General features: G+C 39.4%; 3 protein-coding genes and 1 long non-coding RNA gene across 9 annotated transcripts; all 4 read right to left on the bottom strand.

Moving 5' to 3' along the window:
- Window positions 1-3,064: 3,064 nt before the first annotated feature.
- On the bottom strand, window positions 3,065-4,548 carry lg7h11orf96 (linkage group 7 C11orf96 homolog). Its single transcript, XM_063480973.1, has one exon. It carries the CDS (start codon window positions 4,223-4,225, stop codon window positions 3,845-3,847), a length of 381 nt encoding a protein of 126 aa, XP_063337043.1. The 5' UTR covers window positions 4,226-4,548; the 3' UTR covers window positions 3,065-3,844.
- A 15,212-nt stretch (window positions 4,549-19,760) lies between these two features.
- alkbh3 (alkB homolog 3, alpha-ketoglutarate dependent dioxygenase) lies at window positions 19,761-37,090 on the bottom strand. Its single transcript, XM_063480972.1, has 10 exons — window positions 37,005-37,090; window positions 30,269-30,354; window positions 29,958-30,067; window positions 29,833-29,867; window positions 29,648-29,695; window positions 28,841-28,944; window positions 24,860-24,948; window positions 24,406-24,615; window positions 23,953-24,051; window positions 19,761-21,179 (listed from the first exon to the last, which is right to left on the bottom strand). The coding sequence occupies exons 2-10, from the start codon at window positions 30,342-30,344 to the stop codon at window positions 21,060-21,062; spliced, it is 891 nt and encodes a 296-aa protein (XP_063337042.1). The 5' UTR covers window positions 30,345-30,354; window positions 37,005-37,090; the 3' UTR covers window positions 19,761-21,059.
- Window positions 37,091-37,874: 784 nt separating this feature from the next.
- On the bottom strand, window positions 37,875-56,026 carry hsd17b12a (hydroxysteroid (17-beta) dehydrogenase 12a). Its single transcript, XM_063479178.1, has 11 exons — window positions 55,713-56,026; window positions 46,586-46,632; window positions 45,329-45,404; window positions 43,478-43,585; window positions 42,540-42,604; window positions 42,311-42,355; window positions 41,817-41,851; window positions 40,889-40,970; window positions 40,675-40,740; window positions 39,793-39,942; window positions 37,875-39,651 (listed from the first exon to the last, which is right to left on the bottom strand). The coding sequence occupies exons 1-11, from the start codon at window positions 55,879-55,881 to the stop codon at window positions 39,511-39,513; spliced, it is 984 nt and encodes a 327-aa protein (XP_063335248.1). The 5' UTR covers window positions 55,882-56,026; the 3' UTR covers window positions 37,875-39,510.
- An 803-nt stretch (window positions 56,027-56,829) lies between these two features.
- LOC134631147 (uncharacterized) lies at window positions 56,830-113,266 on the bottom strand. Of its 6 annotated transcripts, none has more exons than XR_010094365.1 (10): window positions 112,951-113,266; window positions 108,991-109,018; window positions 108,406-108,531; window positions 102,638-102,872; window positions 77,479-77,555; window positions 64,507-64,561; window positions 62,487-62,598; window positions 59,824-59,899; window positions 59,248-59,284; window positions 56,830-57,754 (listed from the first exon to the last, which is right to left on the bottom strand). It is a non-coding gene; the product is annotated as an uncharacterized LOC134631147 (long non-coding RNA). The 6 variants fall into 6 exon arrangements; XR_010094368.1 differs by lacking the exon at window positions 112,951-113,266 and adding an exon at window positions 111,821-112,215; XR_010094366.1 differs by lacking the exon at window positions 112,951-113,266 and adding an exon at window positions 109,522-109,695.
- Between the last annotated feature and the right edge of the window lie 9,221 nt (window positions 113,267-122,487).

Raw genomic sequence — 122,487 nt, 5'->3', positions numbered from 1 at the left:
TCAGCTGTGGGTGGAATCACTCAGCAGATGCTTTGAACTTGGGAGAGAGGACTCTTGTTCCAGAGCAAATATTGTACCAGCTATTTATGCCGAGCTCTCGGTACACACCACTAGAACAACCCTGCTAACATGCAAGTCCCTGTGACCCTAAAAAAAACAAAACATATCTCCGATAAATACAAGTCAAATTGTTATCATGATCATGGAACATTTTCTTCTTGTTTTTGGAACATTTTGCAATAATGTGGCCTTCAGACGGTTTCCCTAGATATATGAATATACGCCTAATTAAGACATATCTCAAATAAATAAAAGGACATATTTCATAATATAAAGGCTTTCACATGTTTAGATAATTATGTGCAAACCAAAAGGAATAATAAAAAGCAGATAACATAGCTGGTTATAATCCAATACCAAGAGTGACTTTTCACCTAAAAGTGAGCAATTTTTCAAAAGGTTTATTTTGCTGGGTAACATAAAAGCAGTGGATTAGTTGTTTCCATTATTCAGCGCTCTAATGATTCATTACTCACATCACTTTATGGTTTAAAACTTTATTTTTGTTTTAACACTTGGGTGAAGAATCATATCTGTCCTTCATTTACTCTGAAAACCCCTAAAGTACCGACTGACTCACTCTCAAGTACAGCGAGAGGCTAGAATCAGATGTAGTAATCAGTTTTTATACCACTCGACTTACTAATTACTTGAATAATTTTACCTTAAAACTTAAAAAATGATCACATGAAGTACAGTTGTCCATGTTAAAAGATTTAATTTTCAGTCCTCTGTTCTTCAGAATATTGTACATACACTTCAGATTTTACAATAATAAAATGTTTAAAACCAGAACTCTAAACAAACAGGTACAAGGTGCATATTTTACTTAAGGAGCAGAATATTTAGATTAAAACATTGAATCTACTTTTAGCTTACAATACAGCACATTTCTTTCTAATTTGGGAATAGTCCAGGCATGCATGTACTTTTTTTTGTACACGTGTGTTTATACAAGCTTCTTTGCATTTGAATAAATGTAAGTGTCGGCAAAGCCATGCAGCAGAAGAATGAAGACAGCAGCTCCAGACAGTGGTGTATTTTAAACTGATGTTGCCTTTCAAGGAGCTTGGTATTCCACCAACATTAAAGGGAAAATGACACTGAACAAGATTATATCTTTTCAGCTTCCTCTCAGTTTTTTTTTTATTCCTTACAGGCTATCTAGCTCGTTAACTGACAAAACAGAGCATCTGTACAGTTTGTTCCATGTTCTGCATATTCATTTATCAGATGATTGCCCTTTTATGCTATTTTAGCTGCTATCAAGTTGTTTACAAAGACATCATGCACTTCACAGGGTCACACTACCCCAGTTTGGACTCTTTTACACTGGTTTCATGTTGTTTTCCATGCTTAACTCACTGCTTTCAGTGCTAGGTTTGCTCTTTAGTCCAGATCTTTGAAAGGGGGAAGAGTTCACCCTTGATGGATTTGAGTGCAGTGCCCAGACCAAGAATGGCAAGCTTTTGTTCAAGCGCCCTTTAAAACTTTTCATTTTGAGGCAAAAAGTGGACTGCTGGTCCCTGGACATTTGACAGACACTTCACAACTGTAAAAATCAGCCATCCGGGCCAAGCCGTAATAATCCGTCTTCCTTTAAAGCACCGAGCAATCTGTCTTGCAGTCAGACAGTGAAACTAATTACTAAAAGAAGATTTCACATGCAAGGTTTTGTTTCAGTGATGCTCTTGAACACTCTCTCAGCTCCTCTGCAAAATAAAAACTGGGTTGCTGAAGAAAGAGGGCAGGAAGAGGAGGCATGGACTGAATCAATCTGTCACCCCGGCATTAGATGACAAATGTGATTCTCTTCTCTCTCTCCATCTCTCTCTCTATTTTTCAAACCAGACAATATCTCCGTGACTCAGCTGTTTCCAGAGCTGCGTCGTCAAACAGTGTGATGTGTATGTGGTTAACTACAACAGCTCCACAAGCACTTGAAAAACAATGACTAATGAGTGTGTTTGGGTAAAGGATGGGGAAAGAGCTCCGGAGACCTTTCATGTGCTACCAGCTGGTCTTTATCCATGTCCACTTTGGCTGGATAACTGGAACTGGCTGTTTGTTGTTGTTTATTGTAAAGAAAAGCGCAGTTGTGCTTTGCTTTACGTCAGAAGCAGCAACAGGGTCAGGGATGTTACGGCTTGTAAGTTCAGGATGCTTTTTTGGCCTGCTGTAGCAAGTGCTCTTTCTCTGAGTCTTGAACTAAAAGATGAGAGTGCAGATGTTATTGTAAAATATACAAAATCTGTATTGCAGTATTTGTTACTTTTCCAACAATCTACCAATACCAAGTGTGAGAAACAAAGATCGTTTAATTGTACAGCAACAATTAAAAGCATGTTAATAGGACATATTTTTGCACTTGCTGACATGTTACTTCACTAGGATAAACATGGGGGATTAAATTTATTTTGTGAGCCAAACCCAAGTACAGAAATCCAATAGAAAAGGCAGTTGGTGGCTACTAGGCAGCATGAATACTACTGGCAGGGTAAGGAAAGTGTTTTTGTGTTTTCACTCATAACAAGAAAATTAGTTAGTAAATCCTACACTATCATGTAACTGCCGCCCACTTACTGTCTCATCTCTAGTCCGTGTCACCCAATGACACAACTGGCTGCAGTGGCTCTCTGTGCGTTGCTGTGGGAGAGGGCCGTTCAGAGCAGGTGTGAGCTTGTTGTTCCTGAGTTTGCTGCTAGAAACCCAACATTACTGAAACTGCGTCACCTTTAAAGCCATTGGTCATGTGTTGACAAGTGTGTTTACAAGCGAGTCAGGCATAAGTTTATCTTAACAATAACACTGGTAATGGAAAACCAGTTTAATCTATGTAGGCTATGAGTTTGCTGTAGTCCTAATCGTATCAAAAGTCATAACTGTTAACTTCTAAAGTTCTTTTTGTTTTCTATGATAATCCTTCCCAAACAGGGATATACAAAGAAAGGAAAACAGAAAATGGTTCAAAATATTTGAAAATATTTATTTATAGGTACATACGACAAACATATATGTATAAAGTAAAACAAACAAAAAAAGTATAAAGGTTATATTTTTCTTTGAAAGTCAAGGTGACTTTAGAAGTCAGAAAGAACAATAAAATAATATTACATCTACAGCTCCACTTGGTTATGAACAAAATAAGGGAATAAATAAAGACATGTATGCAGAAAGTATGTTTTTGCACATGAACCGAAGCTGGAAAACAAGAGCTCAAACTCTTGACAAAGCTTTGTCAATGGTACTCTACTACTCCAGTGACAGCCAGGTCACTTTCGATGCTGGGCGTTTTGCTTAGTCAAAGTATTTACAGCCTTGTAAGTCACAATACTAAAACCTTTTAAGAGTTCTTTCTATGGTGACTCAAGTAGAAAAATATGGATTCAAACAAACAAAAAAAACCTATACAGCTTTAAAATGGGAAAATACCATCTATCTTTCATCCTTCAAGTTTTTATCAGACTACAGTAGAAAAGGAATACGTATGAAGAGTGATGCGCTCAACACTGCTACTTTTACACTCGTCATATCTGTGGAACAGTGTAACCAGCCTGTGGTAGAGCTCATTACAGATATGCTGTAAGTGCATCTTTAAGCTCTATACTTTGTGTTGGCATGTTAGTATTTTTTAAAAGGCAGGCTTTTGAATGAAGATCAGCAGCTTACACACAGGCAGCCTGGCAGACAGGCCACTTTGGTTCAGTTCAGTTGACCTCAGTTCAAAGCGGGGTCAAGGCAAAGCGAAGAACATGGGAGCCGGGAGAAGGTCACGTCTCTGCCCTCACTGGGTGGAGTCGGAGTCGCTGGAGTCCAGGCTGGCCTGTGTGGGTGTAGGGGTGCAGCTGTGATGGGCAGCAGGTGGGCAGTGGAGGGTCTGTGTGCTCCGCCGCAGGTTTTCCAGTGACTGCAAGAAGGAGCGCCGTGCCCTTTCCTCCTCCAGGGGCGAGGAGCCTTCTTCTTCTACCTCTTGGATCTCAGCGAAGGTGACGGGCTGTGTTTTGAAGCGAGCCTCGCGAGGTCGACGGGAGCGGCTCTTGCCCTTTGCTGAGCCCTTTGGGACGGGCAACTGCTGGGGAAACTCCTCCATAGCTGATGCCATAAGGTGAGCTGGCAGGACATGGAAGCCAGAGGCCTCCATAACCATTTGACGTACAGCAGCCATGGTAGAACAGGAGTCCAGTGAAACTGAAGGCTCTATAAGTGAAAGCTTGAATACTTCTCTGCGGACAGTTTGTCTCTGTGCTGTTTCCAGTTTAAACGAAGAGACTCTTTCTCAGGAGCAACAAAGCAGTAGTCAGTCCAAAGTCCAGCCAAACAAACACTCCAGAAAGCTCCAAGTCCAAGTACACTGTAGTATTCTTGAAGATACAGCTGCTTTGAAACTACTCTGGTCAGCTTCTGCTCTTCAGCACTCAGTGTGTTTCAACTCTGCTGTTGCCCGTTGATTCCACTGTTCCTCGTTTTGTGTGTGTGTGAGACTCTGAGGCTGAGGCTAATGCCACAGACAGCTCCAGCATTCTCTTTTATAGCTCCTCACTACCCACTCAGCCTCTCTCTCTCCTTCCCTCCCTACTCTCTATTTGCCAGGTTCCTCCTACTCCCCTCCTTTCCTCCAGTCATGTTTCCAGTTTCTGTAGCAGTCAGTCCCTCAAAATAAACATGTGAGAAGTGAATCTCTGTGTAGGGGGCTTTTAAGGTTTTGTAAGGGGGGTACATAGACACAGAGAAGATGAGAAAGATACTTGATACAGACACAGAGTCATTTGAAAGAAACCAAACCAAAGGTTGAGAGTAGGAGACTCAGAAGCCATAAGATTTGCCACAGTGGCTCAGGCTGTTGTTTTTGTTTTTAGCTGGAAATCTATTTCAGTCTCCTGTATTTAAGGGAATGCCACAAGATACCAGAGTTAGGTTATACCTGGCCAAAGAAGCTTCTATTTATTTGCCAGATTCACACATTCATTCAGTAAATATCTATCTCAGTATTCATTTATTGTCATTCATGATGTTAAAAACATAAAAGAATGAAATTTGTTTCCCAGGTCAGCATTAAATAAATAATAAAAAGACACGTGGTAATAATCTAAACTCAGAGATGCACTGAAGTCGAGGCCTTGTTTACAACAGGTAAAAACAGCAGATGCAACTGAATAAATTTAAAAAAAAAACAAACAGAAAATTATTAGAAAAATCAAAAAGAGATAAAACAAATAATAAACTCAGTAAATAAGATTGCAGGAAAAATTGAACAACTAAAATTAGAACATCTTTAAAGATAAGATGGCACTAAAAACTAAAATTGCGATTAAATAAAAATGAGGCTTTATCTTTCTGCACATTATTCCCATTTAATAAAAACAACTGACACCTGAAATGTAACACACTCATTTTATTGTGTTTGATAAATGCCTCTATACACCATCATAACATATTATGTAATAGTTTGTGCTTAACAAAGCTGCCCTTCATCTGACCCATCTGAGCAGAAACACATCTGGCAGTGATGCTTGCAGGGTTCATGTGTAAACATGACTGTAGGAGAGGCAAATAGTGTGACTTATAACAGTCCCTGTGTTGGCACAACAATCTCATTTCTTACCCAGTGGCATCTGCAAATGCATAAAACAGTCTATATGTATAACAACCAGCAGAAAAACTTATCTGGGCCACATGCATTGTGTGCGAAGAAAACAGAAGCACCCTGAGGGAACTCAAATTCAGTTCGAGAGGACTTGCAACAAATGGCCAAAGCATGGAGCAGGTAAACCTGAAATAAGCAGCTTTTGGTGTTATGAGCCACAAGGAGCGGCAACTCTGGATTTTACTTTATGGCACAAAATAAAACAACAATTTGCTCCAGATTAATTTTATCTAAAAACTTTCAAAGATTACTGGAATCACTGTTGGTATTAGACAGCACTCCCATGAGACATTTGGCATCTTGGCATTTTGGGCAACCTCAAAGATCTTGGCATGCTGTGGCACTGTGTGTGTCTGTGAATTTTTCTTCACGCAGTGAAGGCTAATAATAAATTATGTTTATTTGCATTTTAATGCAATAGCATACAGAAAAAAAAATGCAGTGCAGTATTACATGATCCAAAATCGACCAAGAATTTCACATTAAAATATTTAAAGCCCCTAATTTTTGTTGTAATTGTACAATTATTTTAATTTTTATAAAATTAATATATAGTAAAAATATTCAAAAAAACAAATAAACAATTTGCAACAACAAAAATCAAACTTATTGTTTGAGATTGTTCAAACTATTGTTCTAAAATGATGTTTTAGTTGCAAATGCAGACGTGTCTGCCTCAAAAGTCTAAACAGACTATTATGTAGTATATACATAAAATCGTACTTTGAGAGCAAGATGTCACTGAAAGTTCATTATATTGATCTTTTTAAGTACTGTTTTATATTTGTGGTATCAGCTATTACTGCACTGAGAGAAAATGGGGAGGTTAGTCAGTGAATGCACCTGCTCCAATTTCAAGTTTGGCAATGACTCCAACAACTACAATTACAGCTGCTGATTTAAGGTTAAAACTGCATTTTAGATTTAGACTAAGATTACCGCGAGTGTGCTGTAAATGAAACATATTCAATGGCTGTAGGCTTTTAAGTTCAGGGAGTATAAATTATGGATCCAGAAAAATGGATACAGTTTTCTCAGCATGACATGTAGTAAACGTCACTGTCGATTAGTAAACAAACACAAACATAAAACAGCACAGACTGATCAGCAGCCTCAGCATCATCCCAATTACGTCATCTTGACTGTAACTGTAATGACTAAATATATCAGTGTCAGCGCTGACGCTGGCAGGCCAGGGCTGGTGGAGACTGCCCGTGGTCACACTGTAGCTGACAAATATTTTTCTTCCACATGTGACACAGGTCAGATGTCATCTGATCAGACAGAAATACGTGTACCTATGTAGAGTCATGTTCTCAATTTCTCCTGTGAAAAATGAAAATCACAGACTTAGTCATCTACTCTATTTCTGACTATTCTGAATACATCATTGACAGAATTTCGCACATCAGAAAAAGAAAGGAAAAGGCAGCAGCAGGCATTTGTCATATCATCATCCATATACATGTTCCTATAGCCAATGAATGGTTCAATGACCTCGTGTGGAAGACAGAGGATTAAAAAAAGACAGTGCACTTCAGCTTAGTCAGAACAACTTAGTCAGAAAAAAATCCAACACACCGTTACTGCTCACATGGCAAATATCACAACAAAACAGATGTATTGACTTCTGTTATGTTTAATTCATACTAAGTCACTCTGAACTCTCTCTGCTGAGATGCTTCATGCAGGTTGCAAGTACTACTATTGCATACAGTAATGTCATGAGCAAAATCAAGGACAGATACAGAGTGATGGTTCTGTTCAGTGAACAGACAAATTACTTAAAATAGATATCAATAATCATATGGGTGTAGATATATTTGACATATTGTTTTTTCTATCTACTTCTGTGATTATTTGTGAGGTGTGTCTGCTCAGTTATTGTGCTGTCTCTTCAGGGATGCCAAAAATATTTTGGCATTTGGTAAATAGTCGCTATATTCAATGTATGGCTCTTGAACATAATGAATCTGGGATTGTGATTAGGGTTATTTATAAAACCCCAAATTAGTTTTTCAAATGCATTACAGTGGGCAAAGCAACACAAAAACACCATAAAACTTATGGTTAAAGCTAAATGTCATTTACTTATTATTACGTAGTATTTAGTATCACTCACAGCATATTGCACATTATGCATCGTAGTATCAGCCTGAGGTGACAAGTTCTTTGCATTTCAAGGGCTGACCTCATGGGCTTTCCTTTGCCATCCTTGTGGAGTTTCCAGGAGTGACAGTACAGCTTAAAACAGCCCCCCTCATTTCGTCATGCATTCCTTCAATGACACTTCAGGGGAGTTTGTGGGCAACGAGGTCATCCTATTTCCCATGCTTACACTTTGGAGTCATAATCTTGAAGAGTGCATATGTGTGTCAGATGCATATGTGAATGTGCAAACACCTGTTTTCTCTATTTTGAGTATATCTAAGGCACACCAGTATCAAACCACTTTTGTCAAATGACATTAGAGGACAGTTAAGACGTAAATGTTTGTGATATGGGGTAGTTGATGCATAAACATATGCTGCACAATTGATTTTTCATTTGGTTTAGCGTACGTGTTTTATGACACGCTTGCAGGGAATGACAAGTGTACTCAGCATGAACCAAGTAGGCCAAGAGCTGGTTTGTATGTCCTTGGGGATTCTATGTTTTTTCTAAAAGACCCAGACAGTGCTGCACGTGCTGTACACAAGGACAGAGTTTGGCAAAAACAATGGTATGAAAACCTTTTTCTCCTGGACTTGTTTTTTAATCTGTTAATTAAAGAGTTTAAACTGAATAGGAGAGATAAGAGTAACGCCAATGTTTTGGCTAGAATCTTATCTGATTTTCTCCATTTATCCTTGTATAGCTTGAAAATGAAAGCATTTAGAAACACTTCTTTAAAATATTATTTCAGACTTTTTGGATAAGTTTGTGTTTGTAGAAACATTTCAGAATTACTATCGTTCAGTCACGATGCATCAGTGCATTTCATTTACATGAGATGGGAAGTCTGTTTCTTGTGAATTTCTGGATGTATTTGCTAATGAGGCAATATGAAAAAATGGGGGCTAGGGGTCTATACAAAAATAATAATAATAATAATTTATCCGTAAAAGGGAGGACCTACAGAAAAGGTTTAACAACAACACTGTCAAATGACTTTGCAATGATTTATATAGAAAGAATTATTGCTCAGTATTGAAGCCATTCAATAATTTTAAGCTATATTTAACTCACCTATTTGTTTTTACAGTGCAATTATTTTCAGTTCTTCTAGTCTGTAGCTTTCTAGCCCTTTTTCCAGCCTCACAGTAAACTAGGAAGTAAAGAATGTTTTTTGTTGACACATATTACACCTAAACAGACCTTAACAAGTAATAGATTGCATATTAATGAAAATCTGTAGGATCGGCAGTGCCTTTTCTGAAGTGCTTGTTAGCAACAAATAGTAACCTCTATAACCTCTATAGTAACTGGTATTTGGTTACTATTAAATAGTATTAAATCTGTGATGCAATGTGTGTATAAATATCAGAGTCCTGTTAGGAAACATGGTTTAACGTTCATCACATGATACATTAGTAATGTGAAGGGAATGTGTGAGTCTACATGTGTGTTATGAATATGTGTTGGTTAGAATTACAAAGCTAAACGTAAGGCATGGATTAAGTCACTAATAGTATGATTATTATACACACAAGTGTATGGCACACTATGGCAATCTAATATATCGAATGTATAACTATCGGATATACAACTACAGACGTAACCCGAAACAAAAAATATATTTGCGTTATTAAGCACAAACAGCTGCCAAGCACTTTTGCCAGAAACACCCAGGCATGAACAATGTTTACATTTTTGATCCAACCCAGACAAGAAGCAGTTGCACGGACAAATAAAAGCCACTAACTTATACTTTGGAGGCGACATTGTTATTAACCAGGCTACTGGTAGGATATTAAATTTTGGACTGTCTTTGGTTCTTGTAGAAAAAAAATTACAAACTACACATTAATTGTTGTGAAAATTTGTACAGATATTTGCATTCCCTAGTGAATTAACCTACTACACTTCAGTGATCTGGTGTTCTCATCAGACAGTTGTCTTATGTGCCAAATAGCTAGTTTGTACAATGTTATTGTTAGGAGGCTAGTGTTAGCATCAAGCCAGATAATTCATTTGCTTATGCACAACCTCACAGCATTGGTGGCGTAGCACCTCTTAACCTTATTTACTTTAGTTTTCATTTTTTCAGTGGTGTATAGGCAATTTAAAACAGTCTGTCAGATATTTTAGGACATACTGCCCTACATCCCTTTGCACGAGTTCTCTCTGCAGGGTCACAAGAGACAGACCGACAAAAGGTGTGTTTATATGTGTACACTGGTAACAAGAATTGCAAGTGTGTTCAAATGTCAGGGATAGATCAATTCACATTAGCCTATTCCACATAAATTTTCCATCCTGCTACTTTAATTTATTTTATGTATTTGCTCAACGCTTATTATTTTGTAAATTGTTATGTTTGTTGTTGTTATTGCTTGTGTACATTGTCCTTGAGTGTTTTGAAAGACCCTTTCTTAAATAAAATGTATTATTATTATTATTAAGAGAGAAAATAGAAGTGCACAAAAGCAAAGGAAACACATTAAAGCTCAGAAAAGAGAACATTATAATAAAAAAACATAAATATAATTAAAAGTTTATTTATTTTTGCCTTGATATAACAAACTGCACTCACCAGCCATTTCACCTTTGACCTGTTATGAATGTCTCATTTTCCACTTGTAGTGTGGCAATGTAAATATTACTGTTGTGTCCATCAGTGAGCTGTGCACTGCTTCTTTTGGTTGATGGGTTCAGTAAAGTAAAAAGGAAATACTATCTGCATGAAACACATAGATACAAGATCTGTAGATTTTAAAGAGATTAAAAGAGATTTTACATTTTTTTCTTTGTTTTTTGGTGCTTGCCATTTAGTTCCATAATATCCAGGCCTGCAGAGCTTTTTCAAATTCTTTATTCTATATTTAGCAATGAGTCAAACAAAATTCTGTCAAGGATACAAACTGGCATTTTTTTTTATAGATTTAAAAAAAAAATGTAATTGTTAGTAATTGCTGTATGTGTGATAATGTTTGCATTAAGTTTCACATTCAGACTGGCCCACCTGTTAAGGAGAAGATAATATACATACAGATGTAGATACATATGATCGTTATGGTTTATCAATGGTTACAGCCTCTTATAATAAAAAGGATGTATGTTGCATCACAAGACAGCTGATCAATTTGTTTTACTAACTCATCTAACCAAGGCATTTTGTAGAGGGTATAGCAAATGTGGCAGTTTGTCTTAAAACAACAATGGTAAACTCCACATTTTGCCTTTTTTCTGAAAATAGATTTTTGTCTTTATTCTCAAAATGATCAAGAATATATTTTGTCTTAATGTTGCCCTAATACTCTGTTGTAGACATCTCTATGTCCAACACTAAATACATTTTTAAAAAATCAATTCGCCAAAAGACAAACGCAACAATATGATTTTAAGGTGAGCTATTGATTAAATATGTTAAATATTTCACTAATAAAAACGAGCCATTACAATCTAGCATACTTTAACAGAATTTAAAGAGAGAGAGAGAGAGAGAGAGAGAGAGAGAGAGAGAGAGAGCGTGAAACCCATTACCCAGAAATACAAGTTCAAAAGGTGAGGTACACTCCACAGGCCACATTCCTGAACATGCAAATCCTCCCGTACCCACCACAAAATGTCAGTGAGCTGGAGAAAGGAGGGAAGCAAAAGTCAAGCTGCAAAACTCAAGTACTTTGCTTCTTCTCTTGCTCTTCACAAAGAACAATAAGCATGCACATTTAAAATATCTTTATTATTAAGAAGAGATTATGCTTTAACTACTACATGAAACAAAACACTAACGTAACAGCACATAGCGTGCCTGCATGCCTGAAACTGAAACATCCTGACCAAATGGATTTAGCAAACTGAGCTAACAAAATGAAGATATACAGTATATATAAACAAGTTACTATTACAGTTGCTCCGAGGTACATTGCTAACATTTGGAAAGAGCTAGGGTAACTATTTCCCTCTTTAAGATAAGCAAGGTTAACCATCCCAGCAAAGGCTACTGTTAGCTTTTAATGTTTACACATTTAAAACAAGTGCAATATGTGGTATATGTGGTAGAGGACTCCCCCTGTAACCCCCAGTGTAGTCTTATAAAGAGACGTGGGTTTAGTACTGTTTACCAAAACTGCTAGTAAAAATCAAGCCACTCTTTTTCTAGCACTTGGACTGGTCCCCTTTCCCTCCCTCTCTGGAGACCAACTCCGTAAGACTTCATAGGGACAACACAGTTATTTATAAACTGAGACTTGAGACTGGGAAGAATTCGCATGCAGGAACACAGTGTCTGTTTATGCTGCAGTCACGTGCACCCACAGACACATTAAGCCGTAAGTCTTGCAGGTAAAAGATAATTTTGTTGTATTCTTTTGTTTGCACTTTTATTAGAGGAAGAGATGCATTCCAGGTTACATTTGCAAAGTTTAAATCAAACCACTTTAAGCTTTTGCTAAAAAGTGTAAGTCTTTTTTAATAGTGGAAGTTAAACATCTGAATATCAATTGCCCTACTGGCTCACTCGTGCACATTCTGGCAGCGAGCTACTGGTACAAATCAAAACAGCTTCATCAAGGACACATAAAGGTCACATACAGCGAAGACCCCTGGCTTCATTCTTGGTACGTCCACCTTGGGGTTTTTCAAGAATTTTCCTCCTATAGCTGTTCAGAGGTTATGTCCTGCTTTCCATCCTTCTGATTCCCGAGTTAAGGTGCGCCTACTTGATTTGTGTCCAGTGTACTCTGGATCTGTTGATAATAAGCTACTGTCAGTGGATTCACGTGTATGATCACTTGTAATGGATGGACTGTATACACCACTGTGAAGTCTGTGCAGTGTTAGCAAGTTGGTGATGCATTATAATCAGTTATAAGATGCGACTGACGATGCATCTGTTAGCATGAGACATTAGAGCCTGCTTCTAAAACTCACACAGGAAAGACGTGACTTCACGGGCCAGGGGGCGGATGCTGAAAACAGCGGGAGAGACAAATTAGTACATGATGAGGTCATGTTTTCCACCATTACAAATCTGGCACAAGCCACTGAAATGAAAACATGAAGAACTGACATGTGAAATGTTTCGCTGTTTTTAACCAAAAATTATGGAAAGCCCTGTTTTTCTGGGGTTACCCTATGTGTTTATCATGTTAGAGAAAGAACAAAGGTCAAGAGCAAGGTTAATTCATCTCCTCACACAGTGCAACATTTTATATTAAGCCAACAATAAATTCCACGATTTATACTGATCAAACACATGTAACCTCCCCATAATAGACATAACAGGTTGGTCACTGCTGGTACTTACCCTATTCTTTTTCCATGTAACTGATTCTCTTATTAAAGTTAGCAGCAGCGCACTCAAACAAAAACACGAAAAGCATCAAAACTATACAAACACTAATGTTTTGGTTCTTTATGAGACTACAAATGTAGTTACTGACTGTAGTATAAGGAATAAAAGTGTAAGCTAGTTAAGCCAGGCGATTAGTTGCCTTATGTCATAAAAACATAACATCTCTCACTTTCTTCAACTCATATTCCAAACACAACTGCACAACTGGACAGTCTTTTTTGGCTGTAAAATTTCCCATCTCTAGCTTGTATATGTCGGTGTAGTTGCTGTCCTATTTAACCCCTTCCTGCATCAGTAACCTATGGGGGTGTATAGTTACTCTTTACTCCTCAATTTTATAGAGATGGATATGAACACAGATACCAAACTCTAAATGCATTCTGCTGCTGTAATAAAACAATCATTGCAGAATTGAGTAATTTCTGCCCTTTCTTACAGATAACACATTAAAGGGCATCAAAAGTCATGGTGGGGTGGGGAATTCATGCTAAATTGTAGTATTGACTGTAACTGGTGTTCATAATGTACAGCCCTCAGTGAAGCTTTACTTGGGCACAGTGGCTGGGTGTTACCTAAGATTCATTATGGAAGCTGCTTAGTAACTTAATTACAACATTATGTAACACTGCATCTGTACTTAGTTTACATGGATATATATTCCCCAGTGGATTTCCTGTCAGAGGCTTATAAGTCACACAGCCTATTCAAAGCTTTGCAATTAGAGAAGATTTAACAACTGCCTGCTGATGTGAGGCTGGTGGCTGCACCAGCAGCAGTAAACATCATGAACATGAACATCTTTGGAGTATGGCCTAATTGAGTGTGATCCACACAGTGGCTCCAGTGGCTACATGGAGAGATAAAAGGATTTAGCAGGAACAGCGGTTCTGATGCAACTCCTGTAAATCCAAACGTTTCCAGCCCTGCACAACAGGTGTCAGGATCTGGAACAAGCAAACAGTGGCTAACAGGAATGCCAGGCAGCTTTGTCCTTAGCTATTGTGTTACATTCCAGTTTCCTTTCCAGGCAACCTGGAAAATGCCAATAATTACAAGGCAGATTTAGAGTGTTGCTGTTACAGGAAGATATAGGGAGATGATAAGTTTTAATTAGAATTTTGTTAATTAGGTACATTATCCATCCGTCTGTCAGTTTTCCACCACTAATCTGGGTCTGGGTCACTGGGGGCAGGCGTGTTATGTCTTCCCTTCCTCACTTCCTACAGATCTTCTCAGGGTTAGGGAGATATAGAGGTACTCCTAAATCAGCTAACATAAATAGGTCCTGAGTCTGCCTCAGAATTTTCAGATTAACAACACCTTGATCATCTCACCTGGGAGGTTATCAGGGGTTATAAGACCTAGACAGACTCCCAGATGATCCCAGATGAATCTTTTCAATCCAGAGGAGAAACGGCTGTACTTTGAGATCCCCTTGATTGACTGAACACCTCATTCCATCTGTGACAGTGTTTGGAAGAAGTTTATTATTTGACACTTGTGTCTGTTCACAGTGTGTGGCCATAGGTAGAGTCAGGAGCATAGACAGAGCAGCCTATCATGAATCATCACCTTTTTGTGAGTAAGTGATCTAAGTGTAAAGACTCATATGAAACAAAAACCAAGATGCCTCAACTAAGATATGGATCCTGGAGAAGCACACTGAATTCAGACAAGGGTGAGTGGGTTGTTGGCTCTTATTTAGGAGGCCTTTGTCTAAGCACTTGACCAGGTTTAGACCAAAAGAGCTACCCGAGTCAACCCATTACTTCACAGGGAACCACATGAGTCTTGCTTATATGTAATGAAGTTTCATTTATCATTATTTAATTTGATATAAAAAGAAAAATTGCTGAGCACTATATAAAAAAAATACACAAAATAATGTTAATTAATGTTTTTTTCTTTTTTAATGGATGATGCTTCAGGTGTACAGCCTGATGATATCCAGCCTGATGAACTTTCAGACTGTTGCCACAGATGGCTAATAATGGTTATTTATCTGTCAACTCTTTGATACTGATGAGAAATGACTTTGATTGGTTATCATGTCCATGTGATGTGATCACATGACTAACAACATGATTTACCACTGATGGCCTGTGTATTATTGTCTGATGACGAGGGGGTGGGATTGAAACGTTGCACACTACCAAGATGTAGGTAAAGTTGGGCTTCTGCAGTGTGTAAGCTGTTGAATTTTTTAAAGTGGGAGGATATGTTTTTTTCAGTCCAGCCAATGCCCCATATGTTTTTTGGTGTAGATTTGCATGTATCATACAGACATGTTTTATCATACTCTCAATGTTTATTTATATTATAATGTAATGTAGGTGATAATATCGCCAACTGTGTGTTTTACATTGGGATTATGTATTTAGCTTTTCCCAAAAGACTTTTTAAAATCAAATTTTAATTAATATCAAACTTTCTCCTGCAATTAAGCTAATGAACAGTGAGATTTTCCAGGTGTGTGTGTGTGTGTTTTTTAGCATTACAGAACTTTCCCAGGCTATTGTCATCCTTGTTTCAAAGATTTGTAAAGATTTGTTTGTATCAAATTCAGAATTGAGTGCATATTTCAAGAGCTGAACATTTGAATTTGATGCCTTTTAGTATTTTATGCTCCATCCATCCACTTCTTAAATGCTTTTACATTTAAGGATCTCACATGGACTGGAGTTTATCCCAGGTATCATAAAGTCAAAGGTAGGTAACACTTTAGACAGGTCACCAACCTGTTACAGGGCCAATACAGAGAGACAGACAATCATTGATGGACAAATTTACACCTTCAGCCAGTTTAGAATAGTCAGTTAACATGAATGTATGTCAGGATTGCGGGTAGAAGCTGGGGTACCTGGAGGGATTTCAAACTGGCCCAGGGAGAACATGGAAACACCATACAAAGTTTTCAGTGTTTAATCATCTAAAAACAGTGCATTATGATTTATTTAGGTTTTAATAAAACATTGAAAAATGCTGTTATACAATATTAGAAACAATGTTCATATAATAAATTCTTCTACTTAATTTCTTGATTCTGATTATTACAGATGTAAATCTTCAGAGCAATTAGAAGGCAGCCAGGAATTGGGGAGCAGGTGCAGGATTTGCTACAGGAAATGCACTGTGATCCGGAACATTACCAAACAGTGTTCAGCCCAAACCTTCTAACAATGTGATGTTTCTGTGACATACAAAATGTTCTGTGCCTCTTTAGTCCCAACTTTAAGCAGGCACTGAAATTTGGGCACAGCATGCTACATTTCCTAGGACCCGTTATACAACTTGTAAAATTCACTCTGTTACAAGTGAGGGTCTCCCTCATTAACTCTCTCAAAATCTTCCAGAGAGACATTACAGACAGTTTAGACCATCAAGGAAGTTGTCATGGTTACAGTAGGTGCTGTACTGATGCAAAGTTACATGGAAAATTGAGTTAAGCGAGTGCTGCAGAGAGTTTACAGTGTCAGTGACTATATCCCACAGGCCTGTTCAAAATCTGAAATCTAATCTTTGTCTTTTTTTAAATGTCGTAAATGCTAAATGTGCTTGAATACGGCCCAATCTGAAACAGAAAATCAAATACTGCATCCCTGTGAACTCTTCTGGTGGTTGACAGATTTGATTTTTTTAGTGTCCATCTTCCCTACCATTCACATCCCTCATCCACTTAGCTGCACCAAATACTTCAAATTATTGAAGTGAAGGTGAGGTGTTTGTGGGTAAAAAAAAGAGAGATATGTTTACCATGAGTCTTTGCAGCAATTTAGCAGTAGCAAGTAGTGTTTAAAGTGTATTAAGTTGTTAAAATAACTTTCATACATGCAGCATATGTGAAGGTAAATATTAAAATCTTAAAGATGTAATATTGTTAAGTTTTTTTTAAAGGTTAATCAAAATCTACCTTTGAACTACATTGTTCTTGTAGAGATGACATTTTGTTAGTCATATAAAATTTGTGAAGGCAACAATAAATCCATAAATTAAAGATTTTTATCAAATAAATCAGGACTGAACAAAAAAGCGGCATCTTAATAAACTGGAACTGGTATGATAAAATACAACTCACAAAGGATAACTAAGTTTTCAATAATCCTAAGTGATATAATACACTCAATTGCCACTTTGTTAGTTACGCCTCACCAACACTGTGTTGTATCCCATTTTACTTTCAGAGTTACCATAATTCTTTATGACACAGATCAACAAGGAGCTGGAATCATTTATATTGACTTGATAGCAGTACGCATTTGCTCTTTTGCATGCCTTGCTTGCAAAGAGTGGTTATTTGAGTTAATGTTACCTTCCTATTAACTCAGTCTAGCCATTCTCCTCTGACCTCTGGCATTAGCAAAGTATTTTCACCCATAGACTGCCACTCACTGGAAATTTTCCCTTCTTAAGACCATTCTCTGTAAACCCGAGAGTTGACTGTGTGGGAATCCCAACAGATCAGCAGAAATATTCACCAATAACAACAGGATGTTAAGTCTCTTAAAATCATCTTTCTTACCCATTCTGATACTAAGGTTGTTTTGATCTTGTCTACATGCCTAAATGCATTGAGTAACTTCCCTGTGATTAGCTGATTAGATATTTACATTAATCAAAACTTATCTCACTAACTTGTACTTTAAAACATGAAGCTTTGTCAAGACTGAACCAGCTCTGCTGAGTAGTAGATACCTTACTTTGTATGTAACCAGCTGATTACATAATGATTGGCTTATCATCAATCATAGATCTTGAAACCATTTTATTTGATCTTTCTTGGATTTTTTTCTTTGCAGCTATCTTGGCTGTGAGTCTTCACAGACCTTACTGGATCTGCAGGACAGTTTGTTTTTACCAGCTTTTTCCTGTCAGAGGTAGCACTTCAGAACTGCTACGCTATTCTTCAGTATCTGAATAGGTTTTCTATTTCCTCGCAGCTAGAATAGTTAAATCATACTTGTATATGTATTTACCAAGGGATCAGTTTGCTATGTTGAACTTTTAGATTTGAGCAATCCATACCACACAAACAGCTATTAATACACTATACAGAGAGTGGCTGGTATGATTGGTCTTGTACCAACAAGTTGAGGTTACATGGCCAGTGACCTAATATCTAAATTTACACACACGTATTATATATCACCAGGAATCACCCAGAGACTCGGTTACAACTGATCAAATGGGTCCTTAGTTGTAGGTTTATTTTTAAGCTTTGATCAATTAAAGAATGTGGACTATCAACCTGAACAATCTGACTGCAGAGACACTCCTCTCTGATTATGGATGTTTACACAGTCAAATAACCTTTAAGAAGAAAGCCAGTTTAACTGAAGCTCTTTGCTCTTTCCATCTATTGAGTTTGACCTAAATGGACAAAAAACAAAGCAACACACCAAAAACTGCCCTGAAGCATTGTCTGTACACCGTAGCACATGATTGTATTACAGCCACACTATAAACTGATTAAGAATTTTCCATTAAATACATTTATCACACTTTTTTTTTTTTTTTAGATATAATGAAAACACTGGTTACATAATTTCTCAGCCCTGGAACACCATCTTTCTTGTTCACTGTATTTTGCAAACACCATGCTCAGATTCCAGAATATTTACATGACAAACTTATCATTACAGCTCAGGACTTTGAGTCAGCCTAACACAAGTAAAATTATGATCGTCCATGTGTGACTGTTGTCCACGTGTGTTTCTCTTACTGTTCTTTGAGGTTTGGTTGCTGTTTTGATTCTGTGTTTCTAAGGTTTTTATTTTTCTAGTCTGCCTTTGTCTTTCTAATGTTCACTTCTTGTGCTTCTTTGGAAATCGCTTCTCCTTATGTGTTACCAGAACTTTAACCACCCCTTTCCTTTCACCGCGGCCTTGTATCTTCTCTGTCTGTCTGTCTTCTTTGTTTCTACCTGTGGCCTGTTTCTGTCAGTGTTTCATTCTATAAATACAACTTTATATATCAACAAGGGTTTTCTTAATTTCTCTTAATTGTTTCCACCTTGGTCTTCATTTTTATGTGTGCGTGTATGTATATGGGGGGGATATTTGGCTTTAAAGGGATAAAGGATAATTCTCCTTCACCTCCACTGCTTGCATACCTGCATATCTGGTGGGCCACACTAAGATGTGTGGAGAGGAAATAGGATGTACAAACTCTTTCCCTTTGTGAGAATCTGCTTTGTCATCTCCTTCTTTCTTACGATTCTTGGGCTACACTTGGGGATTCATTGAGTCGGCCAAAAAAGGCTCACTATTATCTATTATCGGTTTATGTTCAACCTGCTTCTGTGTCCTGTGTTTGGGCCTTCTCATTCAACAACATGACAAAAAGTTACTAGTAAAATGTTAATATACAGAATGTATCCCTAATTTATTATTATAGTAGTTTTATGTCCTAACAAAAAAATCAGGAAGATGGCTTAAGTATACAGAAAGCTCAGTAAAAGGATGGTAGATGGCACAAGGGTAGAAGTGAACCTAATCCGAACCAGGTTTCCAGAGATGTTGTGAATATTAAGAGACCGTAAAATTAACCAGGATAAAAAACAAAACAAACAACAAAAAAGGGCCTGTAAGTTTTTTTTTTTTATTTACCAAAGAAAAAGTGTAGGTTGCAGGTTTTAGAACTTATGTTCGATCAAAAGCAGGAGCAGGTTCTGATATCGGCACCATCAACAAATAGCACACATGTCCACCTGTAAACTCCTGACCTGATTAACTCTGAGATGGGAAACACAAGTTTTGATTCCCAAACTTTAACTGATCAGTTATTTCAATAAACTCCAAGCATGTCTATCATAAAATGAAAAAAAAAAAAAGACTCACTGCTCAGTGTCTTATATGTTTTATGTCTAAAGTTTCCTACAGATATATGACTGCTACACTAATGTAGGGTAAATGATTCATTGTGGAAGAACTGCTGACAACCTGACAGCTGCCTTAATGTCAGTGCAGTGAGTCCTATAAAGAAGGAGAAGGTACAGATTTTATTTTGACCTGATCTGTGTCTTTTTTTCTGAAATGGAAAACCCAGTTTCCGTCATCTCTATGTGAACAAACTCAGAGTTTTTAACCAAACAAGCTGAACCACAACATACAACAGAGAAAGGAACAGTTCAGGTTTCCAGCAATCCCCAGTGATTTATTACCAAATATACATTCATTTGAATAAATAAATTCCAGAATCTGACATTGTAGTGTTCCCTTGACTTTGAACATGTTTCAGCAACAATGCAAAATGAACTCGCTCTTTAAGCGACTCATTAACTTTTATTCAAAAGAAAAATAAAACGCATTTCCGTGGTTGTGGCCACTTTACTTCATTCTTCTCTTTTTGTGGTAGCTCTTTATAAAAAGCTCCAAAGATATAAAGCTTTAAGTAAATTTACTTAAAGGACATTTCTTTACAGTGAGTACTCAGATCTTGCTTTAGGACAAACTTTCCAATAACATGGTACTATTGACATAACACGTTTTGGCTTTAAACTAAAACTCAGCCTAAAAAATGTGGCTCAAATGAAAATTTAACAAAAGGTCAAGTTAAATCAAATAAACTTATGTAACTCACCAAAGCAATATTCAGACCAAAGAGATGGATGTTGCTGGAACTTGTTCTCATTCACAGGGCTGGTGTGGCTGTTATTGTTGTAAAAGGGGCCATTTGGCTCTTCTGATATAATACTAATATCAGATAATCATGACTGCTCACAACACTGATATTAATAATCACTTACACAGTCTGGAAATTCAAGCAGAGCCATTCACACCTCAGATCTGGCACTCTGTTTGAAATGTAGAATCAGAGTTTCTTCAGCTTCAAGTACCCGACTCTGAGGAAGATTTACAGTCACTTGGCTGTGAATTGCATTTTGGTACCCGGCCTCTGGCCCTCTGGCTCTGGGTAGATAGTTCTGAAGGTCAAGTTGATGCGTGGGCCCCTGTCATGGTACTCTTTAGCCACTTGATGCTGGTGGGAACAGAGAGACTCATGAGCAACATATTTAAAAGTTACACTACATTTTTATGAAAGAATAAGTGAGCAATTAACAGTCTTGGGCAAGTATTGCTCTATTAAGTTTCTATTAATGGGCAACATCTACAAATTTTCCACTAGAATCAAAAGAAAGAAATGTATGAATAGCCATGAGCTAAGCCAGCTATATTTTGTTCTATGTAGAAAAAAAGAGTGTAAAGTGATAATAGACAAATCTGAGAAAAAAAAAACAACAACACATGTATACAGTCCGGAGAAACACCATCAGACATGGAAAAGTCCGATTTATTCACCTGTGCAAAGCCAGCACTACTACCTTTTGCACAAGAAAATGATGGCTTTCATACATTTTGTGCAGCTTGTGGACTCACTGACACACAAAAGTGCAGAAACACAACTACACCTCCATCAAAATCTGAGAAGGAGGTGCAAGGTTTGCTTATACACAACTGTGTAAAAAAGAAAAAAAGAGCTACGTAAACACAGAGTGATTCCTGTATCCATTTTCAAACACGTGAAGTACTTTAGCAGGACTGATGGGTTTAGTTAAATATTTAGCACTCACTTCTAAACCTTGCTCCCTGAACCAGATGGTTTTGTTAGGCCAACCATGACTGCAATAATGGAGAGAGAATTAATGTCTGAAGTGATCTTTTTCTTGAAAGAGAGTAATGAAGCCCCTGTTAAGTTACTCAGGGGGGTGTCGTCATAAAACACCTGTGACCTTATCCTCTCCTTCTTTCAGCTCAAACCTCTTTCATCTCCTTGCCCCAACTTGTTTGTATCTCTCACTCTCTCACCTCACTTAGTTTTTAGTAAGTGAACATTGTGTAGTGGAAAGTTGAGGATAGCTCCATTTGGGGCCCGTCCTGATTTATATCAGTGGTATTGTTTTGATCATTGAATTCCTCTAGCGGTGGACAAAACTTGTTTAAATTTGCTTATATAATAAACCGTTTTATATATGTACAGTCATGTGGAAACATTTTTTTTTCCACACAACTCTGTATAGTCCAGTGAAAAACTGAAAGCGCCCTTATTGCTTTCATAGGAATTAAGAGCCAAGTGTGAGCGTCTCTCCAAGCGTCTATGTTTTGCTATGCATCCTTGAACAAAGTTTAAAACGATATACCTAAACAGCATGGCCCATTTTACCTGCTCTGCAAACAGATTTGGCCATAATGAAATTCAAGCAGCTGTAATATGCCGTAATAACTCATTCTCTACCTGAGTGTGACCCAGTTATTTTCAAGCGAACCCAGCTACTGTTTCAATGTTTCTTACGCATACACCATGTATATATTTTCACTCACATATATGTATACATACACATTGCATTTTATTTTAATTATTTATTTTTTCCCCCTCGTCGTATATTGGTTTCTCTTCTTCTTACTTTTGCCCCTTTGTGGTCCAGCTACCCAATTTCGCTGTGCAAGAAACTGCACAATGACAATAAAAAGCTCTAAGTCTCTAAGTCTACTCTCTCTGTTACATACACAAGAGCCTTGCACTCATGTAAATCTGGTTGCTCTGATCGTAAAAAAAAAAAAAGAAAAGAAAAGAAAGAAGACTCTCATTAGGTTGAAGCCTTACTCTTCTCTCCAGGCCTCTACATTCATCCTTGTTGCTGGTTGGCCAGGCGAGAGGAACCTGACTGCTTTCACCACACATCTATATGCTCACATGGTGAGTCAGAAGCACTAACACTCCTTTATCGCCAAATAGCGAGGAGACTATTCAGTGTGAATGTCCAGTGTTTCATTAGAAGTGTTTTTTTCAAGGTTGCTGTTTTAATAATAGCTTAGTTTTCTGTGCAAGAAAGATAATTTACAAAAGCATCACAGTACAAAACTATCTATGTAAAACAGGCTGAAAAGATCCTTAAAAACAAACTATCAGTGTTCTTTTGTTATCTCTAGATGTATGTTGTTCATTGTGACAGTAAATATAGTATAACAGATAAAATTATTGTTACCAAGCAGGTTAATTAGGTCCAACAGCTAAGCCAAACATTGAAGTAATAATATGTGAGTTTTATATTTTCATTTTTATGCACTGTATCCTTACAAATGGAACACAGGAACCAACTCATAACATGTGTATAGCTGATTTGTAATATGTAATGTGAGTTAGCTAACAAATAAATCTGGCAACGTGTAGTGCAGGGGTGTCGAACTCCAGGCCTCAAGGGCCGGTGTCCTGCAGGTTTTGGATCTCACCCTGGGTCAACACACCTGAATCAAATGATTAGTTCATTAGCAGCTTCTGGAGAACTTCAAGACATACTTAACCATTTAAATCAGCTGTTTTGGATAAAGGACATATCTAAAACCTGCAGGAAACTGGCTCTTGAGACATGGAGTTGGACACTCCTGGTGTAGTGCGAATGACCCGGCACCTGAAAGGGAGACATTTTTGAATAAAACGTATTTTTAATTTCTGTCTTCCAGTCTGCCACCTGGGACCCGTGTGTAGCTGGTGCATTGTAATGTAATTGTAAAAAAAGAAAAAAACAAAACAAACAACCCCCCCCCCCCCCCCCCCCCCAAAAAAAAACCCCAAAAAAACCCCCAAAACAAAAATAAAACTAAGTCTGTTCAGTCACAAAAACTGGCAGGTCCGAGGACACCAGCACACTCACTTTTTGATGACAAAGTTTACATCACTCAGCCCTAAGCAAACCTTAGCAGGCTTGGAAAGCGTAATCAAGGCTTAACTTTATTGCCTGCCTGGTGGAGCCTACCTGCCAGTCATCCTGTGTGGCTCCTTCCATCAGCAGAAGTGTGCCATGACTCAGAGGAATCCGAATCCGCTCCGCGTAAGTGTAGTCACCCTTCTCCTCCTAAAGGACAAAAACACACAGTACAGCCCAAAGGTTAATCTTCAGTGTATATGCAAACACCTAATGCTGATGCTTTGCTTCACACGGTTTGCAAAGCATCTCATTTTCCTTGGCATCGAATGTGAAATTTGTCCATTAGTCTGCTTCACTCTTCCTCCCAAGTTGTACTGTTTCCTGAGGCAGATCAAATGTGTCCATTTAACCTTAATGCACAAGGAGATTACTTCTGATTACTTCCCAACTCGTCTTGCCTTTCTTCACAAGTTAAGTTAGTTGTGAGACGATCTCATCTTACCAGAATACTTCATCTTGTTTTTATTATAGTTAAGAATGAAACCAGGTGAGCTAACTCACGGGTGGAGGCTGCTTGCGGAGACTGAAGACTCTGGTGTCGCCCAGACTAAGAGAAGCAATAGTTGGCTTGGGACCCAATGAGGCTTCGTCGTCACTGTGCCAGCCAATGCTGTCATGGCCATCCCGATACAAGTTACACAACAGGGAGTTGAAGCTGCATCCAGTCGCATGCTCCACTGCCTTGCAAAGGTTTACCAGCAACGGATGCCACTTTGAGGAAAAAGCAAGAACAATATTGAAAGCTCAGCAAATGAATGGATGACAAAAGGATAGAAAAACAGAATGATGAATGAGGAAAATCAAAGACTCAATGTTCAAATAATATAACAAAAGCAAATATTTCACTCTGTTTAGATCAATCTTTATTCTCCCTACAATTAGACTACAAATCAAAGATTTTGCCAGAGATTGTGTGAAAAGAAATTCTGTCACATTTTTGTTACAGTTGTCAAACCTGCATGTTTGCAGCCATTGTGGAGCGAGCATAGGTATATGGGAGCTCTCCGTACCAGCAGGTCAGCCTGGGTTCCTCGTATGCTTCACCTGGACCAGAATACACGCACACATCCGAACAGATCAGGAAATTGCCCAGATTAAACAAGAGACAAAAGGTTTTTTTGGTATTGCACATTGGGGGACACATTTCTGTGAATATTTAAAATCTGCTGATATTTGATACCCAGTCTTAGTGCACACACACAAAAAAATAATGTGGTTATTTGAAAGCTTAAATAAAAGAGCTGTGCTAGTATTTCCGGGTTAATAACAGAAATTTTATCTGATGCACACTGTACCAGGCCCCTACGGCCCCTCCTGCATGTGGTTGGTCCACAGGAAATGTGTCCATGTGGCTCTTTTGAGCTGAGCCTGACCAGCACTGCAGGCTAATTCCCAACCATCAGATGCTCATCGACAAGGCCCACTCTTGGGTCTGGCTCCGTTAACCCTAATCTGAGCGTGGTACATTGGCCCACTGGTTTTTCCTACATAAAGGTCTTGTGAATTGCACTTCGTCTGTCCCTTCATCTAGAACCAATTTGCCTTGGGAGACCCTACCAGGGACAAATTGCCCTAACAATATGGGACCTAGGATCACCAGAGTACAGAGTCTGAGCTACCGCTTCAGGTGGAGAGATACAGTGGCTTGCAAAAGTATTCGGCCCCCTTGAACTTTTCCACATTTTGTCACATTACAGCCACAAACATGAATCAATTTTATTGGAATTCCACGTGAAAGACCAAAACAAAGTGGTGTACACGTGAGAAGTGGAACGAAAATCATACATGATTCCAAACATTTTCTACAAATAAATAACTGCAAAGTGGGGTGTGCGTAATTATTCAGCCCCCTTTGGTCTGAGTGCAGTCAGTTGCCCATAGACATTGCCTGATGAGTGCTAATGGCTAAATAGAGTGCACCTGTGTGTAATCTAATGTCAGTACAAATACAGCTGCTCTGTGACGGCATCAGAGGTTGTCTAAGAGAATGTTAGGAGCAACAACACCATGAAGTCCAAAGAACACACCAGACAGGTCAGGGATAAAGTTATTGAGAAATTTAAAGCAGGCTTAGGCTACAAAAAGATTTCCCAAGCCTTGAACATCCCACGGAGCACTGTTCAAGCGATCATTCAGAAATGGAAGGAGTATGGCACAACTGTAAACCTACCAAGACAAGGCCGTCCACCTAAACTCACAGGCCGAACAAGGAGAGCGCTGATCAGAAATGCAGCCAAGAGGCCCATGGTGACTCTGGACGAGCTGCAGAGATCTACAGCTCAGGTGGGGGAATCTGTCCATAGGACAACTATTAGTCGTGCACTGCACAAAGTTGGCCTTTATGGAAGAGTGGCAAGAAGAAAGCCATTGTTAACAGAAAACCATAAGAAGTCCCGTTTGCAGTTTGCCACAAGCCATGTGGGGGGGACAGAAAGATGTGGAAGAAGGTGCTCTGGTCAGATGAGACCAAAATGGAACTTTTTGGCCAAAATGCAAAACGCTATGTGTGGCGGAAAACTAACACTGCACATCACTCTGAACACACCATCCCCACTGTCAAATATGGTGGTGGCAGCATCATGCTCTGGGGGTGCTTCTCTTCAGCAGGGACAGGGAAGCTGGTCAGAGTTGATGGGAAGATGGATGGAGCCAAATACAGGGCAATCTTGGAAGAAAACCTCTTGGAGTCTGCAAAAGACTTGAGACTGGGGCGGAGGTTCACCTTCCAGCAGGACAACGACCCTAAACATAAAGCCAGGGCAACAATGTAATGGTTGAAAACAAAACATATCCATGTGTTAGAATGGCCCAGTCAAAGTCCAGATCTAAATCCAATTGAGAATCTGTGGCAAGATCTGAAAACTGCTGTTCACAAACGCTGTCCATCTAATCTGACTGAGCTGGAGCTGTTTTGCAAAGAAGAATGGGCAAGGATTTCAGTCTCTAGATGTGCAAAGCTGGTAGAGACATACCCTAAAAGACTGGCAGCTGTAATTGCAGCAAAAGGTGGTTCTACAAAGTATTGACTCAGGGGGCTGAATAATTACGCACACCCCACTTTTCAGTTATTTATTTGTAGAAAATGTTTGGAATCATGTATGATTTTCGTTCCACTTCTCACGTGTACACCACCTTGTATTGGTCTTTCACGTGGAATTCCAATAAAATTGATTCATGTTTGTGGCTGTAATGTGACAAAATGTGGAAAAGTTTAAGGGGGCCGAATACTTTTGCAAGCCACTGTACTGGCTAGATATGGTAAGGCTTGCCTAAACACACAATTACAACCAGTCTCCTGGAGAGGGGATGGATTCTGTTTCACTCTGGAGTTGCACCTTAGTGAGAGGCAGGGGTGGGTACACTTGTAGAAACAAGCTTCCATAGCGTGGCTTTGCTCAGCTCTAGGGATAGAGTGGGGTGCTCGGCCCTTCAAGAGTGTCTTGGAGTAGAGCTGCTGATCCTCCACATCTAAAGGAGCCATTTGAGATGGGCATCTGACTAGGATGCCTTATGGGTACCTTATAGGTGAGGGAGAAGGCAGACCCAGGAGACACTGGAGAGATTACACCTCTTGGCTGGCTTGGGAACATCTTGGTATTCTCCCTAAAGAGCTGTAGGATGTGGCCAGAAGGAGGGAGGTCTGGGTGTTTCTGTTTATACTGATGTCCACAACAACCCAGACCCAGATAAACTGCAGAAATGGATGGATTGGTCTTTTGAGTATAAAACACTCAACCACTCAAACCCCAATCCAGACCTCTGCCTGTGGACAGTTTCATAGAATAAACCATCAAATCAATCTCTATATTGCGTCAGTAATTTGATGAAGGCAATTCAGTCAGGGCAGAAAACTGACAAATTTGTTCTTACTGGATTTTCTTTCAGTGTCTAACAAACATGTACAATAATCATCTGTTTTGTCACTGGTTTTCTAACAGGGGTCAAGTAAACATCTAAATCCAATTTCTCTGTCTTCCTCTGTGGGTCTGAGTGTACCTCACTTTCTCGGGAAACCAATAGTTCTCTTCCAAGAAACAATTTTTTGCCTTCGGTGTATTTTGGCCAGCCGTCTGGTATCAGAATACGGAGAAACCAAAACAAACTGCTTGAGAAGCCATTGCTTTTTATGGTGCTGAATTATTACATACATACCATTTATCAACTCTCAAAAGCCAGAAAGATAAGCAAAAGCCAAACCCATTCAAAGTATCCATTTCAACGTTGTGAGACCAAATGATCGGAAAAACTGAGTCAGTGCATTTAAAGGTTGTTTTAAAGCAGGGCTGGATAAATGAAGGAGTGGTGATACATTAGAGAGTCAGCCACCACTTCTTCTTCCACTCTTCCTTAACCCAAACATTGATGATTTCACACCCTGTGTCTGTGGTGAGTGTTTGGAAATCATGACCACTTGTCTTCATCATTCTGTTTGTTTGCTGTGTAGCTACTGCAGAATTGCACAAAAGATGGACAAGAGCCAGCTGAGAGAAAAGGACGATTGTGAGGCAAAGTCTGGCTTCATCTCAGCACACTCCCCGGTATATCGTCTGTCGCCGTATATGGAATACAATGTGAGTGTTCTCAGTGTCAGCTTTTTTTCAAAATAAAGTTCATACACAAATTACCACATGAGCAAGGCACCTAGTTGGATTTGGAAAACTTTGCATTAAAAAGCTATAACTTTAAAAAAAGAGAGTATATTAAACAATTACCCAAATCTATTGCCAACAAAAAGTATTCTGTTATTATTTAGAGATCTTTAAGTACTTTTAAAATACATGTACCGAAAACTGCTTTAAAAGGTCACCACTGCACTGACATGAAACAGGAACAAACCTGAATCCAACAGCAAACTTCCTGCAGTGGGGAATCCTTCTTCACGCTCCTCTCTACAAACCACATACTCACATTTCACCTAGTTTACACTGGTGCTCACCTTGTCTGTAGTTGGTCTTTTGGGACCATGGAAGCTCTGCAAGCAGCTTACTGAACATCCAGTCAGCCTCTTCTGGGGAGAGAAATCCAGGCAGCAGCCGCAGCCTCGACGGATGACAGACAAATAGACACAGACTAAATCCCCATAAACATAAAGTAAGAGTATAAAGTATGTACTTTACCCTGGTTTTCTAAGAGTTTAAAGTCTGGGCATTCCAATTATTTCTGTAAGGCATAAAATTCCTCCTTAACAATATGAACGTGTAACCTTTTTTTTTTTTTTAACAGAAAGAGAAATACACAGGGAAAAGGCTTTTATGCAAAATAGTAACATTTTTCAACATCCAGATCAAATAGTAAAATCAAATGACTGACAGTTACTTTTGGTTTATTATCCACTACAACCATTCTGTTAAGCTCACAAAATGACCTGCTAAAATTCAAACTCAACCTCGGTAACAAAATACAGACTACAATAACATTGTCTCTCTGTAAATCACATTTTTCTAATAACAATAAAATCAAAATTGACATGCTAAAAATCTATGTGAAAATAGCCTGATTGTACCTTCCACTATATAATAAAGCACAAGTTATGAAATATTCTTAATTATTAAAAACAAAGCTCATTTTATGTGTTTTACTGGGGACCATAAAGTAAAAAGCATGACTTTTATTAAGAAAAAGCATATTTATTATGCGACCACTGCCACCTAGTGGATTTAAAACTCAGTCACTGATTTGTGCAATGTTCAATAAATACACATTCAGCTATTTTCCATTTAATTGTTTTTTAAACTTTACACACCTGGACACCCCTGATGGTCCATGGCTGATTTCAAAATCACCTGCCTGTCTGACCAGAACAAAATGAATCACGTTAAAAGTATGTAGTAGAGGACTCGCTAAGCCACCTTAAAAATTGCGTGATTAAAAACGTTATCTGACATAAAAACAAAGCTGTGATAGTAAAGATAGAACTTAGTAACTTACTCTATCACCTTCTCTGGTGGCACATCTCTAATTGGCTGCAATAAAGAAAAAAAAAAGTAGTATCCTCACATTCATTTTTATTGGCAGCAAAGACTCATTTTGACTTCTTCACGTGGACAGTCTACCTGGGAGGGCTGGAGAAACTCAAAGGTTTTAGTTGTTTTCTGAGGCCCAAAACCCCAAGAACCAGAGGCCACGTTGGCAATTTTGGATTCATTGCAATTTGGGCCTGCACCTGTTTAAAAAAAACAGAATAACAATCTTGTTTCCTACGTAAATGTCAGCACAATTTGTCACACTTATTTAAACACATAACTGTATTTGATAAGAGAGGAAGAAAATTCATTATATTTTTTTATCTACCTCTATGAATGACCTGAGCTGGCAAAAGCATGCAAATCCTGCATTTCACAGTACACACTACAGTTTGATTTACCTGTTGGACGTGAGTGTTTTGGCAGTTGTTTCGCCCAGCAGCCCTGAACTCTGGCACGCTGACGCTTATCTGACATCACATCAAGTCTATGATGTGAGAAAGAAGAGAAACAGATTCATTCACAACTACAGGATTTCTTTCTTTGAACACAGAAACTGGCTCTGTACACGCCATATCCGTAAAAAGGAATTCACACAAACTGACATTCGGGAAGAATCGAGAACAGTTCCTAACTAAGAACCAGTTCTAGATTATCTTAGCTACCTGACTCAAATCTCAAGCTTATCAAGCTTTTTAATCAATGCTGGCATGTTTTTTTGACAGCTGTACATTGCAAAACGGGAATGTCAAACATTTGGCAGTGGAACTTTTTCACGCATGTGAGCCTTTATTCTATTCAGCAGTTTCAACACTGTGAGATAATGAGGCCTTCTTTGTTGCTCTAGAGACAAAAAAAAAAAATCATGAAGAGTCAATATCAGAACTGATAAAGATCTTTTACACCCAGAAGTATTTGGACAATATTCTCCCATCTGTACAACACCACACTGGAGTTCAGTTCATCTTTTAAGATTTCCTTCTTTAATTCAAGGGGCTTAACAAAAGTACAGCATTAAAAATTTAGGAGTTATAGCTTTTTAAATATTTTTAGTATATATAGCCCCCCAAAATTAATCGGATAAATTAATACAATTGTAAACATAAGGACTGTTTTTAATACTGCTTTATAGTTAATGACTGTTTTAAGTCTAGAACCCACAGCCTTTGAGAGCTACCTTCAGTTGCTGCTTGGTTGTGGGTCTCCCAGTCTTCACCTTTGTCATCAGTAACTTAAAGTGTCCTCTAAGTGTCAGGTGACTGACTTGGCTTTTGAAGAATATTTAATTTCTTTGCCTTAAGAAACTCTTGGGTTGCTTTTGCGGGTTATTTTGGCTCATCATCCATTTGCAAGTCCTGACCAGTTTTGCCGCATTGGGCTGAACATGAGCAGAGAGTATAGTCCTGTACACTTCACAATTCATCTTGCTATATGCATCAGCAGTCACATTAACAATAAACACTAGTTCGGGTAGTTCACAACAACATCACTAACACGTTCAAGTCTCCTGCTGAAGCTGAACGGTTTGCGGACTCACTGTAATCGTGACCTGGTAATATATTTGTTCATGCTGTTGATGCGGGTGTATTGTTGAACATTCTCACTCTTCTCTTCCTATAGTGAGAGTCGCGATTTGTTCAATCATTTTTTGAATGCTTCTGTGGTGATAGTTTTCTATCATTTTTTTTCTTTCTTTTTGCTACGATGTCTTAAAACTTTTCTCTATCGTGAAGTACTGAGAACGTTTATATTATAACTTTGGTTATACACAAGTCATTTTATATGTTGGCATCTTTTTTTTTAATCCAATCAGTCGATTTATGGGTGTAACTATTGTTTTGATTAATGGAGTCTGGTGCGGAGCTGCCGTATCAGCAGGATGTTTTTTTCTCTTTTTCTTCTTTGTTTTTTTGTGCTCCTCTTCCCGGCAGTCCCCTTAATGCACGCTGGGATGGGCCGCAGTGGTTCTTGTTCTTTTTTGCGGCCTTTTTCTTTTTGGGGGGTGGGGTTCAGTGTTCTTGTTGTTAATTTTGTTTTAACCGTTTTTATGCCAGTCGTGTGTATTATTTTTCACCAGTCCATATGTCATACCACCTCTCATTTAGATGCGGGGTAACAATGCTACTGGTTTAGGAACATGTCCTTTGACGTTTACATCCTGGAATTGCAAGGGCTTAGGCAGAGCTTTGAAACGTGGGAAGGTTATGTCACATTTGAAGCATTTATCGTCCGATATCATTTTTCTTCAGGAAACTCATATTCACTCCAATGAACAGAGACGTTTAAGAGCAAACTGGGTGTCGCAGGTCTACCAGTCCACTTTCACATCTAAGGCCAGAGGTGTTGCTATTCTCATACGGAAAACCACTCCATTTATATTTGGATCCGTCGTTACTGATCCGGGTGGGAGATTTGTTTTGGTCTCTGGGTCCATTAACTCTTTTCCACTGGTTTTACTAAATATCTATGCCCCTAATTTTGACTGTCCTGACTTATTTTCCAAAATATTTGACCTAATTTCTGAATATAATATGTCTAATATAATAATTGGTGGCGATTTTAACTGCTATTTTGATCCTGTTTTGGATAGATCATCTACAAAAATAGCCCCCACTACTAGATCCACGGCAGTTTTGAACAATCTGGTAGAATCACACAACATGGTAGACGTCTGGAGGCTTCAGCATCCAGATGACAGGCAATATTCCTTTTTTTCACCTGTACATCGTAGCTTTACCAGAATAGATTACTTTGTTACAGATTCTAGAGTATTACCCAGTATTATTAGCTCTGCTTATCATCAAATCTTGGTTTCTGACCATGCCCCACTTACCATGAAAATAGATTTTAATTTACAGCCTCGAATTTTCAATTGGAAATTCAATTCTACCCTTCTGTCAGACAAAACTTTCTCCACTTATATTTCCACTGAGATTTCAGATTTCTTAAAACACAACGACAACGGTGAGGTCTCTGATTCTACTCTTTGGGAATCATTAAAGGCAGTATTGCGTGGCAAGATCATCTCCTTTCAAACATTTTCGAAAAGAACTAGATTAAATCGTCTGTCCGAAATTGAGTCTGAATTATCAACATTAGAGGAGGCACTTCGCCAGTCTGATACTGAGGACATATCTAATGCTATTCTAAAACTAAAACTTGAATACAATCATATTTTGGGAACCCAAGTCGGAAGCGATATTATTAAATTGAAACAAAGACACTTTGAGTTGGGAGATAAACCCCATAAATTACTTGCCAGACAATTAAAAGATGTGCAAGCCCACTGCACCATACACAAAATTGCCTCCTCTACCGGTGAATTAATTACTGATCCTAAGCTGATTAACGACAGATTTGTTGAGTTTTTCAGCACACTGTACTCTTCTAAATCGAATGCCACTGACTCTGAGCTTTTCAGCTTTCTTAACTCTCTGAGTATTCCAACCCTCACAGAATCTGCCACCCAAGCGCTTGAAGCTGACTTCAGCATCACAGAAGTCAAAGCTGCTATCCTTTCTTTCCCTAGCGGTAAAGCCTGCGGACCGGATGGGTTCAACATAGAATTTTATAAAGCCCACATTGATATAATCGCTCCACTTTTACTCAGAATGGTAAACTGCTCTATTGCACGGGGCTCTTTCCCTGATAGCATATATGATGCCCATGTTTGTCTTCTCCCTAAGAAGGACAGAGACCCCACCAATGTGACTTCATATCGCCCACTTAGTTTATTAAACTGTGATCAAAAAATAATTGCAAAAGTCTTGTCTTCACGCCTTAATAAATTTTTGGGCACTTTAATTCAACACGATCAAACTGGGTTTATCCCAGATAGATTTGCTTTCACTAATACCCATCGTCTATTGAATGTACTGTATGGAACAAATCCTCCAAATTCAGCTGTTATTTCATTAGATGCACAACAAGCTTTTGATCAAATTGAGTGGAAATACCTGTTTGCTACACTTGAGAAATTTGGCTTTGGTAGTAATTTTACAACTTTGGTACGTATGCTTTATGCACGGCCAAGATCATCGGTGCTGACAAATTTTGATAGATCACATCCGTTTCTACTTCACCGGGGGACTAGGCAGGGCTGCTGTTTATCTCCACTGTTCTTTGCTCTAGCTATGGAACCTCTGGCCATTGCAGTTAGAAGCAGCTCTGATATTGTAGGTATATCCTGTGGTCCTGTCAAATCTACTATAACTCTATATGCAGATGATGTGGCTCTAACACTGTCTGATGCCAAGCTCTCCTTGCCTCCCCTGCTTCATCTCATTAACAAATTTGGACAACTCTCTGGTTTCACAATTAGTTGGGACAAGTCCATTTTTATGCCACTGGCAGATGTGCTCGACTCTAGCTTCATCTCTAGCTTACCTTTTAAAACCACCAGCAGTCACTTTAAATACCTAGGTATTAACATTCCCAGAAACTGTAAGCTGCTATTTAAATTGAACTTTCAAGTCCTCATTGATAGTATTAAAGCTAAGATAGATAAATGGACTCTTCTCCCACTTTCTTTAATTGGACGTGTCAATATTATTAAAATGGTAGTACTTCCTAAATTTATTCATCTTTTCCAAAACATACCCATCTTTCTCACCTCATCCTTTTTTAAAACTATCGACTCTATCATTTTGTCTTTCATCTGGGCAAATAAACCCCATAGAATTTCAATGGCTCACTTGCAGAAACCGTCCTCTGAGGGCAGATTAGGCCTCCCAGTTTTCAGGCACTACTACTGGGCTTGCAATGCCAGAACGTGGGTTTTCTGGAACAGTGTTTCAGCTGTTCCTGCTGTTCAGAAGGGATGCGGTCCTTCTTGGCCTTTGATAGAGGCACACAATGCTAAATCAATTTTTGGTACATCACTTGATGCTATTCTGTTTTCTAAGCCCAGCATACCTACCAAACTTTTTAGTAATGATTTTGTCCTAGGTCATTCTCTTAGGATCTTAAAGCAAGTTAGGGTTGCTTTGTGCCTTCCAGACCTATCCATTTTTGCTCCCATAACTGATAACCTTTCTTTTTCACCTGGTTTGATGGACCCTGTGTTTAAGCTTTGGTCAGCATTAGGTCTTCACACTATTAAGGACCTCTACATCGACAATTGTTTTGCTTCATTTGCTCAGCTGCAATCAAAATTTATGCTCCCCTCTGCTCATTTATTTAGATACTTACAAATTAGGAATTTTGTTAAACACTCTTTTGCCCATCTGGATAAGCCCCCTGCTCATAGTGACTTTTATGATTATTTGATTAAAAATCCCACTTCCAATCAGCCAATTTACTACACTTTTTACACTTATACCACCTACAAACCATATCAAGGATGCTTGGGTTAAGGACTTGGAAGTAGACATATCGGATGCTTTGTGGGCCAATGGGTTGAAGAAGATTAAAGAATGCTCTGTTAATGCCAGACTACAACTTATACAGTTCAAGGTCCTTCATCGTTTGCGTTTTTCTAAAACAAAGCAATGCAGCATTTTTCCGTCTATTTCGTCTTTATGTGACAGATGCAAAGCAATGGATGGAACCCTTGGTCACCTTTTCTGGTCTTGCCCCACACTCAGGAGTTTCTGGGCAGAGATATTTAATATATATAACAGGATTTATGACTTAAAATTAGAGCCGGATGGTGTACTTGCAGTGCTAGGCTGCTCCCTAACCTCATTGGCACTCAGGCGTCCTCTTCAGAAAGCCTTAATGTTTGGCATGATTGTAGCTAAAAGACTTATTCTTAGAGCCTGGAAATCACCATCTCCTCCATTGTTCAGGGTTTGGCTACGTGAGATGATTGCTTGTTTGTATATTGAAGAGGTTCGTTATCGTTTGGCTGACACCCATTTTAAGTTTGTCGAAATCTGGGGCCCTTTTCTCAATCATATTAATGGGATTTCAACATAAACTTTAACCCTTTTTTGACTGCACTTTGTGTTTGTGTGAAACTGAACTTCTGCCGGACCCTGATTCCTTCCTGGACCTGTTTCCCACATCTTTTGGACTTGGTGAACTCTCTGTTGCCCTGTCTAACCTCACACAGAAGATCATCTTCCTTGGACATTGGTGTTTCTTTTGAACTTTTGATTTGTACTGGCTAACTGGTGTATTTTTTTTCCTTTTCTTTCCTGTTTTTCTGTTTGGGTTTTGTTTTTGTTGTTGTTGTTGTTGTTGTGGGTTTGCTTTCTGGTTTTTCTTTTTTTCTGTGCTTAAATGTTATTGTTTTTGAACCTTATGTCCTTTGACTGTTGTGACGTTAGTGACTTTGAAATTAAAATCTTATAAATAAACATTAAAAAAAAACAACAATAAACACTAGTGACCCGGTTACAGTGGCAACCATACGTGCCCATGCAATAACATTATCTCCACAATGTTTTACAGATAATGTGTCATGCTTATAATTGTGAGTCATTTCTCTTCTTCTGCACACTCTTCTGTTCCCGTCATTCTGGTTAAGATTGCTTTCATGTGTTCGCAGAATTTTTTTTAGCTGAAGTGTGAAAGCTGTTCTAGATGTTTTCGGACAAAGTCTGATCTTGTTTTTACGTGTAACCACTGATTTACACTTTGTTGTAAATTTACATTCATGAAGGTGACTCTTGACTGTAGACTCTAAGTACACCATTGATTGAGATCCATAGACCTACCTCTGTGAGAATTTTCTACACTTGCATCACTATCTCTTTCACGCCACATATTGAGAGTTCCAGAATAAAGACGACATATGCAAGTTGAAAACAACTCCAGAAATGTTATCTTCTTAGTCCATCATGAGATACTGAGAGAACAGACTTCACCTGGCCCTGAAACTGCTTATCATCCATTTGTCCAATTACCTTTTAACCTCTGAAAATGAGCAACTTTGTATAAAAAATGGCTGTAATTTCTGTATAGTTACCACAATCCAAAAATCTAAATTTCAATCACATCTTCATAATTTTATTTAAAATCCACTCTGTCACTATCCAAATACTACTCTAAGTGTATAAGTCGAACGGAGAATGGCACTCCAACTAATGTCTTATCAATGTCTACCCCTGCATGCAGGGGTAGACATTTCCTTCGTAAGAAAATACTAGGACTAACTAATGTTGAAAAAAAAAAAAAACTTGAATGACTTACCCAAGTGGCCGCTAAAGCATATCTACAGAACTAATATAGAAGAGTCTAATTTATTTAAGCTGTAGCGCTGTCAGCCATGGCAAGAGTGTAACAGGGAAAATAAATCCTACCTGAAACCGAGATGTGAAACTATAGTTCCGTCTCTAGCTACTCCTCCTCTCTTTAAAAAAAAAAAAAAATTTTTTTAGCACAATTTAATGTGAACTATGTCACGAATTAAACTAATACCTTTTTGTAGAAGACCACAAAAAAAGTGAGCGTATATTAACACATGGACACAAAGGACGTTTCTAGACAGTGAGAATTAACAATTTAAAGAAATTATTTTAATTAGTGACCATCATTCAAAATGGTGCAGGTGAAGGCAAGACAGTTATCAACTAATAAGCTTCCCTTTTCAAGCTTAGTAAGATTGGGCTTCAAAATGTTTTTAGGATAAGGCTTCATTAGGGGACTCTAAACAATGCTTTAGGCATTAGACTTTCCAGGATATTCTGAGCCTGTCCACTTTTCATTCTCCTTACAGGGATTCCCGTTGCATGCCTCCAGGAGATTCATGCTCCTGAACTTAAGTTACTGGCACATGATTTTTCCAGGGTCCATTCTTTCCCCTAATCACATTAAGAATTTGCTCATAGGGAGCACATATTTGGTAATATGATTGTAGGGTTTCTCTTTGTAATATTATTTAACAATTGCTAATAACTTGTTATTTGGTGCTATATAATTAAACTGAATTTCCCCAAGTCTGGCAATTAAATTTGATACATCAAGAAATAAAGACTTTTATATTGTGATTTCTCAAGCATTTAAAGTCATTAAAAATCTGCAAGACCAAACACCAGGCAAGACACTGTGCTATCTGCTAAAGCTTTTATTAACAAACAGTAGAAAAGACAAGTTGCAATCAGCAGGATAAATGTAAACAGTGCATTTTGATGTAGATATTCCAGTTTGGATCTCTAATAAATGGCGCTAGAAAAGCCACTTAGTTGAGGTACAGCTCAGGTCATATGGGGGACTGATTTGGGAAATAAAGAGAAACAGTTCCCCCATTTTCACAGCCAACATTTGGTGTCATGTGAACCAGTCTTCATGTAAAAAAAATGTTCCACTTTGTCATTTCAACTCTAACTGGATGTAAATTTGCCACACAATGAATGATCTATCCAACATAATCTGATAAAAACAAAAAAAAACAAAACAAACAAAAAAAAAAAAAAAACACGGGGACAACAAACAAAAAACAAACAAAACAAAACACAAAACAAAAAACTGTGATTAGAGTAGTAAGAAAAAGAACAATTCAGTAGTTCCCTTGGACTTAGCACCAGTTAACATCCTTTCTTAATAAATGGAACCATTAAGCACCCCTTCACAAAATCAGACCATTTCCATCATTAATGCCAGAAGAAAGGCAATTAACCATCAGATGCTTTGGCTTAGAACAAATAATACACTGATGCAATTAAAAAACCACCACAAAGTGTCATTTTAAACATTCAATCAGAAAAAAAAGAAAAAAGAAAAGGAGGCAACATAAGATGAGCTCAGTGATGCAAATAAACTGGCATAACAGAAAGCAGGCACTGCCATCATTTAACAGCTCAGTGATTTGTAAATAGAACTAGGTTAAAAATTTGTTGTTGTTTTTTTAAGTCCAAATTTGGCTTCTGTGTTCATACAACTATAAAATAAATAGATCATAAATACCGTTCAGCCACAACATTTAAACCACCAAGTAAGAATAAAATTTATTATTTTTCCACAATATAAATTTTAAACATTTATGCAGACCGAGCATACCCCTAAGGCCCCTAAAGCAAGACTGTGTGTCCTGCCATAATACATAAACCTGCTCAGGAAAAGTTCAAGGAATACAGCAGAGTCCAGGATGTAGACTCAGCCTTCAAATTCCCCAGATCCTTATCTGAATGAGCATCCATGGTTTATGCCAGAAAGACTGACACAGACGCACCAGTCCTCAACCCACAGCACCAAATAATCTGCTGCAAACAATTCAGTGGTCCCATGTCCATGCAGACAGTCTGGAGCAGTTTTAACAGCACAAGATATACCTAATCAATGTTCAGCAAGTCGTTTTAATGTTGTGGCTGATTGGTGTAGCCTATATATGTATATAAAAAGATGCCCACCACCATTTTCCACTGCTTACAACAGCAGGGTTAACAAATCCCTCTGTTTTTGGCTGTATCATTTCCACCATCAGTGTCAGTGACTAATATCAATGTCCTTTTCCAAAAGCAGCATTTTATCATCATTTCACTTCCAAGCTTCTTTGGTCATGTCTCCCCAGATAAATATCAGGATAGAAGGTTGCAGTTTTAGTCAAAGCCACACGTGCCCTGATGTGCAAATTTACTGTAGGCACAAAAGGTGAAATCTCAGGCAACCCTGGCGGATAAATCATACACATTCCCCTCTTCCTTAAATGCTGCAGTGGGTCACAACAATGTGGCTGCTGGCAGCGTCATCAGCCACCGTCCTATTCAGTTTTCAAACTCTGTCCGTTCTTCTGCTCTCGCAGTTTCCTCCTCTGCAGGTATCCCGTACGCTGCAGGCGGTTCATTCTGGCTCCCAGGAAGATAACAATGCTGCTTGGAACCAGCCTGGTGGTCACCCAGCCCTGCATTCACAATTAAAATGAATTTAAACTGCAACTTTAAAATGTGTTCAGCATTCAAGCTTTTAAGAATTATTCATTTGGGCCCCAACATTTTGCACATCTATCAACATTACTAATTTTGTTGAGGTTGCCATCTCTTACCATGACAGCATGAGGGAAGTAGCCATTGGTCTGGCTTTGCAGACCCACAGTGGTGAGCTCAGCTGCTACATAGCGCTCTGGGGTGGGCTTGTCCAAGGTGGGTTTCCTGATACGAGTCATTTTAGTGGCCACAAAGAAGGGGAGCACGCTCTGCAGGAGCAAAAAAACCCCCAAACAAGCAAACAAACAAAAAAACACAAGCTTAGAAAATATGCAAAGCACTCCCTGCAGACTGTTTAAATCACGAAAGCTAAACCAACTTCAGGTAAGCCATATTTAATATGGAACATGCTCTTTCACCCAAAAGACAAAATCTTTGCTGTAAAGTGATGATTTGGAATGGAAGGAAAAAGCAAAAGGCAGACCCTGAACTTTGTGTTATACTTAAACTCCTATACCTGGTCCAACCACAAGGTGGCACATGAGTGAAGACTACAGAGTTCTAAAAACAGAACAAACCAGCTTTATGTGGAACATCAGGTTTAAAAAAAAAAAAAAAAAAAAAGCTTCTCATTAAAAGCAGAACACTTCTGTGTGTTCATTTCATTCATTTTTCAATGAGGACTGTTTGAAGAAAAAAAAAAAAGTTTAACTTTGTTATTAAAAACTTAAGTGTATTAGGATTTCCAAAACTTGCAAGATTCTGTTTCAAGAATAGGGCTGACTGACTTTGGTCTAACAGCCACTCCAGTCTTTACTTTGTGTCCAAAAGAGTGAAGTTTAGAAAAGCTTTTAATGACCTTTACATGATTTTGTACAACATTTTTAAAAGTTAATGTGCACACACGCTGACAAATAATGAAAGCTCCTAGTTAGTCTCTCATAGATCATAGACTCATATTCAGGCTTCGATGATTGTCATGTTTCTCAGACTCTACTTACCTGGATGATGATACCCTGACGTCTGTACTCCTCCTGAAGGCCACGAGAGAAGAAATCCACAAACGCCTGCACAAATGAAAGATGGTCAAAGTTACTAAGGCAGTCCAAAATATACAAAAAAAAAAATGTTTTTTTTGTGGTCATCTTCTCATTTCCTAGAAAAAAAAAAAAAAAAGTCTTGCCTTTTTAGAAGTGCCAAACACACTGTACATACCTTGGTTGCAGAGTAGACAGTGAGCAGAGGCACTGGGTACATGCCACTGGCAGAGGAGATGTTTAGGATAACACCTTTGGACCTGGGGAAAACACAGGAAGGTAGATGTTGAACTTATTTTGTATGTGAAATGAAGATGGCTCTTTTTGGGCTACAGCACAGAGAGATCATCAAGTTCCAGGAACAATCATCACTTAAAATTACACATTACAGGGTTAATTTTTACTTGCATATTTGCCACATCAAAACAAACAAACAAAACCTAAGTCAAACCTGGAATTTCAGTATCATGACAATCCTGCAGTACAAAGCTTTCCTGAAACATCGATCACAGATCAGTGGCTACACTTTAAGACCTTATTTTTAACCATCAAATCCACAGAATAAGATTTTTACCCGTGGAAGCCCTGTGTCTATGCATGCTTATTGCACCGACAATTACAAAGTGATACTGCACACACACACTAAAACAGTGTGGTAGTGGCTGTGTGCGTTGCCATGGCAGCCCGTTGCTGCAGTGATGTAGTGGAGACGCTCCAGCCTCACACGGCACCAAATGTGCCTGCACTACCATTGGCTGGCAGGAATCACATGGGAACACAGCAGCCAATCGGGCGGGAAGAGCACTTTGTGTGAATTGAAAGCCTGTCAGCATTGCGAACAAAGGAGGAGAGGGAAAGAGATGCAGTCATGGAAAATGCTAGGTGAAGATTTCTTGTCCCACTTCCCAAAAAAAATAGAAAAGAAAAAAAAAGCCACCTTTTGTTGCAGTCATCTCCTAAATACTGTTCTTAAAGAAAAGGGTGGAGGGGTGTTGTTAAATATAAAGATTCCCTGAGTAGCTTGGTGCCACCATCCATCATTTACTACAGGAATATTTTGACTGCAGTAATGTCGCAAAACATGGAAGCCCCAGCATATAACTCACCTCTCACACATTCTTGGTAGCACAAGACGGGTCATCTAAAAATAATAACACAAGTTCAGTGAAAAATCAAAGACAATGACAACTTAGAAAGGGGGGGGGGGGGGGGGGGGGGCAAAACAGAGGATAGAGTTTTATTTAAAAAGAAATACTAAAAGTAGGGAGAGAGAAATAGAGAGAGAGATGCGTGGGTGGTGAGCACAGACAGCGTTGGTGTAGTTCACCGTTGCTTTGGGAACAACTGAGACACTGCAGGTACCATGGTAGGAACAGCAGAAGAGGAAAATGAAAATGAAGAGAACAATGGAAACAGGGGGAAGTAAAACCTGAGCCATAAAAAAAAAAAAAAAAAAAAAAAAAAAAAAAAAAACCTAATCCAAACCAAAACAAACAAACAAACAAACCCCAAAACACCAAGTACATGCATAAGTGTATGTAGTTCGCAATCACTGGGCTTAATCCATTCGGAAAATTTTTCCAGACAGAAACACACTTACCTGGCATACTGAGGTCATGTTGACGTTGATCATATTTGTGATGAACTAAAAAAATAAATAAATAAAAAAAGACAGCACCATTTGTGTTTATGATTGTCTGCTCTTAGAAACAAATACTTAGTATGTCTTAAAGGAGCAAGAAAGACTAAAAATTTTAGGACTTTACACCTGCAATCACAGAAAACATGCCATAACTGAAAGTTCCCATCTTCAAGTAAAGATTACTCACATTTTCCAGATCAGGAATGTGGAGGTAGTACTCCGGGTAGGGGTAAGACACACCAACATTGTTAACTGTTAATGACAAAAGGGGAGCAATCATCAATTATTCTGCTATTTTAATTCAATTACATATAGCTGGAGAACTGGAACCGTCTCAATTATTCACCACTAGGTGGCAGCAAAAGCAAAAAAGGTAGAAACGGGCATTCAACTCCACAGTAGACACAGCCACACCTTGTAACCAGTAGAGCACAACTGGTATCATAAAAAGAACAAAAGGGTTCCTTTAATGTAAAGCTGAAAATCACAGTGTGAATTCTGGAGCCTAAGCAATAAAAAACACAAGCAACAGCTGAACCAAGAGTGCATCTGTAAATATGTAACATGCCTAGAGATGTCAGTTTAAAAACACTTCTGTTTTGCGAAACACATATGAAGATTAATCTCAGGACAAACATAAAAGAAAGGTGGAATATATGAAACGAATCCTTGACTACATTATTATGAAACTATGCTGAAGAGGACCCAACACCCTTAAACATGACTGAAAAGCAAGTACAAGTCGCCAGCTTTGCCCTTAATGTTAAACTAAAAATGTAAAGTGCCTAAATCTGCTGTTCAGAAGAATCGAGTTCAGACTAACTTCATTTTTATTTTATTCGCACATGCAGAACTTAAGTATGAACCAAAGAATCTGCCTTCACCAAAATCTTCAATGTCAAGTTCAAGTTCTATAATAAGCACAGCTTGATAAACATCGCACCCACATGCTAAGGAAGCAATTTATGATGGCTGAATGCATATGATAAGGGAGTGTCCATTTTTTGTTGACATCTAAAGAGAATCTGTGTAAAGTTGTCTACGGTAAACTGAAGATCAAGGAAGCCTCTTAATGCAGTCCTCATCAAAAGGTAAAGAAGAAGAAAAGCTGCAATCAGCCGTTACCAAGAACTCCAATCTCCAGACCAGCCAGACCTTCCTCAATCTTCGGGTAGATGTCAGTCTTGCCAAAGTCAACAGCAATAGTCCTGGTCTCCACTTTAAACTGCTCCTCTGTGAAGCAGAGACAAGTTTCAGTTATTCATAGTTAGTGATATTTAGGAATGGAAGCATAACCCCCCAGAACCCAAAAAATAAAAAAAATCCAAGTTGTATTGAACAAATTGTGTGTCAACAAGTTTTAAAAAAGGCAAGGAGAATGCATGACTTAGGTTTTGTTTAAAAGCATTCATGCTAGTGGGTGATGCCTTCACGTCAAATATTCATATCATGTCTCACAAATGAGCCAGGACTTTGTTTAAAAGCTCATTACACGGCTCAACAACAGTGCAGCCCTGTGTCTCAAAACCTTCAAATGAACGTAGATAGCAGCATGAACCACTCTGTGACAGATCAACTGCAGAGGGCACTGTGCACCAACAAACCAGCCTGCTGGTCTCCCCCTCCCTCATGCACACTCCCCTCCATTCCTTCGTCATGTTTGACGTGCCTGCTGCAATTAGAATTTTGTCCAAAGACTCGTTTAGCTGATAGGCGGCCAAGGGAGTTACAAGAGGAAAATTCCTCTGATGTGCCTTGGCCAAAACCAGTAGTGTGTCAGTGTGTGTTCAGTCAGACTTGAGACGAGATTTACAGGGGGAAGGAAAAAAAAAAATAAAAAAAAAAAAAAAATAAAAAAGGAAGAGGGCCTCTCTGAAAAATGTTTATCGACTTCAGATTATCATTAGCCATCATAGCTACTGTCAGTGAGATTGCTAAACGCAGCTGGTGACGTGGTGATGAAGCACAAATATTAAATCACTGATTGCTGAACAGGATAAGTAATTTGACGTGGTTGATGAGTGCCATCGAGAGTCAAATGAAATGACTGCAGTGAGGAGAGGAAGAAGAAGAAGAAAAAAAAAAACCCATGACGATAGGTGGGACAGGGTGGGTTGTCTTGGTTACATGTTAAGGAGGGACATTTTTGTCAGATTAATCGTGAGGGAGGAGTGCCAGAGTTTGGCACGCTGCACCCTGCTCGTGACTACCCATCAGCCCCCTCTGTGGACTTGAAGCACGACAGGGGAAATTGCGCTGTGGGAGACGTCAGAGACATGGAAAGAGAGAGTTGCAGAGAGGACACCATTAAACAGCAAAGGGGGTGGGGGTCTCTGTTTAGATCTGGCAACTGGCCAAAATAGGAGAGGACAAAAGTTTTTATCCACCCACACCCAAAATCATACGGACACTCATTTACCATTCATCATGGACTCAAATGTGGGGAAACCTCATCTGTGTGAAACATATTGCAACAGCAATACGTTTGAGAGTTTCCTCAATCAGGCCAGATATTTGACCTGTCAGCCTTAATCCACACAAGGAAATAAAACACACCTTGCTTTGTTGGCTTACAAGTTGGTCAGTGTTGTAGCAGAGTAAACCTTGAGTTAGCAGAGTGCACAAAGCGTGAAATAGTGGGATTTGGAGAACAAATCTAAATAGTGAAACTGCTCTCAACAATGCTACAGTCGGTAAAACAAATTCTTTTGAATATGCACACTAGTACCTTCCCCAACAAAGTGAAACATTTCAGATCTTTTTGTTTTAAAATAAGTAAACTTTCTGGCTAAAGTCCAACTCCTCATTTTCAATATCTAACCATTTGAAGAAAGGAAATCCTGTAGCTGACGACCCGTTAGGCAGCACGGCACTGTCGGCTCTTACACGCATCCTCATCATCCCACTCGCTGTGCTCTCAACCCTGAACAGGTTGAGGAGACAAATACACACGCACATACTTTTATGCACACTTACCAATTGACCTGGCCACATCATCCAGCTTCTCCTGAGAACGACTGATCAACATCATGGCAAATCCTCGACGAGCCAACTAGAGCACAAAAACCAGTTAGTGACACAAGTTCAACCATACTTTCAACACACAGAGGACAATGTCACAGTAGGAAACAAGCCATTAGCTGTAAATGTTTGTTCTGTAGCATTGCAGATGAATGCAACAGATTTTGTTAGTCTATTATATTCTTCCATTCAAGATCATCTTCTCAAACCTGTCATCATTGCTTCCACAGCAGTTTTTTAACATCACTCTCCAGAAATCCTGTTTGTAAAAACCACTTTCACTGCGCACTGATTTCTTAAACATGTGCAGAGTACACAACCTTGCTTTAAATAAATTTAAGGTGGAGGAATGTTGCTGGTGATCAGAACTGGAACTTCAACCATGAGCAAAAGGTTTTCAGCTGAAGAACCCACAGAGTTTCCAAGAGTTCAGATAACAAATCAGGTCGGAACAGCCTTTAAACAGCAGTAATTTGGTCTGCTGTGACTACAACTGGTGTACCACACAAAGCTTAGAAGTCAAATTTGTGTTATACAATATAATAATTTTTCAAAGAAGGAAACCCAGCATACAAAAATAAATGCAAAAAGTATCCAGTACAAAGACTCAAACTTTCATATATGAACACATTTGTTCTGTCAACTGTGTTGTGAAAATCCTTCCAACTAAAAGACTTTAGACTAGCGATTGTGACAATACAGATCTTTGTCCTGTTCTTACCACTTATGTTGTTTGTTGCTTCTATAAGACAGGTCGAGCCCTTGGAATGAATCCGGTGTGCATCTCATTATTTTGAACCGATACACAAATAAAGTAGCATTTCTATCAAGTGCTTGTGCACAATTACCAATATACCTAAACATTTAAGGAACAAAATGCTGCCCATCACTGCATGACAAACAACAAGACACACTGTAGCCCTAACAGTATGAGTCAAAGGCTCTACATGACCATGATACAGCCGGATCTCCCACTCTGTTATGTGCGAAGACACGTGGCAGGGTAGCCCAACGTGTGGCTGTTACCTTGTACAAGCACCAATAAGAGGTAGGTGTGTGTGTGTGTGAGAGAGAGAGAGAGGACTTTTACATGTTGATAGGCCTCTAAGAGCTCTCCCCTATGAGTGTACATGGTGTATGTGTATATACATGTGCATGAGTCATAGATTTTCAGTGAAAGAAATGAAATAAATAAGGGTTCGGGAGCCTCACCTCCTCCGCATAGGATTTCCCGATTCCATCTGTGGCTCCTGTCACAACTGTAGAGAAACAGAAAAGCCAGGAGTCAGTACAGATTCTCTTGAGACAGTGACACAGAGCAAGGCCAGGGTCAAGTCGAATTGTATTCAAATAATGAGGAAGACTTCAGGACTGGAATAACTAGTTTCCCAATCTAGGTAAACTAAATGGAATGAGCCACATTACATCATCAGAAGCAGCAGGTGACTGCAAAATGGAGTCAGTCTGTCACCATCTTATCGGACGTCATCTCTGCATGTCAATCTCTGAACGACATGTACATAAGTCTGATCTATGTGGCAGACACGCCCTACAATACTATTCACCTGCCGTTTAGGGAGGCCTCGCTTTAAGTTCTATGACGACAGCTTTTCCCATAAGTCAAGTCCATTTTGACTTAAATGCTCACTGATTTTCAAATTAAGAGTTGCAAATTGGAGGCGAAAGCAGCAAAAATTAAAATGGTTTGGCAACAGCAGACAGGATCAACAACAACAACAACAAAAAAAAAAAAAAAAATAATATATATATATATATATATATATATATATATATATATATATATATATATATATATATATATATATATATATATATATATATATATATATATATATATATATATATATATATATATATATATATATATACACACACACATACATACATATACATATACATACATACACACACAAAAACAAAAAAAAACACAAGACCAAAAAAAAAAAAAAAAAAAAAAAAAAAAACTATTAATGAAGAAATGCCAAAAACACAAGGAGACCACAATGCAGAGATAGAGGCTGATGTTCAGAGTGAGTTTTCCTCACCTTGCCAAGCAAACAGTTATTTTTAAACCTTCACTGCCCATCACCCTCAGCCTCTGCTTGACTGATAGAGGATGGTGGGGAGAAGGAATGGAGAGAAGGAAAAAAAAAAAAAGAAAAAAGAAAATGGGCTGTGAGGGTGTGAGGGGTCCTTACAAATATACAAGCACATAGTTGTGAATCATTAATATAATAGCAAGGCGTGATGAAAGATTAATGGAGGCAGAGGACATTCTCTGGCAAAGAACTGGAGAGCTGGAAAAAGAGACAAGATGAGAGAGGGGATGCAGAGAGGAGGGAGCGATGACGAACATGGAGCAGGAGAAAGAGGAGGGGGAAGTGGGGTAGGGAGAGTGGCAGTGGTGGGGAGGGAGAGGCGGGATCCTAGGGGTGGCTAAAAATAGAACAGGAGCGAAGCAAGAGAGCGACTGAGTGAAAGAGAAAGACACGGAATAGGGATTGTGGTGGAGGAGAGGGAGATGGGGAAGGGGAGGGGGGTGGAGGGGATAAAGGGGAGTGAAAGGAGTGAGAGAGAGTAGCACAAAGTCGGAAGTGAAAAAGAGAGCAGGATCCCTGGTTATTTTTAAACGTCCCCCCTATGTTACGAATGAAATGCTCCCTGGCAGAAAAGCTTCAATGGGCATGGGATGTACCAAATCAGGCTCTTGATGCAGATGCAGGTGGTAGCTTAAAAAGGCAGCAAGACAGCCACTGCAAGGTAAAAATGTCTATAAAAATATCTTTCGTGGCACATTCTGAAACACATGGGGTTTATTTCCTATGAGCTACAGGCCTTATTCTTTTAAATAAAGCCATAAACGCACAATATAACAGTAAGTGAAAACATCATCCTTCCGAGAGACGTGCTTAGAGAGAACTGGATCAGCAGTCTCTTTCCTGATGACCTTCATGTGAGTTTTGATCTTAGCTCTCAACTGTTCAAGTATAATGAACTCAAACAAAGATGAGGAGTGTGAAACCATTTTAGATGACAGAAATAAGCACAGTTGGAGTTACAAGGTTGCTGGAGGTAACGGAGAGAGAAAGCTTTTTCTGAAACACCTTGCATCAACATTTGAGGAAAAGCCCTGACTAAAAAGGGAAAAAAAAGACGACAAACTGATAAGCCATGAAACCAAGAATGACAGCTGAAACCAAAGTACTAGATCAAACAATGATGTTTCAGTGTACCACCCACATTCCCATCTCATGGGAATGTGGGTGGTACACTGGGAAAATTTACCCCACAGATGGGCAGCTGGGACGCGAATATCATTTGCTTGCATGACTGACCTGCAGATGCAGATTACACTTGTATGCAGGAATGCATCAAAAATGCAGCAGAAATGCGTACGCATCAACACTGCTTGAACTTTAACCTGAAAGAAGATCCTGTGCAAGAATACATTTACATGCCTTACAAATGCATCATCTTTTGCAACATGACATTACTCATCTGATCTATTGCTCAGATACATACGTTCAGGTTATGAATATCAAGCATTTTAAGAATACAAAAACGTTTAACTTTTTTTTTTCCTGCCCTTAAAACCCATTTGGCCTATCTGCCCTTACCCAAGATAATATCAGTAAAGAATTTCCTCCTGTGGCATCGCAAGCCATTTACAACCTTAAAATCAAGTTACAGCAATCAAAAACTGAAACGGCTTTAATGACCAATGATTCTGGAGTGACAATTAGAGAGTGGAAAACTAAAGTTTATAATGGTGATGTGATTTTGTTTGCTGCACAGGAAAGTGGTAAGAAAAAAAGAGAAGAAGAAAAAAACAAAACTGTTTTATACTAAAGTCAACAATGAAAGAGAAAAATACTCAGAACTCTTTAAGGTCACCATACTGTGAATTGTGATTTTCCACAGTGCATCAGACAACCAAGTCCACCCCACTCACTTTCCCCAGGCCTTATGCCCCCTCACCGCACTCTCCAAGTCCTCGTGCTGCACTTATGAATGACTATACTCCTCCCACCCATTATATAATAGGACCATTTTCTCAATAAGCATTTCCTAGGGACTGAGTGACAGTCAAATGTGTGTATGTGTGCGTCTTCACCCGTGTGAGCAATGGGGAAGCTAGTACAGTGGGATGACGACACTGTTCTTCTGGTTTTAAGAGATTTTGTGCTTGAGCCAACATAAGTGGAGCTAAGCTGCATAACCTGAAACTTACAAGTATGGAATTATGTACAGAGAACACAATGTCCGAAAGACACAGTTCAGTCAGAGACACCCATGTGCCAGTGGCCCCCCAGCAGGAAAGAATCGCTCTTACGTGAACAAAAGTGACACACAGATGCAATTTTGCAAGGAAGGATCTACGCAAGCAAGCACGTGACTGACCGTAACACTGACGCCACACGCTGGCACCATTGTGTGTGCACCACTGCTTCTCATTCAGCTCTGAACCCAGTCCCCCCCCAGTGTGTCTCCCCCCACCCCACCCCCATTTCAACACCTCAGAGAAAACTGGTCCATCATGTAGGCTTTGAGGCGCCCTGACGGGGGCGCGTTTGCACTGCAGCTCTGCTGTGCTTAGTGCTGCACAACATGTCCTGAGGTATTGACATCCCCCAGCCTTTTCTGTCTCCCTCCCTCCCTCTTCAGCAGTGGAGCAGCCCTGCCACTGCCTGCTCACTATTTCGAGGGTCTAAAAAAAGCAGCAGGAGGAGTAAAAATAGCAGCGCCTGCACTGCCTTGTCTGGGAGCTGCCTGCTTGCCTGCCGCAACACCTGAATACCAACAAGATCCCCCACAACCATTGTCACAACAGCCAGGCTGCTGCTGCATCCCGAGCTCTCCAACTGAAGCCCCAACGCCAACTAAAGCACTGCAGGCTAGGGAAAAATAAATAAAACAAAGAGGATATGGTAAGCAGCAGACAAAGAGCACAATGTCTTCATCTCATGATATTTAAAGGATCTTTGGTTTAGACTAACCTGCACTGCATGAGCCGTTATATGAGAGGGTAAGCAGCTGTTAAAGGACAAAGACAAAACATCCAATCTTTATTAATATACCGATCATTCACTGGCACAATGAGAGTAGAGTAAAATAATCAATCTAGTTTTTAGGGGTGTTTACCCGCATGTGTAGTAGTCTTATTTCATCTCAGAAAAGTGAACTTACAGACAGGAGGGCAAAACTAAATTCCAAAAACTCCCCAGAACCCTCCCCGCCACCAACACCAAACCCCCAATTAAGATTCTCAGTGAGGAGAGACTGCGGTCCTTGTATGCCCCACTCCTGTTACGTACTGTTATGTAATCTGTCGCACCCTAAACTTGCCTATCAACGAGCAGCCCCTCCTATGTCTCAAAAAAAAAAAAAAAAAAAAAAAAAAAAAAAAAAAAAAGGGACGGAGGGAGGGATGCAGCAGAAGAGCCAAAGACAAACCCGCCCCTTCCTCCAAAGTCTACATCCCTTAACCAAAATACCCCCCCTATTCTCCATCCCCCCCACCCACACAGCTTTAAATAGCAGGGGAGGCAAGTCACATGGTTTATATAAAATAAGCTTGATCAGGGAGAAGAGATGAGGGGAGGGTGGGTGTGAGACAGAGAGAAGAGAATGTGTACTTCAGAGCTGCCAAAGATAGAAGCAGCATCTATATTTGGGTACAGAGCAAAAAATAGTCCTGTCCCCCTCTCCCACCTTCAGTCACATGCCTTGTTTAAAAATATATTTCTTTTCACACAAGTACTTGGTTTGAGACTAGGTGATTTCTGAGCAGGAAAAACTTTGCTCTTTGACCACGTGCTGCTAAGGCAAGAATGGAATGAGCAGTAAGGAGATTTTTTTCACCTTTCAGACAAAGCCTAAAGCATGTGTTTAATGGCATTAGTCCATTGGCACAAGGACAATGAAATAGCATGCTGTACATAACTAAAGTGAATTACATCCATGGCAGTTAGTTGATGTACCCATCTTGATACAGTACATTCTTGTGCATAGATACAACCCAGAAAGAATGACACCCAAAACGTTAGCAGTTCATTTCAACAGACACTCAAAACTGAACAAACTGCCTCGCTGGCCTGTTGGCTCGCAACCAAATTACTGATGTAACCTGACACGAGGCAGTAAAACCAGCAACAAGAAATATGTTGCTGGTCCAGTACGGTGCGTTCAGATAACATATCTGAGTAGGTAACAGTTGCTGAACTTCACAACCTCTACGTCTTGGTTACGTGTCCATGTCTTAAAATGTCAGTAATCTGGAAGGTGCTGGAGCTTCAGCTAGAAACACTGCAGCCAAATAAATGTAATTCATTCATATTTTAGCATTTGGAGGGATTTCTGCTAGTTTTTTTTTTTTAAAGCTTAAGGGCTTTAAGTGGCAGTTTGAAAGCGGAAATGTTTAGTGGAGCAACAGACAAATTTGTAGTAAAGTTGTCTAAGTTCTACAGACGTAAAACAATCTTGCAAGAATACCACGGTCAGAATTTAGTCGCAAATGCATCCAAAACACAGATAATATACAAAGAAAGGATCACATGTTTAACTGCTCTTCTATGAGCCTCAGTTACTGAAACCCCAATACATGAATTTTCAAGTGATGCAGAATTGTGAAACAAAAATAAAACTGAAGCCAACATACTCAGAGGAATATGAAGGAATATACTGTAGCTATAAACAGACCCACTTGCTGTATGGGGAGCTGGGTGAAATGAAGTGAGGTGGGGGTGGAGTGTGGGGTTGAGAGGGGCTTGAGATGAGGAAGATGCAGAGGATTTTTCTCTGCCCCCCCCCCCCTTTTTTTAAGCCCAACATCCCTGGCTAAGGCACGTGTCACAGAGCGTGTTCATCACATGAACAGCAGTGTTCTCCTTCTCTCCGCCCACACTCACACAAAGCAGTAAGGGAAGGCACATTCACAAGGATAAAGTGGAGACCCTGCCTCAGTTCAAACGCACACACACAAAGCTAGATTTCATTCACACATGTGGATTTTTCTTAACATGAATGAAGCCTCATGTCTATTCACAAAAAATACACTGAAGATTACTCTCCCATAAAAAAATTCTTGCATAAGTGCTGACCCAAGCCTTTGTCACTCATGTGCTGAGCTGATGAATGGCTGCATCCTTCTTATATAATGGGACCGTTTTCCTCATTAAACTCTGCTGTCAAGGGAATTGGGGGAACAGGGCTGGGGGTGGATTCCAGGGCACATGTAACATCACTATGCCTCCCACCTTTGCTTTTTTTAAAAAAAAAAAAAAAAAAAAAAAAAAAAAAAAAGGGGTGGGGGTGTCTTTGGTTCAGTTTATTTCCCTGTATCTACACACATGCAACAGGACAGACACCGGCTCCCTTACATAATACAGGATGCTGGGGGCTAAGACTGGAGGAGGGAGCACAGAGCAGAAAAACCAGAAAACTGAGGACTGCTGCATGTTAGACTGAGAAGCTTCCCTACTGGAACTGAAAGCAATGCTAAATGCTCAACAATTTGATAACATTATACCACCAAATATTAAATCCTTTAAAATGTTATCAAATGCCTGAAAGGCAGATTTATGCAATATGCTGCCCCCCCCCCCATAAATCCACAAATAATCTTCAAAAACTGCTAAATAAAAATAAATAAAAAGGGCAATTAAATGTAAATTTAAAATGTCTTTTAGAGAGCTGCCATTCATTTGCTGAATATCTTTAACAGAACTAAGCTGTAGAGATGGTTCAGACTGGCAGGGGATGGGGAGGGTGAGTATGTGAAAACAGTGCAATAGAGAGGCTGGGGGAAGCCGCCTTGACTCATACTGCAGCGCTGCTGTTCAGCCACTAGGAGTCCCATCCACTAAGGGGAAGACCACTGGCAGAGGAACTCCTGAGAAATCCCTGCTCTGCTCTGCATATGAGAGCTGCAGAGCTTTAGCCAACAGACAGCGTGTACAGTGATTACGAGGAAACAAAACCTTACAGAAGCGGGTGGTGTCACCTAAACTACTTTCAAACGTTGAAACTCGTTTCAGCAGGAAATACCAGTCGCCTCCTCTGAGATTTTTCTAGAAAGCAAGCCCGTTCTAGACATATGTATCTGAAATAAAGTACAATGAACCCCACCACCAAATACAACTTCACATACATTTAAGAAACTATGCGTTTAAATTGCATTTCTGATCAAAGAGTTCAGTTCACTGGTTTCAAATGTGTTCTTAGACAAACTGTATATGACACAGGGGATATTCACTGTCATTAGTAAATAGAAACTCTAAATTCTCTAAAATGAAAAAAGAATTCAGAGGACATATTGTTCTTGTAGGAAACTAAAAGTGAACAGCACTTCAGATTAAATTCATGATGCCCAACTGCAAAGAGTATAAATAAATAAATAAATAAATAGGGATTTTCCACACTATGGAATAGCTGGAAGAAGGATGACTTGTTGCAACAAGGATCTCTGAAAGGTGGGGACCGGTAGTAAAACGATGTATCATGCATGCGTTAAAGAAATCAGACCACTGCCTAAACTGGCCAAACCTGCACATCTGGTGTAACCGGCAGAGGCGCACGCCTCATCCCGATCACACATGCCCCCACCTCTCCTAACGCGCACACCTGTTTTCGTCCTGCCATCTCCGACCGTTGTGATTGGAAACGTACGCCAGACTTGTCAGACTGGTGGCACCAATTGGTTTCAGGGAGTGGCATGTTCACATCTTACGTAAAGCGTAAGAGAAGAACAAATGTGACGGAGTGGAAAAGTTTCATAAGAATCCTTTCCAGAAAAAAAAAAAAGAGATCCATTTAATCTTCTAGTTTAGAGCATCCTTTACGCTCTTAACTCAGGAGCTTTACAAATAACGAAGATCACATTTATTTGAAACGCACACAAAATGGGCTGTGCTAGAATAAAACTGTATAATGAAACATTCGAGGTAAATAAAAATGCAGGAAAAAGATAAATGCAACGTTAAGTGCTGCACTTGAAAACATACTGTGGGTGGGTGGGATGAAGTGAAGGTGGCATTCCTATATGGCCAAAGGATGACGAAGCGATGAACAAGCGCATGACTCATCGGTGTGCACCGACATTCCTCCGCATATTCCTTCAGAATCACTTAAAAAAAAAACTTGCGTTAGTCATTCCTAAAGGCATCCTACCGCCCTACCTTTGCGTCATACATTTCAGCCCCTCTTATGGCGCACAGGGCATCAATTAAACATACATTTTACAAAACTGACGGTTTCGTCAAGAAGTGCGCCACAATGAGCAGATAAACATCTGTGTGACTGAAAGAAAACGGAAAACAACAAGCATTTATATTATCCGCCTGGCTTTTGGAGAGGAAGGGGGTAGAATATCGACCTATCCCGACGCGAAAGAGAGCGCCTGCCAAACTGCGCAGCAAGACGCTCCAGACGCAGCAGTCTTCTCCAAACAGGGACTAGAGAAGTGGGTCAAGCCATGGCAGGGCGATTCCTATGAGACGAGTCTCTATCAAACCATAACGCACTTAGGTACGGCTACGAAGTCACTTCCGTTTTGACAAAAACGTTTTTTTAGTGTAAATTATACAGTCAAATCCAATAATGAGACATTAATCTTATGAGAAAGATTTGCAAGGCAAACCGAAGGACAGGACAAGAAGACCTGATTAGTGAGAAACCGGCGACAAGAGAAATACAAAAATGCCGCCACTATAAATATGCTGTGGAAGGGGAACACATTTGTCAGGCACGTTTCAAGAATTACGGGTAAACCACTGAAAATGACATGCAAGATGATCTAGATGTAGGTCACGTTTTAATTAAGCATATGGGTTTGTCCTACATCATGCGGATGGGTTAATGTGGTTCAGTGGTGCTCCGGCTAAGAGCTCACCCACATAAAACAGCTCTGTGAAAAGTGCGCATAGCCTGCGCAATTTGGCTCCTGGCTCACCAATGTGGGGCATCCCCGCACCGTTCCAAATGTGCTTTGAAAACGCTGACTGGAGCCCCTGGCAGGAGACTGTGTGCTGTGTTTGACGTGAGAAGAAATGAAAACAACTGGAGGTAATAAGGACCATTATCTTCTCAGTCAATCAGCTGCTTACCTGCGCCTGTTACGCAACACCAACTTCCCCTTGAATGAATCCACAAAAAAAAAGAAAAAACGCAGAACGCAGATTTTTGTGTGCCAAAGTCAAGTTTGCGCTCAATAACCTCATTCTGGTGCTCGAGCCGAGTCCACCTGCCTACTTCTGAGCTGCCCTCTTCTTGACCGTGAATGTGCTGTAGGTGGCGTGGAAATTGATGTGACCCTACTCACCTGCCCATTTGCCTAGCTTCGGAGACAGCAGCTGTCCATTTCCCAAAACCCAGATCCTAAAGCCTGTGAGCAGCCTGTAGAGCAACCACAGCGTCAGGGAGGCCACAGTGAATGCACCGACCCAGAAGAGAGGCGTTTCGGCCCAGCTGATCATTTCCTCAACGTTCATCCAGTTCACGGCAGCGGCTCTCGGTGACTCTGCGTGTGTGTGAGTGTGTATGTGGAGACCTCAATTTTAGGCAATGTGCTCTAATTTCCAAGCCACAACGTGAGAGAGTCCCTTTATAAGGAGGTTGTAGCATCACACACACTCCCCCAACACTTGTCTAGCCTGATTTAAAGTGCACCGCCCACCTCCTACTCTGCACCGCCCTTCCCCGTTCCTCACTGGCTGCAATAGGTGCCCGTCGACCGATCGAGCCCCTCTATAGGCTCCTTTGCGCGTCAGTCAACGGCAGATCTTCCCCCATTCATTCGATTTTCTGTATGAAATGGGGTGGGTCAAAGGGAGACCGGGATGAGGAGCGATTGGACAAACATTACGGCAGCTCCCATCCGGAGTCAGGTATTGGCTCTTACCAGAACAGGTTTGACGGTTTCAGTCAGGATTATGAAACCCTCCAAACCCACGCCTGCGAAAAAAAACTGCCCACACCACTTTATGAATGAAAGGATGCTCTCATTGGTGAAAAATGTGTGCGTCCTCCCGCCCAATGGAGAGCATTTGGAGATGCTTTATTGGCTGAAGTGATTGCCAATCAGTGAGGTCAGCCTGTTCCCAGCTAGATCTGAGTTAGTCATCTATTTTAGGTATTCTGTTTGCATCACACTGCTGATAACTACTAAATATGCAGAGATAAGTGCGGCGAGGGATTTTTTTGGCGCCCCGATTAAATTCTTTGTTCCAGATAACTCCATCACAGACATTTCTGTCGCAACATGCAAAAATGTGCTCCCCAAAAGGGAAGACTACAATGCCCAACCCCACTCTTGGTAGCCACACTCTCGCGAGATTGTCCGATCGTAGTAAGTTCCCCATCATCCAAAACATTGAGCAAGGAAGAGATGTGTGTGCGCGCGTTACATAAACATTGAGACAGTCGTGTGAATGTTCCGTCGCTTTATTTTATTGTTTTGTCTACATTTTCATACACACAAATGAGCCAGTCATGCTTACAGAGTCCAGATGTTTCACAAGAACAGACTGTCATGATTTTAAGCTCGGCAGTATGTGCTCTGTTTCCCCCACTCCGACCCCGAAAGGCTATTTGCAGCAGCTTTTGGAGTCTCCAGCACACCCATCTGCCGCCATGCTTCCTCTCTCTCACACACACACACGCAAATTAAACGTAAAATTGTGACAAATAAAAGGTCTACGAGACAAAGCGAGGGCTGTCATGTACTCAGCAGAGGGGCAAAAGTATAAGAATAAGATTGTTTGCTTGTAGACATGATGCAGCTGCTCGTATTCTTTGACAGAAGAGAAGAGATCGAAGTCAACGTGACACTGACGAGAAGGAGCAGCAAGTTGTGTAACAGCTTCAAACAGGATAAAATTAAGAGTATTAGTGACTGGCTGTCTCTCAATCACCCTTACACACAGCAGACATAAAATACATTTACAAATGTCGTGTTAAATTGTCATCTTTTACAAAGTAATCTTTAAAAAACACATGTTTAAAATATTTTTAAGTACCGATTGGCATCCTGCAACCTCAACACAGCCAATATCACATAGCTGAATTAAATAATAATACATAATTATCAACACACAGGCTCTGACATAAGGCTGTTTATTAAAACAAACATATGCAGGCAATTTCTTAACATTAAAACAATAGACTGAATGTTTAATTGTGCCAGGGAAATGTAATTTCTCTGGCACAATTTATGTAAGAAAGATAGTAGCATCACATTGTCTTTAAATGGATTTCAAAAATATCATTTTATTTATTTTTACAAATGACACACACACATACACATACACACGGTCTATCAGATGTCCACAGTCACGTCACGGCCACGTCCTCGCAGTCAAATAGCTAAAAAGAGGAAAAAAGTTAGGATTTAGACGTGCACAATTTCCCCGTGAAAATGTTCACATGTGTCTGTATCTGTAAGACTTTAAACACGCAGAGAAAGTGCACCACACACACACTTTTGCATATCAGTTTCCCCACCGACTCTTCACGTGCACGATGTTGGATTATTTTGGCACGTTTTAGTATTAAATATACCAAAAGGTACAAGCATGTTTATACTTGTATGTTTCTACCAGCTTGTCACGTAATCACAAATATAACCACAGCTTCGGCTTGTTCCCATTTCAAGGGTTTTGTTTTGTGTACATGAAAATTGTACCCACCCCTCCCAGTATCGATAACCCTTAGCACCTCTCACCTAAGTCGCATAACACAAAGCACTGCCCATGTTTAAGTTTCTGCCCCGCTCCCCTCACCACACTGGCACACAGTCTTTCACACACATTATCGGAGCCTATGCTAACCACATTTTACCCCCACACACCCTAAAACCACTGTGCACTTTGGCTTCACAGCACCACAAATCCGTTTTTACTCTCACAATATTTTCTTCCCTTCCCTTCAGCATTAGTTTGTCCAGATGTAATCTGCAATATTCCTAAATTGATTGTGAAACATGAATTATAAGGGCAGTAACAACTGCTAGAAATTGAGAGGTATGTATATATATTTAAAAAATCCATAACGACACAAAGTTCAGAGTAACGAGTGACGTTGACAAAGTATTAAAAGAGACATCGACGGTCGATGCTGAAGCTAGGGGCCTTTCATTTCATATTTTAACATGAATATAAGTAGCATTTAAAATATGAAATATTTCTTCTAGCAGTATTTCACTTTATATTTATATAGCACTGACCAGAATTTAGAAGAGACTCAAACAACGTGTCGAGGTTTCCTTTAATTCTGAGCCGTTTGTGCGTTGCTGTCCACCTCCGTGGTGCTGAAATGCGCACAGCCTAAGACGCACAGAGAGCATCCTTCAACGGGAACAAAGCTTCATAAAAGTAAACAACTGACCTCTGCTCTACACAGGTCGATCCACGTCTGTCATCAGACATACATTTGCCAAGATCATGCGACCAGACAAGTCCTGGGATGCCATTTACGCACAGCTGTCCACCCCACAGCGACTACTCCCTGTCCCATTTGTGTCTCTTTACCTGACAATATTGGCTGTTTAACGTCTGTAAAGCAGCACGTTTATTTCAGCCCGAAACACAACTTTTATCACAAGCCTTCCAGCAACACAGCACAGCAAAATGCGGCGTAATTCTCCCTTTACACGCCCCCAATGTTTTCCGTGAAAGTGGCAACACTCAGGACTTATAGAAGACGCAAACTGTCTCTAAAATGTGATCACTCCATTTACAAATATCTGCCCCGAGAGTCATATTCAAAGCCTTAAAAATATACGACAAGAGAAAAAAATTCAGTGCAACTTCTCTACAACATTTACAATTAAGTTTTACATGTTTTGATTTCTTACATACCTGCGGTCCGACGGCAACAAGGTCACAGGATTTGCATCTGGATACACACACACACACACACACACACACACACACACACACACACACACACACACACACACACACACACACACACACACACACACACATACAGAGAGAGAGAGAGAGAGAGAGAGAGAGAGAGAGAGAGTCAAATTTTATTTTTATCAAATAAGCAACTCGTATTTTCATACCTTTTATAAATGACTGACGACTGAAACATCACAGCAAATATGACTCATCTGGGTCGTTTCTTTGCATTTGCAATTTTTAGCAATTTTAGCATAATATACACACTAAAATATAAAACCATACTTCACAGTATATTTTAACAGTCTTGAGAGTAGAGACGTTTGCTTTTGCTTATGCCCCAACGTTTTAAAAAAGGTAAAATCAGCTGTTTCTAATGAAATTATAGTATTTACAGATTCCCTTTGTTAGCTAATGAACAGTTTCTAAGGACAGGTTTATGAATAGATTATTTTAAAATGCATGTAGTTTGAGAGGATATATATTTACTCCTGTTTTTATAAGATAACATATACAACACATAATCACCTGCCATGTGTGTGTCCAGCTGAAGAGCCGCCCATGAGCATGTTCAGCCTCTTGTCCACGTGTGTATCTCATTGTTCTGCAAGAAAAGACATCATATTACAAACTATTACATTTACTGTCACTGTACAGTGGAGTCTTTTTTTTCTAAGCGAAACATGCTCAAGCACACATTAAACAATGGCACACACACTCTGCTTCATAATAGTAAGGGCCCGCGCACACGCACACACACGCACACACACGCACACACACACACACAATCGCATGGGCAAGCAAACATATTTATAAGAAGGAAACCAAACACTTCCACATTTAATATTTATTCCTGTCTGTACCATCGAATCAAAGTCTTACTATTATAGACAAATGAAAAGAAAAGAAAAAAACATCCATTTTGAAACTGAACACAGAAACACACACACCTCTGAATCCTGCATGTCCACAACATGGAGACACACAGACGTACAGTGTCTGCACTCCCACTCGCACATATGCACACACACACTCACAGCACCAAACCCTGCACCTCCTGAAACATTTTGCTTTTAAACTACAAAAGCATCCCTGAACATATAAACTGCTAATTTACCACACACACACACACACACACACACACACACACACACACACACACACACATGTCTGGTTTGCTATCCTCGTGGGGACATCCCATTGACATAATGCTTTCCCTAGCCCCTTACCCTAACCCTAACCATTAAAAATGAATGCCTAACCCTAACCCTTACCCTAAACCTAACCATAACCTAATTGTAACCCTGACAGTAAAACCGCATTTTGAGTGTGAAAATTGCTTTCAACCCCGAGGGGACCTGGATTTTGGTCCCCACGGTGCAGAAAGTCCCCACCAGGATAGTAAAAGTCAGATTTTGGTCCCCACCAGGATAGTACGAACCCGTACACACACACACACACACACACACACACACACACACACACACGCAAAAATCACCCCAGATAATAATGACTCTCCTTCATTACAAACACATTAAAATGAACAGAACAGCAGCTAATTTCTACCCAAAGCTCTATAAAAAGTGTTTGTCATAATAGTTTTCTCTCAGATATCAAAAAAGAGAAAAAATAAGCTACACATTTATGCGTCACGCATGTCACACACTCTTTCTCACACATTTTCAGATACTACACTGACCACATTTTACTTATGCACACCCCAAAACTACAGTCCACTTTGACACTACAGCACCACAAACCACCGTAAAATAAGCCTCACATTTATGCATCACACGTCTCAGTTTTGTTCAGCAATGTTCAGAAATGCCTCGTAGTGCAACACACAGCTAAAATTAGTGTTTTCTAAATTGTAAAGTTGTACACAAGGATTATTATATATAAGGTTATAAGTTTGAATATTTGTCTATCTAAGCTTTTTCTGCTGTGGTTACACACACACACACACACACACACACACACACACACACACACACACACACACACACACACACACACACACACACACAGATTTGAGCCGTTAGGAGTGCGTGTGTCTATGTCTGGGGATCTTTCTGCATGTTTACAGTTTAAATTTTGCCTTTAAAAAAATCCAAACCACAAAGCATTGCTCATGTTTAACTTTCAGCCAGTCTCTCCTCACCACACAGCTACACGCTCATTCTGACATAATTTCAGAGGCTAAGCTGATCACATTTTACCCACTTACACCCTAAAACCACCGTCCACCTTGACACTATGGCACCACAAACTAGTTTTTACCATAACCTTAAAATAAGCTTCACATTTATGTGTCATACGTGTCACAGTTTTGTTCATAGATGAACGCCTCATAGTCCCACACACAGGTAAAGTTAGTATTTAATTAATATAATATTATATATTTATTACTGTTATATGTTTAAATATTTTTCTCTCTCAGCTTTGTCTATTTCACACACACACACACACACACACACACACACACACACACACACACACACACACACACACACACACACACACACACACACACACACCACTTCATTTCCACACACACCATTTCCAGCTGTTAGAAGTGTGTGTGCATGTGTGTGTACGTCTAGGTATCTTCCTGCAATTCTACATTTACATTTTTATTAGAAGTGTTACTTTTTCATGTCCAGCTCTGTGGGAATGAGTGGGTTAATGTGTATTATGTTGCACACACTTGGAATATATCTACGTAGGTGCTCAGAAAGACATTTAGACAAACACAATTTCCTACACACACACGGACAACTATTGACACTCACGTTTTTGAAGACAGTGACATTCATGTGCATGAAGTCATTCTTACACACACTGTGCACAATTTTACATTTAGTAGCTATATACGAAAGTGATCAGAAACAGAATTTATGTACACACACACACACACACATACATAAACACGCACACACATACACATACACGCACACAGAATCTAGTAAATTAGAAAGCAATACCACCATGTGAGCAAAATTTAAAGGAGTTAAAATGTATTTTTCTTTTAAGTTTGGCATTAGCAGTTTTACATCTGCATTAAAAGCAGTTTCAAATTTACATTCAAATTACACAACTTTTTACATTTAATCTGCAGCTTGACATTTCAGAAGTTTACAACATCAGTACGATATCTCAAAATGCCATTTTGCCACTTCACCAGCTCTTACTGTATCTGCTGTGAGGAATTTTCAAAATGACGCACAGGACAGCAAGCCACCTGGCACCAAATGTGCGCCAAGGCACAATAATCTCTGAGTTAGGTGCCGACCCTGCAGGTTCCTAACAACCAGACAAACACACACAAAGACACAGTAGAATTTCTAAATTGTTCATATGTGAGGTCTCCAGTAAGTACATATATATCTTAATTTAGGCTCCCAGATTGTCTAATATTTGCCTTTAAAAGAATACTGGGTAGGATCTGGTTAACATGTTCTGTTTCAAGTATGATGAAGATTTAGACATATTTTTTTATTCAGCCAGTTTCTAAAGGTGTCTCTCTGCAAACCTTGCCACTAACCTTCAAAATTAAAATTAATTAATAATCCTTGGTATTATGATACAACAGTCCTACAATAAATCAGTAAATAAAATCAGTACAACAAAAAGTGACTGAAGGTTTAAAATGTTTTAAAATGAAAGATTGGTTTTAGAGAGGTTTAGATTCAGCTTTATCCTGTATTGTATTGCATTATACTAAAAGATGTTTCCATTATTGTGTCCACCCTATTGACATCAATAAACAAAACCATCCATCAGTATAACACAATATCACTTTTTTCCATTTAACATTTTTTATTACAAATATCAAAGTTTTTACAGTCCTCATAAGATATTTTTGGGGAATGAATGATTCGAACTGTATCAGAGTGTGTTAGTCTTTCCTCGCTGTACCTTATAAACTGGTGGTTGAGTGTGTAAGCAATCATTAAGCTTAAATCCAGACACAGAAGCATCGGTACAGACTCAAAAAAACCCTTCAGATCATTTCTTGTCAAGACATTTTTACAAATTTTGTAGAAAATACTTAATCCTGTAGGGCAGAGATTTACCCAGCGCATGTTTTCAATGTTAAAGGGCCTTTAGTGCTGTTTTTCCAAGAAAGCTGAACTTCTCTGTTTTTTTAAGTGGTCTTCCCATTGTTTTTCATGTCCTAAGTCTTCAATATAGATTTTAAAATTCTGGAGACATACAAGGTTTTTATTTTTTTGTGGTTGAAAGATAAAGAACTCAGATTTGGTATTCTGGAATTCAAAACTCTTCCCTAATTCAGGATCCAAAGTTCCTTTATGGGGTCCCTAAAGAATTGGTTTGATAATCAGAGAATTAGTATGAGATTTAATCCAGTTTTACTCTATCAATAGCTGATAGAATGTCTTAAAATAACAAAATTTTACTAACAAGAAATAAAACAAACAAACAAACAAACTCCATAATCAGCAAACAAAATGTCACCTTAGGTCACATTAGGCCGCGGTAGTGTTTGCGCCTTATGTTCCAGAAGCTACTTAAGAGCTGGAATACAATTTATCTACCTGCATTGTTTAATCATGACTAAGTCTCACTCTTTCTGCAGCTTTAAAGAGTCTCAAATATGCTGACGCAGTCTAAAAGGTGGTTTAAAACTGGTTCTTGGAGGTGTACTTAAGCGGGAGCATAACTTCCCTGCATTTACTGACATAAACTAGGTTCATTGCTATAGATGTTTTTTTTTAACTGAGACTATTCCTGCTGTGCTTGTTGGAACTTGACTGGGCTTTTTTCCTTTCCTTGCTCCACCTTTTTTTCACCTGTACCTGCAAAAACTTGCCAAATGTCTTTAGGGTTTACCTTGATTTTCTAATTTTTGAAACTGAGATAATTGTTTTCTGAGTTTGTGGTGGAAAGAAATTACTTTAGATTTTGAGAAATGTAGTTTTCTTCAAAAATTATAACTTCACATTCAATAAGAAAAGATTTCATTCATACTTGAGCAATCACAGGTCACACCCCGTTTACTTTGCCCCAGGATTAGGCCACTCTGACTGGTTCTGAGTGCAGGGGGTGTGGATGTGTCTCACTTAAACCTGTTTGACTTTCTGGATTTTCAGGCGGTGCTGATGGAAACAAAAGTGTTGCTTGATCTGAGTGCTGCCCGTCCAGCTGCTGCTCCCACCCTGCTGGACCCAAGAGCTTTTGTTTTCTAACCTTTTCTTCTTTTCTGTCATCGGTCGTGTTAGTTTCCATTTTCTTTCTTTTTGACCTAAAGATACACACAAAGATTAAAGATAAATCTTGTGCACACACTTTTGGGGACATCCACACATACTGACCCAAAATTATGTGCAGCAAATGACCAGGCTACAGCTAAGATGCCATAAACATATATCAAGCAGTGGAAAATAAACATGCAAAAAAAAAAAAAAAAGTATAGCTTTCATATTTAATCAGTGCTCGGTGCTGGGACTGTAATTAATGGTAAAACAGTCAGCCCGGGTAACAGGGCCGGGACTCTTTGTTGGTGTGGGACACAAATAGTGGGTGTCCTGCTTTTTTAAAGCCCTCCAGCCTACAGGACAGACTGCTCACAGTTCGCCTTCTAAGCAGGACTGATTTTGCAGCTGCTGCTATGTTATAGTGACACACACACACACACATATTAAGTATTGAGTAAATACATACTTTATATAGTATGTGAGGTACACAAAATAGTCATGTAGTAGCAGATGAATACAATTGCAGGGAGCAGACACACACCAACTGACATGCACAGTCAGTCTATGTGATGATTTTTATTAGTTTCAGGAAGGAAATACAGATGCACACACACAACAATGATGAATTATAATAAGTCCTATGTAATTCACTAACCATAGCCAGTGGTCACTACAAATATTTAAAGCACATCACGTGCATATCGCTTTTGTTTTTTACTCCAAACTGACAACTGCACACCTCTCACCTGCTGACATTACTTCTGTTTGCATGTGTACACGTTGTAGTTGAACCCCATCACACAAAACTCAGTATGCTTTTGTGCATCTGAAGATTTCATAGTATCATATCATATACAGATCTTTTGTGTTTCTTTCTTGTTTTTAATATATGTATACATATATATACATTTTATTCATGTTTTTTCTGAAACCTAAAACAGCAAAATAATAATAATAAAATAAAATCCTGGCCTGTATCTGTGGATTAAGACTTATAATGTTTTTTTTTTTTTTCCGTTTACTACAATTAATATTTTCTTTAAAATGAGTGTCTCCATTTAATTTTTAAGGTCTCAGTGTGAACCTTGTGTGTGAGCGTGTGTATGGATCCTCGTAGTTTTATTGTCTCTTTTATGACAGACGCACACTCACTGCATGTGCATGTTACTTGATGTTCTGTGTATTGTAATGTAAAACCAATATAAATATAACTGTAGTACTTTTCAAAAAGATGACCACAAATTTTCCTCTTTCATAACATCCATTATCTAAAATGCCATCATTTCTAATTTCTGAGTGTTTGATGTCAACCTTTTTTGGAACAACCTTGCCTTAAAAGCAGAGATGCAGGAGTACTGCTCTGCTTCTCAGAAACTCTGTGCTTTCAGCTGTACAGTCAGCCATTTTCTCTCAGACTAGAGGAGGCTACACTGCTTATGACAGGCTTTTATAGCCAATTTTGCTTGGGAAAAAAAATCCCCCTCTTACATCTAGATATGGAAACAAGCTACATGGAGATATGGAAAACAACCACAATAATGACAGAAGAGGAGGTTTTTATCCTCCAAGCTCTCATATGCCTGACTACCAAGCCATTGAGTGTTTGCAGCAAAATGGCTGCCGAGCATCGGGTCTTGATAGAGGTCAAATAAAAAAGCAAGGACTCTAATTTTGTCTCTATGATAGTAGAGTTTCTGCTCTTCTGGTGTTTTTAATCTAATAGTCGTTGTTAATCTTACAGTATCACGTGTGATATGACTGAATTCAAAAAACAAGAAATTGTTTTCAGTGGGCAGATTAAAAATGATAAAATCAAACAAGGGACTCACAGAACATTTAAAACAACCTTTTTGCTGAATTAGCTGTGAAATAATAATGTTTCTTTTTCCATCCACACTGTGAAAAGCGTCCTGTAGAAAATCAGATATTACAATTTGACTTGAAGTTTGAAGCCGCAACACTGACGTACATCTGTTCCCTTTTTTCTAATCCTTGAAATCATAAAAATCTCCACAAACAAATAAGAGCATTCAAGACCTTAAAGGAAATAACACTCCTCCCTGTTTGATCTCAGCACATTAAGCACTGCCTTTTTGGTTTTATGACAGAAAAGTTTCTGCACTCCTGATGATTGTTAACAGTCCCACAGTCAGGCACCAGTATTAAATTAACTTGCTTGAAAGAGCCAACACAGGGTACAGCTGAACTAACTCTTACCTCTTATGTAAAACCAAATAAATATTGAGTGGTCTTTAACCCGATGCAAGCATATAGTAGTGTAGAAATGGAGAGTTGATTGCAATTTCTTGCAAGGTCCTTTCTAGACCTTTCATCTACCCCCCAAAAACTTTATAAACTACAAACAGCACTCATATAGAACTTATTTCATATTTTTCTGTCATACACACTGAAGATCTATCAATGTGCAGTTTTCTGGGGACCAGCATCTTGTAGACTGAACCATCAACCTTCCAGATAGTGGATGAATAAGTCTGCATGCTAACCTATAGCCAACCAATGACTAGCTGCATGAAATTACTTTAAAGTTGATATCTACGTTCTTTTTTTCTCTCTCTCTGTGAGTGTGTGTGTGTGTGTGTGTGTGTGTGTGTGTGAGAGAGAGAGAGAGAGAGAGAGAGAGAGAGAGCGAGAGAGAGCGAGAGAGAGAGAAACAAAACAAAATAAAATAATAAAAAATTCACATACATACTCATCCATTAAAATAGCTATATGTTTAGCTACATGTGTAGAATGCATAAGCCTCGACAGAGAATCACAGTTAGGAAAATATAGTGAGTACACAATGAAGAAAAAGTACTAAGCTGTGTTGCATATGGTTTCATAGTTAAGTAAGAAACTGAAAACATTTCAAAAAATTAACAGAGAAAAATACTGAAATACGTACCATAGCAGGTAAAAAAAGATGCTATTGTATAAAAAGAGATTTAAAAAATTTTCCTCAACATGGCTTTGAATGGTGTAGCTCAAATCATCATGTGAGCCTTCAATTAATCCATAAAGGAGACATGATGAAACTCGGTATTCTGAAGTAGGTAAGTAAGCATAGAAATGAAGTTTTAGATTAAAACAGCATGAAATTTGCACAGTGAAGTGTAAAAATCTTAAATCACAGCTGTATAAAATGATCTAAACAGGTTATTCATGAACACAAATGACTAATTATGCTCTACAGTGACCATCTCATGTTTTCCAGAGCCCATTACAAACATTCTTAGTTAATGTAAACGCAAAAGGTTAACACATTACAGGATATGTTAGGCCGAAGATCCCAAATAACTTCGACAATTGTGTGCCAACCTTGGTAATTTAAAGAAGATAGAGTTATCGAGCATGAAGACAACTATATATCCACGAAAGAACAACAACAACAAAAAATAAAAATAATATTAAGACAATATGTACGTGTATAAACCTCTCAGTTTCTCAGGACATCATTTGACCAATGATATACTTTATGTGTCACTGCTGCTGTATTCCAATAAGATGTATCAAGATCTTGTGTCCTATCAAGATGATTAGGACACAAGAGGTTTTCCTTTTTCTAAGTATACCTGGATCCCTGTTGTGGTTTTGTTTATTGTTTTTCTGACTTATACCCAAGCCAGCAATTAATGAGAGTTAGAGACACTTAACTACATTTGAGACAAAATATAAAGTTGTTTAAAAATCCCGTATTCGTTATTACGTTCAACAGTTTTCCTACAATCAGGTGAGCTTTAAGTTATGTGAAAGAGTCAGTATGTGTGAATTCACATATACAATAGCACAATGCCCCTTTTAGTAAAGGTAGTGTGAGTATTTGTGACTTTTCATAGCATCTAAAAGATATAAAAAAAGGAGGAAATTATGAAAATCAGCACTATTATTGCCTAAAAATGGGATTCATCAGCTCTATGGAGCTGTGAGACAGATGAAAAACCTTTTGACTCAATAAACTAAAGTATGTCATGACAATGTGATGCACGTGCAGTAGCAAAACATTTGATCAGCACTGAATGTTGATCAAATGTTGATCTGTCACAGAAAACATCTGTCCATATCTGCACAATAACAGGTTCAACATCCAAAAACTTTGCTGTTCAAAACCAATTAAAAACATTTGCTCAACAGTTTTGGTGCCACCTCTAAAAACAAGAACCAGGATAAAGAGAGAGCAAAGAGCAGCTGCAGACCAAGGACATTCAGTTTTATTCAGTCTGAAAATATGTGATAGTGATAGATGGAAAACTGAGGCTGAGGCAAGCTTGCAATTCTTACGAATAGACAAATTGAATTATATTAATTTATTTTCCTAAAAGAATTTGTTTAAGTACACATGTTCTTTGTTCTCATTTTGTGAAATGAACCTCTGAGTATCAAGCGCTTTCCCTTGTAAGCAGAATACATGTTAAAAAAAAAGTTTTTTTGCTTTGTGTTGTCTTTGTCTGCTTACATTTTACTCCAGCTACAGCTAAACGTAATCACATTTGTTTTATTTTGAGTATAAATTACATCTTAAACTACTGGAGGTCGCACACGTGATGATGCATGCATTGTTTTAATTGTACTTTTTTGACTTTCCAAAAATGAAAGAGTGTCCTCAGTGTGTGATGAGTGCCCAAAAAGAGAAGAGCTCTGTTTACAAGTTTGCTGAGTGACTTAATGTTACATATAGATAAACGCAAAGAAAACAATTTCCAAGTAAGCAAACAAAACCACTGAGACGCATTCAGGTACACAAGGATCCATTAAACTCTTCAGTTTACAAATTTAGCTCCGGCCGTATTGGAAAGAAAATAACAGGACAAGCGAAGCAGCTGAAGAGTTCCCCACAATTACACTTTTCACATAAGTGAAAAAGACGTGGAAGTGAAGGAAAATTGGAGCTTCTAAGAACAGAATTGTCTCTAAGATTCTTTGTATTCATTTGTTTTTAATAAATTAACTGACTGAATTTTTTCTATGTTCTTATCTAAACATCATATGTGAGATGAACCTTTAAGCAGCTTTGTTTTTAAGTTTGTTTTAACTTTTGTTTTCTTCTTTACCTGCTTGCATCTTGCTCTTTTCCAAACTGTAAATTTAAAGTAAATGTTAAAAAGATGCCATAAACAATTAACAGTAAACAAGCCATAAGTCTGGACTGTTGGATTAAATGCAACACTGTTTAGTGCTGTGGAAAAACTAGTGTAGTGAAGATGCTGGGAAAAGACAGTGGATTTAATCTGTTCATTTTCCACATTCCAGTTTTGCCTAAATGTAATTATATTTGTTTTATTTATACATTTGAATGCCCAACAGGTGAAGAGCTTCGTTTACAAGTTCACTGAATGTCATCTGTTGGAAAAAGAAAAGACAAAAATCTGCACATAACCATTCAGAAATCTCTAAGTACACAAGAGTCCATTAAAACTCTTTAGTTTGCAAATTTTGCACCAGTCTCTCAAAATGAAAATAATAAGACAAGATGAGCACCTGAAGTTAGTCACACAATTATACTTTACGCAAAGGTGAAGAACGCATGCAAGTGAGGAAAAATTACTTTGAAGATTGTTTGTATTTATTTTTAGTCCTTTGTTTTAATACATTGAAACATGAAGTTATGTTAAAATCTAAAATAATAAAGCACAGGCTTTGCAATTTGTCAGTTTGGTTACACGCTGCAAATTTAAATTATAATGTTGAATTACTGGTGCATACCACTAAGTAAGACACATATGAGTTTAGCACTGCTCTGATTCTGTGGAAAGACTGTAGTGGAGTGGCATACTGAGAAAAGACAGTGGATTTGATGTGATGATTTTCCAAAAGTGATCTCTAAATAATTAGAATCTAATTTGTTTTGTTTTATTCACTTTTTTAAAATCTAGAATTAATGAAAGTAGTAAACAAGGGGACTATTTAAATTCTATGCTTTTTTCTTAAATGAGTATCCTGACAATGTCATGTACACTATATGGTCAAAGTATTTAGCCACATCTCTTAATCTTTTAATTCAGTTGTTTCCAGTAGAATTTATCACATTGTCATGACTAGATTTGTTGAAACACACAGTCAAAGCTTAGTTTCTGGGGTTTTTTTTTTTTTTACTCTTTTTTTCATGTGTGTCATAAATTGAGCTGACAGTTGTATTATACTGCTTTTAACATGCTTTTTTAGTGGTTTTCTTTAATTGTTATCAGTGTATCTGTGTAACACAGCTTTTAGTCAAGGAAACACAAACCCTGAATCCTTCTTATTTGTCCTGTCCAGTTTTTTTCCCCTGTTTATGCACTGTTTAGTATCACAACTTTGAGCACATCTTTCTGGATCATTTAATTCAAAGTATGGAGGGAGTATGGCTGGAAAAATCTAACCAGGTTAGTCATAAAATTAAACCTGCACGTTAGTATCCTAAAACCTTATGGGGAGGCTCTTGGGTGATCTGTGATGATCAGCTGATCCTGTTTATTTTTCTAGAGCTACACTGTACTTGAATTTTCATGTCAGGGAGACGGTACAAAAAAGATCAATTTAAATATATAACAAAAGTGATTATGAAGCTGGGGTGGGGGGTTGTTTGGGATACTTAGTCAATGGAAGATTTTTCTTACTGGCTAAATACATCAAAACATCATCATCAAAACAGGAGTAAGTGCATTTACACAAGAAAAATAAATGAGCTAAAAGACTGTATATACATCATCATTTATGCAGCCTGTCTATCACTGCTGCTGTGTTCAGATTACAACCAATAACTACACCGAATGACTACATGAAACTAAAACCAATGGTTCTAAAAAGAAAAAGTTTGGTTACTTAGTTTTGTTTTTTTGGTTTTCTCTCTCCTGTCCAAGCTCTACATTAAACTGAATTAAGTAAAAGCTAAATTAGATAGAAAAATAAATATATGTCTTTTTTCTTTTTGACACTCAAAAAAGTTCATAACTCAACATAATCAGGTGAGCTTGATGCAACCAGTGTCAAACCCTCAGCACATAAGAACTCACATTTATGCCCTGAGTAAATTGCCTTGTTTACTAAAAGTAAAGTAGTGCTATAACATCCAAAATATAGGAAGAGGAAACGTATGAAAAAGAAGAAAAGAAAAACAACAAGAACAAGAACAAACAAACAGCAGCTGCAGCGCAGGGACATTTCCACATATGACGTTTGAGATTTTATGAGTGATAAATGGAAAATGGAAAGACAGCATTTCGTGTGTGTGCGTGCGTGTGTGTGTGTGTGTGTGTGTTTGTGTGTGTGTGTGTGTGGCTGGCTGGAGGTGGGGGGTGGATCATTTTAAACCACATATAGCCAAAGTAAATACACTTTTTAAAATGTACCATTTTCTGAATCAGGTCAGCCTGAGAAGATTATTTTTAAGAATCGATTTTTGTATTTTACATTTTTTGTACTCTTTTGTTTAAATAAATTCATTGTGCAAGTATCCTCAAATTCTCTTGTTCCTGTATCATCATTATAATGTGTAAATTAGCTTTTGTGTCCCAGCAACTCAGTGTTCACACCTGTGAGCAGGTCTACAGGTATAAAGCTCTGGTTACTACACATTTGGTGACCCTAAAATTACCCTTTCTATACTATTTACATTATGAAAAGCCACATGTGTGGACGTTTAGTGTAAATGGACATCTGCTCTGTCCTGTGGAGAGAGTGGAGCGAATGTGCTGGGGAAGACTGGGAATTTGATCGATAAATTTTCTAAAATTTACTTCCAACTAAAGGCAATCATAGTTGTTCCATTTTATCTATAAATGTCATATTTTATTTTATATTTTACTTTTTGACTTTCTACAAATTAAATAGTTTCCTGATAGTGTGATGAGAAGAAGTTTGTTTACAAGTTCACTGAATGACTGAATGTTACCTGTCAATAAAAGCAAAGAAATCTTTTTCCAAGTAAGCACACAAAACCACTCAGAAGTCTCTAAGCACACAAGAGTCCATTAAAACTCGTTAGTTTACAAGCTTAGCTCCGACCTCTTGAAATGAAAATAACAGGAAAAGCGGAACAGGTGAACATAATTGTACTTTCCACAAAAGTGACGAAGCTATAGAAGTGAAGGAAAATTGCCTTTTCTAAGAGCAGAATTACTTGTAAGATTATTTGTACTCGACTGTATGCATTTGTACTCGTTTATTTAAAAAAAAAAAAAAAACATTGTCCAGCATATACATTTTTTTGCTTGTTCTTTTCTCTTGTTTTGTTCTGTGACATGAACTTTTTATTAGAATCTCAAAACATTTTTAGGCTTTGCAAGTATAACTTTGTTACATTGTTGTTTTCCTTCTTGTCTGCTTTCATCTTAATCCTATCCAAGCTGCAAATTTAAAGTATAAAGTTAAATTTCTAACACATGCCATAAACAATATAGCAGCGAGTGTGGACTGTTGGATTAGGGCCAGCACTGTTGTTAACCAACTAAAAGAAATTATATGTTTTACTAATAGATTTTTATCTTAAACTAGAGGAAATAGTAAACACGGCCACCAAGATGTTTGCGCTATTTTAAATGCACCATTTTGACTTTTTATCAATTAAAGTGTCCTGACAATGTGACGAATACCCAAGAAGCACATCTTTGTACACTTTGTACAGTTTAACACAATATGAACTCATGAGTAAAATCAAAGGAAATATGTGCCCACAACATCCACAAGTAGCTTCCTCTTAAAAGAACAATAAGAAAAACAAACTAAAAACAGGCAGCTCCAGATCAGAGGCATCCCCACATAGTATGTGGACACAGTTTAAGATTGTACAGGCTTGTTACAGAGAGAAAGAAAAAAGTTATTTAGTTTTGTCTGACTCATCTCAGGCTGAGAAAAGATCATCTGTATATTTACAGAATCATTTCTGCATTTTCTTTCATAGTGTAGAAGTACGTGCAATGCTTTTTATGTTCTTGTCTCATCACTATGATCTGTAAGCTGAACTTTTGTAGGAATCTGCAAAGATTTTAATGGGGTTTTTTTGCAAGTTTGGTAACACTGTTGATTTCTTCTTTGCTTGTGTGCACCTTAGACCCATCCAAGAATCAAATATATGTTAAATTGCTAATGCAGACCATCAACAGTATAATAGGCATGAGAGCAGACTGTGGAAAAAAATACATTTAATCCATTAATTTCCTTACAACTTAGACTAAATAAAATTATACAGATTTTAGTTATGCATTTTAGCTAAAATCAATAAAAGTAGTAATGATGATCTTGAAGATCAAATTCCCAGCCCTTTTTCTTGAAGTAAGACCTTAAATCTTCCTGATATTGTCTGACTTGCATCCTAATGGCAAATTAAGACAGCAGATTAAGAATACTGTACATGTTTGGAGAATTCAAGTCACACTGCTCTTACTATGATCCTCATATGTTATAAATAGTGTAAAGACTAACACTATTATTTCCTATGTTGACTCACTGCTTGTTTGCTCTAGGCTTAGTAAAACTGTGATGCAGTTTGTCAACTCAAGCTTTATTTAATGATTTTCATTCAAAATTATGTTGTTTTTATATACAAATAAATGTCTATTAATGAGGTAATAGTAAGATTCTGTGCAAAAAATCATTTAATCAAAAAAGCTTGGTGTAAAATGTGACAATATTTTTGTATTTCTTTCTCTTTCAAGCTGTAATGACTGTATGCATACCTGGCTTTGAGAAGAATCATGTAGATTTAAGTTTTACTTTTCCCTGTGGACAACACAACCATGTTTTAATGTTTATTGCTGGTTTTGAACTAAGAATCCTTGTTGACCTCTGTGGTTATAAAACTCTTTCAAAAGTGACTGCATAAACTTCAAATAGCATGCTGTTTCAGGGCAAAAAAAAGAAAAAAACCAGCTTGTTTTTCACATTTTCCTGTAAAAACTGCTGTCTTTAATGGGAAAATTCTGTAAAATGTACGCAGAAAGCTGGAGTTGGGTTCACATATAATTTGCTGCTATGACTACTCGTATTTGGTCTCCTGTTGACCATTTTTCTGTCTACCTTTTAGATACATGCAGTAATTGAATAATACAATTTTCCCCTCTCTCGGTGAGTCTAAATTTGGTGAGAACTTTCATGAACTCCAAAAGCATTTTCTTTGTTTCTGGTTTTTTTTTTTTTTTTTTTTTTTTTTTTTTACAAAACTCTGTGTGTGTGTGTGTGTGTGTGTGTGTGTGTGTGTGTGTGTGTGTGTGTGTGTGTGTGTGTGTGTGTGTGTGTGTGTGTGTGCCTGTATATGTATTTGCCACTATGCTATCGGTCATTCTCAAAGTTTATTAAAAATGTAAGTAATTTCTATAAAACTATTGTAAAACTGATTAAGGTAAGGTTAAGACTCCTAGATATAACTGAGAAAAATATATTTTTGGTTTTAACTGCAACTTTATACAAGTGACCTTTAGATTTTACATTTCATAGTCAGTCTATGAATTGTCCTTCTAGGTGTGTGTCTCGATATTTACCCCACAGTGTGTGCACAGTTACCCTTTTCTCTAAATCCTCTAAATTCCTTCAGTCTAACGGTGAGTCTTCTTCTAGATTGAAATTACAGTCTTCTACATAAAACACAAACCAATCTGTATTAACTCTAAATGTTTAGAACAAAGAAAACATTTAAATATACTGAAATCATCGTATTACAGTAAGGTCTTGCGTTACTGTCTGAGTGGAAAGTGATCAAGGCAGGTCAAGTCCTCCTTAAAACAGTTTTTTTCACTATTATTTTTCCCATATATTTACTTTGCTTTCTAGCAACATTAACCTGTACCTCTCATATGTTAACATGCTCTTTAAGAGGCTCAAAACAGGAACATTTTGAGAGTTAGCGATCAGTGAGCCTCGTGGTGCCTCGTTCTTTAGCTCCATAGGATTTCAATGCATTAGGTTTTGATTAAACTTCAGTCGAGGCCTCATTTAAAGTTAGACTGTGAATTATTTCAAATTGAATGTTTCCGAGAATAATATTTTTATATCGTTCACACATATTATTTATAAAAATTTTACAAGAATTGATCCTAAATTTATTTGGCTAAGGCCTGTGGCCTTTGTTTCCTGACATTACACCAATGGCTTTTAAAATCTTTCACATTGTTCCACCTCAACTTATAACTCCAGAACAAATAATACTGGTTACATCTGTGCAGTGGTAGCTAAGTGAATTTCCAATAAATCTTGAATGTATATTAACTGTCTTTGTTGTCTGCTCTTGGGCCTACTACTGAAAAAATAATGTGTCCCACAAAGCAACATTTACAGTAATGGAGGACATAACCTAATACAAGAACAGAAATTATTCTGGCCAAACAAAACTTAAAATCAAAGATTAAGATTTGCTGCTAATAAATTCACCTTAAAGTTCTATATTTTCTTTTAGGTTTACCTTGGCTAATTATACATTTTGATATGTGGTGCACACGTGGTAAAACTCATGAAAAGGCAAAGTTCAAAATGTCTTAAATGTTAAAATTTGCAGCAATTATTATTTCTGTTTTTTTTTTCTCTTCCCAAATATTTTTAGAATCATTATAACTATAAGAAAAAGTCATATGTTGCTTTTATGCATTAGTCCTTTAAGTTTTGAGATAAAATGTACCCAGAAGAAAACTCAGTCAGGAGCCTCTAATTTTTGTTGCAAGTGTCAGTGAGGGAGTTTTAATGAAATATTCTGTGTGTGGCTGTAGCTACTGATAGTGTTTTTTGAGGCAAATATAATTTTGTGGTCTCTGAAGGAAAAGGCCTCATGTGGACTCTGTTTATAAGTAAACTCACATTCATAATGTTAAATACATCAGACAACACATGAATTACAATAAAATGGATGTGAAACAGTTGATGGAAGGAATGTAGTTGCTGGATGAGTTGTTATTAATAGAAAATCCACGGAAAGATTAAACAATAAAACATCAGCTACGTATTTTGTCATGTTTGTCTGCATCTGTGCTTTCTTTTTTGGAAGAAGAGAAGTTATAGTTATGAGAAAATACAAGCGTACATTTTAAAAAGCGTATTTATTTGGCTATATGTGGTTTAAAATGATCCACCCCCCACCTCCAGCCACACACACACACACACACACACACACACACTGCTTAACCGTTTTTCTTATCCTTACCTCAAACACTTTTATTTAACTTTTAATTTCATAAAAATTAAATCTTTGAATTTTTCAAAGCTGTAAGCTATAAGGGATCACCACTTTCACAAAATGGTTTGACATCTGCATTATTGTAAAACTCTCCGATTAGTATTTCTCTTCACACTCACATGTTGCTTCTATAAGTTGCATCAGACCTAAATTGCTTTTTCCGCAAATTCCAAAATAATGTTATTTGGTAGTTAGAAAAGGGGTTTTATAAGAGCTTAACATGGTTTTATTTTTATTTATTTATTTATTTATATGATAATCAATAAAAAAAATAATTAAAATAATAATTGCATCGCTCCTTGTTACAAAAATAAATAAATACTGACTGAAATAATATGACAGTGTGATTTAATTAAAATAAGATATTTAATTATTTATTATTGAAAGCAAATGATAATATTTTGTTTTTTTAAACATGTTTATTTGTGCATACCTGTGTTCATGAATGAATGATAAAAACATGTTGGAAAAAAATAAACAAGATAATACTTCAGCAGATTTATTAATAAATGAATGCGTGCGTGTGTGTGTGTGTGTGTGTGTGTGTGTGTGTGTGTGTGTGTGTGTGTGTGTGTGTGTGTGTGTGTGTGTGTGTGCAGTGACAGAGATGATGATGAGAGATCAAGTAGAGAGAGTGTGAGAGTGAGTCAGTAACTGTACAAAAGCATCAGTATACAAGTGAGAATTTACTTGTGAAATTGTGTATTCCTGACATATGCAAACACTTGTGAGAGTCTGTGTGTGTGCGTCTGTGTGTGTGTGTGTGTGTGTGTGTGTGTGTGTGTGTGTGTGTGTGTGTGTGTGTGTGTGTGCGTGCGTGTGTGTGTTTACCGTCATCCATTAACTGTGAAGGCAAAGTGAGGAACAGTTTGTTATCACGTCTGATTCAACTTGTTCGTGAACATCTCCTGTTTTGGAAAAAAAGAAAAAAGAGAAAAGAGAAAAGAAATATGTATTTAAATAAAGTTGAGGTATGAGACGAAGCTATAGTTTGACTTTACAGTTTGAACTGACTAAATTAAAAAGTAAAGTGAAGTGACTCTATTAAAAGTTGTTTTGTCTCATCGACAGTTCAGTCCTCAAAGTAACAGTTGCAAAACAGGATAACTATTAATAGCTCCTGTCTGTACATGTGCATGTGTGCATGTGCATGTAAATGAAAGTGCATGTGTGCATGTGCATGCATCTCTGTTTATTAATGTGATCCTGCCCATTGATGGGACAGCATCAGTGAAATATTTCAAGGAATAATTTAACCCGCTGACGTAAGTGTTTGCATGGGTTAGAGGAAGAAAGGCTCGGATGTGAAATTTTGTCTATTTATATTTGTGTGTTTGCGTGCGTCTGTGTGAGAATTAAATGGATTGTATGCTGTGATGCTTTATTCATCTCTGTCTATGAAGCCACAGAGACAGCGAACCCTCAGAGTGCTGTTGACGTCCGGACATGCACTGGTGTGTGTGTGTTTTTGTCTGAGTGCGTGTGTTCCTCCCTCCTTCCTACTTTGCTGAATCACTTTTCATGACCACCTATTTGGACAAGCAATTTTTTTTTGACTCATTTGACAAAAAAAGCAGATCTGTGTTGGTTAGGTGAGGCTAGACAACAGATAAAAGCCACAGATTCAAAGTCAAATACATTGTCAGTAAAAGTGTCGCTCAGTGCTCCCATCACCAGACAGAAAGGTGGAACAAGGTGGTGGAAAGGCGGCTACAGGACATGCAGGCAAGGTGATCCAAACTGATGTGCCTTTTTGTCCTTCACTATCACATGGATAAATGTCTACACAGAGCCACACATCTTTTTAAAAATATGCCAACTTTATACCAAACAACCCTAAATTTAATAGACATTACTGTCAAATTAATAGTTTTATCATGGTTCTCAAAGGTAAAAAAAAAAAAAGGCTCAAATTGCCCTTCTTTTATCAAAATAATCAGCTGTAAAAAAAAAACCCAACAAGAGTATTTTCCACATTTTTCAGAGGAGCCTAATCCAAAAAAAGGAGTTGTTTTTATTTTCCAGAAAAAAAGTGAGTGTTTTTCTTTTGCTTGTTAGCTGTAAGAAAACAAATGCTGACCAAGAGACTGTGTCACGATGATCAAGGATTTGAGCAAGAGAGCTGCTTCATATGAGGAGCATGTTATTTATGTACTCTAACTGGGACATACATTAACATAGACTAATCAAACGCATATCTTGGGTACCTCTTATGCTTACTGAAACAAGTACCTGGCATAACTTTACATGATCATGTGAGGTGTTTGCATACGCAGGTATCGTACATGTGTGAGAAGGGGCTTGAAGGTTATAGCCTAAACTAAAGACACAATATTACAGCCAACGTCTTGATGCACACTCAATCATCCAGGTAAGGAAATCACAGAAAATTGATTCTGCTCATCTGGACGCAGCAGTTTCAGTGGCAAAACCATTTCGTCACTCATCCAAGAGGCTTCTTCAGTCGCAGCTGACTGCAGGTTTCTCCAGCCTTATAAAAAGTATATTGGCATAATGACCAAAACTAACACCATTGCCTAATAATGGGCTGTGAGTTCTATTTCATGATCGTTAATATACAAAATGTCATGAAGGGGGGTAATTAGGGAATGGGTGTGCAGCATTGTAAGATGGTAAAACGTGAAAAGAGAACAACCATTCCTGAAAGAGTTCAGTTGAAGTTCACCATCTTACAATGCTGGAACTACAGCCATTCCCCAACTCTCTGTGAATGGCACTCATGGCCATTGATCAGTAGTCATGATGTTTTGGATATCATGACAGTTTCAGTTTCACTGAGCTCACGGCCCATTGTTAGTCAGTCTGCTAGTTTCAGTCATTATGCAAATATACTGTTGGTCAGGTTGGGAAAACCTGCAGTCAGCTGAGACTGAAGAGGTCACTTGGATGAGTGGCAAAACGTTTCTGCAACCGAAAATGCTGCGTCCGGGTGAAGAGAATCAACTTCCTGGGATTACATATATTCCTTAAACTACCCTGATCAGGGAATACTGTGGATTTAAAATTTGTGCAACACTCTCAACAGGAAATCAAAACACAGGAAATAGTCCCACTATTAGTCCCTTAATAGTTTCACCTGTGAGTCAGATGACAGGAGATTTACACACCTCAGCTGAAGAAGATAGTATACCCACACATATCCCGGGAAAATAACCTGAGAACTCTCACAATGTCATATTACTCTATGAAACAATACTTGAAAAGTGAATCAGCATGAAGCGCATTTACAGTAATTAGAAATCGTGTTAAAGAGATAAAAACATGACAGCGTGTTTGGACTTCTCATTTCAACTCATATTAAACCATATAACAAATGAAATCCTACTACTCCAGACTCAATACATAATGAAAAAGCTTATGACAAGGGGAGGAAAAGTCTCAGTAGAGTCGCAAAATAATGATAATGTAATATTAGTAAGTGTAAAAGAAGTAAAACTTTGTCTTTTACGGCTCAAGTGGCATAACCATGTAAAAGTGTGGATGACATCAGTAGGGAAGCTGAAACAGCTGGATGGTTGCCATAGTATCCAAAGTACTGCATACGATTGACAAATTTAGAAAACCAAACACTTTGTGGATTTACTCATAATGCTTTGATGGAACAGTAAAATATAGACAGCTCAAACCAAAAGTTCAACCACAGAACTCAAAACAATAACACAACTGATTACCTCTATTTTTGTAAGTCAACAAAGGTAAAAGAAGGCAAATATTTTTATTAAATGTTATATTTTAGATCCATAAGTAATTTAAAAATTATTTTAGCATTCTAACATGAAGGGAATAAAAATGTTTTTTAAAAAAACAACTTCAGCACCAAAGCCACAAACATATCAGAGCAAAGAGAACACCTATAATACTGGAGCATGTGTAACGTTTGACATTTACAGATTACAGTCCCAGAATTTCATCATCATCCTCACTTAAGACAAAATAGCAACCTGTGGCACAAAAAGGTGAGGCCAACAGAAAAGCGCCAAAATCTGCAGTTGTTTGAGTCTTCACTTGAAGCTGCATTCCAATTCAAGTCAGTCCTCACAGACTCCCATGGAAAAAAAAAGTCTGTTTATAGCATAGTAGTACAGATGACTTTAGTCTCTGTGAAGTTTCCTCTTTTATAACAACTGCATAGCAGGGTTTTTTTTTTCTTGCACTTCCATTTGGTTTCAATTAGGACCCAAATTTATGGGTGTACCTCCTTTAATTGATAAGTTGCTAACACACAGCTGTAGGTCCATGGGTCATTGAACTGGACCTCTGTGATGTTTGTGATGGCACCCTTTAGAGGATTTTTAATGGAAAATTTCTTAAAAAAAATAAAATAAAATGGCTTGCTGAGTAGTAAAGCCTGTACAAGAAGTTTATGCTTCACTTTTATTGAATGAAACACTTGCATTTTGCTACATTGTTACTTAGCACTAATTGGCAGACTTGTGTGCCTCTGCATTAAACTCATATTTTCAATAAATACATTGCTATTGAACCTTGCTGATCTCACTCCAACCAGTGTTTCAGAAGGGTAAGTTCTGGCTACAATAAAACAAAGTCTTAAAACTGTAGGGTCCAAAAACCAATGGGTGATGGCACAGTACTATGTCCATCTTTTATATACAGTTTCTAAAAGACATAACAATATTAATAGGCAAGTGCAGACTTCGGAAGATGGACACAGTGGAATGATATCCTTAAGTGATGTTACTTAATCTGTAAAATAGTTTACAGTAATAAAACAGAATCAGTGTCATCAGCTCACAAAGAGATAAAATATCACAGAATAACTGAATATTTATAGAAATATAAAAATGTATTATATTTATTATGAATAGCCCTTGGGTTTTTTGTACATTTTGAACATATTCTAACAGATCTACCAATAACTCAAAATCAGAGTAGCGTCAGCCATACAAATAAAGAACAGTCATGGTTAAAAAAACATAACTGCTGGCAGGGTGTGAGAAATGAACAGTCGTCTCTTGCAACACACTTTGAAGCCCATTATCTTTTTATGATATGTAAGAAGAAAGAGAAAATATTTTAACAACAAGATATTAACTGCCTGACAGACAGAAGTGATCACAAGGCCAGTTAAGTAACACATCAGCTAAATATGAATGTTTTTTATTGTGATTTTTTTGTTGTTGAGGAGACTCGATATAAAAAACAGTTAACTTATATCTAATATCTGATAGTTGTAACTATTTATATTCTATAAATGGTTCAGCTTTGTATATGGTAATGGTAGTTCACATTGATCATTGAGGTTTCTTAGAAACTAATCTGCACAATTTAGATGGAAGTTATAACATGACACGTTCACATTAAAGGTGATAATTAAAGATATGAATTATAGGTATTTTGGTCTCCCAAATAAGGATGGTTTACCTGAAAACAGCTAAGTAGAATTGTTAGGGCAAGTCTCCAAACTTGTTTGCAAGACACTGCAATATAATTTCATGCAGCTTTCATTCATGCAACTGTTCCTAATAGTTCATGCTGTATACCCTCTTGGTCCCAAGCATGACCATATGTAATTAAAACAGTCACAGCGCTCAATAATCAGGCTATCAAAGGCCTGGCCAAGGTAGAATTTAGATTTCATCACTGTGCATACACTCACTAGCCACTTTGTTAGGTAAATATGCTCACCTGTACATTAAGTCGATTATCTAATCAGCCAAATACATGGCATCAAAATGGGAAACAAAGGTAATTTAAGTGACTTTAAAAATGAAATGGCATGGTTGCTGGTGCCAGATGGACTCTCAATCTCAATATTTCAGACTGACAAACAGAAATGCCTTGTTGATGTCAGAGATTGGAGGAGAGTGGCCAGAGTGTTTCAAACTGACAGTAACTAAATTGATCACTCGTGATGACCAACATATGCAGAGGAGTATCTCTGAGCATGCAATATTTCAAACCGCAAAGCAGATTGACTACAGTAGCAGAAGCAGAAAACCCCAACAAGTGCCTCTCCTGACCATGATGGTGAGTTCACTGTACTCAAATGACCTCTACAGTCATCAGATCTCACTCTAATGGAGCACCTTTGTGATGTCGAGGAACAGGAGGGTCACATCATCTATGTGTAGCTGAAAAATCTGCAGCAGCTGTGTGATGCCACCGTGTCAATATGTAACTAATTTTCTGAGAAATGTTTCCAGCACCTTGTTGAGTCTATGTCATGAAGGATTAAGGATTTTTGAAGGTAAAAAGGGTCCACCCCAGTACTAGAAAGGTGTATCTAATAACATGTTCTGTGACTTAAGATTTTCAGTTTTGAATTTTTTTTTTAATTACTCCAAGTTTAATCTTATTTATTACTTACTTAACTTATTTAAGACTGTACATAAAATACATAGTGCTGACAATTTAATGCTTTTATAACTTATGTAAATGGTCATTAACACCTAAAATATACGTGATGGAGAAAGTTTAGCGTTAGACACTTCATTTATACAAAGTGCATTTCCTACTGGCTACCTGTCAGTTCAAAGCAGCTTCTTAAAACTTTCTGTATAACAGTGAAGCCCCAGCTAAAAGCTAGCTATATGAACTCTTTCATATAGAAAACTCTTTCTGTTTTTGTGCTGTGTTTTATTTTTTCTTTTGTAGGTACTTGCTTTAATCTAGTATTATAGAAAATACATTTCAGACTGTTACATGAGTTAATGCCTATCAAGGGACGGGTGTTGGAAATTAACATCATCCATACACATGGACGGTACACTGGCCATAACCTCTGCAACCGTCAGTGTTAATCTGTATTTAAAGCTTGCAAATTGTATGATGATTTGAGCTTCCTGACTCACCATGTCACATAATTGAAATAATAATTAGTATTTTATAAAAAAAAAATTGTAAAAGTTGATTGTTGTGATTAACATTATGGTATTTATTAAAAATTGGGGAAAAAAAACACTGAGAAAAAAAAGAAGATTACAGAATAGTCACAGAACCAGCACCTCATCTCACATTTTTAATAGATCAGTGTCTGTTTTTGAATAGTTGGATACAACCAGAAAGAATTGAATATTTTCATTTGTTTGGCAAAATTATTATTTTTAGATTAAAAAAGGCAAGACCAAGAACATTTTTATTCAGATTTTTTCTAGTTCTGTACTGTTGGTTTCATACTATATATACATTTCATCCTTCTCAGAACACAATCTGGTCCACAGACCCAGAGTTCTAAGGCTTGTTGTTGCCTCATGTCTATGGGGAAGCATAAGTTGGATAAAAATCAAACATGCATTGGTACAAGCTGATATTGTAGGAGCTCCAACAATATGGTGGAGCTATATTGGAAGGTTTCCTTGGTGTCCCTTGGTAGGAGGATAGTTTGAGTTTCCTCTATGTTGAGAACCTTTCTGCATCATCAGCAGGTATCTCAGGTTCACTAGCTTTTCCCCCTCTTCATGGCTGTTGTATTTGTCCTGGGAGCCTGGTTGCCTTGAAGGTGAAAATGGATGGCTACACAAGGAGGTACCTGGTTCTTGTTGGCTATAGCTTTCTGGAAGCCCACCTATTTGGTGATTTCTGTTGGAACCTTGTCATGTCCCCTCTCCCAGTGCTTTTGGACATTCTCCCAAGATGTGGCTCAGTGTGCACAGTACTGCGCCACATTGCAGGCATGATGAGCTTTCCTCCTTCCCCCAGATCTTTAAATTGCTTGGAGTTGGTAGATCAGCCATGGTGCATGGTAAGAAGTTCTTTCCAGGACATTAGTCCAGCAAGTGCTTGGTCCCACTGCATCCAAAAGCCTGGGAATGCAAGCCCCATCGCCTTCACCCGGCAGTCATCTTCTGCTGCCTCTGCACCCAAGCGACCTTCACAGACCACACTGATGATCTCTTGGGGCTTCCAGTATGCTTCTGGCTCCAATACTGCTTCTTGTGACTTCCACTTCCTGCTGCATCCAATAGATTTGTTGGCCTGTTGGACATTCTCGTCTTTTGATGGGAGGAGTGTACCCACTGCTCTTGCTTTGGTGGCTTTGAATTCTTCCACCAGTGATGAAACTGGTAATGGCTTTTAAGTGCTTTACAGGTTTACCAAGCTAAAGGGAGTGAGAATGCCCAACCTCCAAAAAGTTGATTCTGTTCATCTGGACGTAGCGTTTTGTGGGAGAAACGTTTCGTCACTCATCCAAGTGACTTCTTCAGTCTCAGCTGACTGCAGGTTTCCCCAATCTTATAAACAGTACATTTGCATAATGACTGAAACCAGCCCACTGAGGGAACAATGGACTGGGAGGTCAATCTTAATTATGCAAATTCTCATGACCATTGATCAACAATCACTGACCAAAACCCACTGATCAAAGACCACTGATCAACGGCCATGAGTACCATTCACAGAGAGTTGGGGAATGGCTGCAATCACAGCATTGTCCTCCTCGATTCAGAGATGGTCTTTCCCTTTTCACATAAATGGCCTCCTTGACTCCACGCTCAAACCAGCGTTCCTCCCTGTCCAAGATGTGTACATCCTCATCCTTGAAAGAGTGTCCACTGGCCTGTAGGTGTAAATAGACTGCAGAGTCCTGGCCTGACGAGTTAGCTCTTCTGTGTTGTGCCATTCGCTTCGCCAGAGGTTGTTTGGTTTCCCCGATGTATAAATCCTGGCAATCCTCCTGGCACTTAACAGTGTACACTATGTTACTCTGTTTGTGTCGGAGGACCCGATCCTTGGGGTGGACCAGTTTTTGGCGCAGCGTGTTTTGGGGTTTAAAAGCCACAGAGACCCGGTGTATAGAAAAAATGCGTCTCAACTGCTCCGATACTCCTGACACATATGGGATCACTACAGGTTTTCGCTTGGGCAGCGGTTGTCCTTCTCTCCTGGATCAGCTGGAGCTTTCTTTAGGTGCCTTTCCAGCTTTGACAAAAGTCCAGCTGGGATAACCACATTTACTCAGGGTCTTCTTGATGTGCTGTTCTTCTGCTTCCCTGGCCGCTGTGTCAGTGGGGATGGTGTTCGCTCTGTGTTGTAGCGTCCTAATGACACCCAGTTTGTGCTCCAGTGGATGATGAGAGTCAAACCTTAAATACTGATCCGTATGTGTAGGTTTACGGTACACGTCAGCTTTTAGATGTCCCCCATTACTGATGGAAATCTCACAGTCTAAGAAAGCTAACCTGCCACTTTTCATATCCTCCCTGGTGAATTTGATGTGTTGGTTCACTGAATTAATGTGATCCGTGAATTGTGGCACGTCCTGAGATTTGATTTTCACCCAGGTGTCATCCACATATCTGAACCAATGGCTTGGTGGTGTTCCAGGGTAGGATAGCAAAGCCCTCTTTTCCACTTCTTCCATGTACAAATTGGCCACGATGGGTGAAACTGGGGAGCCCATGGCACACCCATGTTTCTGCCTGTAGAACTGACCCTTGTATGTGAAGTAAGTGGAATGAAGACACAGTTCCAAAAGCAAACACACTTGGTCGATGCTGAGAGTGGTCCTGTTGCTGAGGTTGGTGTCATCCTGTAATCTCTTACGGACTACCTCCAACGCTTCCGTGACTGGGATGCAAGTGAAGAGAGATGTAACGTCGTACGAGACCATGATTTCATCTGCCTCCATAATTACATCTCTCACCTTCTCAACAAAATCCAGGGTGTTCTGGATGTGGTGTTCAGAGCTGCCCACCAGCGGGTTGAGGATCGAAGCCAGAAACTTGGAGATGTTATAGGTGACCGAGTTGATCATGCAGACAATCGGTCTTAAAGGTGCACCCTGTTTATGTATTTTCGGTAAACCATACAGGCTTGGTGTAGATTCCCCTGGGTACAGCCTGTGGTATGAGTTCCGGTCAATAGCCTTGTCTTGTTCTAACTGCTTCAGACAGTCTATCACCCTCTTCCTGTAACCACTTCCTGGGTCTCGTTTCAGGGGCACATAAGTATTTTCATCACTGAGTAGTGACAAAATTTTCTCATGATAGTCTTTCTGGTTTAGCAATACTGTGCACCTACCCTTGTCTGCCGGAAGGATGATAATGTTGTTGTCATCACTAAGTGATGTGAGTGCCTTCCTCTCCTCCATGGTGATGTTGGATGCTGGGGGCTTTGCATTGCTGAGACAGGCCGAAACTTTCGTCCATAGTTGCTCTGCTTCCACTTCTGCAATATTGTTGTTATGAATTGCTGTTTCTGTGGCTGTGATCAGCTCCACTAGCGGGATTTGTCTCGGTGTGACAGCAAAATTCAGCCCTTTAGCAAGGATGTTTTTCTCTGTTTGGGTGAGCTGTCTGTCAGACAAATTCTTCACCCACTTGTCCACATCCTCGGTGTCGCATCCTTGTCTCTTCTGGTCACTGAGAACACTCTCCGTATTTTGTGGTGGTTTCCGACGTACAAGTAAGTCAAACTTCTTTTGTTGCCTGGTCTTAGACTTCTTGTGCTGTGCTAGACGAGCCTTCTCAGTAAAGTCAAACACCTTTTTAAGAGTATTCTCATCTAAAAGCATTGTCAGTCTCTGTCGGATCCGCTCCTCTTGAGATTTTAGCATGTCGATGGTAAAATTTGTTTGCCTCAACCGTTCATTAAGCAACTGATGCTGTGCCTTCTGGAGGACTTTTGTTGCCCGGAAGCATTTAACTGAAGAGCTCATTTGCAGACTTTTAGGAGTAATCCTGTTTTGTCGGCATCTGAGGCTGAATCTCAGGTGGTTCCTGTAGTCCGCCATCTTACGTGCTGTTTGCTCATACTGACGTACAAGCTTTAGGCCGTCCTTGCCAAAGTGGGTTAAAATGTCTTGATGCATTCTCAATCATCCAGGAAAGTAAAATGCCCAACCATTTTCTCAGAAATTTGCTGCACAGCCTTTCCATTGCTTCCAATTGTGGCATGGGGAAGGCATACAGTAGGAATAGCCATTGTAGTCTGGGTATGATGTCATACTGAAAGCACCAAACCTTGAACTGTCAAGCAGCAGGCTGTTGTTAATTGATTTGAGCGAAGTACTTAACTGAGATTTGGCATCCCTGGGATTGCCGGTGTCCTTCAGGGAGCTATCATAATTCTTCCCAAGACATTGGATCCCTTGTTCTTGAGTTGTTAGAATCTCTGAAGGTTACTGAAAGTGTTTCTTGCCCATTTTCCTTTAAGGATGCTTCTGGGTTTCTCCAGTTTAAATTCCACCCATGTCCATGTTGCCATCTTCTCCAGTGCACTCAGGATCCACTGTGTTGCCCTGGAATGATGAAGTCATCACAGTTAGATTGTATAAGAACACTTGGCAGGCAGGATGTCTTGTGCTGTCCTCTGATTTAGGAACTCTATACCTCATCTGCCTGCCTCTAGCAGTAGAGTCATTGCAAACAGGACAACAGAAATTGTACATCCTGCTATGATGCCCTTCTCCAGCCTATGTCACTTAAAGGTAAAGTTTTCCACAGCGAACCTCATCTTCAATCTATTCATGTATAACATTACAAGCTGCACTATCTCTGGTGGTATTAGATAGTTCTCTAATGCAGGTTGAACCAGCTGGTGGGGTACATTCAGGTAATGTTTTCACTGGATCCAGCCATACATTAGAGAGTTTGGTGTTGTTACTCTTTGCTTTCTTATTAATCTAGCCAATCACTGATGTATGCTCCAGACAACTAGAATACCCTAACTCCTGCTTTCTGGGCACTAAGATCAATGTATTCATTATTGAACAAATAAGATGTCAGTCTTTTAGCAACAGTGGACCAGAATATTTTCCCCTCACCATCCAGTAGTGAATTCTCTTGAAACTCTTCAATCCCAACTGACATCTGGCCTTTAGGTACAAAGCAGCCCTCAGCAAGTGTCCAGAGGTTGAGCTCTTTCCTCTTTTTCCAGAGCATTTGTAAGGGTTTGTATAAACTTTTCAGCTGAGGATAGTTCTTGTAGATCTTATATGAGGTCCCTGATGGTCCAGGGGTGAACCCTGCTTGGGCTTTGTTAACAACTGGTCTCACTTTGTCCATAGTAAATCCTGCCATGTTAAACTGGATGTGTGGCTTTAGCCTTGGTAACTGGTAAGGATATTCCACCAGTGGAATGTTTCTGAAGAGGTCACCATGTGCTACCACTACACTCTCTCCATTCACATTCCTTGTTTGAGCAACATGAGTTGCCAGAGGGCCAGAGCACTGTGGTGTGCCTCCTGGCTCGGGTCCTCCACCGACTGACAAGCATAACTCATATACTCAGAGATTGCCCTCTGGGTCCTTTGCATTGCTGCAGTTGGTGAAGTCTGATGCTTAAATATTCTGCCATAGCTGGAGCAACTTCGTTTTACCTCACGTACCTCTTTTGCCCAGTTTAGTTTTGTAGTTCTTATGCCGCTTTCCGGGTTTTTGGCTATATGATCTGTCCATTCTGGCAGAGTAATACCCCTCTGCCTAGCCTTATTCTCTTTCTTTAGTACTTGTAGTTTACTCATACAGAGTGCTAACTCTAACACTATTGCCTGCTGCCTTTCTGAGCTGTTTTCTGTTTTTTCACTGATGTCTGTGGGTCTTCCCCCACTGCCAGTGGGCCTTTCCCCGTGGTCACAAGAATGCAAGTGAGATAAACATTGACGATGCATTGCTACAAGCTGACGTCTTTGTAGCTACAAAAATATGGTGGAGCTAGAGCGTAGCAAGATTTCCTTGATGTCACTTGGTGGGAGGACTGTTGGAGCTTCCTGTATGCTGAGGACCCTTCTGCATCATCAGCAGGTATCTCAGGTTCATAGCATTTCACTCCTTAACCTGTACTCTTCAAAAGGCGGTTAGGCTATTTCCCTAAATGACTTTCTTTAAGTGCTTCAGTTGCAAGGCGAGCTTTTGCAGAAAGTAGTGCATAGATGTTGCATAGGACCTCAGCAGCCCATTTCAATGGGAAAAATGTTTGCATGGCACCCTTTGATGACAGCTTCACCTATCAAGTCCAGGTACTTTGCTTTGTTTTGCTGGTTTAAAATTGCTAGCCTATCCTCCCATGGTACTGTAAGTTGAGCTAATAAGATACACCTACGAAAAAAAAGAAGAAGAAAAAACATTAAATAGAAATATACATATGCAAGAAATTTGTGAGATTCAAATACAATCTCTCTCATAGTACAAACTTGCTAAACTAAGGCTACGTTCACACTGCAGGTCTTAATGCTCAATTCCGATTTTTTGATCAAATCCGATTTTTCTTGTCTGGTTGTTCACACTACAAATAAAATGTGACAGCAAACGCGCTCTAGTGTGAACGGTTCACGGCCCTCAAAGCGGCCCGCATGCGCAAAAGAAGACGTCACACACAACACGCTCTGTTTACGGAAGTAAAAATGGCGGCTACAGAGCTAGTAGGTGTTGTTGCAGCAGTCTATCAATTTCTGCACAGTCGTAACCGACAGGATTTTGACAAATTAATTAGAGAAAGAAGGACACAGAGAAAAAAGAGAGCCTGTGCTTTAACAATGGCCGCCATGCTTTCTCGTTTGTCTTCTCTGGCGCTGGTAATTGGCGTCTGTCTTGTGTCAGTGACGTAAAAGATGGATTTAATGCGACATGACCATTCAAACAGCAGTTGCTTTCTAAAACATCAGATATCTATCAGATTTGGTACCATATACGAAAGTGACCTAGGTCGGATTTGAAAATATCAGATTTGTGTTGTTCAAACTGTCATACCATGATCGGATCAGGGTCACATAGGGTCAAAAAAGTCAGATTTGATGCGCTTTCGCTGTGCAGTGTGAATGTAGCCTAATACTCATTTAAAATATTTAGACTTTAATCACCTCTTGTGTCACTTTTTTTGTTTTTTTTTGTTTTTATTTGAAATTTAGCAAGAGCGATAAAAACAAAATGCAGATTTTTGATTGTGTATATACATAGGATGAGATCATATTACAATCCAGTCTTGTTCAAAATATGAATCCTTTGTAGTGAATACACACAGAGCAAACTGGAGTTTAGGTCAGCTGATAACCAGCCCTTCAAGCCAATGTTTTGGTCAGTTAAATGTTTTGCTGTTTTTCTATGATGTCATCAAACCATGATGCTAAGGCAATTTCAACTTTCCATGGATTTAGTAGCAAAAAAAAAAAAGAGAGAGAGAGGGGTCTGACTTTTCTTAAAGCTTTTTAAGAAAACATAGCATCATCAATGCACATATAAACTGACATATAAACTGACATATAAAATTAGTTTATATGTCAGACAGTGCAAAACTAAAATGCATTCAGTTTACAGTTATGCATGCTAGATAGTGTAGTGGTAAGACTACACATCTTTGGAGCGGGAGTCACAAGTTTGATTCCCACCCAGTATCCAGTAAGGGTCCTGGCTAGACCCCTCATGCTAACCAGAAAGCCCTGGAATGGCACAGCTACATCTGTAGCCTGTCTGCAGCACGGACACAAGAGCATTTCACTACACATTGTACTCTGTATGATACTATACGTGACAAATAATAAAGCTTGTTTGTTTTCCTAAACAAAAATATCAAAAGTGTGCTAAAAGCGTTCATTCAGTGTCTGGTTAAATGCCACATTTCAGTCTACTATTTGAAGACCATAGTTTATTTCTAGTCGCTGAATTGTAGAGTACAAAACCGAAGACCTTTGGCATAGACACTTCAATACAGAAAACAAGTCAACTTCCAACTGGAATTCAACCTCAAAAAGTTATCCAACCAGAAAACAGGAGATAGATATTTTTCACCTTATTTCGTTTCAGTTTAGGAACAAAAGCAACTTAACAAATTGTTTAGCTTCAAAACAGGATTAAAAGGATTAAAATAATGGATCTTTCTTATGAAAGTATTGTCAAGGTATAAAAGTTACTGAACAAAGGAAGGCCAGAGCAAGTGTAAAAGTCCAATGAGATGGACATCTGAGGTTTTTTCATAATGAAGGGACATGAACCCTAAGCATATCATTTTAAAAACAGTAACATATCTTTAAACAGTGGCCTGATTTCATGATAACATATTCACAAACAGGACTGACGTGCTCACAGTGTGTAATATCTCCATCATTGAGGTAAACCTGTGTAATTCAAATATTGAGAATTTTCCTAACGCTGTTCCATCTGTCACCACAGTTCAGTTATGCACTGTCTTAATTATTGTAACATACAGCTTGTGGCCAGTTTTTTAAACATGCCTCGATCTTCAGATGCCTGTAATTTGTTTTTACTGATACAGAAGTCTTTCAGGACAAAGGTCATATACATCAAACACACATAAAACAAGTTTCTAATCACATATAAATGGAAAGGCAAAATGATCATGTTTCACTAGATTACCATGTTTAAACTTGGCAGTCAGCAATGCCCCACTGCTAACTGAACAATTAGCTCTGTAAAATAGGTTATGGCATTGGATTGCTTTAGGTTGTACAGTTGTACCTAGTAAAAATGAGCACTGAGTATAATTTTAATGTTTTCAAAAAAAGAAGGTGTGATTTGTCAATGTATTCTATTCCCTAATATCTCTCCTTTTTCTAGTGTCTGTTTGTTACTTTGTTCGAGACACGTATCTGGTGATGATACAAAAATGTTTGATTTTGATTAACAGGATGACAGCGTTGACCTTACAACTAAAACATTTTGGGGTTTTTTTTGTTTTTTTTAGGGGGAGTATGTATGTACCTTAATCCAAGAAGCCAAAGCTGCATTAGGAACAATTAGCTGCACAGGGTGAAGAGATGGAGGACACGGGTGTGAAGGAGACACAAGAGACAAAGTAGCAGGCATTCAGGGTGGAGAAATGGAAGAGCAGAAAGCGAAGGGGTGGGAGGTAAAAAAAGAAAGAAGAGAAGAACTCATCTGCTGGGTTTCAGTCAGTCAGGATTTCCCCTCTGTCAATCCTCACCTCAGGCCCCTGAGAGAGACGGAGTGAATGAGAGAGAAGGATAAAGAGAGGGAGAGACAGAGACAGATGAGAGGGAAGGGGGAGAGAGGGGAATCACAAGTGAGACGGAAACTTGGAAACAGGAGCAGAAGAGATGAGGGATACAGGCAAAAACTTGAAAACATGGAGAAAAAAAGGAAAAGAAAGGAAAGCAGTATGAAACTGTAAATCAGATCAAAGTAGAAAGGATGGTGATAAGGGACGGGATGGACTAGATGACAGTTACAGGTAGCATCGGTGTAGCTACCAGATGAGATGGTATGTCTTCTTCTAATGTCCCTAAACCCTCAAACCTTTTACATGTCATTCATGGTCAGCAGTGTAATCACATGCAATCACCGGCAGTGGTCTTCCACACGTGTCCTGTATTCTGATTACCTGCACATATGGGAATTGACCGATAATGATGAGATATAGGTTATCCAGAGCAACTTATCTAATCCAAAACTGACACTTCTTACACCACATAAAAGCTGTCATTTTTATTTTGAATTGTTTTGTAATTTACTTTGCTTTTAATTTTACATAATCTAATTAATTCCTACCTCTGCAACTTCGCATAATAAGGAATAAGGAACTAAAGCAATATGAAGGTTTGTAAAGCCAAATAGGACTGTAACATATTTTTTGTTTTGCCTACCAAAATATGGTATTTTTCATAAGCATATGCACTTTTTTAAGGCAGTACTATAACTAGAAGGAGCGGCTATAGTGAGCTCTTAAATAATGCACTGCAGGAGGCAAGCTGGATACCTCTACCTCCTCAGAAAAGTGACCAGTTTTACTGTGCTCTGCTGTGCTGTGATAATGTACTGCTGTAAAATACATGGAATCATAAAATATGTGAATTTATATATAGTGGTGAAAAATGAACACATACATCATTGTGATTAAGAGGTTCCTCTACACTGCCCATCTTTAGCAATATTTACTTGTTCTAAATTTGGCTAAAGTCCACTTCAAGGTTGCCTCCTTACGCATCTCTGAAATTCCTCAGTAGAGCCAGAGGCTGAAGGTATTGTTTCCTATGCCTTTAGAATATTATCCTGAACTCTCTTTCTGACCACTTTCATGAGGGCATTTGCAGTTTCGTTGTGGACTTCAAAAATACACAGAGAGGAACTGTCAACTTCTGTGTCCGACAACTAGCTCTGAGATTAAGGTCTGTCCTTTGACTGGGCCATTGCAGTATTTTATACTCTTTTTCTCAGCTATTCTGTTGTACCTGATGTGCTTGGAATCATTGTCCTGTTGCATGGCCCAGTTTTGGTTAAACTTTAGCTATCGGACAGATGGCCTCACTCCAAGCCCAAACCATTCATCCTGCGTGACAGTTGATGTGAGGTGTTTGTGTTGATTTGGTTTTTGCCAAATATATATTAAGTTTTAATTGGGTACTATGGCCAAACAGCTCCACTTAGTCTCTTCTGTCCTAGGGACATTGTTCTAGTCTTGTGGTTTATTTAGATTCTGCTTTGCAAACCTAAGCCATTTTTTTAGAGAGAAAAGATCCAAACAAGGCATACTTGTTCACTTTTTTTTAGTATACCATCATGACTTTATCATTTAAAATGCTAACTGAGATGTTGCTCTTGCTTTTTTGTAGTCTCTCTGAGCATTTCACAGTCTGACCTTGGGACCTTGAATTTGTTGGGATGTACACTCTCGGCAAGATTGGCAACTGTCTGAATGTTTCCTACTTGTGAATAATCTTTTTCACTGCAGAATGATGGACATCAGATAATTTGAAAATGACCAGATAAAGCCTCCCAGATTGAGAGGAAGCAACAATTGCTCCTCTAATATCCTTCATTGCTGTTGTATTTCCAGTCTTTCTAAGATCACTACAAGCTTCTCCTTACTGTCTTAATTCCGATGGTAGTGGTAAGGATGCACCCTTTCTCTTAATTTTTTTGCCAATGACATGAAATAATGTGGTATGTCATGTGTTGGTCAACTCAGATGAGACAGTTTATCGATGCAGTGGCTGCCACTCAGGAGGTACAGCAGATCATCTACAAATCGGAAGGCTGGTTGTTGGTGGCTGCACCACTCTGTGTGCCAAAGTATCCTTGGGCAAGATACTAAACCCTGAGTTGCTCCCTAATGCGTTCATCGGAGTGTGAATGTGTTTTAAGGTTAGAAAGCACTTGTAGAAAAACAGTGTTTTTATGAATGCGTGTGTGAACGGGTGAATGAGACATGTTGTATAAAGTACTTTGAGTGCTCAAGTGGAGTAGAAGAGCGCTATTTAAGAACTAGTTTAATTGCCTAAATTTAAGGACCAGAAGGTTTTTTTATTATTATTATGTCCAGATATGTGAGTACGTACTTGACTGTATTTACTTAAATAGCACGGAGGTACAAATTTGAGGTACTAGATTTGTGTATGATCTTTCCATCCTGACATACATTTATACATTACTACAGATAGATCCTTAATCTGCACATAATGGTAACATTTTAATTGAGACATGCACATTAACCCAGTGTGCAGCTACATACAACTAATGTAGTAATGTGCAGGTTGAAGACTTCAACATATTTAGGGTTCTGCTACAACAGCCATTTAATGTTTATAATTTAATGAGAACCAGAATGCAACTACTTAAACTTTTTAACTAAATATAGGCTGGTGTTTGTAAGAAATTGAGAAGACTTTTAACCTGAAGATTTCCAAATCAATTCATACACTCAATCTGCAATTATAATCTGAAGAATTCATTTCATATTCAAGATAATCCAATGTAGCCACACTCCAGTGTCTGTTCACATGCTGAAATAATTATCATACAAGTAATGTGATTAACAGCAAAGCTCATCAGGCTCAGATATCAATGCAAAAAAAAGTACAAAATGCACACACACTGTGGTATCTTGGTGTAGATAAATTAATGTATGTTCTGCATCACATGTGTGTTTCATCTTGTGTGCAGGCCTACAGCTCGGGCGTATAAAACGTTGCTCAGCTAAAAATAAATAAAGGGCTCGAGAGAGAAGCGAAAAGCATTGTGCGCTGTGAGTCACGGCCAGCAGTGGTGGTGACGATACACTCCCCCCATTACACACACACACACACACACAGAGCCAAAATCACACTTTCTCCTCCCCATTCAAATGCTGAACCATCCGGTTCTCAGCATCATCACACCAAGATCTCCAGAAGCACCAAAAGACTTTGCTCTACACAGTGAAACACACACTGCAGCGACCCAGACAAAAATATTCAGCCATTATTAGAAGACAAACAAAATACACAAAAGCATCAATTATGCAGAAAGCGCTCATTTCTGTGTTGTCCCTTGAAAGGTCCCCATTAAACTCACGCTACTTCTATTTAAGGTTTATAATATTGAAGTTTAGATTTATTTTTACATTTTATTAATATGAATAGTTACCTAAAAAATGGATAACACATCGCAAAAATTAATGAAATGGGACAAACAATCAAACACACTATAATTGTGGACCCATGAAAAAAAAAAGTTAAGCCCTGTAGGGAAATTCCACTTGAAGGGAGAATTATTATCACTTTGTTATGCATGTTTTCTTAGATAGATACTTGTCAGTATGCCAAGGTTCATCACCATCACCATGGGTGGACTCATTTTTTTTTTGTTTGTTTGTTTGTTTTTTAGTTTTGCATGACAAACAGGGATTTTTTTTCTTTTTTCTCAACAAAAAAGAGAAAAAAAAGTCACCAGTTGGATATATGGGAAAAATGGATTTTGTAGAGAATTTTAGCCAACATATCGATATAAGCTTGATCTACAAAAAAACTGTTTTCTTCTTCTGGCAGCTATAAACTGTTCAGTTACAACCTGAATTTAATTAGTAAAACTGAATGAATTTCAACACTCAACGCTGACTGGCCAACATCAGCACAGTATTTAATTCTGTGCTAATGCTGCAGTGACTGTCACTTTGTTCATGACCGGCTACTCCTGCACATGCAGCTCAAGAGCAGACTTTCTTAGAGCCCCATAGTTTCAATCATAGGATCTACACTTAAATCTTTGGCAACTGTTTGTGTCAAAGTGTATCAGATAAAACTAGTTTTCTCATGAACATCTAGACAAAGACCGTTACTTCTGGATTAATGTGCTCTAGCTAAACAAAGGAAGTCAATATGGGTTTTTACACAACAGAGTCATGCCTTTGCATTTGTTTCATTGTCCCTGAGCAGCTTGCAGTCACTGACTCATCTATGAATTCTGTATCATACAAAAATACACAGAGCACTTGATGTCTGAAAGTTGAAGTTGAAGCAAAGTTGAAGCAAAAGTGAGGCTTTTACTGAGATAATGATCCTAAACACACAAAAGCATCCATCAAAGGAAAAATAGAAAAGGTTAAAAAAAACAAAACAATTATGTTCTTTGTTCAATCTTGCTGAAATGAGCAATACTTTCAAAGAAACATCTTGCAACTGAAGGGATTTTGGAAGAGTGGTCAAAAATTTTAGAAAGCTGAATTAAGAGAATGGTATATAAGAAGTTATTTCCACGAAAGGGGCCAATACGAGCTTCTGATGAGTTGTGCTTTTGTGATTTTCTTGTTGAGTTAATTATTACAACAGCTAATTCTCCCTTTTGGATTTGCTGAAATACACCGATTTTATCTGTAAGTAATAGTTCAAAGAAAAACAAAAAAAGATACCAGCAGCAGATTTGACAGCACAACTGGTTGGGACTCAGTGGCGCAGTGGTTTAGACTGTTGCCTCACAGCATGGTTCTTATTTCACAGTACTTGTTAAATTTGCCTTTCTATGTGGTTCTGTGTGACGTACTTCCAGCTACTTTGCCTTCCTGCCACAGTTTAAAGACATGGGTGTCGGGATAACTGGTTATTCCAAAATGGCTATAGGTGTGGATGAAAAAGTATGTGATTGTCAATCCGGTTTGACACCCTGTTCTATATACATATTCTTTATTTATCAAGTTAAAAAGTCTCATTGAGATTAAAAATATCTTTTGTACAGAGTGTACCTTGTCTTTCGCCCTATGACAGCTGGGATAAATTCCAGCACCCTGTTAACTCTTAAGCTGGATAAGTGATTAAGAAAATGACTGGATGGAATAAATGTAATTTCCTCGGCATGCACTTTTTTTCACGACTGAATGCCTTTCACAGTTTTATCATAGATGTCTACATTGAGTTTCTTGGACTTTGTGACCTAGTTTTTACCTTGTCATGTGAATTGTGGGACCTTATACATACACGGGTGTGAGTCTTTGTTACCTATAAAGTTTTAGATGCCTAGGATACAACTAGATAACTAGATACAACTAGACATAATCTGGCACACCACAACTATGGTCTGGAATAGTTTTGTCAATGAGAGATTTCAGATTTTGAGTTTTGCGGTCACTTGGATCTGCACAAATACACCTGCCAAGTACAACTTTTGAATTACATTAATGTTAGTAGACTGACAAAGAACAGAAGGAGATACCTTGATTAATTTGTGATTAATTTATGAGAAAAACTGACTTGGTCACAGCAACAACAACAGTAATCTCATGTAACTGACATATGTTAACATACTCTACATATGGGATGACTCAAAATAGACTTATCAGGGCAGAAACACAAGAGTTCTTAGGGTGTCCTGTGGTCATTTTGGGTCGATCATTTGTTCAGCTGGACTGGGATCTAGGGAGTTTGAAGGTCAAGTAATCCCCTGAGCTTTTCTCAGCCATTCCTGAGTTGTGAGGCTGGTAGAACAGCCCTGCTGGGGGAGGACGCTCTCCCGTGTGGTGTGTGCTTGGTCACTGTTTATGAATATGGCACTTAATGCATGTCAAAGTAATATGCACATATATGCCAATCCCCCAGCTGCACACTGTATTTTAAAGACATGATCAGTGTTCATCACGTCAGCTCTCAGTGTTTTAATGCTGTGGAAGACTTGCGTCTAATACCACTACAACACAACACAATCATCTGTGTGACACACACACAAAAAGACTCCATATGCCTCGCACAAAAATATATGAATAAGCATTAGAATGAATGAAGTTTAATCTGATTTTGAAGGTATTAACTAAGGAGCTCTGTTTTTAATTCAAATTACAAATTCCATTAGAATAGTATCTAAAGGAGGATCTGGGGTTTTTCCACTAATGTAGCATAATGGTGATAGTTCAGTGATGTCCGTGGCAGTATCTTGCACTATTACACCTCCTGAGTGGGGAACGTAACTGTAGGATGTTACATGGTAAAAACATATGTGCATGTTTTAAGACTACATACACCTGTCATTTTTAAGAAAGCATAAAGAATTCTTATGAAACCTTTTTTTTTTCACTAATGGATGCAAATTTAACCATTAGCTGGGGATAGTAGGTTAGGTTAGTGACTTATATCAGTGCTATATTTGACTGAGTTCTAAAATAAAGCGTTATAAACTATGCACTGAAGTTGTCACTGCTCACATAGTGATCTTAAAAAACTTAGCAGCCCAACAGGTGGATGGACAGGTCAATAAATCGCACAGCTTGTGCAGACTGAGAATCATTTTCTGTTTCATATTAAAAGTTCCTTTTTGTGTTGCCACAATTGCCCTCGAACTTTATCCATGCTTATTATTATAACCATGATAAACATCAACAATAGCTATCAAAGGTATCAGAAGCACTAAGCTTCTGTAGCCTAGACAAAAGCACTCAATGTAAACCATCTATTCTCATTCTCCAAAACAAATATTAATTGGCAGAGAATAGCAAATAATATATTTGGTGACTATTTCCATTTCAAGACTGAAACACAAACCGTTTTGCTAAATGCAATATTCCTCGCATAGGGGATGCCTTTGCAGGACTGACTCAAACTTTACTACAGTAGCCACGTTCCTCATCCTGAAGGAGTGTGTCGCTTAGTGCAAACATGTCACTCATTGGGTTTTTATCATTTTCTAAGAAACTATGAGACAGTGATAGAAAATATACAGTGGAAGGCTTTGGCATACACTCCTTATTAGCATCAATTAATGTCATTCGGGGATTTTGGTCTTTCCACTATGAACATTCCCATCAAGGAAAATGTGGAGCTGCACAAGCCTTGTTCAGAGAAGCTACAATCTTTAACCACAGAAACACAAATAAACAGAGACAACTCATCCATGTTCAAGGGTGAGATTGATATAGCTTCAGTCCAGCATAAGGTAGACAGAACAAACGTGCTGCCATTTACAGTGCTTGTGAATAAAACAGATTTGATAGATATATGAAACGGACGTGATTATTTTTCCTGCTTGCAAAACGAGTGATGAAAATTATGAATGAATCCCCCTGCAAAAAAAGATAGAAGGATAAAAACAAAAGTCATGAAATAAAATCCCATTTTTTGTTGTTTAGTTCTGTTACATGACTACCTTTAGTGTTTGTATTTCAAATAGTTGGTTGACGGCAAATATTGAGGTTACACTAAAAATAAAATGCAGTCTGTGATAAAGCCCTGAAAGATAGCTTAGCCAATTGAGTCAATCCACACAAATTTTGAGTGCATCCACATGTGGTTTTCAAGACTGCTGAAACCAAATGGATGCTGCTGTCCATGGGATAATCCTCAAGGATAAATGCTTATTGTCTGTTTTTGATGAGAAGCTATAATGAAGCACACACTCGATGTGTTATTAGCATCCGGAGTTTAACATAACTCCCTCTTTTTTGTAGCACATGTCTTCAAAGCCCTTTGGTCTCACTTTTAACCATGACGTCATCCCCCTAAATATAGCTTCGCACTGGTAGCTAACAACAGAAAAGATTACAAGAGGAAATTTAGGAACATGCTGTGATTTGTCATACACAGGTGGGATGATGTCAGGGAAAAAATGCTCACCACTCATTTCAGGTAAAATATATCACGTGACTCTAATGAAGGTGAGTAGACTATTAAATTATGAGTATATTATCATAGCAGAGTGTGTATTTTGACCTGTAGTTGATATGTATACAGTTTTTAAAATGCGATAAGATTTTTGGTTTGTGTTTTTTTTTAAAACAATGGACACATTCAGTGACAATCACATGACAAATTATGTTACACTCCACAGCATGTACACAATGAAACACCTCACATTTTTTCATTACCAGTTGTTACCCCTACCAATTTACTTTTCCATCGTGGTGATTTACTGTTTGAAACATTATTCTGATTCTCTGTGCACAAGAGGGGGGAAGCAATGTCAGCATACAGTTTGATACGGCTACAGTCCCAACAGCATCATACGACACTGAGCTAAGACATCAAATGGTTTTGTGGTGTGATTAAAAATAAGAAAAAAGAACATGCCAATTTTCAGAGAAAATGATGCTTATATTTTTCAGACATTCCCTTATTCTAATGTTTGGTGTGATGAGAACTCTGAGGCCATAAGTTATCAGTTAACTGGTTTGTTTGCCTAAATTTCAAATAGAGATATTTTCCCACAAATCTGTCTGATCATCACCGCAGGTGTATTTGCTTTTGAGATTTTTCTGTGAGATTTCTGACACTGCCCGAATGGAAACTACTGGTAAGTGGAGTTGTGCTGTGGTCACAGCATTAGAAAATTGCAACAGCAACTTACTAGACTTGGTGTTGTGTGTCAACATTTTTCTACCAAAGAAATAGTGTGTTTTGCAGATTATTATGATAAATTATTTCATACAGGTTTGCTGTATGGAGGCAAAAGTACTGGAGACGGAAATTTCAAAATATGTTCAAATAAAAACCAAGATGTCTTTCTGACTAAACAGACACACACACACACGTATTCCACATGAAATTCCCTAACTTTCAGAGCCACGATCATTTACTGAACACGAAGAAATTGTGACAATTTTGTACTAATATCAGGCTAAAGAAACAGCTGTAAGAAATTCAAATTTGCAATGCGCTGTGAAACTAATTGTTGTGCTACTTTAAGTTGTGTGTAATGTAAAATCATATTTTCAGGTCTTTATCCTCACACACACACACTTACACCTGCTAAACAGCCATATTATTTTGACAGTTACAGCATATTTCTCAATCTTGAACTACCACTTCCTGTCTAAAAAGTTGTGGAACACCTGAATACACCATCAAGGTTATATAACAGAGATGAAAAAATAAAGCTTTCCATAGGTTCCCCATGGGGAAGAACTAATTTACCCAGAGGGCAAACACCAGTCATTACACATGATCAGATATGATTGTATTCTCCATAACATTTAACTTGATCTCATTTGTCAGTTTACAGTGGGAACATATAATAACTTATAATAACTTCAACAATAACAATGGAGTTTCAGAAGCTGGATGACACCTTTTTGCCCCTCTCTTTACAGAGTTATTACAAAGGCAAGTAAATCTAACATGACGCCAAGGTGTTGCCTGAACTGTGTACGATATGATGACTCACAATGAGAGGTGACATAGCAGGTAAGAATTTACATCTTCTGGTGCCAAAAACATACAGTATGAGCCAGATACAGTGCAAGTTATAGACAGGATTAAAGCACACCCACGCTCACACCAACTCCAATATAGATTATGATAGAAAAAAAATAAAAGAAATTACAAACAAGCAAATGCTCATCATATACTTTGACATCCAACTGTGAAACCCATACCACAAATACCAATGAGTATCTAATCGGTTCTCTTGAAACCACGTGAACTCGACAATTACAACATCAGACTGACAGCTAAAACTTGCGCATGAGCTTCTTTCATACTATTGCACATATAGAGGTGATATAGCTAAAAAGCACGACAGACCCGTGTGACAGATTAAACAGGAAAAAAAGCAAAAGCTAAAACACGAATAACCACTAACTCACTAATATACAAAGTACAATGCAGATGTATAGTGCAAATTTACATTGTGCTACTTCCAGCTTCTCAATAAATTACAAGATCACGGCAATTATTTTCCATTTGACTTAAAGCTCCATGATAACTTTAACATATAAATGATAGAAATCTAGAAGCACGAGACCCTACACAAACACAACTCTTGCTCACATGCACCGAGCTGTCATTACGAGCTTTACGCAAAACACAATTTGAAGGGTGATTTGTGTTTGACGTCATCCTCAAACACATTTCAGCCCGTGCAATTACCTGTCTCAAGATGGAGAAGAGAGAGAGAGAAGGTGAGGGAGGACAGAGAAAAGGGGGAGGAAGGAAGGTCGATCGGTCGGTCCCTCTTTCAGTCGATCCTCGGTGCATACATCCAAATCGTAGGTCACCTTTTCTCACCGGCGCCCAGCTGAAGGCTCCAGCAGCAGCAGTCAAGTCCACCTGAGCTCCTAAGTCACCCCGTTTCCATCTTCACTCATGTTGTCATTGTTCTCTCCTGCAAGACAAATGGACAAAGCGCACATGGTGAGACTTAATCGTCTAAAAGTTCGCAGGCCTAAAGGGACAGACGGAAAACATAATGTGAACGGGGATTTGGGGACTGGGGGGAGGGGTTGGGGGACGGGGACGGGGGGGGGGCAACTTTACTTATCATCAGACGCACCACCACAAACCATTGAGAAAACCGCTTTTACGCGCTGAAATGACGCGAATCCTCGCAGTAAATATTCAGTAATTAAGCCACCTTTGAAAGGTGCCAGGATAAGTTTTCATTCACATCCCCACCCAGAAAGCAGGAGACAAGCCAGTGCCCTGTATTCTTGTAGACAGGTGTGGCTTTTTATCATTATGGCTATTAAGGCAGAAAAACGGTAGGCGAGTCCGAGGGTCAGAGGTCACGCTTTTTTTGTTTTACGTAATCTCTGTGGTCGTTTCAATACGTGTTTATGCTTTCTTACACTTTATTGCCAGTTCATTAATCCCTGCTCTATGTTTTACACTCTTTAGATAATCTAAAGAGTGTCTCGTTGAGATCTATGCGTTGCTCAAGAGTTGGGTCACACGTCACTCTCGAAATTAGAAACATGTTCTGGGAAATGTATTTTTACACGGTGGGTTATCTAGTACGTCACGAACTTTTTTCCTCCCCCCCAACCCCATCTCAGTTCATTTTTCTGGGAACTCTGCGTTTTTAGCCAAAAGACACGGGGGCCGCATCTGAGCGCTTTGTGATTACGTCGTTTTTGTTCCCTGAACTACACTTTTCCTGGTTTTTTGAAACTATATTTTCCTGTCCGCGTAAGTGGGACTCAGCACATTTAGCCAACAGTTTTTTTCCATCCTAGGGTTACACTTGCTGCTCTGTGGATCTGTACTGCAAATACGCGGAAATGTTTATTTATTAGGATCATAAGTACACTTGATTTTGATCATTCACACTTTTCATTCCCTTTACCTGTGATGGGACAGCAGAGAGGAAACAGGGCACAAAGTCGCGTGTGTTTTTTTCTTCTCCGCCCTAAAATGAATTGAATCTCCTTTCGTTCTTTTTACTGTGTCTTCTGAAAGAGCTGGTGCTCGTGTCTTGCTTTTATTTTCATCGGTATGACTACTTTTGCTGCAGAAATCACTCACTGCATTCACACGAAGCTTCATGCTACTGAAGTTGCTAGTATAATGACCCAGTCGCTAAGCTGACGAGACTAAAGTTGATATTTTTCATCTTTTTTATTTTTTGTTTTGTAATCTGTTGGTTCGTGCTGGAAGAACGTGTTCGTGGCCGGCTCTCTGTGTGCTCTTTGTGGGGAACGTTGACAGGGGAACAGTGGTGGGCGATGCTTGAGGTGGATTAACTACTATTCACAAAACTGTGAGGGAGACACGTGCATTTTCAGCGTGTGTGTGTTAAAGAGGAGGCTGTTTGAATGTTCACGGACGCTACACACACACAGTAACTACGTGTATGAGACAGGGATGCAGCTGTTCCTTATTCCTCTCCATCTGCCAGTTTGGATGGTCTTGTTGGGGAATCCCTTGCATATGCACTTTGCTTACAGGTGTGTGTGTGTGTGTGTGTGTGTGTGTGTGTGTGTGTGTGTGTGTGTGTGTGTGTGTGTGTGTGTGTGTGTGTGTGTGTGTGTGTGTGTTTGAATGTTTCCCACAGTTTCTTTTTTGAAGGGAGTTAGGGGTTCAGTGACGTCCAAGCACCACACCCTCCAAAACACACACACACACACACACACACACACACACACACACACACACACACACACACACACACACACACCTCCACGTGCAACTTGCAAGGGTCTCCCCGTGTTTACACTCTGCACTGCTGGGCCCGCTGTCACTTGTTCAGCGTGGCCGACGGGGTTGGGTTTGGGTGTGTTTGGCTGAAATAATGACTTGATGTTACACTGCTCGAAGTTTGGGGTCCGCCGAAATGTTTGTTACCAAAACTGTATTATTTATTTTGTTTTATGAGCACAAAGGCACGCAAGAGTTTGAAGAAAACTTGGGTGCGACGTGGCTGCAGAGCTTCAACACAATTTCTAACAAAGAAGAAAACTGTTGACTACGAAAAAAAGACACACTTAGAGCTGAAAAAACAAACATAACAAAAACCCCACAGCCGTGGCAATGATAAAAACGATAAGAGTAAATAAAGATAAATATGAACCAAAAGGAAAATCTGAGTAGAAAAAAATAAAAGAAGTCCCTTAAAAGGAAAGATTGTAAAATTCCAGAGTGCTGTCTTCTGATGTCGATGTCTCGGCGCGGCGATTGCGCCCTCCGCAAATGCTTTTTGGGGTAAGGGCTTCCCAGATTAATAGTTATGAACAGCAAGCCCAGACCGCAAAAAGATTCGTGAAGGACATTATCTGCTGCTGCTGCTGCTGCCGTCCTACGGAGACTCCGTGACACCCGGGTAGTCTGCTCTCTGCTTCCGTGAATTTATCTCCCATCCCGACTCGGTTGATTATATCTCCAGCCTTCGGAAACCCGAGGCGAGTGTATCCTTCCAACATACACACACACACACACACGCAGAGACACACGCACACACACATTAGGAAGAGAAAGGATGGAAGAAAGAAAGACAGTGGAAAGAGGGGGGTCTCCGGATGCCAAGGCGGTTGCTGCAACTGAGAGCTGTCCAAGGTCCTTTCGCTCTGATTCCCCACTCCTCCAGTTTAAATCCTCCTCTATCTCCCTTCTCGTCTCTCAACCAATCCTTTCTCCTCTCCCCTTCCCCTCTTACTCTGTTTCTCTCATATTTTCTCCTATTTGCTATAATTTTTTTTATCCAAACGCTCGGATGTGCAAAGCCCGTGTGATTCACGGGAGCTGTGCATCGATGCGTTTTGTTGTCAGTGTGCTCTGTATTATATTCCCTGGTCCGTGGTGTGTCTCCCTATAGTGAAGCGCTGGCGCTCTGCAGCCGCTCCAGAGCGCTTGGTGAGGAGGGAGCAAGGCTGTAAACTGCTGGCAATAAATAGAGAGCAGGGAGGGATCTTATTGGAGCAAACTAAACCTCGTCATCAGCCAATCGGCGTCTCGCTCATATAGGGACCCCCCTTTTTGAAAAAAAAATAAAGGGAAGGAAAGGAAAAAAAAGATGGCTAACCAAATTGTGGTCTATGGCAGAGTTTATACTTTGGATATATGCATTTATATTAGGATCTACGACTCTGATGCGATTATGTCAGTGTTAGCAGTTTCTATTTTTCAGCCTTTTTGCGTTTGCAGAGCTCTAACGAGACTGCGAAAACAACCGTCGCTCCACACGTTTTATAGTGTGATAAATAACAAACGTATCAAACGCTGACGATAATAATAAACATGACACGTGACAACAAAAATGAGCTATTTTCACCTCATCAGAAGTAATGGCATCCTGGACTTTCCTTACGCGCCAGCTACAAGCTGTATACAAAATAATGAGGGAATGCACACAAACGAAAATATGGTACAAAAACAAAGCTAATAATAATAGCAACCGGACTTCGGACAAGTGCGAACAAGCTTTGTACAGCCCTCTACATCGCGTCACATCTTAGCAAGTAGCATCTGAGGCGACTCATGGTCACCTATAGAGTTCACCGGAGGGTACCACTGCAAAAACCGACACGGGGGTCTCCGTGTAACAAATTCAGTCCCTACGATCCTTCAGTCATTTACAGGTGGGAAGCGAACATGACAATAACCATATGGCATGCGATTCACTGCAGTAGTTCACAGCTCACACAGCAACAAATGTTTAACTTAACAAAAACAACAACACGTTGCTGAGCATGGCGTCAGGAGTCAAAGAGTTAATCACGACCGTAAACCACTCGTTCTCACACATACAAAAAGTTGAAAGAATCTTTAATGATCTTCGTTTTAGAGGAAGGACAAATAAAATGAAAAGAACAACTTACCTCTTTTCTCTGGAAAACTTCCATGTTTAATTTGTTTTTTTCTCAGATGCAGCTGCAGTGCACCCCCTTCCCACCCCCCTTTTCTACATAACCCCCTCAACTCCATGGACCTGGAAGTTACTGTATACCCCCCCCCCCCCCCTCCCCCCCGCTCACCCCATATCTTCACCGCCCCACTATCACTGATGACACTGGTCTGCATTCAACTTGGCTCCCAGCATCCCAGCAAGCACACACTAAACACACGCTTATGGAGAAAGGAGGTATTTGGAATGCCGGGGGGGGGGGCAATGGTTAGTGCAAATCCAACCCCAGACTCCTATCCTCTTCCCTCCCGCCATGCGCCCTCTACCCCACCCTCCCCTCCTCCCGGTGTAGATATTTTTTTATTGGGTGGTCTTTTCATTTGCAACCCAGTCAGTCACGATTCTCCCCCACCGTCTGCACTGCACAGTGACTGCCTCTCTTGACGCAGCCAACGCGCACATTACTCACTTTAGCAGTCACGACTCGGGAATCCGTGTTTTTTTCACCGAAATTACACTCTTGGCGTTGAATTATTGAGCAAAATATGGTCCCTCGAGTGCGTATTTGCGGGTTTTGGCCGAAGAAGAACGACAGAATTGATGAGAATTTCTTTTTGGGGGGTTTGGAGAGGTGGAGCAGTGTATCGCAGGTGAACGGGATTTTTGTATGACAAATACCGGTGGCTGGTTGATTTTTATCTGTTTTGTTATTTTTTGTTTGTTTGCTCGTTTTAATCCACTGTAGCTCTTTAGCCAGAATGCAAATGTACTGAGGAAATTGGCCAAAGTCGTGCACAGACTCGGGGTGAGCGCGCTCGTCGAGTCCCCAGTCGGGCTGCAGAGCTGTGCAGACGCCTGTAGCCTTGTTGTGATCTTTCCGTTCCGGGTCGCTAATTTAACACAGCTACCTTAAACGAAACGGGCTGATTCCTTCACAATTTGTCGTGGAGTAGATGACTCTGATAGAAGCCCTCGCCGGGATGAAAAGTTATCGTGAGAAGAGCTCTCAAAAAAAAAAAAAAGAAAGAAAGAAAGAAAAAAACCCACAGAAAACCCTCAGCTATTTCGCAACTGCTCTTAAGAGCACTGCAAACTCTTTCAGTTCAAACCGCTGGATTGGTAGGGATGCGAGAATATCTCCTTTATGATTTTTGACTGGCACGCCAGGAAATCACGAGGCTGACGCCAGCAGGAGAAGAGCTGATCCAAGTCAGTCCGGCTGTACCTCTTTCTCTCCTTCTCTCTGCCCATGGCATCCGTCGAGGCAGTTCAAACTATACAGGCGGGAAGAACTATATTAGAACCATCTTTTTTTGGAGGGGAGGGGTGGCGAGTGTCCCTCATTAGCAGATTCGGGCAACTTAGATAAGGCGGGGTGCTTCAATACTTCCCCTTTCCAGGAAAGAGGATTCGCTCAGTATACGAGCTCCTGGTTTCCAAACAGGAGTAAACAAAGCTTCTGGCTGCCGGGATCAACACCAACAAGCCCCCTTAACATACACACGCATCCATACAAACGCACATACAGTGAAGCACACCAGCAACAGCCCACTACTGCCACTTGGTGTGGTTTCAGCACCATTGCTGCTGGACAGCTCCCGGGTTTCCCCATGCGGTGTGCCTGGTCTCTGCTGCAGCAACAGCTCCTTCACATCACTCCCTCCTCTTCCTCTTCCAGCGTCGCTTTTCTGTCAGTAAGATTCCTCTTTAAAAAAAAAAGGGGGGGGGGAAGACGGGGGGAAAGGCGTCCTTAAGCGCTCATCAGAGAAGGGTTCCCCTCGCTTTCGCGGTTAAGCATAGAGATGGGAGGGAATAAAATAAATATGTGATAGAGACTCAACAGCGCCAATAGACAAAGGGAGTTTTTGCACTAGCTTATTTACTAAAAGGGGTGATTCCTACTCTGCAGGAAGGGTTGCTTCGGCTCTACAATCAAACATGGCTAGTAAAGCATGCCAGCAAAATCCATGCGTAGGACCGTAAGTTAAGTTTGTTTTTTGTTTTTTTGTAAGTTTTATTTTTTATTTTTTGTGCATGAGCCATAGTGTAAGGCAAAATTGGAGGAATAGAAACCGCACAGACACTCGGCAGCATGCACAAGCAAGTACCACACAACAAAAAGTACACGGAATTAAATAAGTGTGTGTGCAAACGTCTCACTCACCAGTTTGCAGTCACGTCCTTGTTCGACACTGCAGAAAGAGAAAGACAAGAATTGAGATTTTAGTAAAGGGAGGGGAAAAAAGAAGAAGCCGCAACAAGAGTCTGGTAGAAATGCAACAGATTAAGTCCTCCATTTGTTGTTATGTAGGCTTACAGTGGCACGTCCAAGTTTGCTCAGGATCGCCTCCTTTTTATACAAGTGATACCCGTCTGTCTATTTCTGGCGCACGATCAAAACTATGATGCTATTTTTAGGTCACAGTACGAGGAAGGAGAAGAAAAAAAAACACCCACAAAAAAGGCACTGCTTGGGATCTTTACGTGAAGAGCATGTAATGGAAATTAATTTTGCTTCTCCAACTCTGCAAAGATCCCCGAGTCCCCTCCGTTGCATCATTGCAGTGATTTTTTTTTCCTTTTTTCCCCCTCTCAACCCAGCGTGCCCAGCACCACCACGTCCGTCTCTTCCTTAAAACACGCCACTTTCACCACCTAACAACTAAAATCTGGAACTCGTCGACGCTGCCATTACCATCGACAATATTTGATGTCTTGTCGCCCTCTTCAGAATCTTCTCGTCCCAGTGTCACTTCAGCAGCTGAAACTCATGAACGCTAAATAGGTCCAAATGCTGATCAGCACGGACTGCCCGGCGGTCCCTGAAGGATTTTATTTTTTCTTTTAGTCGACATACGACATAGCACTCTTATATTTAATAATTAAGCTTTCCTGACGAGAAGACGAAAAATAATAAATAAAAAACCTTTTTTTTTCTTTTCTTTTTTTGAAGGGCTGCGTCAGTTACTAGGCATTGACGTCACGTTCAGATTCTCTCACTTTACAGCCCGGAGAGTCTGATTAAAGGCTGCCTTTCTGTCATCAGCTCTCTTCGAAAATTTGCCATGTGGAGGGAAAAAATATGAGTGATAAAACACGAGGATATACTGGTGGGTAATATGGTATGGACTCGTGGAAACTGCAGCTTTAGAGTAGGTTATCTCTTGGTGAAAACCCTCCTCTAAGCATCTGGCTTTCCAGCCACCCTCCTCCCACCCATGTCTCCCCCCCTCCCCACACACCAAGTGTCGGTGCTGTTTTGGTCTTGGAGAATTGATATCCCAGCATCCAGTGCATTTGGCGGGCAAAACACCCGTATCTCCACGGCAAAGGAGAGGAAAACACAACCTTAATCTCCCGTTTTCCACCGGTCGTGCCCACGCACCAGACCCCGCTCACCCACGGAATAAACCCCCGGGAGTGCACACTTGTCGGTGCAAAGGCGGACAAACAAACCTCCCTCCACAGTATGCTCAGTCTCTCTCCCAGCCCTCTTCTGTATCTATAACATCTTTACTGTAAGACCCTCTTTACGCGCACCAGGCCGTCCATCTGCACTCATGCCGCGTGGACATTCACGAGACTTTATCCGATGGGGCGGGCTGGCCTATGGTGGATGGTGCTAGGGTTTTAGAAATGAAGGCAGTGAGTACCAACTGAGTGGCAGCTACCTAGAAAAGTCGGCTCTGAAAGAGAAAAGGGCTGCGCCCGTCGCATCGGTTTGTGCTATTTTTATCCCTGCCTGTAGGCCAACTGTATGTCCGTGACTGCTGGCGAATGCATGTATAGGGACACGCTCAGAGAAGGGATTTAGGATATCCTGAACATCAAGATGACAAAAATGCACCCCGAGTAATCAAAAAATGAAAAAAGGAGTTTTATTATTTGCGTATTTTGTAGTCTCTTTGGCTCTTATCACAAATGTATGAGTATAAAACATGACACAGCAAGTAAATATCTGATTTAGCTCACACAAAACAAACATTAGCTACACTACATGCAAGCACGTATGTGCACATACAGTGGTCCACAATCATTCAATCAAGGAATAAGCAGTGTCAGTGGGAGATGAAGCCAAGGTTTGCCAGTGCAGTGCACGGTGATCACCGCGTGGTGTCGACAAACCCAACCAGAGAGCCTCCTTTAATTTTAACCCAAACTTTGTCTACCCCCCACCACCCCCACCCCTCCAAAAAAAAAATAAAATAAAATAACATTTTAAAAAAACGGCACTCCTGACTCCAGCAAAAACCAAGACACAACACACTTTTTGTCCGAGTTCACATCACAACGAGAAGGTACTGCACATCCTTCTGTTCCTTTCACTATCACAACTACTCCGACACAGGCAGGAGGTGCGTCTTCTGCAAAAACCACACAAAGATTTTTGTACACCAAGTCTGTCAAACGGATTTCTCAATTTTACCGGCCACACCTGCACAAAGTACAAAATATTCACTTTTAAACGACCTTTAAGGCAAAAGAACAGTACTGTGCAGCGGTTTTAGCCACTCGAGGCGATTAGCTGCTTCTAAGCAGTTTTCGTCGAGTCATTTTTTCCCCGCAACGACTTCAACCATAAAGTCAAGGATATAAAGAACTATCTTCGGCAACCAGAAGAAATAAAAGTTCTGGCACCGATGGTGTGGCATCCAGAGAACTGTGATCTATGACAGTCTGAAACCACAGAGTAACTGTGGCAAGTTTTTGTCAAGGATACTCAAAATGTGTACACAAATGAACGTGAAGTGGTGCTGACTTGAAGCCAAATGTTACACAAAATACTTACTGATTCAGTTTCCGATTACCGCTTTTTGTATGAGGTAAACTTATCATCAACCTGTAACAACCTCTCCGCATTGGCACAACTTTAAAATATTCGTTTTCACAGCATCAAAGAAGTAATAACAAACTATAGAAAATAAAACAGCCTTGTGCGTTTATTTTCAAGTCATTAAACATTTTGGACCACCGCAGCACAGTTTCTAATTTACCTTAGGATGTGAGTGCGTAAAAGAACAGGGAGCTCTCCGTGGTGCTGAACAGTTCAGTCGCTGTTTGAGCCATGTGAGGGCAGTTCAACCTGCCTGTTCTGCTCTAACTTCCCTCCCAGACTTGAGTTTTATAACGATGCCACCTTATGCTGCTCCGGCGAATGCAAGTAGCATTTTGAGACTCACGGGACTACGAAATGTGGTTATATTTCGGCCATGAAAGAAAACAAGACAGCATGTACCTCCGAGGCAGCTGGCGACACGTGTGGGCTGACGCAAGTCCGCTGCAGAAAGTTGTTTACAAGTGGAGGACTAAGGACGCCTAACCTATAAGTTTATAACTAATACTCATGAATGAGCATCTACCATGCAGCTCTACTTCTTTGTCACGACGGGGGAGAACGCCGTTGTTGAGGCCGTAAAAGAAAAATCCATAAATATATACAGATGATGTAAAAAGTGATTTTTCCCAAAGTTTCCCTCTCTGTCTATCTCTTAGTAGTTACTAGGCATCTCAGTAGAGCAGGCAGCCTGAAGCAGAGGATCCCCAACACGTGAATACTCCTACGCATTACCGCAGCCCGCTCTCTTTGAGTGTTTGCAAAATCCCATCTGCTGCCAGTATGCACACACAGACACAACCAAAAAAAGAAAATACGGTCTCACTGCTATTTTTAATACCCTATTCTGAACGTTCCCAAAGTTATCAGTGCGCAGACACCCAACGGCATCCCCTGCAATGACCCTTAAAAAGTCGCGCTGAGTATCCCCTTTGCAGGGAATAAAGACAAGCAGTGGTGAGGTTAAGCGTTAGCAGGCAAATATTCACGACTACAAGCAGAATGTAAACGGATAGGCAACAATGAATACGTCCTCTTAAATGATCTGCATACCCACTTAACATTGCGGTCTTTTTTGAGTCCCAGTGAAGGCGAACCTCACTTTGGATGGCGTTCCCTGCCACTACAGAACGTCTCGTGAGAATGCTGTTACCTTCGTCTTCAGATCAACCGGTTATGACGGGGGGACTAAGTCCCAAAATATCCAAGCACGGTCAGGCTGCAAACTTCCCTAACTAGCTGCCCACGAATTGGGTTTTGCGCAACAAATAACAGAAAAAAAAAACTTACCTGCAATATTTCTTGCTTTCTGTGTCTTTATAAACTCTGTTTGAATACATGATTTGAGCAGAAAGGGGGACAGGGCAGCCTACAGTCTCTCCTCCTTCGCCAGGATGGAGAAAGTCAGTCCGTTGCGCGTCCTCTCCCTGTTGTTGTCGGAGGGTAAAATATTTGGTGTTTGCATTCAGGATTCAAGGACCCTGCTCAAAAGAACGGTGGGTTTGGATGGATGGTCTCGGGGAGGGGTGAGGGGTTTGGAAATGTAAAGGTGGCGGTGGTAGCCGGACAGGAGGGGAAGAGCACAGAGTTACAAATGTGCGCCTGATTATAGAAATAGCCCGCCAAATCAGGGGGACTTCACGCATTCGGGGAGGCGCGCCACACGATTCACCTCACGGCAAAGACTCTTTTTTTTCTTACTGTCTATGCGTGGGCGTGCGTTGGTCTGCGTGTGTGTGAATTACTTCCAGACAGGGACGGAAAGCATGAATGGTGCAGGGTAAGCCCGACTGAAAGCTCGTGCTGTTATTGGAATTTCAAAAAAATAAGTACATAAAAAATGAATAAATGATTCAGGAGGAGAAAAATAGTCAGTGTAAAAACACTGGGAATTGTTTTGGGTGTTTCGACAACGAGATCTGAAAGCACCTCTCTTCCACTCCTTTCTCTCTCTCCCTCTCCATTTCTCTGTGCTTCTCTCTCTCTCTCTCTCGCTCTCTCTCTCTCTCTCTCTTTCTCCTCCTCCCTGGTCCTCTTCTCCAGCAGTGTGCTATTGACCTGCATTGACGTCATTGCGTCATTAGGTATCCCTTAGAAACACTGTCTTTCAAAAATAGTATCAGATTAATTCAGCTGGCAAGAAGAGAGGGGTGGGGCTTATGAGTGTTTGGGGTTGGGGCGTTTGGGGTGGGGGGTTGGTGGGTAGGTGTGGATGAGATGTGCCAGCATGTTTTATTCGAAGATTTTTACCCCCATTCACCACCATGACTGGGGCTGAGCGCTAGACCCGGCACCTCATGTCTGAGTGCTAAACAGTGGGGAGGGAGAGACACAAAAAATGAGCTCTAATTCAAACTGAATTTCATATACCCTTATTAGCCACTGTTGCCGCAAATACACAAATAGGCATGGATAAATTACAGCACAAATAAGCAGAACACTGATTCAAATACAAATGATTCAGAAAATATACAGGTAGTAACAGCTTCAGAAAGTGGGTCAAAATGAATTTCTCCCTCCTTGTTGCCTGTCTGTCTCTCCCTGCCTTCCTCTGGTCTTTCCAGTCTAAATATATCCTCCAGCCTCAAGCTGACTATGTTGACAACCTTTTCCCCATTTAACCTGCAGCTCTCGAGGTCCAAGGACGGAACACCATGCAGAAAGACAGATGGAGAGAGAGACAAACAGGTCTCACTAACAATAATTTTACAGCCTGTTGGGACGCTTAGCAATGTAATTAGGCAACTCCTGTTAAAATAAGACTGATTGTTTTCACTGTTTTAACTTTGGCTTAAATTCTTAATGTATGCCTGCAACCACAGGACAGTTGTTAATGTCAGCACTTAACAGATCCTTTAAGATGCTGGATCTCTAAAGGGTACTGTCCTGTTTTCAGTGGGACATTTTAACCAGTACAGAGGGCAAAAACAACATTTCCATTAAGCATCAGTAGAAATTCAAGTAAGTTTTGACAACAAGCTGCTATCTTTGTTGTCATTATACAACATTAAGGATATCAAAAGTAATTGAAAACTTTTGCGTCAAAGACACATGCATGGCTATAAAGCACACAAATGCAAACAGAAGATGTTTAAGAATTTTTAGACTCATGTCTCCTCTGAAAGGTTGTTCTGCCATTCACGCAGCCTTCAATAAGTCAGCATGAAAGAGAAGGAAAAAATGAACGAGAGAGAATGTGATGACAAGAGGTAGAAAAAGAGGCAAACCAAGAGACCATGGCTAAAATACTTCACTATCACAACTGAATTAGACCTTATGATTCATCGTCTTGAACTGAGAAGCACACAATTCAAACACTGTAACCATTTAACACTACAATTCTTAGGTTTATCCTGTGAGAACTGTGTGCCAAATATCCTAAAAAAAAAGGGTGTAAGTGCTATTTGGGAGGAGGAAGGTGAAGTATGTGATCTTCAACAGGGAAGAAAGATTTTATATCTTCACCTAAATTTGTGAATGTGTCATTAAGCAGCTTAAGTTACTACCAGAAAGAAATGGCAGATTAATGGTTTATCAAGCAAACATAGGTCATCTTAAGTGTCCTTAACCTCCTAGGACCTGGCATCCACATATGTGGACATGACATTTTGGGTTGTCTAGACCAAAATACTAAATTTTGGAAGGGCCTGATATCCACTTACGAGGACATTATACTGCCACTGTTCTATCAAAATTTTAAACGAATATCCTCATATGTGGCTCTCATTTTTCTTAAAAACAAAAATCTGGTAAAAAAAAAAAAAAAAAAAATCTGGTAATTCTTTGTTTTTACATTCATTGGGTCCCAATATGCACAAATATCAAAGATAAATTACAAATGTATGCCATGGAAGAGCTCGGGTCTTAGGAGGTTAAGAATCTTTGCTCTGGAGGTTCTGTAGCTGCACCTAACCTTCAACCTCTGTGCGCATGAAATGTTTCCTTTCATTATCCAATAAGAAATCCAAAATGAAACAACATGGAAAGAAGTATTGTCACAGGTACAGGATGTGGGGCTCAGATATGTGTAATCACAGGACATGTTGAGGAACCCACATGGGGAGAAATGTATCACAGAAGACGTCATCAGCACCAGTGGAAGTCACGCAGCACTCAGGGGTCAGTGCCAAGGCTGACGACAGTGATAAAAAGACAGAGAGTGATCCTGGGTGTGACTAAGACACTCCAATCATGGAAAAAACGGTGTGCTGTCCTTTCCTCCTCCATAATAACATAAACACACGACTCAGGCTGTTTGAGAGGAAATGTTAGTCTTGAGCAAAATGAAAAGACCACTCTCTCACTGTAGCCTATAAAGCTTCAACCCTCCGCCTTGTCCCCTTTTAGGGCATGTCAATAATACCTTCCAAAAACATCAGCTTTGGGTGTGTGATGGCCCCACAACTTTTCCACTTGGATCTTATGTGTGTATATGGCTGTGTATCCATTGTATACACACAGGTCCTTTTAATTTGTTTGATGTCGCCTCCCAATCGTCTCGTGGCTTTCCATTTCAATTTGGGGGCTGCAGTCTCTCTAGGAAACAGTCGGTGTTTTGATCTGATGTTTACTATTGGGCCCTGGAGATGAAAGCAAGCATGCACATGGAAAAAAAGAGGGCTGCAAAAGATTCTTAGCAAGATGGTTGCAATGCTTTAGGCACTGTAACCATCACAAATATAGAAAGATGGCTTGATATAGGTCTGTCTAAAAAAAATGCCCAACACATAAATAAACAATGAAGACAATGTATAAAAGAGTATGAATTTCAAGTAAAATTAAGATATAAATAAGGATCTAAAAAATATATATATCGCATTTTATTTATTTATTTTGCCAGGTCCAAGCAGATGATTGGTAGCATATAATCCATGTAACATTTGGGTGACGGCAGTTCAAGTTTCTGGTTCTAATGATTCGTTCAAAAACTTAATGAAGCCCAAAATCAAAGGAGAGTCTAGATCAGAAGATGCATTTCCATGTTTACTGTGTAGAACCATTTTTTGTTGAGAGTGTGTACACAGGGATGGCTGGCCAGGTTTTGTTTGAATTTCAAGCCCAGATTAAGGAACCCTGCACCCTCTGCTCCCCTCCCTTCCCTGCCACCTATTTATTTTTCCATCTCTCCTGCCTAAATGATGTCAATGGAAGCAGAGTTATAGTGCTATTTATAGAACACCCCCCTCCCACACTCTCACTCTCTCTCTCTCTGTCACACACACCACCACCACAAACACACACACATAACGCTAGGCATCCTTAGCATCAGTCGTGTGTGTACTGTATGTGTTTGTTTTCCATGCTTGGTTATGGTCCGTGCAGGCGCACTTCCCTCTGCAGGAGGAAAAGGAGAGGGGGGGCGAGAAGAGAGAGAGAGAGAGAGAGAGAGAGAGAGAGAGAGAGAGAGAGAGAGAGAGAGAGAGAGAGAGAAGCCATTAAAAGGGACAGAAGCTAAGCGCGCCCCCTAGTTCTTATTCTTCTTCTTTGTCGCTGCTCTTCATTCACTCATTTCATTCATTCATCCCATTCCCGCTCACTCATTCACAGAATTCTTTTCTTCCCGCGGAGTCTGTGAATGGACAGACAAATGAGTTTAACGCTGAAGAAACCTGTTCAGCTGCTGTCATTTCTAGTTGGTATACTTTCCGTGCCGTTGGAATCTTCAGGTCGTGTCCATGTGCACACGCATGACCGTGCGCGTGTGAGGGGTTGGGGTCGGGGGTCGAGGGGTGTCTTACATATTAAGTCTCACGGGACTACAGAGCACATAGTGTTCCCTGGGTATGGGTTTTGGGAGCTGTACGCATAGACCAATACTCTCTCTCTCTCTCTCTTCCTTTCTCTCTGGCTCTGTCTCTTGACATTCACATGCTAGATTACGTAACGTAGTTGGGTGGTGGTGGGTTTGGGGGGGGGTGGAGTTTTAAATCTCCTTCCATCACAAATAAATACACGGCTTGCTGCACAAGTCTCTTCGATTGAGAAGAACTCATAAGTTTTTTTGTTGCTGTTGTTGTTTTGTTTTTTTTGTTTGGGTTTTTTTTTTTTTGGGGGGGGTGTCTTTTTTTGACTGCCTTTTTTTTCTGAAAGGAGCTCGTGATAAACCCCTCATGCCCCAACCACCCCTACACACACAGATTCTGAAAGCATATTTTCAAACACATATTTCATTAACGGGATAGTGTAAGCAAATTCCTACCTGCAGATGATGCACTTCATCTTGTCGCTTTACGGCGTGATATTTTTTTTCTTTGGGGGGGGGGGGGGGGGGGGGGTGTCTAAGGGCCCAAAAGCGAGAAACATAGAAATCGATGTATCTCCCTCTTTTACATCCTAAAGCACGACTTTGGCTCTGTTGTGAGGCGTATAAGCCATTCCCTTGTCTACAAATATTTCATGCGTGCTTCTTGGTTATAGTGCTTGTAGGGTCTAAAGGTTCTCTTGATTGCCCAAAAAAATGGCCATTTGCGTTTGTCTTTTGCGACCTACTGGATTAAAGCGTGCCTTCGCGTACACACACATATAAACCCTCCCCGGGCTTGGCGTGCGTCTAAAACACGGCAGCGGAGAGAACGGCGAGTTAGTATTTATAGCGAAACTGTGTACATCCACAGCGGTCACACGTGCAGCAGCCGCTTCTCTGCACTCCTGCTGAAGTTGACATGTTAACACTCACTGGCTGCTATATTTAGCCCAGCCTCACAGTGCTGTTACTATTCCCAGCATTGTACATGAGGGGGCGGACGGTGCGGGCTTTTTTTCTAAAGGGAAGAAAAAGTTCCCTTCTCACAAGTGATTTATTTTTGCACGCACATTCCGGCGTGCTTTCTGCCACTGACACCTTATTAATTCAGGGACGCTGCAGTTAGGGCTGTCACGATTCCAATAATAAAGGGCGATGAGATAAAAGATTTAAGATTTAAGAAGAAAAATATGATGTGTGATTGAAAAAAAAAAGGCAACAGCAAAGGAAGTGTAGTCTGCAGGTGACAGCTGAAAGAATCAAACTACACTTTTATTCTGGATGAGCACACTGTTGTTAAACTCACACCTTCTACACTTTGAAAAGATACATAATTTTGTCCTCTAAATTCGAGCAGTTCCACGACAATTTAGTCAAAATCTGCTGTCACAGAGCAAAAATAATTGAATAAATAAAAAAAAGTTGCTGCAAGCAAAGCTTCTTTTAGGTGCAGTTTGAGGTAAATCTTACACATTGTGTTTTCAGCATCGAAGACAACTTCTTCAGGCTCCATCTACGCCCAGAGAGCTTCAGCACCTTGGACAGCTCTCGTTAGGCTCTTAAAACACACAGACATTCATGAGGGCAGGGAAGGGTGAAAATCCAGGAAAGGTCATCTGTGGTGGACATTTCTTTACATTAAAGAGTTAACGTAATGACGCTTGATGCCAAACTTGTGGAGCACTTAAGTTTATTACTTCAGTGGATTTCTCATAGATACCTTTGGTTGGTCATTCTTAATGTCTTAATGTTCTTATCCCCTCGCAAAAATCCCCTTCACTCTTATTCTCATTCTAGCTTCTGTATTTAAACAGCACCCCTATAAATTAAATTTAGAGTTCACGTGAGGCTTTTCGTGCTGTTGGGTATAGAGAGGACACTTGAATATTAGAATAGATAGAGAAAAAACCTGATAAACTGCTTTACTTCCAAGAAGCAGTCTCCCTCATGTCTGTTCCTTAACTTCAGAGGCAGCTGCTGCAGTTTATACTCAAACTTTAAATTCTCTTTTTTCATGCATGCACTTCTGAAAAAATAATCACAAACAAAATTCCACCGCAGTCAATCACAATTCTGCATTGTATAGTGTACAAAAGTGGAGCTTGGAGGACAAACACGGAGCATGTTAAAAGTCATGATACAAGGTGCCACGACACAACCTTGTCAGAACTGCAACCATTAAATGTGCACAATACACAAAGTCATATATGCTCATAGCAGTAAACAATAAAATACACGGAAGAAGCTTAACTGCAGTATGTTTACCAACACACACCCATTCATGACAGGTGTAGATTTGGTCTCAGCTCCGTTGAGGTATGAAGGCCTTACTTGATCACCCCACCAACAACACCCCCTCTCAAAGGTTGTTAATAAAGTGAGGAAACCCATCGAGTTCCACCGAGAGCTTCAAGACTGTTGATTTACCTTTACTTCTACTCTCACATGGGTTCGTACAGTCGCGCCTTCCCTCTCTTTTTCTCTCTGAGGGTCGTCTCCGCTTCTTCTGCCGCTGCTGCCGCCCACTCCTCCTCCACCACTTGATTATTTTCAGCTCCGTCGTTGGTGTCTGTGTGCATGCGTGTGCGTGCGTGCGTGCCACACAAAACGCATGTGCCAGGCATTTGCTGGCTGGCGGCTGGTTTGGGAAATACCTGGTCACGATCAATGAAGGGAAGGTTTTTCTTGGTCTCATAGCACCCCCTACTGTCCCCAACCAAACTCTGCCCCAACGGCTTACCATAAACATAAACTTAGACCATAAACGCTACATAAAGACAAAAACGGTAGAGCACGAGCAAACAGAAACGATCAGACTGTATTTAGTGTAAATATCTTTTTTCAAGAAAAGAAAAATAATGAAATAAAGAAAGGAAGAAAACGTACATTACCACGAAATTGTGCTAGCTATTATATCACAGACATTTATGTCGGTTATTTTGCACATATGGCAAGCAGTTGGTAATCGTGGACCATTGGCAGTTTTCTAGAGTACACCAGCACTCTACATGGCAAGCAGTGACCGACACAAACAGACCGGGTGGTAAATAATTCACCTTCGGTCATGACAAAGGGGGCGAAGCTTCTGGGGGTAGCAGGGTGGTGGTGAGTGATTTAGGAATATTATTATTTTCTTTGCCCGGATCTCAGTGTTCCTCCATGCGCCTGAACACGAGCAGCAATACAAAGAGAGACAAAAAAGACACCGTGGAAGGTTTAAGTGACTCGTTCGGTGGAATAAAAATAGATCTGGCAACGTTTGGGAGGAAAACCCTGGCCTGGGTCGCCCTCTAGGGGGGAAACTCTGCAAAGACAAGAGACAACCTGTGGACAGGTCTGGTTTGTATTTAACGCTTATTTGTTCCTGCAGCAGCTGTGCTGCAGTAAAGCAACCAGAAAGAACATATTAAAAGATGCCACATTTATATAATGATCACTTTTGAATGCTGGATCATTCTTTCAGTGTAATTTAAATGTTCCTCCACCTTATACTTGGATCGCATTTCAAGCAGTGAGACAACCTGAATGTTGTGTTGCGCTCCTCACTTAACCTGTAGGCTTATATTTTCTTGTTTTTAACCGTTCGGACGATTTGATTTTCTCACTGTAAAAAGCTGCCACAGACGATTCAGAAAAATGGAGAGTTTGAGCGCCCCCACTGCTTCAAAACATCCACCTACACACACAGCACACGTGTTTTCACATGAGGACCTGTAGCGCCCACTGAGAGCTTACTCCGTGTGCATGTGTCTTGAATCTTTATTAGAACAAGTTTTGAACGGGTTTTTTTCCCGAACACATTTTAGGACTTGCTTTAAAGTTACTACTAAACTTCAAGAAGCAAGATTAAACAAATAAATACATGGTAAAATCTATTTAAGATTAGAAATCACGACAGCCATGCACCAAGTTAGGTTTGCTTTAGAGATGGACTGAGGTCATCCAGTACAGCTTGCTTCGTGTGTTGCTTCAATTACAAGTAAAACAACGTACAAAACCCTTTATCCTCAAAAATTCAGTCACTGAACTGTGAATCCAAACAACTGACTCGAGGGAGATGGTTAAATGTGTGTTAAAAAATAACATGTAGTAAAACACCAGTTTCAATTATATTCAAAGAATAATATTCCTTAATCTTATCACAAGCACAGGTTGTGCAGGAAAGGCAGTCATATCAATGGTGACCACAGTTCCACATTATAAGGTGAAGTATTTGGGCAAAAGCCAAATCACAACTCTGGGCTTCAAGGACAAACACGCAGATGAACTGGGGCTATATCAAGCACCAGTAAAGGCTAAGTTATTATGATGAACTGTAAACTAAAGTTACTGTAGTTGATCCTGAGACTAAAAATATAAAGCTAAAAATGCACAAGTTGCCCCTTCTTATTATTACGATGCCTGTGTGCATGTCTCAATGTGCCTAAAAGAAGCACATCCTCCACCACCTGGGTGTTTAAATAAAGTCTGTGTTTAAACAAGGCAGCAACTATTTATATTCCTTTCTATTACTGAGAGCCAAATTCTACCCTTTTCTTCTTCAAAGCTCTGAGAGACACACACACACACACACACACACACACACACACTTACCAGATTGGGGAGGGGAAGACTGATGCAGTCATATAGACAGGGGAGAAGGCACTCATGTGTATTCTATTTGTAGATGCCAGAAATCGTGGGCTAAATTTATCCCGTCTTCACTCTGGTTTGGTACAGATTTACGTGAGAGCAAACAGAAAAAGGGAAAAGGAAAGACAGGAGGGTGGAAATGCCAAATGGGATGAACAGGTTTGTGAGTGAAAAGGTGGTGGGGCAGAAAGAATGGAAGGAGAATTCAACTAGCTTGGAAAAGGTTTCAAACTTTGATTCAAGTTGTGCTCTGATAAAAATCTGAAGATTTAGGGTGGAGGTGTTTTGTGTTATCCTGATGCGATACCAAATTTGCAATCTGACAACAAATACAACAAAAACTTATAGTTCATACTTCCATACAAGTTTATCATAAAAATCCAATGAAACGGCTTCATTGATTCATACAAAGTAGCACAATCAGCCAATTGAAATTAAACTCAAATAAAAAA

This window comes from Pelmatolapia mariae, linkage group LG7 (assembly GCF_036321145.2).
Source record: "Pelmatolapia mariae isolate MD_Pm_ZW linkage group LG7, Pm_UMD_F_2, whole genome shotgun sequence".
Taxonomy (NCBI): Eukaryota; Metazoa; Chordata; class Actinopteri; order Cichliformes; family Cichlidae; genus Pelmatolapia; species Pelmatolapia mariae.
This window is presented reverse-complemented; position numbering and strand designations above follow the sequence as displayed.

Excerpts from the sequence above, each read along its gene's own strand:
- lg7h11orf96 (XM_063480973.1), bottom strand. The coding sequence starts at position 4,225 with ATGGCTGCTGTACGTCAAATGGTTATGGAGGCCTCTGGCTTCCATGTC.
- alkbh3 (XM_063480972.1), bottom strand. The coding sequence starts at position 30,344 with ATGTCAGATAAGCGTCAGCGTGCCAGAGTTCAGGGCTGCTGGGCGAAA. Across the intron at positions 30,068-30,268 it reads AAAACACTCACGTCCAACAG|GTGCAGGCCCAAATTGCAAT; the intron begins GTAAATCAAACT and ends TTTTTTAAACAG. Across the intron at positions 21,180-23,952 it reads CCACACAGGATGACTGGCAG|CATCAAGTGGCTAAAGAGTA; the intron begins GTAGGCTCCACC and ends TGTTCCCACCAG.
- hsd17b12a (XM_063479178.1), bottom strand. The coding sequence starts at position 55,881 with ATGAACGTTGAGGAAATGATCAGCTGGGCCGAAACGCCTCTCTTCTGG. Across the intron at positions 46,633-55,712 it reads GAAGCTAGGCAAATGGGCAG|TTGTGACAGGAGCCACAGAT; the intron begins GTGAGTAGGGTC and ends GTTTCTCTACAG. Across the intron at positions 40,741-40,888 it reads CTGTCTACTCTGCAACCAAG|GCGTTTGTGGATTTCTTCTC; the intron begins GTATGTACAGTG and ends TCATTTGTGCAG.